The sequence below is a fragment of the Saimiri boliviensis genome, chromosome 1, assembly GCF_048565385.1.
Source record: "Saimiri boliviensis isolate mSaiBol1 chromosome 1, mSaiBol1.pri, whole genome shotgun sequence".
Lineage (NCBI taxonomy): Eukaryota > Metazoa > Chordata > Mammalia > Primates > Cebidae > Saimiri > Saimiri boliviensis.
In genome coordinates this window covers 120,706,518-120,850,696 of record NC_133449.1, presented here as the reverse complement: position 1 = coordinate 120,850,696, position 144,179 = coordinate 120,706,518, and the positions used below count along the sequence as shown (strand labels likewise).

General features: G+C 41.5%; 2 long non-coding RNA genes and 2 pseudogenes across 2 annotated transcripts; 1 reads left to right on the top strand and 3 right to left on the bottom strand.

Annotated features, from left to right (window-relative positions):
* Positions 1–43,165: 43,165 nt before the first annotated feature.
* Positions 43,166–70,265, bottom strand: LOC104652804 (uncharacterized). Its single transcript, XR_746089.2, has 3 exons — positions 69,823–70,265; positions 62,043–62,172; positions 43,166–49,755 (listed from the first exon to the last, which is right to left on the bottom strand). It is a non-coding gene; the product is annotated as an uncharacterized LOC104652804 (long non-coding RNA).
* Positions 50,646–58,527, bottom strand: LOC141585159 (keratin, type II cytoskeletal 7-like; annotated as a pseudogene).
* LOC141585160 (uncharacterized) lies at positions 63,914–95,160 on the top strand. The gene is made up of 3 exons (XR_012518513.1): positions 63,914–64,021; positions 92,450–92,518; positions 93,789–95,160. It is a non-coding gene; the product is annotated as an uncharacterized LOC141585160 (long non-coding RNA).
* Positions 95,161–119,280: 24,120 nt separating this feature from the next.
* Positions 119,281–120,757, bottom strand: LOC101036030 (keratin, type II cytoskeletal 8 pseudogene; annotated as a pseudogene).
* Between the last annotated feature and the right edge of the window lie 23,422 nt (positions 120,758–144,179).

The following is a 144,179-nucleotide window of genomic DNA, read 5'->3' as shown; positions in this document are numbered from 1 at the left end:
TGGGTTCTTCCTGGAATCTTGTTTCAGCTCTGCCTCTCACTAATTATAACCGTGGGGAGGACCTGAGTTTTGATGTTTCTCAAATGGGCTTGAATTACCGACCTTGATCTTGTCTTTCAGGATTGCTCAAAGTGTACAGCAACGTGACAGGTGAGAAAGCCCTTTGAAAAAGTACTGAGCTATTCACAAGTACAAGGTGAGTCATGGTTTAAGAATGAGCTCCACTCCTGAGATATTTCCTACAGTTTCCTGCAGTTATTACCACAAACCTATTGCTTCTGAAGAGCAACAAATGGCAATATTTGGTCAAGCAGTCAAATTGGTCTCCAGCTTTCCTACACCAAGTGTCTCAGTAATAAGCATGAAACTGTGACATGGAGCAAAAGAGGCCATTACATAAAAATATGTGTATTTTTAAAGTTTTTAAAAAGTAGGTGGAACCAGAGGGTTGAATAATACCCAGATGACGTGCGGGCAGGATGTGCTGGATGAAGTGGGGTTACCGTGTCCCAAGATATTTTGGTTACTGGAGCAAATAGACTTCTTTGTTATTGTTATTGTTAAGCCATTTTGAGTTGCATTTATCTCATTCACAAACCAACTAGTCCTTTGTGGTACTACAAACTCTTTCTGAGGGCTCTTAGTATCCAGCTCATCTGTTGGTCAAATAATCTATTGATGATTGATGACTCTCCTCACTCTTAGATCACCCTTGCTCTTATACTTTCCCTATACTCCCCTAAAGGGATCATTTTGCAATCATCTGACCTATGAGGTCTTTTGTCCATCTACATTTACTCCCATAGTGATGCTACTCACTGCTCTGGCTTTCACAGTCACCTGAACATGAAACTGGAAAGCCAGCAGAGGTAAGTGGTGTCTAACTCAACAACAGCAGTGGGCAGCATTCCACTGGCTGGAGTCTATTGATTTCTCGTGGTTTCTCCCCCTCATCGCTAGCTCTTGTCTCTTGAATCTAAATATGGATGCTGAAGTATGATGAGAATGTCAGTCTGACATTGAGGTATATAGCTGTGTGTGTCTTCCTCCCCCATCCTCTCTGCCTAGACAGGATTTAGCGGACTCTTTTCTCCGTGCCTCAGCTTCTTCTTTTATTGTTGCTTCCTGAAAAATATAAAAGTTGTGGTTGAAAAATTAAAATAAGGCTAGATGTGGTGGTTCACACCTGTAATACTTGCATTTTTGGAGGCTGAAGTAGGAGGATCAGTCAAGGCTAGGCGTTCGAGATCATCTTGGGCCACACAGTGAGACTCCTTCTGTACAAACAAAAATTAAAAATTAGTCACATGTGGTGGTGCATGCCTGTAGTCTCAGCTACTCAGGAAATTGAGCTGGGAGAATCACTTTGAGTGCAGGAGTGTGAGGCTGTAGTGAGCTATGATCACACAACTTGACTCCAGCCTGGACAATAGAGAAAAACCCTGTCAAAAAAAATAAACAACGACAACAACAACAAAAAACAAAGCAAAAAGTTAAAATCACCCCCCACCCTGTGATCCAGATATAGCTCATGTTAAGGGTTTATGTATATCCTTCTAGCTCTTCCTCTGTAATCCCACCTCGGTATCCCGAAGTTCTGGGATTACAGGTGTGAGACACCATGCCCGGCCCCCAGCCTCTTTTCTCCATGTTTTCTTTCTTTCTTATATTTTTGCTTTCTACTGTTCTTCTTCTCCTCTTAACCCTTATGGCTTAGGCCTCCTGAATCAATGCATGAGGACAACACATTTACCTGCGCAACTCCAGGGAACCCTCTATAGTTATATTCCTTGTGACTGACTCTTCTTGGCGTTCCTCCAGAATAATACATGGCAGTATTCGTCAGTCTTGCATAGAGCCCTTTATAGATTTCAGTTTACAAAATATTTTTTATTTGACCCTCATAGCAATGTTGGATGGTAGACAAAGTAAATAAAATGAGTCATTTTCTCATGAGCTAGTGAGAGAGACTAAGGTAGAAACAACCATAGGAACTCATGGACACCTTGTGCGTCTGTCTTTTCCCAGACTCTTTCCAATGGGGAAAAGGGCTCAAATTAGCCTTGACAAAAAGCTAAAAAGATGTGACCAAAGGTGACAAGACGAACAAGAAGAGGTTGGTGAAAGAGTCATCAAACTTCCCTAACGTGAAGACATTAAGACGCTGCGCGCATGCGGGAGAGGTGGCGTTTGTAAAAGGCGAGAGTAAAGACGAATAAATGAATGAAGACATTTGGAGGGGATGGTCAAGGTCAAACTTCTCTGCCTAGATAAGGAGGACATCTCACCCCTTAGGATGAGGTTGGTGAAGAGAGAGACAGTAGAATGGTATTTCCATTTTTCTAACTCTCAGAATCCAGCTCTCCAAACCAGCCCACAAATAATCTTTCCTAATTCATGCAAATAGAAATCTTGCATTTTTTGTGAACCTTGAAATACATTTGGTTCTCAAGTTCAGGGGATCATGTTATATTTTGAAATAAAAATTGTAATTGGATTAGGCTCAATTGCAGTTGCAGTAAGACTGGCTTTGGGTATGGAATATGAATGAGGTCAACTTAAAGGAAGTAATTCATTCCTCTAATGACAACATCTTGGTCTATGAAATGAATAAAAGATCAAAGCTCATTCAAAAATAAGTGGATTTAATGGAACAGTAGTTAAAGAAGTCTGGAGAATTCATTTTATTTTCATTGTATAATATCTGTTTCTCATAGAGTTGTCTTGTTCTTTAGTACTTTTTATTCTTATGAATGTGCATGGATTTGATTAACTTAATTAGAGTTAATGTCTTGGGAGCAGAATGCAGGACTGTGAAAGTTTGGGTTCTTGAAGACTTTGAAAAGAAAACTGTTGGCCTCGTTCTACACAAATTCAGAATCGAAAATGTCTGATGGTTATTATCATCTTAAAGTAATTGAAGCACTGCTAAAAATAAAAACCAGAAGGAGAAAAATTGAACCCGAATAAAAGGAATGGAGTTATCCCAGCTTTGGATACAATTCTCATGGCAAATTGAGCTTAAATCTGAAGTCTTAGGAAGTAGAATGAATGCCAAAAAATTATTTTTACCCTTGTGTGCTGTTAGCAAGGATAGTCTCTTCGTTTTCACAGTATTTCCTTCTATTTTCCTCCTGTTATCTGTAGCTCTACTTTAGGTTAGGAGGGATTTTTAGAGGGAAATACCACTTCAGATTAAAGTCTTAATCAGATTTCATTTATTAACTGGCACAGGGTCTGGTGTCCAGGAGCGAGGAAGTCTGAGGAAGCATTTGTTGTGGGCCTCTCTTGGAGAGACTCCAGCCAGACTTTCCAGGAGTCGCCCTGTGTTAGGAGAAGAGGAAGTTCCACAAAACTAGGACCCAAGAGAGTATCAGGTATTTTGATCCTAAAAAAGAAAAGGGGTGCCAAGGGTTGAGGTGGGGAGAGAGATGTTCTAAAATGTTTTACTTTGAGCTGGGCAAGGTGGTGGGTGTCTTAATCTCAGCTACTCGGGAGGCCGAGGGAGAAGAATCACTGGAACCCAGGAGGCAGACATTGCAGTGAACCAAGATTGTGCCACTGCACTCCAGCCTGGGTGACAAGAGTGAAATTCCAACTCAATCAATCAATCAATCAATGTTTTACTTTGATAACCTGGGCTTTACATTCTTTGCAGTATATGAAATAAGCTTTAATCAATTGGATATATGAGATAGCATTGCTTCAGTCATTCAACAAATATTTATAAGTTATATATATATATATATATATGTATACACATGCACACAAACACATACAGATATGTATGTACATATAGATGTGTGTGTGTATGTATTTGCTTGTATGCTCACGATATAGCATGCCTGTATTCAGGGCTGGAGAAAAGTGGTGAATGGAACTTAACACATTGCTGCCTTTTTGGCAGTATTAGGGTGTGTGTGTGTGCATTGATTGTGGTACGTTTTGGAGAGAAAAGAACGAACAAATAGAAGCCAATTTCTGGTAGTGATCAGTGCTAGAAAGGAAATAAATAGCTTAACAACATATAGTTGGACTGTTCTATATTTTTTAACAACGTGTTTCGCATTTGAAAAATCAACATGTTTAAGTAACTTTATAGATTTTTGTCTTATCAATAATTATTAATTACCATCAACTCTAATATACATGGATAGAATATTTGAGCAACTGGAAATTTTTATTTCATGTCACTTTGAGTATTTCTTTATAGTATCTATTGCTTTTCATGACATTTCTGAACCAAAGAGGATTTTATATTCTTCGGTCTTTTTTTAGTGTTAGTTTTTTTTTCACCTTTTAATTCCTTGAAAACGGAGCAATCCATATAGAGTCAATTCATTTGGTTATTCAGCAAACACTAATTCACACCTGCTCTGTGCCAAGCTGGATGATGGGTACTTTCCGCAGAGTCTGTGTGACGGCCTTTGCTAATCATGATGCAATTCCAGAACGCTATGATTTCGCTCAGCCTGGAGATGACAGCAGTTTACTCATTTTTACAGTGAATTTGCCTATCCAAACCCTTTTTCCAGACCAGATTTCAAGTTAGCGTTCGGTCCAGCCCAGGACCAATTCCTTCCAATTCCTCTTCATGGAGCTTTTGACCATTTGTTTTTTGTTCCAGTCATGGGCACCTGTCGAAAGCTGGGGACGAAGAAAGCCCTTCAGAAACACAGGCGCCCTGACAGCTTCTTTTTCTTGGAGAGAACGCTGGGGAGGAAAATATTTACTAACAGACAAAGGGTAGAACCTTTTCAACCTCTTGGAAAGAAAGTTAGGGTGGATGGAGACTTTAAATATATGCCTGAAAGGAAATTTTGACATCTTTTAATGCAAAGAAGAAAATATTTCCAGCAATAAAATGTAAAATATAATTTTAAAAAGCCTAGAAGAAGCCCTTCCCTGCATAGTGTTCCGCCATTTACACACCTTCTGAGAGGAGAATGTGGCTACCTTATCTCAGAGGGGCTGCTTTGGGTACCAGGATGGGGAGCTTGGGTTCAGGGGTGCATGGACACTCTCTCTTCATTCCCAACTAGCTTTACCGAGGCATAACTGACAAATAAAAATTGTGTATATTTAAGGTATACAACATTGTGAAGTGGTTACTACACTCAAGCTAATTAACATTTTCATCATGTCATAGAGTCATCGTGTGTGTGTGTGTGTGTGTGTGTGTGTGTGTGTGTGTGTGAGATGGGACTACTTAGGATTTGCTCTCTTCGCTGATTTCAACTATACAATGTAACATTATCAACTATAGTCACCACATTGTACATTAGGTCTCCAGACATATTCCTCTTATAACTGAAAGTTTGTACTCTTGACCACTGTCTCTCCATTTTCCTCACTCGCCATCAACCCTCACTCCCCTAATCCCTGGTAACCACACTTCCCTTTTGAAGCCAGGCATTGGTGGAATTTTACTAGGATCTTGAATTGCCTAACTTATCCCAAAGAATGTAAATTCTAGTGAGATTCATACAAGTACTTATTGTCAGTTTTTTTCACAATGTTTGTTAGGAGTCTGTTATCTATCTCAACATAACAAATTACCCCAAAATATTGTGTTTTCATGCCACAAACATTTATAACTTCACAATGGTGGGGTGGCGGTGCCAAGGATCTGAACACACCTGAGCTCGTGTCTCTGCGTCAGGGTCTCAAAGTGGGATTAGGGGAAAATTTCCACACGCAGGTACCAGTCCTCACTGGCTGTTGTAGGGCTTTGGGATGTGGGCCTGACAACATGGCAACATGCTGCTTCTAGAGCAAGAGCTTTGAGAGAGAGTGAGAGAGACAGAAAGAGAGAAGGAGACCCAGAAAGAGAGGTAATCGCCAGATTCTTTTTGTAACCCAATGTAAGAAACAGCTCATCACTTTTGCTGTGTTTGAGTTCTTTCCTTTAAAAATGAGTCACTAGATTCAGGCCTTACTCCAGGGCAGGGGATTATACAATAACAGGAGACCAGGCTTATTGGGAGCCCTTTGAGAGGCTACACACCACAAAGTTTTGACTTTTCCTCTCTCTTTAGATGTTTACTGCCCAGCTCGTAAGAAGTACAATAATGGCCTTGGAGTTGGTAATCATGGTGGTGGGGAGGTATCACTTTTTCAGAAAAGCCTTCCCTAATTATACCCTGTGGTTAGAGTTTGTCTCTTCTAGGATAACTTGCACAGCTCTATGAAACCCAACTTGCGTTGTTCATTTTCTGTTTCTGTGAATCTCCACGCTGGAATAGGGTAGGCTTATTTAACCCTGCTTTCTCAATATTTCCACTTGCTTCAGTGTGTAGTCAGTGTTTAATCATAATTTGATGAACTGAATGAAAAGATGAATGAATTATTAAATATGTAGAGAAAAAGGTTATGCTTTTTCGCCTTTATGAGTTTAGGAAAACAACATCCCCTTTTGATAACATTAATAGCTCATACATTGTTTCTTTCACCTCCATTAGAATCTTCCTGGTTGGCGGGGAGGATGTCTCATTTCTCGATCAGTCAAGGGGATTTTTCACAGTGTTTCTTTGTGTGTCTTCTAGGAAAGCAAAATTCTCTCCTGCCTCTAGTATACAGTGACAGCAATGAATATTCCTTTAAATATCCATGTCTCTGATTCTGATATGCGCCCATCTCCCAGGGGGTGGTACCTTTCCTCCCCTGATTTCAGAATTACTGCTCCAGTTATCTCTCAACCTTTTTACAACTCAAAATCTCTGCAAGCCAATTCGTTGCCAGCGTTTGGTCGTGAGATGAGTGGAGATGAGAGGGATTTAAAAAATATATTGGGTAGCTTTGTTCTTAAGCTGGTATTGGTGCCATTGTGGATCTGGAGAGGTTTTGTGGTCAGATTTTGATTATTTGCTAGTTTTGGCAACTGTTGAGATGTTAGATCTCATATTGTTTCTATCATTTTTTATAGTTTCTTGTTTAACTCTTTGCTGAACGTGCTGAATGTTTTAGACACACATCAAGACTCTCAAGCTTGATTTAAAACAGAATTGGCAATTACGCCTCTCTTTTTGCTTCAGGCTCTCCTGGCAGGACCTGACTGCTGGTTGTCGGGCAGTGTTAAATCTCCATGCTGTGCTAGGGGACGGTAGTGCACTGAGTGGTTATCGTGGTCTCAAATACAGGAAAAGACTTCACTGAATTTAAAGCAGGTAGTGCATTTCAGGAAGACTGGAATCCCCGCAAGTGGGACCAATCAATCTGTATTGGCTTCATAAATTTATTTGTATTCGACACTTTGAAACTTCTCTTTGAAATACCCGACCCTACATGTTTCTCTTTAAATTATTACAGATTTCTGAAGAGTGTTTACCATTCTGCGTCCTACCCTCCTTTGATACTGTCCTCTGGTCAAAGAAATTCCATAACCCTCCCACCCTCCTCGCTCCCTACCACCTTTGAGTTAAGTCTATTCATTTTAAAACCCCATCTTGGCCGGGCGCGGTGGCTCAAGCCTGTAATCCCAGCACTTTGGGAGGCCGAGGCGGGCGGATCACGAGGTCGAGAGATCGAGACCATCCTGGTAAACATGGTGAAACCCCGTCTCTACTAAAAATACAAAAAATTAGCTGGGCGTGGTGGCGCGTGCCTGTAATCCCAGCTACTCAGGAGGCTGAGGCAGGAGAATTGCCTGAGCCCAGGAGGCGGAGGTTGCGGTGAGCCGAGATCGCGCCATTGCACTCCAGCCTGGGTAACAAGAGCAAACTCCGTCTCAAAAAAAAAAAAAAAAACCATCTTGGCCGGGCGCAGTGGCTCACGCCTGTAATCCCAGCACTTTGGGAGTCCGAGGCGGGTGGATAACGAGGTTAAGAGATCGAGATCATCCTGGTCAACATGGTGAAACCCCGTCTCTACTAAAAATTCAAAAATTAGCTGGGCATGGTGGTGCGTGCCTGTAATCCCAGCTACTCAGGAGGCTGAGGCAGGAGAATTGCCTGAACCCAGGAGGCAAAGGTTGCGGTGAGCCGAGATCGCGCCATTGCACTGCAACCTGGGTAACAAGAGTGAAACTCCGTCTCAAAACAAAAAACAAAAAACAAAAAACAAAAAAAACAAAAAAAAAAACCATCTTCAGGAACTTTTGAGGAAACCCTCACCTCCCCACACCCCCACTCCAAACAATGGTGCATTGGAGGGCATTTCAAATACACTTCATTGAGATCGCAGACATGGATGAAAACTTCTGTGTGTTTGCCCTTAAAAAGAGAGACGGCTGATCTGGTTGAGTCTTTGGCAACAGCTCGTGTTTTCTACCAGCTTTTAACTGTGGACCCATACTGACGTTTTTATAGCCACGTATCACACTATTGGTTTTTCAGTTCATAGCTTAAAATCATATTGATAAGAATATGACCTCCAAGCATTGGAAAATCAATTCAGGTCCTGAATTCTCTGCATGCCAATGCGCTAAGTCACGTGAACAGAGTGCTGTGTTAGGTACATTACATAAACCACGCAGACTCTAGGTTAATGTGAAAAGACCTCTGGTGACACAGCCGGGAATGTAGGTAGGAGGTGTCACTTGACTATTATTGCTATATGCCTAAGAGCTATTTGGAGGTCATCGTGGTAGACATTAGCTTATTAGTTGCCATGCCAGCAAGCATTCTTTCTTCCCATCATCCCTTGCACAAATTAAGGTAGTACGATTTGCTTAGCAGAAAAACCCATAACACAGAAGCTTGACATCACAGAGATTTCTTGCTCAGGTAAAATCCAATTGGAGGTGGAAGTTGAATGGAGGCTCTGCTCCAAGCAGTCATTGAGGGACTGAAGCTTATTCCATCTGTGATCCTATTCTCCTATAGGGTTTTAGAATCTTCTCCATTTATCAAGTGAAAGGAGAAAAAAGAGAGTACAAAGAATTCTGTGGGAGATTTTCATGAGTCAGGGCAAGAAGTAGCCAACATTCACTAGCCATAACTCAATCTCATGGTCCAAAGAGCTTAGGAAATGCAGTCTTGCCATGTGTATGTCTGAAATGAAATGTCTGGAATGTGTATCTGGAATGAAAAAGCCCAGTGCTGTCCTTAGACCCTGCACAAAAGGCTTCTGCCCTGCGCCCCCAGCTTGAGAACCTTCTGCGTATCACAAACATATGCATAAGAATACACTTAGGACAGAACAGAACACATGGCTGCCTCCGTCATGTGGATCTGGTCCTTAGCTCTGGCACAGTATGACTTATAACCCAAAGATCTGCTTCTGTGGCTAACACAGCTCAGGCCCCAGGGAAGTGCTTCTCCACCTCTCCAGGCATGTTTCCTCAAAACAACATGCAGATGGGTCTAAACGCCAGGAAGATTTGTGGGTGTCCCACTGCTGAAGTCAGAGAAGGACAGTGCTGTGGAGAGCAGGAAGGACTCAACGATGGAAGCTTTTAGGTAACATAAAAGACAAATCACACACATCTTCTTCCCACATAGGGAGAATGTGATAGGTTTTAGCGTAATAAAATATTATTCCCAGGAGCAAGGAGAGCCCCTTCCATGATTCTCTTTGTGTTCTTCCAGGTTATATCAGAGTGACTCACAGGCAGCTTCACCCTTATTCTTCCATGTTGTCACTATGAAGGCATTTTTCAAAGTAGAAGTGGAGTTGCCAGATTAGGCACATAAAAATTTAGGAAGTCGGCGGGGCACAATGGCTCACGCCTACAATCTCAGCACTTCGGGGGGCCGAGATGAGTGGATCACGAGGTCAGGAGTTCGAGAACAGCCTGGCCAATTGGGTGAAACTCTGTCTCTACTAAAATTTAGCTGGGTGTGGTGGTTTGCACCTATAGTCCCAGCTACGTGGGAGGCTGAGGCAGAAGAATCCCTTGAACTCGGGAGGCAGAAGTTGCAGTGAACCAAGATCGCGCCACTGTACTCCAGCCTGGGTGACAGAGTGAGACTCCATCTCAAAAAAAAAAAAAAAAAAATTGAGAAGTCTTTTTAATTTGGCAATTCAGGGCAGGTAGAACATATTTTATTAAGTTCTTTATTAGCCTGATTGGTAACTTTAAAATCGTTATGCATATGGAGGATGTGCCTCCATTTATACTCTTACCGGGGAGCCCCACAAATTTAGCAATGTGTCTGGGCTCTAGTTTTGTTTGGGAACTTCACAATTTAGATGCTATCACTTATTTTCCTGGTCCTAGGAATGCATCAAGTGACAATGCTAAACAAACCAGCACAGCCAACCTCCTGGTCCAGAGGTTTATACATGAATAAGCTGGTCTGATATGAGCGATTCTTTGGACTTTTTCCTGGGAATTAAGGAAGAAGTTATTCTTGGTTTTGCTGCTGGATTTGAATAAGGAACTCACGGACCAAGGAGGTACCAGCAGCCATTTTAAACCACAAGAGGAGCCACTTACAAAGACTCTCTGTGACCCAACTTTAGTCAAGCTCCTCTGAGCTCTCTTTTTACCTGGGCCTTGACCTTGGCCCCTGGCTTGTCTTTGGCCGACCCAGCTGAGTTTTGGTAAGAATCCTGCTAAATTACTCCCCACCCTTGATATGGCATCACCCTTGATACCAAGCTTCTCAACCGTCACTTTCAATGTATAAATCTTTGGCCTGTCATTAGCAAGAATCTTGTTAGGCCAGTTTAGCAAGAATCCCAGACCCCTGATGTCTCTCCTCTTAGTAATATCCAGTCCACTGACACGCTCGTCCTGTTCCTTGGCTATAAATGCCCATTTGTACTCAAATTTGAGCCTGATCTCTCCCCACTACTGCAATACTCATGACTAAAATCTTCTTTACTCCTTTAACCAGTTTTGCAATATTTTTTTTCTTTCCCATCATCCTTAGGATTAAACTGACACTGAAGAAAGTAGAATAGAAAAGAACAGAAACTATATTCTTGGAGCTAAGTTGAGCTGGCAAATCAAACCTCATATAAACCCAGTCTTAAATATGGACTCTTTATTGATTAAGCAAATTTGAATTATGTGTTATGATACTTGCCATCAAAAGATTCCTGACAATGGGAATGATTAGTTAGGGTTATATACGGAGGATTCAGACACACAGTGCCCTGCAGAGTACAAAGAGGGTTTTAGAAAAGAGAAGCAAGATCCTAAGAAAAGTTTCATATGGAGACTGTTATGCTTACAAAATGAGAGAAAGCAAAGAAGGTGATCTCTGCGGAGTAACTTCAGCATGAAGGAGCCGTGGTGAGGGAGTTGTGATGGTAGTCACCATCCAGTGTTTATTGAGAGCTGACTTTGCATCAGGCACTGTTCTAAACATGCTCCATGGGTTATCTTACGTATTCTCTTAATAACCCAATGTGGCACTGATTATTTTATTGGATTCAAAGGGGAGAAGACTGAGACACAGAAGGACTAAGTCACTTTCTCAACATCACACAGCTAGACAGTAGTGGAGCTGAGATTTGAACCCAAGTAGTCGGAGCCCAGAGCACACACTTGCAAACATCACGTTATCCTAGGAGAGGTCAGCTGTGAGGCAGGTCTTGCAAATAGGATATGGCATGAATGGAAAAAAAGATGAACGTGATTTCTTCTGAACGTCAGGCATCTTTAAAGGCCAGTGATGGTTAACTTCTCCAGAAAATGTTCCCAGGCCACATCTGCCCCAAAGAACCTACGTTTCCTGGATTCTTTTCTTTGGTAGTGCCATCATAACTCTCACACCTGTGGGTAGGATTAATCTCTGTGTATAGCTCTCAAATGTCCTAGAGGGTAGAAGCTATGTCAATGACTTCCCCGACAGCTCTGAGCACAATGTCAAGGGATGTCAGAAATTCCATCACTATTTAACAGACGGACAATGGGTTGCAGCAGTGTCTGCTCAGCTGGAGAGGAAAGATCCTGCTGAACAATAGGAAGACGACCTTGGGACAGTAGGCAGGAGCCCAGAAAGCCAGCAACTGTAGCTTTTATATTCTGTGACTGGCTCAGTAAAATGGCACAACAACTGTGGAAAACAGTTTGTCAGTTTCTTAAAAAGTTCAGCGTACAGCTCTCATATGCTCCAGCCATCCCCCTTCTAGGTATTTATCTGAGAAAGCTGGATCCCTGTGTTAAAACAACTCCCTGTTCATAAATTATTGTAGCAGCTTTATTTGTAATAGGTTAAAAATAAAACTAGAAATAATCGGAACCTTCATGAGCAAGCAAACAAATAAATCAATCGTATGTCCATACAATGGAATACTTCTCAGAAATGAAAAAACAATAGCAATAAAACTATTGATACACACTGGAAGATGGATAAATCTCAAAATAGTTATGCTGAGTGAAAGAAGCCAGATATAAATGAGTACCTAATGTGTGATTCATTTATATAAAATTCTGGGAAATACACACTTATCCATAGGGGCAGAATGCAGAAATCCGAGGCTGCCTGGGATTTGTGGGAGGGAAAGGAGTTGCGGGAAGTAATCACAAAGGAGTCAAAATAAATTTTGGTTGATGATTATCTTGATTCATGGTTGCCTGGATATGTAACATAAGTCACAATTGACTAAGCTGTGTACTTTGCATACTTGCAGTTTACTGTATGCCCGTGTAACTCAATGTAGCTAGAAAAAAGCAACGATTCTGGGAGTAGCCCAGAGCAGCCGTCCCCATTCATTTTGGCACCAGGGACCAGTTTTGTGGAAGACAAGTTTCCCATGGTCCTGGAGGTGGGGGGAGTGCTTTGGGATGATTCCAGTGCATTACATTTATTTTGATTATCATATTGTAATATAATGAAATAATTCTATAACTCACCATAATGTAGAATCACTGGGAGCCCCGAGCTTGTTTTCCTGCAACTAGATGATCCCTTTGCATGATGGGAGACAGTGACAGATCATCAGATGTTAGATTCTCATAAGGAGTGCCCAAGCTAGATCCCTAGCATGCACAGTTCACACTAGGATTTGCACTCCTGTGAGAATCTAATGCCTGCTCATCTGACAGGAGGTGGAGCTCAGGTGGTGATGAGAGTGAAGGGGAGTGGGCTGTAAATACAGATGAAGCTCCACTCACCAGCCTGAAGCTCACCTCCTGCTGTGTGGTTCTGTTCCTGACAGCCCACAGACTGGTACCTTGGGGAGCCTTGTAGGGAGGGTTGGGGGTCCCTGGCCTAGAGCATGGATCAGCATGGCTCAAAAGTGGCTACAAGGACACACTTTTGAAAAGCCATGCAGTATGAAAGTGGCAATGATAGCTTAGACAAGAATGGAGGGAGTGGGCTGACTTGAGAGGCGTTTGGAAGGCAGAATCAACAGGAGAAATCAAGGATGACTCTAAGTGTTTTGGCTCAGGTATCCGGGTGGATGGGGTGCCTTTTAGGGAGAGATTGGAGAGAAGTAGGTTGAGGGAGTAGGCAGGTAATAAGCTCATTTCTTGGGGTACTGAACTGAGGAGCCTATGGAACACCCAGAAACAAGCTATTTGATACCATACTAAAAAAATAGTTTGAGACTGGGGATCACATAATTTGGTTTATGCCTATATATTACGTCCAGTGAAATAATATACCTGTAGTGAGTTCTTAAAAATTTCTCAATAAATGGGTAAGAAGCTATGAGATGTGGTTCTGATCCTTTCTTGCCAGCTGTAACTCGTGAGTCTTCTTGGTTTTATCTGTTGCCTGTTTTATTCTAAATATAGATACAGATACAGATACAGATATCCCTTTTGGGGAGGGTGATTTCTCTGCAAAAAATTGTTTTGGTAGATGTGGATCTTTCTATGTTGCCCAGGCTGGTTTCAAACTCCTGACCGCAAGTAATCCTCCCACCTCAGCCTCCCAAAGTGTTGAGATGACAAGCATCAGCTATCATGCTGAAGTCCATCATAGACTGAAGTCCATCTTCATTGGCTCAAAAAATTGACTAATTCTGAAGATAGGCCTGTCCGAAATACGATCTCTTCCCTGTACCAGAAATAAGAATATTGGCAACAATTGAGAAGGAAAAGCAAGCAGGTTGGAGGAACACCACCTGGGATGCATTTTCCAGCACGTTGCCATGTGCTGGAATGAGAACCTGCTGGTAGGAAATCTTAGAGAATCTGCATATTTAAAAGCTTTTAAGGTATACGTGTGGACCATCATCCAGTCTGACTCTTCATTTGTTGCTTAGAGTCCTTTGTGCATCATTCAAACGTGCGAACTGGTGTGTTCATGGGGAGAAGGGACACAGACCCCATTCTGTGAGCCTGTGGTCTTCTAATTGCCTTTGCTTTGGTATTCTGAATAGCTTTTGCCGTTCTAGTGGCAGAGACAATCAGCTCACCTTGCCTTCTGTAGGGTGGTCAGATATTAATTTCAAAACGCATTCTCTAAGAACCAGTGCCCTTCCCTGTACCCAATAGTACAAAGGGAGGCTTCTGCATTCAAAACTAAGATGCACTGCACACACTAGCCCTAGAAACAGACAAGCACCAAGCCACATCCTACTCTTCTTTAACATAAACACGGCCCACATGCCAGATGCTCCTGCCACTGATGATCGGACCAGGAAGAACACTTATTTGAAGGGGGACCAATCCATTGGTTGGTCAGAGCTCTACGACTTGTATGTTATGATAGCCAAGCCTGTGTCTTATTTAATAGACTATGGAAGCACGACTCAGCAGCTTAACTTCACAAACTGCTGGAGCCACGGATTTGAAACTAATGAGGCATTTCCATTCCTTATACCTTCGTGGGGCTTCTTCCTCACTCACTGCCTTTGGCTCCTCATTGTCACATTTCCCGAGGCAGCTGTTACAGAGACGCTTGTCCTGTTCAAACATTATGAATGGATGCACTTAAGTGAAGTATCCACCCTGAATTATACAGCCTTGACACTGGGGGCTTGTAGGAAATTGGAGACTCCTCCTTTGAGATGTGAATACATGTAGTGTTATAAGCGTATATCACCACAAATGCTCACTATAGATTATAAATAAATGCTCTGTAAGTGAGATGATGGGCAGGTGATTTGGAGATGGGCAATCAAAGCAGCAATGAGACGCTGAAACTGCCTCTGCCAAGAGTATGACATGAGAGGAGGCCAGCATGACTCACTACAACTTGCTTCCACCTTCACGAGTGGGCTGTCCTCACTAGTTCCTGGGCATACTATGGGAGAAATTTAGTTTATCCTTTAACTTCAAAACAGGGATGGTAACAGTCCCTCCTTAAAACTAACCCCCTTCTTGCTCAGGGACAGAAGTTATCTTTGTAAAACTAATGAAAGGCCATGAGATTAGGTTTACGGGAGAAACCTCAATTCTGCTAAAATGTAGGCGTAGTTAAATGATAACCGGACGTTAGTTCCTAGTTTGCTTTTCTATAATTCCTTGAAGCTTGGGAGTCATGTGGCCAGGGTCATGAGGTTTGTGACTTTCCCAATTGCTTCTATAGATAGCATCTCTATTGTCGAGCCTGAGATTGGTCTTTTGAGGTGTTTTGCAGATTTTTGTGTTCTGGTGACTAATTCCACCTGGACCTTTGACTCCTGACTCTACCAGTCTTGTGATAGTCACCTATAAGCAGATTCAGTGCATGAGGACCATTTTCCACACCTCTGCAATTTCATCCCCAACCAATCAGCATCCGCCTGCGTGTCACATTATCCTTAAAAACCTGAGCCTCTGAGCTCTTGGGGAGGCTGATTTGAGTAATAAACTCCCGTTTACTGCTTGGCTGGCTCTGCACTTATTAAATTCTTTATCTGCTGTCTCAGTGAATTGGCTCTCTGTACGGCGGGCAAGAAGAACCTGTTCGATGTTCACAGCACAGTGGACTTCACTGGAGCCAGTGCGGGGAAAATTTCCCATAAATTGACAAAAAAGAAAAATGGCAGAGGGAAAGCAAGGATATGGCCTGTAAGACTAAGGGGCAAGGTGAGAAGTTGAAAGGGAAGTATGAATGGGTTTTGAGGAAGGAAGTTCAGGCTGGGTAAATGTGGTAGAAATGACTGCTGGTGGGGAAGTGCAAGATATGCCCAAGGAAGCTGATATCAGCCAGTTTATGTACCTGGCACAGGAGGGTATGAGAAGGGATTTCTATTGGAAGATAAGACTGGGAAGATAGGGCCAGGCGCGGTGGCTCAAGCCTGTAATCCCAGCACTTTGGGAGGACGAGGCGGGTGGATCATGAGGTCGAGAGATCAAGACTATCCTGATCAATATGGTAAAACCCCGTCTCTACTAAAAAAAAATACAAAAAATTAGCTAGGCATGGTGGCACGTGCCTGTAATCCCAGTTACTCAGGAGGCTGAGGCAGGAGAATTGCCTGAACCCAGGAGGTGGAGGTTGCGGTGAGCCGAGATCGTGCCATTGCACTCCAGCCTGGGTAACAAGAGTGAAACTCCGTCTCAAAAAAAAAAGACTGGGAAGATAATTGCAGAAAACTTTCCTTGCTGGGAGAAATAGTTTGGATTGTGTCTTACAAACCACAAGAAGTCACTGAAGCCCTTTGAGCAGAGATGTGCTAAATGGAAGAAACTTTGCTGCCTTAACGTTTGCTACAGAGTGAGGGGTCTGTTGGATTCTAGTCAGAAGAACCCAGAAAAAGCACTGAAGGAGGAATCTAAAGTCCTGGGCTTAGCGTTTAGCTCTCCCAGTGTCTCTGGGCAAGCCAATGTGGGCAATGTCTCTAATCCTGTTTCTTCTTTTGCAAAATGCAATTCTAATCTTTGCTCCTCCCAGTTCACAAAGGAGTTTTGAGGGCAAAATGACATGATAGAGTACATGAGAGCACCTAGCCAAACATAAAGCACTATATAAACAGTAATTTGTGTTATTGTGTTATCACATCCAGCTGGCGCACCAAACTCATATCTTACTGGTGAAATTCAGCTGTTTTCTTGTCATGAAAAGGAGGACCGTTAAGATGATCAGACGGAGGGGAAAAGAAAACATTATTTAGCTGAGGCTAGAATGTTCTCTTATTGAGAAAGTTACATCCTTTTAGACTTCTATGGTAAAGTTTCAATGGTTGATTTATTCATGAGACATTTACTGGGTATCTTCTATGTGCCTGGGAATAAAAAGATAACTATAATAAGGTTCTTGCTATCAAGGAGCTTAGTGTCCAGTAGAAGGAGATTGACAGGTAATCATGTGAGTGCCCTAAAATGCCATAGGGTCCGTGAAAGTTTTTTGCATATGGTGGCCTCAAGTGCAAGCAATAAAATGGTCCATTCTGCTTGGTGCCCAGAGGTGCTTTAGAACAGGAACTTCTAAAGTCTACCTGAGCTCCCTTCCCTCCTTCATGCAATCTAAAAAATTCTTGCTGAGTGAATATCTTTGCTTGGCCCTGCATAATAGAGGTAAAGCAGCCAGTTAGACAGGCAGACAGAACCCCTGCCTTCAGGGATCTTATATTCCAGAAGGAGAAACAGAAACCTAAGAGCAAACAGATACATGAAGAACAGGATTTTAGATGGTGACAAGTAAAATAAGGTGATGAATGAGAAAGAAGGATTTAGAGAAATGGGAAAGGCCTTTAGAGTAGCTACATTTACAAAAGCAGAAAGAAACAGGTGGAGTTCATTTTAGGAATGTGCTTTATTTCAGCGAATGCAGTTTACCCTTGAACAGTGTGGAGGCTGGGGATGCCAATACCCCACACAATCAAGAGTCTGCCTATAACTTTTGACTCTTCCCAAAACATTACTCTGAAAACATGAGCATACTGTTGATCAGAGAGTAGTTAGCGTTTTAACTACTCTCTTCAAAACATTACTCCAAAAACGTTAGCATACTGTTGATCAGAAGCCTTGCTGATAGCATAGCGTTGATGAATACATACTTTGCATGTTATAAATGTGATATACTGCTGTAACCTTACAAAAAATAAGCTACAGGAAAGAAAATGTTATGAAGAGAATCACAAAGAAGAGCATATGTATTATTTACTATTCATTAAGTGGAATTGGATTGTCATGAAGGTCTTGATCTTCATCATCTTCACACTGAGCAGGTTGAGGAGGAGGAGAAAGAGGAGAGGTTGGTTGGTCTTGCCAGGTCAGGGGTGGCAGAGGTAGAAGAAAATTCCCTTATAAGCAGACCTGTGCCACTCAACCCCATATTGTTCAAAGGTCAATGGTATCTCCAAAACATGATCACTTCCACATGCAACCAATATAAAAACATTAATAAGATATCCTATCTTCTTTTTTCATACTCAGTCTTTGAAATCCCATGTGTATCTTGCAACTAGAGCACATCTCAATGTGTCATTGGCACCGTGCAAGGGCTCAAAAGCCAGGTGTAGCTACTGGCCATTGTGCCCAGCAGTGCTGCTCCAGCTTCTCCATTAGACCAAGCAAAGTCTCCTCCTTTCTTTATTATATGGGTATCTTGGTCCTATTCTTAAACTCCATAAAAGGAATTTTTAAATTTAAATGTAATTTGCAAATGCCAACATTACCAGTAATGTGCTCTCATGAATTCCTGTAAGGAATATCCCAGAACTGACCTCTTGGGCATGTTGGAAGGGCTGAGTCACGGTGTTGGTAAGCCATCCCTCACCAGCAGTCCTTGGGGCAGGGCTGGGCCAGGATGCGTCCAGCCTTCAGAATGGGCACCAGGAAGCCAGCTGCAGGGATGAGCTGGGCTTGCTTTCTCTGTGAAGATCCTTCCTGGGCCGAGACTGGCAAAAAGGAGCTCATTTTTGTCCTGTAGTGGTTCTCACCCTGGCAAAGAGGAAAATGAAAATGAACACTTTGAAATGCTAATTATTTAATCTCTGCCAATGTTGGCTGCTTCCAGCGGAGCCTCATGCTCATTTGTAAAATGAAACCATTTTAGGAAATGATCCAGGTCGGAACGTGTGGCCCGAAGGAGGGCCGAGGCAGCCTTCCTTGAATCCCCCAGCCTTCCAGCGGGCTTGCATGTCCTCCCTGTGGGATTAGGCTGCTCTCCTGGCTCCCGCTAGGCATCTCTCATGAAGCCTCTTTAGTTTAGAGAATTTTGCCAGCAGAATCCCATGGGGGTCAAGAGCTCCGGTTTCAAGGGCAGAAAGACCTGATGACTTCTGCACTTCCTTCCTGGGAACCAAGCTGCAGTTTTCTTGTCTCTGGAATTTTCCTGCCTAGCTCTGTTTTGACAGTGAGGTGGCATCATTCAGGTGGTGCCTGTGGCATTGCCAGTGTCCAATCCAGTCAGCACTCAGTACGTTTTAGCCGTTCTTAGTTTTATTGTCATTGTTAAAGAGGGTCTCAGTCAGCCTGAGCTGCTATAACAGAGTACCATAGACTGGGTCGCTTTTAAACAACAGGTATTTATTCTCACAGTTCTGGAGGCTGGAAGTTTGAGACCAGGGTGCCAACATGGTCAGCTTCTGGTGAGGGCTTACTTCCAGGCTTCAGAAGGTCAATTTCTCCTAGTTTGCACAAATAGAGAAAAGAGTTAGCAGCTCTCTAGCCTCCTCTGAGAAGGGCACTAATTCCATTCATGTGGGCTCCACCCTTGTGACCTAATTACTCCCACAATTTAATTATTCCCCTAATTACCTCCAAATATCATCACGTTGAGATTAGGTTTTCAACATATAAGTGAGGGAGGGGGACAAACATTTAGTTCACTGAAGAGGGTTGGCAACTGTGTCTATTTCTGACACACACTTGTTTCTCTGCTTTTTGTTTGTTTTGTTTAAATGATCCCTAACTATGGAAAGAAAGAACTCTCAGACAAAATCTCTTCCTTTTGTCCATATAAGCCTGCTAGTTCTGCCATAACAAAATACTACAGGCTGGTTGACTTAAACCACAGAAATTTATTTTCCCACAGTTCTGTAGGCTGGAAGTCCAAGATCAAGGTGTCTGCAGGGTTAGTTTCTCTTGAAGTCTCTCTTCTTGGGTTACAGATGACTGCCTAGGATAAATAGCCTAGTCCCTGTGTGCTCATATTCCTGGAATTTCTCTCCTTTTTCTTTTAAGGATATCAGTCCTATTTGGTCAGAGCTCAACACCGATGACCTCATTTGACCTTAATTACCTTTTTAAAGGTCCTTTCTCCACATGCATTTATACTGGGGTTTATGGCTTCAACACAATGAATTTCGGTGGTGGCTGGTGGGGGGGGGCACAATTCAGTCACATAACAAACCCCAATCCCAAGTATCACATAAAAATGCAAAGTAGGGGACCATACCATAGAAGAATTAAAGAATGACATTGAATTTCTCAGTTCTTAGGAATACACATCTGAGAATTCTCCCCCAATGTAATCACATGTATAACAATGCTTTTCAAACTTCAGGCATTTAACTACCATCTTTATGTTTTACCATACTCACAGTCCTGCACACTATAATTTATTTAGTATCTTTCTTGAAATTGACTTTATATTTCACTTAAATACTTTTGTTTTAAAAATAAACTTGGATCACTACCCAGAAATGAAAACTACCTTCCGGTTCATAAATAAAGTGAGGATCAGCTAAACCAGTGAATAAAATAAATGGTACTGAATTTTTCCTCCTGTGTTATTTGCAAACACAAAGCACCTACTAAATGCATACACTACCTAAGCACTTTATAAACATAATACAGTGTATTACTCTTCTCCTATGAATAATAATGTCACTGTCCTTTTCTTATTTTACCGAGGAGAAAACTAAGGCACAGAGAAATAAGTGCCTAACATCACACAGCTAGGAATCCAGGCAGTCTGATTCCAGATCTCTTAACCACTAAATTGTATTTACTGAAAGGCTAATGTCTACAGATTGGATGGTGAAAACCCTTGGAAATTGCTCCTCTACATTCTCAGGATGAAAATTTCAAAGTCACACCAAATAAACTGAAAATATGCTTTGATTCCAAAACCAAATCTTAAGAGTTTGGCTAAGAGCTAGGTGCTCTGACTTCAGGAAGACATTTCAACCAAGGCTTTTCTGACAAGGAAGTTCTTGGGGGATCCCTGGTATCTTTTCCTGTCAGGCTACAAGAGACACAAGATTGGAAAACAGAAGCAATTAGAGGTGTGGGTGGGGATTCTCACTCGTGGCTCTGTCCCTGGGTGCCACCAAAGTGTCAGTTTACCACATAGCTGAAACAAGCTGTGATTGAAGGACCCCTGGCAGAGGTCTCCACCTTGCAAAGCCCATTGATCCAATTACCAGAATCATCTTGACTGCCTCTCTGACCACACTAGGCTCCTGGCAGAATTTTCCTTTCAGATAACTAATTTAGTATCAGATAGCTAATATTGTTGACATGTTGACTTATAGATACACACACACACACACAGGCACACACATGCACACACACACAAACACACATACACACGATTCATATTTTAATTTATCTTTACCACAGTGCTTGAGATTTTACATGTATAGAATATGTATACATATATGTGTATATATAATATGTATATGTGTGTGTATATATACATATATGTGTGTGTGTGTATGTATCAAGTACTCAGGCAAAAATAAATTTACAATGCCAAAATGAGATTATTTCTGTAACGTATGTCATTTTGGCATTGTGAATTTATTTTTACTGGAGTGGTTGACAGGTTATATACACATACACGTATATTATATGAGTAATATAAATACAATATGATATATCAAATACTTTTAGCCCTAACTCTATCCCAGGAGAAACAAGAAGATAGAATTTGATCTCCCTTCTTCTTTTAGCTCAGCTAATAGCCCAAGCCAGGATATGGCAAAAGAAATCCTGATTCTAAGGTGAAGACAAGGTGAGCTCACCTCAGGCCATAGCCCAGCCAGCCCTATACATTTGTCCCAGAATCCAGGGTGAGAAAAGCCAACAATCCACCTCTCCTGGCCCCCACCTGTTCCCAGTCCTGCCATTCAGCAGGTCAAACTAGCACGAGATCGTGGGCGTTTGACCCCTGGGCCCAGATAACTCTTTCCAACCCCGTGTTCCATGTTGCCACTTTGTCCCAGAAGACTGCCTTGGAGGTCTGCCCTGGCATTCAGACGGCCATTTGTCCCCAAGCCGGCCCAGCCAGTCGCCTGTTGCTGTCAGCGGGAGACTAGGGCCTGGCAGTTTCATGCCTTAAAAGTAGTTTTGTGCAAATGAGCTCCTCCCAGCCCCCTGGAGACCCCACGGCCCACAGGATTTCCAGGCACCGGAGAAAAGAAGCTGGTTTGATTTAAGCACACAGAAGGTTTGGGAGCTGGGGGTTGCGGGGGTGGTGTTTATATTTTCTTGCCTCCATTAGGATGGGTGACTGAGGGGTAGGGAAGGTGGGGGCCGAGCGGAGAAACTTCATTTATATGTTAATAGTTGCCAGCACCCGGGCTAAACTGACAGAACTATTTCATGGGAAACTGACAAATTTTGTCAGCCAGGCTGTGCGTCCACATCTCAATGGAGCAATAATCTTGATTAGCAAAACAATTGGGGGCCTCCGGGTTCTCTCTCAGGTTACACTTGGCCAATGTGAGGAAAGCTGGAGCCTTCAAGCTTGAACACATTTTCAAAAGCCGCGGAGTTTAGGCAAATGAAGGGAACCGTTGGGGTGGAGGCAGGGGGAGGGAGGCAATGTACAAAAGGGGTTAATTTGATTGACCGAATCTTCATAGTCTTATAACAGTCATTTACTTAGCAAGTAATTCCGCAAGAAACCAGTGGCGCCGACAGGAAATTGGAGTGCAGGATCTGTTTGCCCCAGATGTGTGGGAATTTTAGCCGTCTCCTCCCTCCACTTGCCAACCCTGGAAAAAAAAAAAATTCAAATCCCCCTTGGAGCCCTAATTACCACATGCAGAATAAGTCGCTATCTAAAAATACACACACACACACACACACACACACACACACACATACACACACACACACGGGCGCCCACTCAACACCCACAAACAGAGTCACTACAGGCCACTGCCATTACCTCATCTTGTCTAAGGATTGGCCTTCATTTTTATTATTAGTTCATTGTATTGCTAATTAAATCTGGAACATGGTGACTTATTCCCCCTTCTAGGAAATCATGCTGCTTAAAAGCTCTGGTTGCTTTATTTTCAGTCCTACCAACTGGCCCCGTTTCTGTTTGTAAACATACATCCAGATGCTGAGGTTCCCCCATCTGCCCAGATACCAGGAGAATCCTTGAGAAGAGGCTGTCGCAACTTGGGTGGCAAGTGAGAGGAATCCACACAGACTCCACACCTCCCCAATGGGAAGCTCTGGCTCCCTGTTATGGCAGTGCTGCTACCCTCCATTGCTCAGGCCTCTTGGAGAAGCAATCATTCAATTCAATGTAATGAATTAATTTATTTTAAGCTTCTACTTTGAAATAGTTATAGACTTACCAACGTAGTACAATGGGGTTCTGTGTACCCATTACTCAGTTTCCCCTAATGATGACATCTCAGGTAACTAGAGTGCATTACCAAAACCAGAAAATGTGTTGGCGTAGTACAATTAACTAGACTGCAGACCTTATACAAATGTCACCTTCTTTTGCATGCACTCATTTGGTTTTCTTTTGCTTATCTTCCTGTGTCATTCTATGACTCATTTATTTTTTAATCTAATCAATAAACCAGTCCTGGCTTTTCAGAGCTGGGAATGTCACGGTAATCACTTCATCCACTCTTCTCTTCAATCCTCCCCCACCCTTCCAACAATCACCTCTGTACCATACTCTAATCTTGAGTTCCCTCTGGAAAAAATAAAAAACCTTTAAGAAATGATCAAGCTACTACTTACACACTTCAGACAGAAGGCACATTACCTCTTGAGAGAAGCTGACTTTTCCTGTTTTACAGTTCACATGAAGACCCTAATTTTCCCGTCTCTAGTGGCTCTACAGTGACTCAACATTACCATGTACCTCTGAATTAAGTCAGCTGAATACAGTGGTCTTCAACATTGGTTGAACCTTCAAATCACCTGCAGAGTTTCTGAATACCCCAGTGAGAGTGAACCCGAGACAACTCTATCACAATCTCGGGAGGTGGGACCCAGGCCCCAGCACTGTTTCTAAAGCTTTTCAGTTGATCTCTGTACCCAGTTAAGGCCTGCTTCATGCCAGTCCTTCAAGGAGTTGAAGGTGTCCCACATCTCACATAAGTAGGATTTCCAGATAAAATACAGAGCACTCAATTAAATTTGAATTTCAGATTTTAAAAAAATCTAATTGGATGTGTTGGCTCACGCCTGTAATTTGAGCACTTTGGGAGGCAGAGGCTGGAGAATCACCTGAGGTCAGGAGCTCAAGACCAACCTGGCCAACATGATAAAACCCCATCTCTACTAAACATACAAAACTTACCTGAATATGGTGGTATACACCTGTAATCCCAGCTACTAGGAAGGCTGAGGCAGGAGAATTGCTTAAGCCTGGGAGGTGGAGGTTGCAGTGAGCCGAGATTGTACCACTGTACTCCGACCTGGGTGACGGGAGGACTCAGTCTAAAAAAAAAAAAAAAAAAAAAATCCAACATTTTAGTGTAAGTATATCCCAAATGTTGCAAGGGACATACTTATACTAGAAGTATTCATTGCTTATCTGAAATTCAAATTTAACTGAGTGTTCCATATTTTTATTTGTTAAATCTGGCACCCAGCACTTTGGGAGGCTGAGGCAGGTGGATCACAAGGTCGAGAGACCAAGACCATCCTGGTCAACATGGCGAAACCCTGTCTCTACTAAAAATACAAAAAAAATTAGCTGGACATGATAGCACACTCCTGTAGTCCCAGCTACTGGGGAGGCTGAGGCAGAATTGCTTGAACCCAGGAGGCGGAGATTGCAGTGAGCCAAGATCGAGCCATTGCACTCCAGCCTGGGTAACAAGAGTGAAACTCCGTCTCAGAAAAAGAAAAAAATCTGGCAATCCAACACACTAACCGTCTCCTCTCCAGGCTAAACGTCTTTATTTTGGCATCTAACATGTTTCCAAAACACTTCACCAGTCAGTCACCTCTAGAGTAATGAACTGGGGTTTCATACTTGCTTTTTGAGAGTGGCTGCAGTGACTGGTCCCTTAGTTTTGGCCCCGTATCCTAGCTCTTTGTACCTTGGGATTGGTGTTGGACTTTCCTGCACAATAGACTGCTATGGGCTCCTTCTTTCCTTTGTCCTGGGTCTTTCTGGGCACCAAATGTGGGAGAGTGAGGAGTTACCTGGGCAGCTCTTCATTCCTTGGATAACCTGATCCACATCAGGGTACGTGTCTAGCTACTCAAAGTGTGATTCTTGGATAAGAAGCATCAGGATCACCTGGGAACTTGTTAATATAGGGGAGGATAAATTTCCCCCCTACTCTCTTAGGTTCAATAACTGGGGGCCTGTGAATTAAACAACAACAGGCAGATAATATACAAGAGAAAATACACACATTTTGTTTGATTTAATTTTAATGTATTTATTTAAAGACAGGGTCTTACTCTGTCACCTAGGCTAGAGTGCAGTGGCACAATCATGGTGATAGGGAGAGGAGGCAGAGAAATCCTGGACAGACAAGGGGGGGTCCCAGGTGAAGTCCAACCTTCAAGCCAAAAAGCCTAAGACTATGGCCACAGTGAAAACTTATATCCCTGTTTTCCCACTCAAATGTTGCCTTTCCCTAGACCACACATGGCCCTGGTTTGTCCCATCCTGTGCCTATAAAGACCCCAGACTCAGCTGGCAGAGAGGAGCAGCTGCTGGACATCAGCGACTGTGGCTGGCTGTTAGAGAGAAGTGGCTTGACTTCAGAGGGACAGTTTGATGGGGTAACTTCAAAGGATCCAACTGGAGATGGCTGGACTTCAGGGGAAGATTACCTAGCACCCCCTGTTCCTTTTTCAGCTCCCCTTCCTACTGAGAGCCACTTTACTCACCAGTAAAATCCCTCGCATTTACCATCCTTCAGATCGTTCACACAACCTCATTTTTCCTGGACACTGGACTGGAGCTCAGGAGCCCTGAGTGTGGATGCAAAAGGCTGTGACACTGGCCCTTTGCCCTCAGTGGCGGAGGACAGCTGTGGGCCCAGCGGCCTGTTAACACTTACACCGTCTGTGATGGCAGAGCTGAAGGAGCATTGTAACACGTCCTCTAGGGCTTCAGGGGTCACAGGCACCCCATCTGGATGCTGCCATGCGACATGCACAGCGTTCACTCCCGCTGTCACCCAAAAAGTGCTCACTCCATCTCCTGCACCTTCTCACCTGCATGCTCCTCACCAAGAGGAGTGGAACACAGTAGGTCTGCATGAGCAGAGTTTGAGCCGGGTGGCACCAGTTCCCACCTTTGCTCCAGTGCTCCTTCCCCTGAGGAGTTGACAGCAGTGGTCTGAGTAAACGAGGCACCCCGTCACAAGTCTCATGATGGTGTCAGGGAAATATCCTGCTTCATGGCTAACAGAAGCCTCAATCTCCTGGGCGTACGTGATCCTCCCACCTTAGCCTCTGGAGTAGCTTGAACTACAGTCAGGCACATCCCACCATGCCTGGATGATTTTTGTATTTTTTGTAAAGATGGGGTTTCATGACGTTGCTGAGGCTGGTCTCCAATTCCTGGACTCTAGCAATCCACCTACCTCAGCCTCTCGAAGTGCTATGATTATAGGCATGAGCTGCCGGGCCTGGCCTAGCAAATGCACAGATTTGATTAACATGTGCAGTACATACACCTGGGAGAACTCAGTGATGAGTAACTCAAAGGAGTGGTTAGAATTTGGAGATCTGTATATCTAAATTAGTAGGTCAAGGTGTAATATTGGGGTTCAGGGGTTCAGGGTGCCCTTAGCTCCCCTGAGAGGATGTTTCTCCAGGTTCTTGGTCTCCTGCCTTCTTAAGAATGAGAGACGGGACCAGGGCACAGTGCACCGTAAATGCTGGACTCAAAAGTGTTTGTAATAAGTGTTTTATTTAGAGAGAGAAAAAGGAGAAAGAGAGAGAAACAGCTAGCTCTCACGCTGAGAGAAAGAAAAGCCGCTCTCACACTGAGTGAGAAGGGTTCCTAGAGGGGGAAAATCAGAGAAGGGAAGCTCCTCTCACACTGAGTGAGAGAATCCAGACAGATGGAATCCAGGAGAGGAGAGCAGCTTCCACACTGAGTGGAAGGGAATAGAGAGAGATGGAGTTTAGGAGGGGAAGACAGGCTTCCACGAGAGAGTGTGGAAGGGGACTCCAGAGGGGAAATCCAGGAGAGAGAAAGATGGCTTCCACGAAGGTAGTGTTTGTGGAAGGGGACCCAAACATGGAGTCCAAAGGGGTGTGGAAGAAGGGGACTTTTAACCTGGGGGGAACCCCCACCTTCTCTAAGACCCCGGGCCAATGAAAGGAGTTCCTTAGAACTTCTGCTGGAGTGACTGACTCTTAGTTTTTTCCCCCCGCCCACGAAATTTTAACATAAACCATTAAATCTCCTGGATGGAGAGAGATGGGAGGGGAGCATGGTGCTGTTAAATTCTTGCCCTTAAAACTACCCCCCATCGTGGACACAGAAAGAGAACACATTCCCTCAAAGGGAGAAGGGAGAAGTGGCATTTATGGAAAAGCAAATGACTTTTTCCAAAAGATAAATAGACCCTCAGGAGAATAAATGGGAGATACGACAGCCTTGTGACGATGTCTGTTTGGCTGTGGTGCCAGCTTTTCCTCTCCAAGAAGAGAAGACTGGAATTACTCCTAAGGGAGGGACTTACAACAATTAAGCTTTTGGGGAGAGACTTTGCTTTGCTTTTATGCAGGTAAGGGATTTCAGGATCTAAAAATGCCTTCAGCCTCCAAAGGTTCTCATGCCAAAGTAGCACATTTTGGGGTTGTAGGCCTTGATCTTCTTCATCAGAAATGCGGACTAGCAGGCCCCACCCCAGACCCACTGAATCAGAATCTCCATTTTATCTAGATCTGCAGGTGATTCGCATTCACATTAACCTTTGACAACCCTATCCTAACTATAGCTTTTGTAAATGCAGCTTCTAACACACAGTGACTCCTGTTATTTTTAAAAGTCTTGATCCGTCTGAAATATATGGGTTTTGTGGGGTATATTGATCCTGTGGGTAGGTGTAGGCTTTCTGGAAGAGGTGAGCTCTCTCACTGCACTTACGTGGGAAGAGCATGCAGAAAACAGGTGTCTTGATCTGTCTCTGCTGCTATAACAAAATACTTTAGACTGGGTAATTTACAAATAATAGAAACCTATTGCTTCCAGTTCTGAAGGCTCGGAGGTCCGAGACCAAATTGCCAGCAGATTCAGTGTCTGGTAAAGACTCTCTGCTTCCATGATAGCATCTGGTTGCTGCACCCTCTGGAGGGGAAAAACTTTGTGTCCTTACAAGGTGGAAGGGACGGAAGGGCCAGGCAGCCCTCTGAAGCTTCTTTCAGGAAGAGTATTCATCCCATACATGAGTGTGGAACCTTCATGACTTTATTACTTCCCAAAAGGTCCCACTCCTTAATACTTTTGTAGGACTTTCTCGTTAGCGTAGCTAATGATGGGATCCTTGTCACACGATCATAAAAAAGGCTCAGAGATATTTTGAGGGTTGAGAAGGGCAGGATGTATTGGGTGAAAAGGGAAAAAAAGAGGAAATAGGGACTGTCAGCAAAACCAGAGTTCTCTTAGTGGGCTTCCCGTCTCTCAGACTGAATCCCAGTTTCCACCCCGGAACAGGAGAAGAGGATCCTGCCCACGGCACATGGTCTGCACCTCCATGGCTCCACCCCAGAGTGCACTCCTCCCAATGTGCAGGCCTGTCAGAGGTTTTCCAGGGACCACTTTATACTTGGCTACCTCAATAGCATCACCTTAAGGCTTATGTTCCAACAGATGAATTTTGGATGGACACGCATATTCAAAACACAGCAACAGGAAGGCAGGAGATAAGCCCTGGGTCAGCAAAAGCAGGAACGCCGATCTATCTCTGGCCTTGATCTTGCATGCTTGCATGGTCAAAGGGAGCTCTCTTCTGGGGATAAGGAACCAGGAGGAGCTGCTTACAATGAGAATTTGCCAATCTGAATAAGCCAGGTAGCCTTATTCCCTGGCTCTTTCTGTGTTTCTTGTTCCCACCTCATCTTAGAGCTATGAGGAATTACAGGAAGGGTTTGTCCACAATTAGGGAACAGAAACAGTGGGCAGTCGCAACGCCTCTCACCTCAACCCAGGCCAGTGGGGAGTTTACAGAAACATGCAGGAATAGCCCCCAGGAAAAAAAAAAAAAGTAATGCTCAGGTGTAATAGTCCCAGATGCAAAGCTTCACCCTCTATCCTCATGTAAAGAGTCTCCCGTCACTTGCTAACATTGAAAATCCAGTTTTATTTTATGATGGAAGGTGGCAATTTTCATAAGGCCTTTGAAAACTTTTACAGTTAACTCCTGGGAAATATAGACTTAGAGTCATTTTTTCTATTTCCCCAGAAGCTGAGATCAGTTATAAGAAATAGGAAGGTCTCCAAAGTATACTTGCATGTAATTTGCATTTATATTCTCTACTTCCTCTGGCTTTAAGGTGGAGGAAATAACACATCACTCTTTCCAAAATTTATGCTTCATCTTTTTTAATTAATAAAGGCCAGCAGCCTTTATTGTTTAGCATTTGAAGCCAAACACTCCAAATTGCAAATTGTCACATATCAGATAGATGTATTAATTCAACCTAAGATTTCCTTTCGTTGCTTTGTTTTTTTACTTTATCAGATTGCAACACACTAAAGTTTGAAGTGATCTTAGAAACACTGAATTCAGGGGATGACAAAAAGATCTTCTTTTGGTTCAACCCTGGTAAAATGAGGATTGTGTCGAGAGGAATTTGAGGCTATGTCTCAACTTAGCAGAAAATAAAAAAAATACTGTGATTGATTAGTGATGTCTGCATGGGCAAGCAGTGTGGAAATGGTAACTCCATCCTGGGAATTGACTGGTGCAAAGCTGGACCCATTTCTCGTTTTAAAGATGAGGAACCTGAGTACTGGAGAATGGAAGTGATTTAAGCTCATATAGAAAGCCGTTAGGACAGTCAAGATGTTGATCTCTGATTTCAACTCCAGTTCTATTTCCATAATGCAGCTGTTGGCCTCTAATATTCTGTTTGGTCATCTGCACTACAGCTTAATTGCTAAACCTCTTATTTTCTTGGTATCTTACAGATACAAAGATAGGCAGGGAATAACCTCCAACAGTCAATCCATTAAGCACACATAGTAAAAACTCAAAACTTTTTGAATGAATTAGGAAAATGATCGTTGTACACATGCTAATATCACAAAATAAGTGGACCATGGGTTAAATTTTCAGGACCATGTTTTTCATGGTGCTAATGATTTAAAGGGTACACATTTGAGAATGAATGACTTATCATTATTTTGCTTCATATCCAGAAGAACACTCTGAATCCCAAACATCTGACTTAAAATTGCATGCCACTAATCACAAAGAAGAGTACCAGATGAGAAAATATAAATAAACAGTACAAATCTTTCTCCACTTTTACAAAAACAGCTCAAAGAGCAGGCCCTAAGAGAGGCAGGTGAACAATGACTCGTTTGTTCAGTTTTTGAAATTTAAAGAAACAAGTTGCTGTTTGCAGAGCCACGGATTGTGTAGGAAAGCATAATCAAAATATAGCTATGTCAAGATTAATTAGTTAATATTTTTATTATTTATTTATTATGTATTGTATTAATTTTTCCTCTGGAAGGAGAACCTTTTTTAAAAACAAAGTTGGTTCTCCAAAGGCTGAAGGAACATAACAGCCACTTTTGTACTGGGTTGGAAGCTATGGCAGAAATCAAACTTATCTTTCTAACAACCTTTTATAATAAGAAAATTTGATCTTGGCACATCATTTTCCAGCTGAAAACTACATTTTTAACTTCCTTTTGCTGCTAGTTGTGGCTATAAAGCCAGATTCTGGTTGATGGGAAGTGAGAACTAATGTATGCAACTTATCGATCACAACTTTAAAAGGGAAAAGAGTGTGCTCTCTTTCCTCAAATTTCTTTCCCCCTTTCTGTCAGTGAAATGTCAGTGTTGCAGAGGAATTAGGATGGCAGCTATCTCAACCATCAAGAAGGAAGCTGCATGCGGGGTTGAGAGGCAGTAGAATGAGTTCATGTCCTTGATGCCACTGAGGTACCATATGCTGCTGGATCATTCAGAGGAATAAACTATGGTCTTGTTTAAGCCATTGCATTTGGGGAGTCTTCATTGGCAGAAGCTGAGCCTGGACCAGTTACTACATCTGAGGAGCATTTGTTGCATCATCTTGGAGGCAGGTATTTTTCAAGGTCTCGTAATGCGACAGTAAGCAGAGAACCAGAAATGAGCAGGAAAGGGAGCCCCCGGGAATAAAAGTCTTTGCCATGATGCCCACTGATAGTCAGTGCTGCCTACTGACAGCAAACAGACAATGGCTACATTGGCTACTTCTGGCCTTGCAGTTGGGGCCTTCCAGCTCTGAAGAGGACTTCTCAGGCCCTAGCCACAGATAATCATGCTAAGGATTTTCCCTACTGGCAAGCATGCATGCTCCTCCAAAAACTCGCCCTAGAGCAAACTTTTGCTCATTATAATAGTAAAAACTACACCCCTGGGTGGAGATTTCAGATGCTAATTAGACATGTGTACTAGGAATGTACAACCACAGAGCGTACGCACCCAAAGGGACCTCCAAAAATATGCTTGAAAGTGACACCTCCTGGTGTCCCTTTACAAATAATCATATAAGGGACTCTCCTAAAGAGAGTCTCCTGGCATGGGCTGCTGTTGGCTCATTCTTTCCCGTTGTGGTTCATTCTTTTGAGCGGCCTGCTCTGCCTTGTCTTTCAGGGTGTACTGTCTCTTTAAATAAAACACAGCTACTATCATACTATTTTTCTAGCCAGACCAGCCCAAAGCTTTTTCCACTCCTCTCTAGAAATATGCTTTGTCTTCCTTCAATAAACTGCTACTTCTTAACCTTTGCTAGTGTCTCTTGGTTGAATTCTTTCTTCCAGGTTAGACAAACACCAAGGATTACCACACTTCCTGGTAACATGTAGATACTAGTAACCCACTTGTACACTTCCAGTAATTTGGAAGCATCCAATCATGATCCACTATCTTCTAGATACCTACACCATATGAGTTATATGTTGAAATCTTTATTTGTCAAAAATTTCCCAATAGGAAAAACGGAGAGGCAGCCCTTCACCGTCACTAATCAGTTCCTTTTATCCCCCGGTTGAAGCTTGTTAGTGATTTTCCATTGTATTTAGACTAATGCCCAGATTCCTTACAGGGCCTTGAAGATTGTGATTTTGTTCTTCTCTGCCTTCCCACCATCACCTCTCACTATCCCTCTCTTACCCACCCTCTCTGCTCCAATGCTGTGACCTTTTTCTTTTCATAAATGAGACTTGGCAGTTCCTTCAGTGTGGTCTTCTCATCCTCAAAGTCTCCCCATGGCTGGTCCTTTCTTCCTGTCAATGGCTGACTTCAAATGTCAGCCATTCAGAGAGCAAACTTACACGAAGTCCCATCTATAATCTATCTAAAGAGGCCTTTCACTTCTCTTTTCTTCATTTCCTCCCTCCCCCTTTTTATCATAGAGCATCACCATGAGAAATTGGCTGATTGGTTCATTTGCTTAGCATCTTGTATTAGTCAGGGTTCTCCAGAGGGACAGAACAAATAGGATATTTGTACACAGAAAAGAGAATTTATTATGGAGAATTTGCTCACATGATTATAAGGCAAAATCCCACAATCAGTTGTCTGCAAACTGGGGAAAGAGAAAAGCTGGTAGTGGCTTGGTCTGGGACCAAGAGAATCAAAACCAGGGAAGCTGATAGTACAGCCTTCAGTCTCAGCCTAAAGGCCTGAGAGTTCCCAACAAACCACTGGCCTAAGTACCAGAGTACAAAGGCCAAGGAAACTGGAGTCTAATGTCCAAGGGCAGAGGAGAAGAATCAAGCATCCAGCACAGGAAGATGAGAAAGCCAGAAGACCCTGCAAGCAAGGGCATCCCACCTTTCTCCACCTGCTTTGGTCTAACCACACTGGCAGCTGATTGAATGGTGCTCACCCACACTGAGGGTGGGTCTTCCTCTCCATTGACTCAAATGCCAATCTCCTCTAGCAACACCCTCCCAGATACACCCAGAAACAACATTTTACAAGCCATGTAGGCATTGTTCAATCCAATCCAATTGATCTATCACACATCTCTTTCTCTTATGGAACATCAGCTCTATAATAGCATGGACTTACTATCCCAGTGCCTATGAAAGTGCTGGCACATAGTAGGTGCTCAATAAATATTCATTGAATAATTACAGACTGAACCTTTATGAGGTGTGTACCATTGTTGTCCACAGTGGACAGCTGAAGATAGGAAGGGAGGGTCACAGAGCTCTCTCAGAGCCCGGTGGGAGAGGGCTCACTCAATGTACTACCATCCTGCTCTGTAAACACTAGGCTCTTTCCTTCTAGGAACCAATCTAGATTCCTTGAAATTATCTGTCAGTAGCTTGCCTGTATTTTAGTCGCCGTGAATGTCTATTAATTTACAAGGTGAATCCACTAATGAGGTAGTCAGAAATCATAATACATTTACATATGCAAATATAAAGGCAGACAGCTGTGGCCAACTCTTCTTCTTCTTTTTTTTTTCTTTTTTTGGCTGTTTTGCATCTGAGTGTGGAAAAAAACATATGCTTTTTGAACTCTGCTTTTGAGTCAGACTTGGTTACTGATGACAAATGACAAAGCAGTTCTGATCTTATCTGGGCAGTTTTTCCATGAAATATAAAGAGAGAAAGAAGCCAGAATAAAGATCTGAAATAAATATATTGACAGAATTCAAGGGAAAGATAATAGATTTACTCATGTTCCTGGCATCATTGGTTTAGGGAAAAGAAGGCTTGCCCAGCCAGAACTGTTTGGTTATAGATTAATAATCCAAGGTACAAATGGTTCCGGACAATTTAGAGAAAACATAAACTACAATATTCAACAAACAGGAGTTCAAAGGTTTCTGGAATTTGCTAAGTGTTCTAGGTCATACATTTTTCAAAAGTGATGACACAATATGGAGTTTTTGAACTTTGCAACACAAATAGCAAGTAGATTTTTGTCTGAATCTCATTAAAGAATTGTGCAACTATTTTTTTTTTTAAAGAAAGGCAGGGAGGAGGAAGAAACAGAGTGGAAAGGTTAGAAAATACCAACTGTCAAGTTGCTGAACATCGAAGAAGAATCTCAGAATTCTACTGTGGAAAATGTGCTTTAAGTTCATATTCTGTGTTGCGTGGTAGTTGCAACCATGGTTTTGGGGTCACTCTGCAGATCCCCATCTGCCTCTGCTCCTTATTGGCTCTGTGATCTGGGACTAGTAACAAAGCTCGGTTTGTAGAAATATTGTTTATGTCCTGTGAGCTATGCCAGGCATATTTATCTTCCTCCTGAATCCATTCTAACTGCTCCAGTCTGTTCTGCATGTTACAGAAGGAGAGTTATCTTTATAATACAGATAAAGTCAGGCCTCCATGTCTTTGCATAAGGATGAAGGCCACAGTTGTTACTCTGCCTCTGTTGCAGTCTGCTCAAGTACCTCCTTGTTCTCTGTGCTCCATCCACACTGGACATCCCCAATTTCTCTCAAAACGACATACTTCCTGCCTCAGGGTCTTGGCAACTGGTCTTCCCTCTACCTAGAATTCTCTTTCTCCTTCTTCTTCCCTAATGCATTCTTTTGATTCCAATTGAATTATGAAGTCTTCAGAGAATGACCCTTCTCCACTTTACTGACCTGCTCCTTTCTTGCATGTACACAGGCGATCTCTGACAGTGAATTGTCTAACCACTGGGTATTGTCCACTCTACAACTAGACTGGGGGATAGAGGTGTCTTGTGACTTGGTCACTACCTCCTGAGCATGTAGCACAAAGCCTTCAACAACTACAGCAAGTTTTTGAAGAGAATGAATGCATCATGACCTCAGCTGGTCTGGGTCCTTATCTGTGAATGCTGGGATGTCATTACCTTTCTCACAGGTTCACCTAGAAGACTGAATGAGAGAAAAGTATGCAAGGGCTTTGGCAGCCATGAAGAACAATACATGAGTAAGGGACTGACTATAATTTTTAGATATCTGCTGATGATCATTTCAACTGCAAGTGACCAGAAATGTAACTTAAATAAATGGGTTTAATCTGAAAAAGGGAATTCTTTGGCATGCATAATGGATAAGAAAGTAGGATTCAGGTGCTGAAATGGCATCATCAGAATATCATTAGAATTATCTTTCTTTCTCTCTCTCTCCTTTGTCCCTTTTCCTCTCTGCTTTCCTATGTTCAATTATTGGCCAGGCTTCCCCATCCTGATGATGACCAATATATTCAGGTTACATTACGTTATACCAGCCTAGCACTCCCAGGGCAGAGAGAGAGCCAGAGCCTTTTCTCCAAAGCTTCTGAAAAGATCTATGAAAAATTGTCTTTGGCTAACCTTAATAACATGACCTCTTTGAGCTGGTCACTCTGGAGAGGGGATACACTAATGGAAAGGCCAGGTCTAGGTTACACAACACCTTCGGATCTTGGGGATGGCATTAGTCACTGACAACTCCATGGACTAAGAAAAGGGAAGTGCAAAAGAAAAGTGAGTGCTATTAACAAAAGCAGAAACAAATGCAGGTTGGAGAAAGCAAGAAGCATCCCCTATGGAGATTCACAAGTTCAAATGAAGGATTTTCTTTCTTTTTTTTTTTTTTTTTTTTTTTTTTGATGGAGTCTTGCTCTGCTGCTCAGGCTGGAGCCCAGTAGTGCCAGCTCGGCTCACTGCAACATCTACCTCCCAGGTTCAAGTGATTCTCCTGCCTTAGCCTACTAAGTAGCTTCAATTACAGGCACCTGCCACCACACCCAGCTAATTTTTGCATTTTTAGTAGAGACAGGGTTTCACCATGTTGGCCAGGCTGATCTTGAACTCCTGACCTCAGGTAATCGACTTGCCCCAGCCTCCCGAAGTGCTGGCATTACAGGCGTGAACCACTGCATCTGACCAAATGAAGGAATTTTTAGTTCCCATCTCCTCACTCTAATCCTGTGGTGTGAATTGAATTCTGTCTTTTCCTCCATGTGATAGGGAGGCAATGCAAATAATATTCCACAGCCGTCTTTGTAAGGTTTATTCTCTGTAAGGTTTATTGCCGAGTTTAAAATGAGGAAACTGAGGCCTGCATGTGAACAATTAAACGCTAATTTATTCAGCTCCCGGGCGAGGTTCTATGGTCCAGGGAAAGGGAGCCAGAGAAGTCGCACCTGACTTTGCTCAGGCCTGGGGTTATATAGGGAGGGAAGGCACTCTCATTGGCTGTGGGGAAACGGGACGTGGACATGGCAAGCAGCTATCGGTAGGTAGGCGGGATTTCTGGTGAGCAGGCTGGACGGGGCAATGTGCTATTGGGCAGGTTTTGGCAGGGCTTCTTTTAAATTTTGGGGGGGGGGTTTCCAACGGCTGGCTAGGTGCCGATTGCAGAGTTTAGTGTGGAGTGCAGATCCTGGTGCTGAGTGCAGAGAGGATTTCCAACGGAGGGCTAGGTGCCCAGTGCAGAGTTTAGTGTTGAGTGCAGAGGTGGGCATGGCGAAGCTAGATGCTGAGTGCAGATTCTGGTGATGTAATTTTCAGGCCTGGAGAGGGATGGGCGTGTCCGAGCTCCTGAAGAGGCAACCAGCCTTACAATCTTTACATAAGATACCATTGCTTAGGGAGGTCTTGCTCTGAGTTGGGAGGAAGGGTGTAGGGGAGGTGTACAGGAGAAAACAAGCGAAGTGATTCAGTTCTTTGTGCCTTAAAGCAGATAAGATCAGAGTAGTCATACATCTGAATCCCATGAAAGAAGATAAGCCCTGTACGAAGAAAAATGCCCCAGGCCCTCAAGTTTGGTGTTCCTAGGGAACAAGTGTATTAGGGAACTCACTGGTGTTAGTGAAAGAAAGAAATACCACCAAGCATCATTAGACAGTTGATTTTGTCATTCATTATTGGTGTCATGCTGGACAAGTGTGACACAAGCTGATAGATAGCTGAACCAATCCCTGTTCAAACTCCTTGTTCCTAGGGAGTAAGCTGTGGCCAATGAGATGTAAGCAAAAGTCACTGGGTGGGGCTTCTGGAGCTGAGGCAGCCAGCTTGTAATAATGAAAGTGAATGGCACACGCAGTCCTTATGTAAAATCAGGAGGGTTTTTTGTTTGTTTGTTTGAGGTTTTAGTGTTTCCATGCTGGCTTAACTAGCTAGATAATGACTACCAGTGTTACGTATAGTAACACTGATTTGCACACCATCTTCTGGTTCCTTCTTCATTTTCTCAAACGTGCGAAACTTTTTTTAAGGGTGGAGTGATCATTCAAAACAAGTTTGTTGGCCAGATGCGGCTGTTCACTCTTGTAATCCCAGCACTTTGGGAGGCCAAGGTGGGCAGATCATGAGGCCAGGAGATCAAGACCATCCTTGTTAACACAGTGTAACCCCGTCTTTACTAAAAATACAAAAATTCGCAGGGCTGGTGGCAGGGACCTGCAGTCTCAGCTACTCAGGAGGCAGGAGAATCCTTGAACCTGGGAGGTGGAGATTACAGTGAGCCGAGATGGCACCACTGCACTCCAGCCTGGAAGCAGAGAGAGACTCCGTCTCAAAACAAAAAAAACCAAGCTTGTCTAATCCTGGACTGTGGATCACATGTGGCCCAGTACGACTTTGAATGAGCCCAATACAAATTTGTAAACATTTCTAAAACATTATGAAATATTCTTGAAATTTATTATTTTATTTTATTTATTTAGCTCATCAGCTATCATTAGTGTTAGCATATTTTAAATATGGCCCAGGACAATTTTTCCTCTTCCAATGTGGCCCAAGGAAGCCAAAATATTGGACACCCCTGATTTAAAATAAAGATCTTTGCTCCATTTAAATTCTAATTTTGTAATACATTTTTAAAAAACATTATTACTACTATTTGGGTCCTGAGTCTTTTAAAAAATGTATCATGGTAATTTGAGGAAACTTCCCTATGAAACTTTGCTACATTTCTTACACATTTACTTTGTTTTGGAAGTTGCCAAATTGTATTACTACCTATAAAGAAAAATTGTCTAAGCTGGGTGTTGTGGCACGCACCTGTAATCCTAACAGTTTGGGAGGCTGAGGTGGGTAGATTATTTGAACCCAGGAGTTTGAGACCAGCCTGGGCAGCATCATGAGATCCCATCTTTACAAAATATATATATATATATATAAAGTTAGCCAGGCATGGTGGTGTGTGTCTGTAGTCTAGCTGCTTGGGAGGCTAAGGTGGGAGGATTGCTTGAGCCAGGAAGATCAAGTCTGCAGTGAGCTGTGGATGCACCACTGCACTCTAGCCTGACTGACAGAGAGAACCTGTTAAAAAAAAAAATCTGAAAAGATTATGCTTGGTGTTTTCCTTAGCAGTAACACAATTCCAGTTACCATATTTTCCTTGATGAAGTTAGAAAATAAAAGAGTTCTATTTCTAGTTGTAGAGACTATATTTGTTCGTTGCCATTAAAGTGGCCTGTTATGGTATTTCATGAGAGTAATCAACAAAACCTGAATGTACTTAGTGTGTAACAGGTGCTCATAGGCCTGTGAGGCAGATGAAGGTTATGGTGAAAGGCGAGAAAGACATTGAGCTCCTGCATTTAATTTGTAAAACAGCAAAACATCCACCAAGAGGACATGTTGAAGTGGAGGGTGTTTCCTATTTTGTGTCAGCTATTCTTGTATTTTAACAGAATCATAGACAATTGATGGGAGGGGTATCATTTCTAAGAAAAAAAATCATAGAACATTTATGTTAGGAACAATATTAAGGTCTACCTAGTCCAAAGCCCTCCTTTTACAGAAAAAGCGTTGATGCCCAGAGAGGGAAAATGACCTGCCCAAAGTCACACGGTCAGTTAGTGACAGAGCCAGGAGTAATGCTTGGGTCTCTGAAATTTGCTGTTATTTAATCCCATCTTAATGGCTATGATCAAAGGACACAGTTTCTCTCACACATAAAGAAATAACTTGACTTTTAAAAAAGTTGGCTAGGTGACTAATGAACTATGTCTACCATAAAGTGGGTATCCTTAGTCAACCGCCAAGACCTGTTCCTGCATATGCTTTTATTTCTGCGTGACAAGCCCTCATTTGAATGCACAAGTGAACACACATAACCCTGTGGAAAGATCATTAACTGAGCTGTGGTGGGACTCACCAGTGGTCAAACCACACATTTCTGTGTGCACTGGTGGAGGTGATGGTCAGTCTGAAAGTGCTCACCTTCCACCACCTTGAGTCTGTGTCTCAAACATGGAAGCTCTCTCTTCTGGGTAGTATCCCTCTTGTCTGAATTTAAAAAAGAAAATCTGTACTTGCAGATTGATATCTATCTATCTATCTATCTATCTATCATCTATCTTCCTCTGATATGTGTTTGTGGGTATGCTTGGTGTGTATGTTTTTGTGTGTACATTGCATGCATATATATATATATATATGTAAAATAATAAAGAGATACATATTTTCTTTTCAGATGGTTTTATTTGTCAGGGATCTTGCAAAACAAAACAAAAAGGCATGCAGTTTTTTAACCCAGTTATGACCTTCTGCATCAACATTGGGTTTTGTAGGGTTTGGTAAAGTACATTGCAATCTACTACTCATTCTGACAGTAAGTATAAATGAAATTAAGCTGTAATGAGCAGAAAACACAGCTTTAAAGAAAACAGAAGATATTAAAAGAAAGGCTGGTGGACTATATGCCCTATCTGAATACCGGGACTTCAGATTTTGTTTCCTTTTGATTTATGTTTGTACTGTTTGAATCCCCCTCCACAAGCCCCTCCTGGAGAGCAGCCTGGATAACCTTCTAGGGTGAGACATCAAGCTCTTCTGATTCACAGCGCTATAGGACAGTACTACTGCCACAGCTAAGTTAAGCCCAAGCTGTATAATGTCAGGATCTACTTTAAAATCAGAGCCCGGGCTTAGAATTTTTCTTCAAATTCCGAACATTACAAGGGGACCACAATAACAACATCAGCAACAAGAAACAACCCAAAGCAAATGCCCCCCAGTTCTCTTTGCCCTAATTTTTGCACCAATATCAAACCCCTAACCTTCTGAATGTACAAAGAGATTCTTATTTTAAATCCAAGAAAGAAACGACCTCTTCAAATTCATAATGAGGTATGCATTGAACGGAACACAGCCCAAGGTGAGTCATTCATTAATCATAAACAAAACAGCCCCTGATCAAGGACACATCAGCACACACTGTAAAAAGAGGCCAGGTTGCCCAATCTCTTTATTTAATATTAACTACATTATGTTTTTCATGTGAGTTCTGAGAAGGTGATTTTCTCACTTTATTTGTAGCCAGCTCAGTGTGAATGGATAATTACTTCCCTTAATGCTGTTTCCCCTGAAGGTTAACCCTGTTCAACAAGACACGATTGAATCTTGCCTCTCATGGTTGGGTGGGGCTGGTGTGGGGGAAGGGTCTGCATCCGTAGCTGAAGACTTTTAGCTGGAATTCTTCAAGCATAAAAACATCCTCCAACAGGAATATTTCAAATGACGTGAATAATATTTGTGATTAATAACAGCTAACCAGAGAAGTATAATCCAAGAAATACATGATTAGCTTATTATAGATATCTGATATGCTAATTATCTTCAAAAATTTCATTGTTGATAACTGTTTTGGCAGAAATTTGAGCAGGGGAAGAGGAAATTTAAACTTTTATTTAAGTTGGAAACAAAGCATTTGGGCAGTTGGACTTCAGAAGACCTGAGAATGGTATTTGATATTTAATTCTGTCTGATGAGAAGGAAATTAAATAATAAGAACAGAAATCAGTGTGAAGATTTAAACTTGAGTCAATGAAAACTTGGCCGTCATCATCATAAGCTCTTCCTTACCTTCCTTGACAAAAGGCTCCTGGCCCTGAAATGAACAGGTAACATGACGGGGTTTGGCAAGAGTTGCCTGGGTGCCAGTCATGAGTGTGTATCACTGCTTGCGGAAAACCAATAGTTTCCTAAGAATTTGCTTCTCATTGCCAGTGGAGACCTCTGCATCACCAGCTACTTTCCCAGCTCCTCTGGCTTCACCCACATCCTAACCAAAAACCAGCTCAGCCACTGTCACTGAGGCATCACAGCACATCCTAACTCTTGGTAGGGGACCCAGAAGAAAGCTAGACAGCTACTTCTCGGAGGAGCCTGGAGTACACACTCTCATTTTACTCATTGAAAAGCTGACTCCCAGAAAGGGTCAGCAAGTTAGCAAAGATTTCCAAAGGATGATAGAATTCAGGTCATAGAAAGCCAGCCATCTGCTGTGGGAACAGTGAACTGATATCACCAGGCCATTTGTGTAACCACACATTCTCTGTCTCACCTTCCAGAAGTTTAAAATCAAGAAAGACATTTCGATGTTTATGGCAAACAAAGTAGGCTTAACATACTCCTCAATTCAACTGCGAAGCAGGAGAGACAGATTCTCCAGCAGGGAGACTCCCCATCTCCAGCCCTCCTTTCTGCAGCTTCATTGCCTGGGTGCTACTCCTTTTTGTTTCTTTCTCTACCATTGTCTGAGTGGATCCAGGTGTCTTTGTAATCTATGATGTTGGTGCAAAAGTAATTGCAGGTTTTGTTCTTATTTTTAATGGCAAAAACCACAATTACTTTTGCACCAACCTAATACATTCTGAAAGAAAGAAAGGAAGTGAGGTCATAGCAGTCAACTTCCCGGGGCAGTGATCAAGAACACCTGGCAGGAGTAGTCAGATTTATGATGTTGATTTCCAGAAAACCAGAGAATCCACATTCAGCAAAGGTCCAAGAAACAATGAGTTTGTCATAGCACAACAAGAGTTAAAGCAGAACACTCCACTGAATGCAACTTAAGCCTCATGAGACCTGCGTTACCTTATTCACTGCTCCAGCCCCCTTCAGGTCCCCCACCCACTGATCTTGAACTGGTCTGACCCAGTGCCAGATTAGGCACTTACTTCTAGAAAGAACAAGTGATTTGAACATTTTGAGCACCTGCTTGGTGCCAGGCTGCTAGGCAACTGTAAAAGAGACAAAGCCACTGCTGTCTCTTTTTTTCTAAATTTTATTTAATTTTATTGCATTTTAGGTTTTGGGATACATGTTAAGAACATGCAAGATTGTTGCATAGGTACACACGTGGCAATGTGATTTGCTGCCTTCTTCCCCATCACCTCTATCTGGCATTTCTCCCCATGCTCTCTCCCCAACTCCCCACTCCCACTGTCCCTCGCCTATTTCCCCCCTCCACAGACCCCAATGTGTAGTGCTCCCCTCCCTGTGTCCATGTGTTCTCATTGTTCAACACCCGCCTATGAGTGAGAACATGCAGTGTTTGATTTTCTGCTCTTGTGTCAGTTTGCTGAGAATGATGGTTCCCAGGTTCACCCATGTCCCTACAACCACTGCTCTCAGTGAGTTCTCAGTAAATGCGAACAGAAGAGAAGGTGATAAACCCAGTGGACTAGTGGTCAAGAGAGTGGACTCCTGCATCATGGTGGCCAGATTAGTTCCTTGACTCTGCCATTTATCGGCTGTGTGACTTTTGACAAGCTACTTACATCTCTGATCTTCCATTTTCTCAAATGGAAAAGGTGGAGAGTAATAATCCTAACATGTAGAGAGGATTCTGTGAAGACTATGAAATCACAGACTTACAGATTCAGCCCAGAGGGGTAACTAGAAACAGAGAAGAAGTCAGCTAAATGACTACTTTGGTTGTCGCCAAAGCTGCAATTGCAGCTGCCTTGTGTGTGGCAGGCAGCTTTGATTGAAAAGTTAATCAGTAGGCTTGAGTCTCTATCAATAAAAAGGAGAGACATTGAGTTAAATACTTGGTGATTTTTTTTTAAAAAAAGATCTAAACCCCAAACACCTTAAAACATAGCGGTAGTGAATCAAGTGACAATGAAAGATGAATCATGGCGTATTTTCAGCAGCACAATAGAAGAAAGTGGCCGCAGGGACCAGCCACAGTGGCTCATGCCTGTAATCCCAGCACTTTCGGAGGCCAAAGTGGCAGGGATAACTTGAGCTCAGGAGTTCGAGACCAGCCTGGGCAATGCGTCAAAACACCCTCTCTATTGAAATGTAAAAATTAGCCAGGCATAGTGGTATGCACCTGTAAATCCCAGCTACTAGGGAGGTTGAAGCGGGAGAATCACCTGACGTTGCAGTGAGCCAGGATTGTGCCACTGTATTCCAGCATGGATGACAGATGAGTCTCTGTCTAAGGAAAATGGTTTCAGGAGTGAAAATTCAGTCTTGATGTGGAACTCTAAGGAGAAAGATGAGTATGAAAAGATAGGAGAGTGGCTGCTAACTGGTTGGGTCGGTGTTTATGGGTGCAGGATGAGCCAGCACCTGCCAGAGTTCCCTAACACCACTCTCACCTCCATCCCACACCCCCTACTCTGCTCCAAGGCACTCTGAGGGCTCGGAGGTAGATGAGGTACTCTTCTCCTTGCCCCAATCTCATAATGATGAACAGCTTAAGATGAGCAATAGCTAAGCATTCAGCAGAGAGGGAGAGCTTTGTAGGTTGAAGAGACCTAGCAAGGATTCCTGGAGGAGCAGTATTTGCATGGGGTATTGAAAAATGGGTATTTCAGAGCCAGAAGTATATTGAAGCCATCAAGTTCTTTTTTTTTTTTTGGTGGGGGGAGGTCATCAAGTTTAACCTTTTAGCTGATAATTAGAAAAAAAGATCAACATGCCAGGTGGTAGAAAACAGGCAAAAGAAATGCAGTGTTTTCTCTCAGTTTTCAGTAAGTTCTCAGGATAGCTTCATTGGCCTTCAGTAGACTGCTGGTGGTAAAATGATAATAATAATTAGCGTTTATTAAGTGTTTACCATGGCCAGGCTCCATGCCAGGTGCTTTTCAGGTAGTCTGTTATTTACTTTTCTCAATCACCCTGGGAAGGCATGAATTTAACTGCATCTCATTTTATAGATGAGGAAACCGAGCTTCAAGAAGGGGGAGTAACTTGTCCTGAGTCACACAGTTGGTGAAGTGTGGAGCTGTCCTGAAAGTTGATGTGTTCACCTACTGCATTGCTTGAAGAATGTTTCAGTGTGTCACAAATCTGTTTAGAAGCCGAACAAAAGAAACAAAAATCTCCAACAGCTTACAGAGCTTATTGATGTGCAATAAACATGCACATCAAGTGCTTAGCACAGTGCCTGACACGGTAAGTCCTTTCTACATCTTAACAGAGATTTGCTTTTATTAATAAAGTATAAGGATTGTGGAATCAAGAAGATGACAGGTAGTCAGTAAATGGCAGGTGTTGCCGTAATGACCGATATCATCAACATATGAGCTCTATTCCCTGTCGCCTTCCCATCTACAATCAAAGTCCTTGCCACTCTTGATTTTTTCCTACCATTTCTAATACAAAATGCATTTCTGTTCCCCTGATCATGCTGTTCTCTTAGCTGGAAGTGTCATTTCTTCATTCTTTGCCCATCTCACTCTGTAATGCCCAGCTCAAGAACTGCACTTCTGTGGTATTCATCCAGATGTCTTTAATTTCCTTGCCTGCTCCTATAACCAGAATGTCTTTATTTCTCCTTAGTGAAGGCTCCAGGCTTTCATTACAGCTAGATAAGCCCTTATGAATTTTTCTTGCATCATTCTGAGATGTAAACATGACCATTTCCCCCAACTCCACTCTGAAGTCCTTGACGTCTGGATGGTGTTTGTTAATATTTACTCTCTTTCCCTTCTTCATCTTGCCAGGAGCCTCTAGAACTGGGCTCAGCACCCAGTAGGCACTTAATAGTTGACTTGAATTATGGTGAATTTGGTGGAATCCCACTTTAAAACCCTTGTGTTTTTTTTCAGACACATTGCTCCATACACTGTTAGCAGATATTGAGTCCTTACCAGAAATGTACTGTACTCAGAGATTTCAATCTGCTGTGTAGAGAACAGAGTTTTGATGGTACAGGATAGGAATCAGATAAGTTTTGAACAGGAATGATTTTCAGAGAGAGAACAAGGGGAAAACAGCACTGTTCGGGGATTAAAAGCCATGCTGCAGATATCTGCAAATAAGATTGTTGCAGTACTGGCCTTCAAACCACCATTACCATAGAAACTAGAACTAGGACTGATTAGGCATTTACCAACTTGCTGCACAATGACCCTGAGTAGGTTTGGGCTGGGCACCTGTTTGGCACTCTCTGAGAACATGCTGTGGTAAACATAGTCCCCATGTCAGTGTCACACATTCTATCAGGCACTTAAGCAACTCCCAAATCACTACTTTACAAAAGCGTCTTTTGATTGATTCATCAGCCACCAAACAGGAAAGACACAGCTGTCACAGTGTGGGGAGCAGCAATTAGCAATGGAAGAAACTCACAGGTTGGAGTTTGAGTTTTGGCATGGAAGATAAAGCCAAAAAGGAGACCTTCATCCCAACACCCCAAGCAGCCTGGCCCATTACTTGACTCCTAGACAGGAATAAAATGGAGCGTGAGAACATATTAGAATGGTTATAATCATAGTGTAATTAACAGATGCTGATTGAGCAGTTATTGGTGTTAAGTGTTTTAGCCGTATCACTGGATGCTCAAAGCAGCCTTGTGGAAGACGAATTTTTTTTTTCATTTTACAGTTGAGGAAATAGGAGTTCAGAGACATCAAACACTTTGCCCAAAGTCAAACAGCAAAGAAGAGGTGACACAGGGATTTAGAAACAGGTCTTGCTGAACCCAAAACAAGAGTATCTGAACATTTTGATTAGCTGTGTTGAGTGGTGGTCATAGTCCAGGATTTGGTTGTACAAAGTGGACTTAAGTTTGAGGAGAGATTAAAACTTACTTGGTAAATTCCTGCTTCAAAGTACAACCTTTCCCTTTTTGCCTTCTCCAGAGTACCTGCTTCTCTCTCTGTAGTTAAGCATGCAAATGACCATATGCATAACATTCTGTTTCTAACTGTTAGGCACTAGGGAATTACAGTTTACCCACTGGCCATATTTAATTTTTTCAATGTGTCTTTATTTATTTCTCTCCTTCTGGAATATTTTTTAGAGGTTTTCTTTTTTCCAAAATAGAAAAATTCTTATTAATCCAGCTAACCCTAAAATATTCAATTATTATTATTGATGTTATTATTCTTAATTAGAAAAAGGTTTCAGCAGGATTAAAGAAAATTTTGAATAAAAAATGAATAGAGCACATCATCTCCCAGCTGGATATAACTTTATTCGTGTCTTACATTTTATTATGAATAACTAGATCATAGAGCTGTATTTTCACATAGGCATTATGTACACAAACATTCCTGTATATTTTCCATAGATTTATGTAATTTTAGTATTTTTTAAAGCAAAAAAAAAAATTCATTTCACCAACTTCCCTAATTTCCCAAATGATACTCTGGATATTTAGGTTGGGTCTACTTTTCAGACATCGTGTTGCTCACGGTGATAAATCTTGCACAAACACTTCTCTTCCATTTCCGAAGGCAGTAATTTATTTTCCCAGACTACTTTGATGTGTCCTTCCTACCTAATTTTAAAGAGTTGACAAAGGACACTTTAATTTGCTGACTTCAACTATTTTTAACCATCCTTTGATTCTTTTCACTAAGCCAAACACCAGTGGGCACCAAGATGGCGCAATCCTCAAGTCACCACTAATCTTGCCCAAGTGGTGGTGACAAGCTGCAAAAGGCAGGCATCCCTGCGGGGATTCCTGGGTTTCCTTCATGAATCCAGCTTGTCTGTGAGAGCACATGAGAGCAGTGTGAGCACAGCGTATGTATTAACTGTGGCTTGTGCCACATATTCATGCTATAGCAGGTACCGTGCCAAATGGTTCATATGTGCCAACACCTGGCACGGTGCTCTACACATAGCGGTGCTGTGGTCAGTGTGTGTTGAATATTTGCCGTACGATTATCTTCTCAGAATATCGTCTAGCTGTACGATCATGCTCTCAGAATACCTTTCGAAGTCATTCTAATGATTAGCCCCGTTTGAACTGTTGAGTAACTTGTAAAGTCACAGAGTGGTTGGGCACCATGCCAGCACTTTGGGAGACTGAGGCGGGTGGGTCATTTGTGGTCAGGAGTTCAGGACTAGCCTGACCAACATGGAGAACCCCCACCTCTATTAAAAATACAAAAATTGGCTAGGCGGTAGTGGTGTGCACCTGTAATCCCAGCTACTCCAGAGGTTGAGGCAGGAGAAACGCTTGAGCCTGGGAGGCAGAGGTTGCTGTGAGCCAAGATTGCACCACTGCACTCTAGTCTGAGTGACAGAGCGAGACCTTGTCTCAAAAACAAAACAAAACCTAAAGTCACATAGTAAATATTGAAGCTAATGTGGATGCAGTTCTGCCTATACCCAGAGTCCATCATCTTTCTTTTTAAAAAAATAATTGTTAAAGCCTGCTGTCTTTACCGTGCCACTGTTCTGCTCATGGGTGGAAAATGCATCTGCTTATTTTCCTCTATTTTATTTCATCTAATTTCTGGGAATCCTTAGGAGATCTAAAGTAACCCCAAACTCAATGTTTTATTCTAGTTTTGTCTCAAGTTTTTATTTATTTTTGTTTTTTACTTTTATGTTTTGAGACAGAGTCTTGCTCTGTTGCTCAGGCTAGAGTGCAGTTGTACAATCTTGGCTCACTGCAATCTTCGCTTCAGGGGTTCAAAGGATTCTCCTGCCTCAGCCACCTGAGTATCTGGGAATACAGATGTGAGCCATGATGCCCGACCAATTTTTGAATTTTTAGAGAGATGAGGTTTCGCCGTGTTAACCAAGCTGGTCTCAAACTCCTGTCCTCAAGTGATCCACCTGTCTTGGCCTCCCAAAGTTCTGGGATTACAGCTCTGAGCCACTGTGCCTGACCTCAAGTTTTTAAAGAGATAGAGGGACCAGAGGAACATGTATATTAATGTGTCTCACCAATATCCTAGAGGCAAGCCCAGCATAAAGTTGCTCATTAAACAAATGCTTCTCCCATCTGTGCCAAGCATGGGGGTATCAGGTTACATGCACGTAAGAAATCTCCCATTAATATTTTCTATTAAGGCAGAGCAGAATTGTGCACAGATGAAGTTCACAATAATTACTGAGCACGAGGAGTTCGCCAAAGAAAATGAACAAGGTGCTGAGGTATGGATGGCAGGATGGGATGAGGGGGACCTAATTTCCATAGGTTGATCAGTCACTGCTTGCCTTCCTTGTAAAATTCCTGTAGCAGCCTTACTGAGAATTTTGGCATATTAAAAAGTGGCACTTCTATGTTGCATTTGTAGTTTCAAAGTTAAATTGACAAGTAACCTCTCAAGTACTCCTAGAAACTGGATGCTGGCTCAAAGACCTAATCAAGTACATTTTTCATTCCCTTGTTTTTTTGACCTGAGTTCTTCCGTCTCAGCACTATTGACTCTTTGGGGCCAGGTAATTCTTTGTGTAGAGGCTATCCTGTGTAGTGCAGGGTGTTCAGCAGTCCCCCTGCTCTCTACTCATGAGTGGCCAGTCTCTGACCCCTAGGTATGGCAATCCAGAACGTCTCTAGACATTGCCAAATGTGCTTCAGGAGCAAAATTGTCTCTGGTTGAGAACCACTTCTCTAGACTTGTAGATCATGACATTTTTGATATCGTGAATACTTTCCAGAATCTGACAAAATCCAGGAAATGTGTAAGAATAATAATTATTATAGAGGGCTATGTGCCAGTCTGTTCAATGCTTTTCACACATGATCTCATTTAATTTTCATAACAGACATATGAGGAAAGTATTGATTTTTGCTACTTTCTTAAGGGCTAAGATCACACAGCTGAGCCTGGAGTTGAACCTGAGTCTCCGTGATTCACAGACACGGATAAAAAAACACAGCCATGAATGTGGATTCGCTTCATGGCGTCGTTAAAATAAACACATCTCACACTTTCAAGCACATGTGAATCGCCCAGGGAGCTTGCTGAAACATCAGTGTTAATTCTACAGATCTAGGGTGGAGCCTGAGATTCTGCATTTCCATAAGCTCCCAGGTGATGCCTATGCTGCTGGTCCAGGGACCACACATTGAGCACCCAAGGCCTGGAGCAGCAGTTCTTACTTAAGCCTTTCTGGGTTACAGATGCAGCCAAGAATCTGGTAATTTATGGACCTCCGCCCAGAAAACTGCAATTATGCACACACATCTCCTAAAAGCCCAGGTTAGATCCCAAGCTCTCTCTGGAATCCTACATTATTAACCCTTGCCAAACAGATGGATCTCACCTGTTTCTGCAGATTTCTGATAAAGCAGAATTCCTAAGGCCACCTTGGCTTACAACAACAACGTTCCGTCATCTCGAACGCTGGCAGTCTTGGGGTCCTTGGAGTCCCTAACTGGGGCCTTTCTTATTGTACATAGTGCATTACTTCCATCATTTTCCTAAGTACAGGTAAACAGCAGCCTGTCAATAAGAAACATTGGCCTCAAATCCAATCCACCACTTTCTTATTTTGACTCACCTTGGAAAATTCTTCAAGTCAGACATAGATGAGGCCAAGAAACATATGAAAAAATGCTCATTGTCACTGGTCATTAGAGAAATGCACATTCAAACCACATTGAGCTATTGTCTCACTCCAGTTAGAATGGCGATCATTAAAAAATCAGGAGACAACAGACGCTGGAGAGGATGTGGAGAAACAGGAACACTTTTACACTGTTGGTGGGAGTGTAAATTAGTTCAACCATTGTGGGAGATAGTGTGGCGATTCCTTGAGGACCTAGAAATAGAAATTCCATTTGATCCAGCAATCTCATTACTTACTATATACAGAAAGGATTATAAATCGTTCTACTATAAAGACACATGCATACGTATGTTCATTGTGGCACTGTTTACAATAGCAAAGACCTGGGACCAACCCAAATGCCCATCAAGAATAGACTGGACAAAGAAAATGTGGCATGGAATACTATGCAGCCATAAAAATCGACGAGTTTGTGTCCTTTGTAGGGACTTAGATGACTCTGGAAACCATCATTCTCAGCAAACTGACACAAGAACAGAAAATCAAACACTGCATGTTCTCACTGTTAGGCGGGTATTGAACAATGAGAATACTTGGACACAGGGAGGGGAGCATCACACACTGGGGTCAGTTGGGGGAGTCTAGGGGAGGGACAGTAGGGGATAGGGAGGGTGAGGAGGGATAACGTGGGGAGAAGTGCCAAATATAGGTGATGGTGATGGAGGCAGCAAACCACCTTACCATGCACGTACCTATGCAACAACCCTGCATGATCTGCACATGTACCCCAGAACCTAAAGTACAATAAAAAAAAAAGAAGCCAGGCGAGGTCGCTCAAGCCTGTAATCCCAGCACTTTGGGAGGCCGAGGCGGGTGGATCACGAGGTCAAGAGATCGAGACCATCCTGGTCAACATGGTGAAACCCCGTCTCTACTAAAAATACTAAAAAAAATTAGCTGGGCATGGTGGCACATGTCTGTAATCCCAGTTACTCAGGAGGCTGAGGCAGGAGAATTGCCTGAACCCAGGAGGCGGAGGTTTCGGTGAGCCAAGATCACGCCATTGCACTCCAGCCTGGGTAACAAGAGCGAAACTCCATCTCAAAAAAAAAAAAAAAAAAAAAAAAAAAGAAAAGAAAATTCTTCAAGTCCTTCAAGTCCTGCATGGCATCTTTCCATAATAATACTTCTTCCTATCCACTCCCTCCTTCCACGAACAATTATCTATGTAATGCATATGCCATGTGATACAGTTATCAGAAAGTGATGTTACCTGAACATACACATACAAAACAATATGAGAAGATACTTTGCTAAAAGAACAGATAAACTTAAACATTAATAAATGGAAAATCTGTGAAATCAAAGCATTTTTTTTCTTTTTTATATAATAGCCTTTCATTCTTTTTATGATTTTGTCTTTGAAAGCTCTTTCTGCAGATGACAGATGATATTGTTCTTCCATCCTGCTTCAGACAGAATTAAGGGAGGACGGGGGAAAAACTATTGTAGAGCCTCTCCACTCTGCAACACGATTTTTATAATTAATATATACAACTGAGCAGAGAAAGGTACGTTATAATGAAATGCAATTAAGAGGTGTTTGTTCTTTTCCCACACATGATGACTATAATTTCCTTGGCTGTTTAGAAGTCAACCATTATCATTACATTTTGCACATATTTTTTCTATTTTTTTCTTTGCTCCCGAATTTGTTTATTTTTCAATAAAACACAAACATGGATTTAGAGCGCTTGATATTCAGAGAACATCATCTTTTAATTATAGTCCTTGGTGATCATTAAATCTAACACCTTTTATGGTATTTCTTGCATTGGCATGACTTCCAATTTTTAATTAATGGACCTTTAAAAATAGCTCCAAATAAAACTGTAATTTCAATTTACAAAAAAGCTTGGGTTGGGCGACAACATTATGTTTTCCTTCCATGTGGAAAGGAACCAATCTGATTTTATAGTTATCTGTCATCTTGGACTTTAATTATAACTCTCCCATACAACCTGACATTTACTCATGCGCTCTGGGCTGCTCTCTCTTCGGGCTCCCCCGTTTTCTTTCCCTTTTGTTCTGATCCTCCCCAACTTGAATTGAAGAATAAAGGTTGGGGGGATCTACCAGTCACTTGTTGGGGGAGGCTGTGTATGATGGGGTGAAACCAGCCATCTTTTCAGATGCTGCTTCTCATTTTCCCTGGCTGTCTTCATAGCTGAAAGTGTCTGGCGAGTCAGAATCAGCCCAAAGGGTACAACTCAGTTGGAATCTCTAAGTTCGAGTGCTGAGAAACTCACCTTTAGTAGCAGAGACCCACCAACCCGGGAAAGTAGAACCATCCCCTTGCATACAGGATACTTAATACAAAGCCATGGCTGAAATGAAACCAGAAACTTTGTAGGGATGAACAGGAATAGATACAAATGTCAGGGCATTAAATGACACTAAAGATTAGGGTATAGGTTTTACTCAACATCTTCTAAGTATTTTGAGACTTTAATGGTGTTGGTGGCATTTACTCTTCTTTACTATATTTCATTTTAAGGGATTATTTAAAACACACATTGCAAAGAATGATTATGGCCTCTAAAGAGCCATTCTTAATATTTCTTTTCTTTTTTTTTCAGATCTCAGAACGAGGCTGCTTTATTGGACGCTATTCTGACATCACTTTCGAGCCTGTCTCTCGGTCTTGGGAACAGGCATGGGAGGCAGGGAGGGGAATCTTCTGGGACTGTGGGTAGTGGCTGGGGGAATGGAGGGGTGGGAAGCAGCTCAGCTGCGGGCGCTCTTTCGGCTGGTGGATGTGGTCCAGATGGAATAAGCCTTCAGGGGCCCAGGACCCACACTGCTGGAGAAGCTCAGGGCATTGCTGCCCATGGTTCCCCCAAAGCTCAGCCCAATGGCACCACCACTGCCATTGCCACTGCCTCCAGTGGAATTCACCACGGAGATATTCACGGCTCCCACACCATCTCCGGCCAACCGGCTCTCCTCGCCCTCCAGCAACTTGTGGTACGTGGCAATCTCGAGGTCCAGGGCCAGCTTAACGCTCATCAGCTCCTGGTACTCACGCAGCTGCCATGCCATGTCCTGCTTGGTCCGCTGCAGGGCGGCCTCCAGCTCCTCCTGCTTGGCACGAGCATCCTTGAGTGCCAGCTCCCCTCGCTCCTCAGCCTCAGCAATGGCGGCCTCCAACTTGGTACGCTGGTTCTTGATGGCGTCGATCTCAGCCTGCAGCCTCTGGATGGCCCGGTTCATCTCTGCAATCTCATTCCGGGTATTCCGGAGGTCGTCCCCGTGCTTCCCAGTCTGGACCTGGAGGGTCTCAAACTTGGTCTGGTATCAGGCCTCAGCCTCAGCCCGGCTGCATTTGACCATCTCCTCATACTGAGCCTTGACCTCAGCGATGACGCCGTCCAGGTCCAGGGAGCGACTGTTGTCCATGGACAGCACCACAGACGTGTCCGCGATCTGGGACTGCAGCTCTGTCACTCCATTTAATGGAGGGTCCTGAGGAAGTTGATCTCATCACTCAGGGCGACCACCTTGGCCTCCAGCTCCACCTTGCTCACGTAGGCAGCATCCACATCCTTCTTCGGCACCACAAACTCATTCTCAGCAGCTGTGCGGCGGTTAATTTCATCTTCATACTTATTCTTGAAGTCCTCCACCACATCCTGCATGCTCCGCAGCTCCGCCTCCAGGCGGCCCCCATCCACCTGCAGCTCCTCAAGCTGCCCTCTAAGGCTAGCAATCTGGGCCTCAAAGATGTCTGGGAGGCGGCTGCTCTTGGCAGACTTCTGCTCCTGCAGCAGCGCCCACTTGGTCTCCAGCAGCTTGTTCTGCTGCTCCAGAAAACGCGCACCTTGTCGATGAAGGAGGCGAACTTGTTGTTGAGGGTCTTGATCTGCTCACGTTCCTCCTGGAGCACTCGCTGGAGGCAGGGGTCAGCGTCCAGCCGCAGCGGGGCCAGCAGGTTCTGGTTGATGGTGACCTCGCGGATGCCGGCGCCGAGCGGGCCCCCATAGGCGGAGCGCATGGCCACGCGAGGCCACGAGGCGCCCAGGCCCTAGAGGGTGCTGCTGCAGAAGCCGCCGGGGCGCGCGGAGCTCAGGCGAGCCTGGGCGCAGTGGCCGGAGAAGCCCGCGGAGCGTGAGCTGAGCAGCCGAGAGCTGAAGTGGATGGACATGGTGGCTGGGCCGGGCTGGACCTAGCGGCGGGCGAGGAGGATCGCGCACTCGCTCCGTTCTTAATATTTCAGAAGTTGCTGGGTATGGTGGCTCGTGCCTGTAATCCCAGCACTTTGGGAAGCCAAGGTGGGAGCATCGCTTGAGCCCAGGAGGTTGAGGCTGCAGTGAGCTGTGCACTCCAGCGTGAGACTGTCTCAGAATAAAAAAGTATTTCAGAAACCGCTATCAGTGAAGGATACTGCTGGTCTATCCATGAGTACGTCTCTCCTCCCAGGCATCCACAATCAGGAGATACGGGAAAAACAGATAAAGCAAATATTTCTTTTTATTTTATATATTGTATAAAGTTTTATTAAAGTGGCAATGTCAGTAAATATCTTTAATAGCTCTTCTCAGCCTATTAGTGGGAGTCAAAATATATAGAGTAAGATGTAAAGAAAAATAATTGGATCCCAAATAAGCACCTTCCTCCACAAACCCAGCTGTCACCAGTTCAACTTACTGAGCCTCATATGTGCCAGATAAAGCACTAAAGGACACCACAACAAATGGAACAATAATTCCTGTTTTTGAGAAGCTCTTTGGGATTGACAGAGATGGCCAAAGCAGACAGATGTTCCAGCAAAGCAGTGGAGAAGACTTCTCACGCCTGGTAGGTGCTGAAATGCTGTGCTCGCAAGTCAATCTCCTGGTTTCAGACTTGCCTCTGAAGAGATCCTTCCTTCTTCATGCGAAGGCTGAGTCAGCATGGGCTCAGTACTGAGTGATCAGCAGTTCCATTTATGAAAGAGCTGCTTGTGAATCCTGGGGTGACAGGATCCCCAGACTTCTTTTCATTATACCCTCTTATTTCCCGATATTTCCCATCAGGGCAGAAAATGGGGAAGAAATGTTCAAATAAGCTGGACCATATTTCCTTGCTCTGTACAACTTTTGCTTCCAGTTGTAGGAATGATTTCCTTTAACTGGGAGCAAAGCTTTCTTAGCAACTAAGTTATGATTTAATTAACTTTTCCTTTACAGTTTTACAATCTGCTTCAGCCAGGTCTTTTTTCTTCTTTCCTTCTTTCTTTCTTTCTTTTTCCTTTCTTCCTTCCTTCTTTTCTTCCTTCCTTCTTTCCTTCCTTTCTCTCTCTCTTTCTTTTCCTGACTATTGCAAAACACAGTTTGAACCTAAAAAGATTTTACAGGTATTTGTGTTGTGGGTTTTTCCCTCAGGCTTTTCCATTTGTTTCTCTTGGGGTCAGTCTGCCTGGCTCAGTGCCTACCCTGCCAGGAGGTGTGGGGCATGTGACCTACTGATGTCTTGCCAGCCTCGGTCCTCAGCCGAGTGGCTGTATGAGTGCTGAAGGGTGTTTGGGGCCATTCTCTTTTTTCTTTCCTTTGTTCAATTAAGGAGCCATGAGCCAGGGTTATTGTTGGACCTGATTCTCTTAGTAATTTTCCAAGTAATTTTCAGAGCACCTTGACCTCTCTTCCCTTCATTGTCAAATGGGACAGGTGTCTCCACAGTGTAAGAAAAAGATAGTGAGACAGTGCATTCCAAAGAAGGGAGTGTGGCCTCATGGTTAAGAATCCAGGTCAGGTCAGGCACAGTGGTTCATGCCTGTAATCCCAGCACTTTGGAAAGCAGAGGCAGGCAAATCCCTTGAGGTCAGGAGTTTGAGACCAGCATGGCCTACATGGTGAAACCTTGTCTCTACTAAAAATACAAAAATTTGCAGGGCACTGTAGTGTGTGCCTGTAATCCCAGCTACTTCTGAGGCTGAGGCAGGGGAATGGCTTGAATCTGAAGGCAGAGGCTGAAGTGAGATGAGATTGCACCACTGCGCTCCAGCCTGGCCAACAAAGCAAAACTCTGTCTCAAAAAAAAAAAAAAAAATCCAGGTCAGAACTCAGAGTTCTGGCTGTGTCCATGCAGCAGTTACAAACCCTTGAGTCAGATAGCTAATCCCATGAAGCCTCAGCTCCCTTAGCTTTAAAATCGGGATAATGTGGAAAACGGTGTGGAGAATTCTCAAGGAACTAAAAACAGAACTACCATTCAACCTAGCAGCACCATTACTGGGCATCTATGCAAAGAAAAAGAAACCATTATTGTGTTAGTCCCTTGCACACTACTGATAAAGACATACCAGAGACTGGGAGGAAAAAGAGGTTTAATTGGACTTAGAATTTCACATGGCTGGGGAGGCATCAGAATCATGGTGGGAGGCTAATGACACTTCTAGCATGGTGGTGGCAAGAGAGAATGAGAAGGATGCAAAAGTAGGAACCCATGATAAAACCATCAGATCTTGTGAGACTTATTCCCTACTATGAGAATAGTATGGGGGAACCACCCCTGTGATTCAAATTATCTCTCACCAGGTCCCTCCCATAACACATGAGAATTATGGAAGTACAATCCAAGATGAGATTTGGGTGAGGACACAGAGCCGAACTATATCATTCCACCCCTCTAAATCTCATGCCCTCGCATTGCAAAACCAATCATGCCTTCCCAACGGTCCCCCAAAGTCTTAACTCATTTCGGCCCTAACCCAGAAGTCCACAGTCCAAAGTCTCCTCTGAGACAAGGCAAAAAGTCAAAAGCACGCTATTGACTTCCTATATAAAATGGGGGTACAGGTATTAGATAAATACAGCACTTCCACAGGGGAAAAGTTAGCCAAAACAAGAGTTGCAGGGGCTAACTCAAGAGTTTCAAGGTAAGTATGAAATCCAGTCAAATTTTAAAGCTCCAAAATGATCTCCTTTGACTCCAGGTCTTACATCTGGGTCACACTGATGTAAGAAGCGGGTTTCCATGGCCTTGGGCAGCTCCATCCCTGTGGCTTTGCAAGTATAGTCCTACTCCTGGCTGCTTTCATGGGCTGGCTTTGAGTGTCTGCAGCTTGTCCAGGTACACAGTGAAAGCTGTCAGTAGATCTCCCATTCTGGGGCCTGGAGGATGGTGGCCCTTGTCTTACAGTTTCACCAGACAGTGCCCCAATAGGGACTCTCTGTGGGGGCTCTGATCCCACATTTCCCTTTTCCACTGTCCTAGCAGAGGTTCTCTATGCAGGCCCTGCCCCTGCAGCAAACTTTTGCCTGAGCATCCAGGCATTTCCATACATCTTCTGAAATCTAGGCAGTGCTTCCCAAACCTCAATTCCTGACTTCTATGCACCTGCAAGCTCAATGCCATGTGAAAGCTGCCCAGGCTTGGGGCTTGCACCCTCTCAAGCAACAGCCCAAGCTTACCTTGGCTCCTTTTAGCCATGGCTGGAGTGGCTGGGATGCAGGACACCAAGTCCCTAGGCTGCATACAGCAGGGGGACCCTGGGCCCAACCAACGAAACCACTTTTTCCTCCTAAGCCTTCAGGCCTGTGATGGGAGGGGCTGCTGTGAAGACCTCTGACATGCCCTGCAGACATTTTCCCCACTGTCTTGGGGATTAATATCCAGCTCCTTATGCAAATTTCTGCAGCCGGCTTGAACTTCTCAGAAAATGGATTTTTCTTTCCTATTGCATTGTCCGGCTGCAACTTTTCTGATCTTTTATGCTCTGCTTCCCTTTTAAAACTGAATGCCTTTGCTGGGTGCTGTGGCTCACACCTGTAATCCCAGCTCTTAGGGAGGCAGAGGCAGGAGGATAGCTTGAGCCCAGGAGTTTGAGACTTGCCTCGGCAATATAGCAAGACCCCATTTTCCACAAAAAGGAAAAAAACAAAAAGACCAAAAAAGAAAGCATAAAAAACCGAATGCCTTTGACAGCACCAAAGTCACCTATTGAATGCTTTGCCACTTATAAATTTCTTATATCAAATACCCTAAATCATCTCTCTTAAGTTCCAAGTTCCACAGGTCTCTAGGGCAGGGGCAGAATACCACCAGTCTCTTTGCTAAAACATAACAAGAGTCACCTTTGCTCCAGTTCCCAATAAGTTTCTCATCTCTATCTGAGACCATGTCAGCCTGGATTTCGTTGTCCATATGATTATCAGTGTTTTTGTCAAAGCCATTCAGCAAGCCTCCAGAAAGTTTCCAACTTTCCCACATTTTCCTTTTCCGAGCCCTCCAAACTGTTCCAATATCTGCCTGTTACCAGTTCCAAAGTTGCTTCCACATTTTCGGGTGTCTTTTCAGCCACACCCCACTCTACTGGTACCAATTTACTGTATTAGTCCATTTTTACAATGCTGACAAAGACATACCTGAGACTGGGGAGAAAAAGAGGTTTAATTGGACTTACAGTTCCACATGGCTGGGGAGGCCTCAGAATCATGGTGGGAGGTGAAAGGCACTTCTTACATGGCAGCAGCAAGAGAAAATGAGAAAAATGCAAGAGTGGAACCCCTGATAAACCATCAGATCTCATGAGACTTATTCACTACCATGAGAATAGTTTAGGGGAAACCAACCCCATGATTCAAACAATCTCCCACCAGGTCTCTCCCACAACATGTGGAATTTATGGGAGTACAATTCAAGGTGAGATTTGAGTGGGGACACAGAACCAAACCGTATCAATTATATAAAAAAGATACCTGCACCCTCATGTTCATTGTAGCACTATTCACAATAGCAGTCATGGAATCAATCTAAGTATCCATCAGTGGTGGATTACATAAAGAAAATATGGTACATGTACACCATGGAATACTATGCAGCCATAAAAAGAATGAAATCACATCCTTTGCCACAACATGGATGAAGCTGGAGGCCATTATCCTAATCTTAGTTATTAAGATAATAACCTAGTTATTATAATAATCTTAGTTATTGCCTAAGTGAAATAACTCAGAAAAAGAAACTGAAATAATATATGTTCCTACTTATGAGTGAGAACTAAACAATTTACATGACATAAGGATGAAAATAATAGACACTAGGGACCCCAAAGGGGTAAGTGGGGAGAGGAGCAAGGATTAAAAAATTACCTGTTTGGTACAGTGTTTACTGTTTGGATGATGGGCACCCTAGAAGCTCAGACCTCATCGTTATGCAATATATCCATGTAACAAACCTCTGCATGTACCCCCTGAATCTAAAATTTCAAAAATAAAGATTATAATGTTTCATTCTTTATAGGGTCATTGTGAAGAGCAAATAAAAGCTTTTAGTACCAAACCTATCACTGTTTGTTTTCAGCAAATATTAGGGGTATGTGGGTATGTGTGTGTGTGTGTGTGTGTGTGTGTGTGTGTGTGTGTTGTGTGTGTGTGTGTGTGTGTGTGTGTGAAATAGGAAGCTTGACTAGGATCAGGTGATTTCTGTATTCAATGCTGTGTAGAAAATATTGAGCATTGAGCAATTTTACAAACACAACCATTGGGCTCAAGTGACCAAATTCAGAGCTTCTTCCCTTAACAGATTTTTTTTTCTTTTATTGATCAACATACTGTTATTTTAAAAGCCCATTTTGACTTTTCCTTACCAGTTGTTCCAATAACACCTACAAGGTCTCTTTGTGATTTGAACAAGGCCTCACATCTCCTAGTGCTCCTGATCTCAGAGACCATCAGACGGATTTACTGTGATCACAGGTGGCTTCATAAGCAAGTGACCCATGTCACTACCCAAAGTCCTGCTCCCAAAAGGGCCTTGCATTTGGCTTAATGCCCTGTTGTTGACACCACATCTTGAAATTCTCTTTGTATGTTGGGGGTTGCAGGGGAGACGCCCATCAGAAATAGTTTGGAGGATTCAGACCTCCATCTGTCACCCAGGCTAGAAGGCAGTGGTATAATCATAGCCCACTACAGCCTTAATCTCCCAGGTCCAAGTGATCCTCCCATTTCAGCCTCCTAAGTAGCTGGGACTATAGGTGCATGACACCATGCCAAGGTAATTTTTTAAAGTTTTTTTGAGAGATGGAGTCTCACTATGTTACCCAGGTTGGTCTTGAACTCTTGAGCTCTTGAGCTCAAGCAATCCTCCTGCCTCTGCCTCCCAAAGTGTTATTACAGAAGAAAGCCACTGCACCTGGCCCTTGAAATGTTTAATAAGTTTTGAACAAGGGGCTCTGCGTTTTCCTCTTGCTCTGGGACCTGCAAATGATCTTGCTGCTTCTGTATCAGACTCTGGTTTCTCATAGAGGAGAGACTGAGGGAAAACATGTAGGACACCCTTGTTCTGTAAGCCTCCTTAAATCCCACTCCAGGAGTAGGTGTTTGCTTTCTAATCAAGTTAGAAAACTGATGATGTGTGATCGCTTTTCTGAATCCTGTGGGGGAAGTGCTTTACTATTTTATTCCTATGAGAAAGGTCTAGTGCAGGCGTCCCCAAACTTTTTACGCAGGGGGCCAGTTCACTGTCCCTCAGACCGTTGGAGGGCCGCCACATACCGTGCTCCTCTCACTGACCACCAATGAAAGAGGTGCCCCTTCCTGAAGTGCAGTGGGGGCCGGATAAATGGCCTCAGGGGGCCGCATGCGGCCCGCAGGCCGTAGTTTGGGGACGCCTGGTCTAGTGTCTATTTCATTAACGCAACTCCACACACATTCTTCACCTCAATCAACTTTGCTGTCTGATACCAAAACCTACTGATGAGAGAGAGGGTGCAACCTAATTGTGAGTGATTTGATTAACGTTGTTGTTCATGGTCACGTGGACTGCAGGCACTTAGTGTGCCATCAGACACTTGGGATCAATTGCCCTGTAGTTAAAACATCGGCCCTTGAGACACGTCTCCCGGAGTCCCAGAAATCATAGCCCTCTCACCTTTGTTGACCTGACCGTGGTAATATGGTTGCCAAACTCTCTCAGGAACTCAAACAGCCCTTTGACCAGCTCCTCCGCACTATCAGAATGTGCTTTGCCATTTTATGTGTGCCGTGCATCATTTTGGTTTCTTTTCTATTTCTCCTTCTAATGTCAGACTATGCCCAGTGATTGACAATTATAATTATTCCTCAGAGAACCTCATATTAATAACAGCCACCGATCTAACTCAGATCATTCCAAACATCTGTATTTCCTATTCTCAAGTAGGAGACGTTAGCTCCTCCAAGCTTGAATTCTATACTTGCAAGGGAGAACTAAGACAAGGTTTCAAAATAATAGGTAACCTTCCTCTCAGATCAGCCCCAAAGCAGAGCCCCCTCTCCTCAATAGATACTTTTTTCTCTTCTTGATCAACATATTATTATTTTAAAAAATCCATTTTGACTTTCCCTTGCCAGAAAAGGCTCTCCATCCTCCCTGCTGCACAGCAGGAAGCTCTTTCAGACTTGCTCAGATTGGTGGGTGGAGGAGACCACAATTATACCCGCTTTCAATGACATGTCTGGGGTTTCAGTGACTCAAGACAAAGAAGCTGAAATGTATGAAAGTTTCTATGTCTTCAAGACAGAACCTAAAAATACCTGCCTGAGATGCAGGTTGGGAGCTATTTCCAACAACAGGGCTTCAAGGTTTTCCTGCTGGGAGCTTGAGAGCCTCTGAATTCTTTTCAGCAGGCTGTCTAAGCTACCTGGTGATCAGGGGCGTGATGGACAAAGACCAAAGAGGAGGGTTAGAAGGCTCGCCTAGAAGCACTTGTCCCCCTGTTTCCATCCTGCTGTGACCGGCGACAGATTTCATGTCTACTCTATGCTATTCCAAATAGCTAAGGACACAGCCCGTGCAGAGGGCAGGGTCTTTACGGACCAGCATTAATGCCATTGGTCTTATTTCAAGGAGACTTCTCTGTCATGGGGAGAATAAAGAAGAGGGAAATGTGAGTGTGTAGAAAGGAATCTTAGAGATATTCCTAGTCACTCTTTCACCTGATACTTGAATTATTTCTAAGGTGCTTTCTCACCCAGTCGTCATACAGCCTCTGTGTTCTGACTTTCTTTGATGGGGAGCTTACTACCAACAGAGGCATCACCTTATCCTGTCTTTGGCCACTCCCTATTAAACATTCTTCCTTGTTCTTGAGTCAAAATTGACTTGTTTCTAATATCTAATTAGGGTTACAGATAATCCATCTCACTCCTGTTCTACAGTTTAGTACCGTGGGGACTTGGAAACTTTGCTGACACGTTCCACAAAGCTTGTCTGCTGTAGGCCAGTGTCTCTGTTTCCTTCAACCTTTCTTTCCATGACTTTGAACATCTCACCTCATGAGGTCTAACTCTTCTGGAAAATCCACCCAAGACCTTCTCAACTGTAGCACCAAGGTCATGCCTTCTGATATGGGCATGTGAGAGGACATTCTGGGAACACTTTAACAGTACAAATGAGGATGAGGTTTAGCCATGAGATTCGGGGATAAACCCTTTAAACCTGAATTCTTTGAGGCATGCAGAGGTCAGCTGGGCTAACTGAATCTGGTGTTGCAATGCTGAATCTGAAATCCATACCTGGGCTGTGCTCAGGAGTGTCTCTTAGCATTTAATGACGTGCAAGTTCAGCTTCTTAGTTCCAGGAAAACTCTTTGAGTGAGGGTGGTAGTGCCCTTCTTCCAGAAGGATGAGGGAGTCTCCTGATTGGCTAAGCAATTGGAGAGAACAGAAATATTTGTTAAAGGGAGAGCAGAGAGAATCATAGTTGTGTAGGCCCTTTTATTCTTTTCTCTCTTTTCTTTGCCTTCTTCCTTTTCCCTTCTCTTCCTTTCTTTTCTTTTTTATTTACTTTTCCCTTCCCTTCCTTTCTCTTCTTATTTACTTTTCTTTCCGGGATCTCCAAGGCTGAAGTGCAGTGGCTCAAGCATGTCTCACTGCAGCCTCAACCACCCTAAGTTCAGGTGATCTTCCCACCTCAGCCTTCTGAGTAGCTGGGACTATGGGCATGTTCCACCATGCCCAGCCAATTTTTGTAATTTTTGTAAAAACATGATTTTGCCATGTTGCCCAGGCTGGTCTTTATCTCTTGGACTCTAGTGATTTTCCCACCTAGACATCTCGAAGTGTTGAGATTATAGGCATGAGCCACTGCACCCAGCTTTCATTCATTCGTTCTTTATTATTATTTTTTAGACAGAATCTTGCTCTGCCACCCAGGCTGGATTGCAGTGCCATGATCTTGGCTCACTGCAGTCTGCGCCTCCCGGGTTCAAGAGATTATTCTGCCTCAGCCTCCCAAGTAGCTGGGATTACAGGCATGCACCACCACGCCCAGCTAATTTTTGTATTTTTAGTACAAGTAGGGTTTCACCATATTGTTCAGTCTGGTCTTGAACTCCTGACCTCAGGTGATACACCCACTTCAGCCTCCCAAAGTGCTGGAATTACAAGTGAGAGCCACTGTGCCTGGCCAGGAGTATAGTTCTTGATTTCAGCCATTCTGCTCAAAATCAGGGTTCAAAATCAGCTCTTAACCATCAGGGCTCAAGATCAGCTCTTTGGGCATATAAGCATGGCAAGGCTGGTGTTACAAGTTCAGAAGTTTTGCTGTCTTTCTCCACTTTCACTATGTTTCCATATTCATTAATTCCTGTACCCAGAGTTTCTTTTTCCTGCAATACCACATTATCTTCTCCCCATTAAAGCCTCCCATAGACATCACATCATACAGTAGCTACTTACTTGGAGGGCAGGGCCTTACTCACCTGTAGCCTATGCTCACATCCAATGCAACCAACACAATCTAATCAAGACCAGGATTCTGTTATGTGTATTTTATTAGAAACCATTTCTTCAGGATACAGATCCATCTCTCTATAGATATAGATACAGTTGGCCGGGTGCAGTGGCTCACACCTGTAATCCCAGCACTTTGGGAGGCCGAGGCGGGTGGATCATGAGGTCAACAGATCGAGACCATCCTGGCCAACATGGTGAAACCCTGTCTCTACCAAAAATACAAAAAAATTAGCTGGGCATGGTAGTACATGCCTGTAGTCCCAGCTACTCGGTAGGCTGAGGCAGGAGAATTGCCTGAACCCGGGAGGTGGAGGTTGCAGTGAGCAAAGGTCACGCCCCTGCACTCCAGCCTGGCACCTGGTGATGGAGTGAGACTCTGTCTAAAAAAAAAAAAATATATATATATATATATATATATATATATAAAATATACACATATATAGACACAGTTATTATATAGATGTAAATTAAAAGATACGTTTAAAATATAAATGCATGTTTTAGAATTTTATGGCCAAATATAGTTGGGCATCATTGTGTTAAACACAATTGAATACATTTTTCTGTTGTTGCAGATGCTTTAACAGAATAGTGTGCATTGTGAATCTCCAAGAAAGGGTTATTGTTGCAGCATTTCTCTACTTACTGGAACAAGAACCCTTATTTCTTGGAGGAGCTTGTGGAACTACTGTCACTCCAAATCTGCTTGGGAGCATCCCTTGCTTTAGGAGCTGTACTCAGAGGATCTCTTTAATGAGGTATGTATGTGTTAGTGTCTTGTGCCAACTGGCTGATTTTGAAAGCTAAAGGAACAATTAACAGGAGGGTGAATTGTCTATTATTTAGAGTTTAAAAAACAGCTCCAGGGTGTGTTTTCCCAAAAGGTTCTGCCCTACTAGTCATTAGGAAAGATAATTTGTACTTTACGTGTTTTTATTTTGGGATCTTTCCCTAAAGCGCCAAGAGATATCTCTGTCATTCTATCAAATACTTAATAAAGTCTCTCTCTGTTTCATCCCTTGGTTCACCATTCCTTTATGGGCATCATCTATGTGAGAGACACTAAGCCCAGTTCTACAGAGGCCTTGAAGGGACACAAATCTTGTTTTCTTCTCGCAGTGTTGTAATTGAAGTATAAATAGAAGCATAATTCGGGAATTACTACTTGTCCTTTCTAATCAATCACGGCTCTTTAAGCGTGGAACTGGGGTAATTCTAAAAGTGCTAAGTCCTTCTTCTCAATTCCTTCCCTGACAATGTCTGGGACGGTTTTAGGAAGCATAGCAATATTTGAGTTGTATGCAAATTTCTTCTACAGGAAAACATGGAGACGGTGGCTAGGGTATCGGTTGCACACAGTCTAAACATTCCCTGCAGTCTTAATTAACCACATTTGCTTTCCTCTTGCTTCAGGCTGACTCAGCCCAACCACCACTGAAGCCACTTACCAGCCTGTGTGATCACGTGATATGTGACTACATCTTGGCTTGTGATAAACGATCACGTCTCTTGACCCACAGGAGTTTGTAACATTTTTTTAGTGTATACTGAGTCATTACTATTGCACTGAACCAAAGTAAATAAATGTCCACTGCCATTGTCATAGAAAAAGAGGAAGGGAGGGAGGGAAGAATGAGGGAAGGAAGGAACGAGGAAAGGAAGGAAGGAAGGAAGGAAGGAAGGAAGAAAGGAAGGGAAGGAAGGAATGGATCATCTGCTTTGTGTAAACTCCCCTGATCCTCCCAGGCAGGACTGAAGGATTTGTGCTTTCACAAAGCTTTGCATAGACCTGCGTCTGGTTGTGCATTCCCTTCAGTCAGTCACTGTGGTAAGGTAGTAATTGCATGCCTGTGTTTAAATAATGATTCAACCCTTATCAATTGGCCATGTGAATCCAGGCAAGCTATTTATACTTTGTAAGCTTGTCTTGCTAAAGCCTTGCTTTGTGCTGGTCTAGCCCTAACTACTCTATACATATTAACTCATTGAATCCTTTTGACAATGTTATAGGAAGATACTTCATTAACTCCAATTTACAATCAAGGCCAAATAGTCTCCAGGGTTGATGTGTACATTTCCTTGCAAGGGTGAAATGAGACAGATAATGTAAAGCCCATCTTAGCACGAGGCTTGGTCCATAGCACACCAAATCATAATTTGCATTCATTAGGTTTTAAGATAAAGTTTACATAATATAATAATGTATTAGGCATTATTCTAAATGTTTTAGACATATCATCTCATTCAACTCCATGAAGTGTGTGTAATTTTCATGTCCATTTCGTAGATGAAGAAAGTGAGGCACAGATGGGTAAGAGATCCGTTCAGCTGTTTAGTGGTAGAGACTGCATCTCAGAAAGTCTGGCTCAGAGACCACACTCATAGTCTTTGTACTAAACTTCCACTAATATTGTTGTTTAAGTGCCTGGAGGCACCCATTTGCCCATGACTTTCTCCAGGACAGGGACTGCTTCACAGCTTGTGATTTCTATGAGCCTATATCCCCGCCCAACACTGCCCACTACCTCCACACCTAGAACTGGGAGGTTCTAGGTGAATTTGTTGTCGAATAAATACATATGCTAATAGGTGACGTATGATTTGATGAAGAAATTATTAGAAAACTCATAGAGGTGGTAAATGTGAAATTTGTGCTTGAAATGAGAAAGCAAGTTAAAGACAATTTTAGTAAAATGGAAACAATTCTGACTATTTTGAAGAGTTTCTGCAGGCAGGAATTTCTGGGCAAGAAAGTCACCAACTCCTGCTGAATCTTAGATAGAATGTTTTCTCCAGTGAGTAGGAGAAACTGGGTAAGTTTAGTTCCTTTATCACATGACTTGCTTATATGTATCTACACTGGCAAGAGACACTTGAGCTCTTACCACTAGCCAGAGACTAAGTTTCATAGATATTCTCAGTATCTAATCTTTTTTTTTTTTTTTTTTTTGTTTTGAGATGGAGTTTCACTCTTTTTACCCAGACTGGGGTGCAATGGCGTGATCTTGGCTCACCACAACCTCCACCTCCTGGGTTCAAGCAATTCTCCTGCCTCAGCCTCTCGAGTAGCTGGGACTACAGGCGCATCCCACCATGCCCAGCTAATTTTTGTATTTTTAGTAGAGACGGGGTTTCACCATGTGGACCAGGATGGTCTTGATCTCTTGACCTCGTGATCCACCCGCCTCAGCCTCCCAAAGTGCTGGGATTACAGGGGTGAGCCACCCTGCCCGGCCTAGTATCTAATCTTTTTGACAGTCAGAAGAAGGAGGTTGTAACGGTATCCCTATTTTATGATAAGTAAACTGAGTCACAGGGCTAATAGACTGAAGGTCACATACTAGTTAGGTGTTTTTGTTTTCGTTTTTTGAGACAGAGTTTTGCTCTATTGCCCAGACTGGAGGACAGTAGCATGATCTCAGCTCACTGTAACCTCTGCCTCCCGGGTTCAAGTGATTCTGCCTCAGCCTCCTGAGTAGTTGGGATTACACGTGAGTGCCACCATGCCTGGCTAATTTTATCATTTTTAGTAGAGACAGGATTTCGTGTTGGCCAGGCTGGTCTTGAACTCCTGACTTCAAGTGATCTGCCCGCCTCGGCCTCTGAAAGTGCTGAGATGAAAAGCGTGAGCCACATCGGCTGGCCAATTAGGATTTGAATCTACATCTTCAGTACAGAGCTTCTTTTACTGTTTCAATGGGAGCACTTCCAGAGGTCAGTGAAGTCAGGAACTAATTTGTGATGGCTTTGGTGAGTACTAGGGTCTTGCTGGGTGCCCATCTCTTATCATTTTTTTCCTCAGTTGTTGATGTCCAGCCCTCTGATCCACGGAGTGCAGCCAAGAAAGGGAACTCAGGGTGGAGGAAGAGCCCTAATGGCAAGGTTCTGTTTGCTCCTGAAAGCTGATCCCTAATACAATAGCTACTGAATGCACAGAATGTCTTTGGTGTAAATAGTGACATGGACTGGCAAAGTTGTCTAAGTTTACAGAACCCAAATCAATTGTACGGCTTTACTCTAAAATCCTCCATATGACAATTTTTTCTTAGTTTCTCTTTGGATTTTAATGCTCAGAAATCTATCATCATGTTGAGACAATGGTACAGACCATGCAATAAAAATTGTCTTTGATGCCAAAGGCAGACAAATATGACTATTTTTATTGGAGGGGGAGGGGAAATTGGCATCAGCTAGGAAGTCACGGTGTGTTCAGTATCAATGACTTCAGTTCGCTCTGGTTGGCTGCTTCACAAATCCCCAAGCTCCATGAAACAACATAAGAAACAATAAAAGAAAAAAAAGCAAGAACAGGGTGATAAAAAGGCATCCAGCAAGATTTTCATAAATGCAACAGTACTTTAACAAAAAAAGCAATTTAATGTCTACTCCAGGTAGACACATAAAATCTTATGAACAAGTTCAAAGTCTCATTCATGCGGCTTTCTTGAAGATTCTTTAAAAATTTTAAAGGAAAGGAGTTGGATGGGAGGAAAGGGGGAGAAAATGACTTTTGGGGCCATGTGAGTCTGGAAATCAGGGAAAAGATTCTTTACATCTTCCCTCCTTAGAAGTGTCGTGAGTCTTGAAACTCCCGATATTAGTGGTGTCTAGACGGAGGTTGGCTTGTCACGGGGCTCATTAGTATTCATCATTAATTCATATTTTCAAAGCAACAAAGGAGAAAACAGTCGTAGGAAGAATAAGAAAATGTCAAATCCTGGGAGTAACATTTCAGTGCAGTGTTGCAACTAAGGTTAGCGGAGGTTGTGCTGTTTAAAAAGCCAATCCAAACACAGGGAACAGAAGCAAGCACACTCGTTCTTTCCCACTTAATGCCAAATGCATTCTCCTATGTCCCAGCCTGTCTCTTCCTATCTGGAAGCTTCCTTGCATCCCAGCCTCACCAACCAAGTCTCTGAGTCCCCGTTGAGAAGCCTCATTTGGTAATCATGACCGCATACATTTATGAAGTGCATGTTTGTGCCAGGTGCAGTGCTTAGGGATTTACGAGGATTATCTCATTTCACTTCACAACAACCCTATGAGGTCATGCCCACATTATCCCTTATTTTACAGGCAAGGTAACTGAAGACAAAAAGGGGACGTGCCTGGCCTGGGGTCACCCAGCTGGTAAATGTCATGGCTGAGACTCAAACCCAGGTAATCTGGCTCTAGAGGCTGTGTGCATTAGTGGGGGACATATACCCTAAAGAGGACATTTATCCTCCAGCTCCAGAGACCTGGACCTTACGACGGCTCATTCACACCCACCCTCTTTTCCTGCTTGGCATAAGCTTGTTTGGATTTTTGGTTATCAGCGGATAGATTGAAAAAAGACCATATATTTAGCATCATGTTTCATGGGACCTCTTATTCACACCATGGAGGTGGAAAATAGCCCAGTGAGGTTTTTGTTCCTACAAATGTGATAATTCTCTACTTTCCCTTGATGAGTGGCTACATGTAAGCCTAACATTAATATATAAGAAGTTGTATTTTCAACTACCTTTTTATAAAGTATACTTATTAGTAGAAGATATGGGTTCTCTATTTTTTTTGTTTGTCAATCCTTATATTAGTATATATTTCCATTACTCCTAACACCATTCACATTTTCTTTACTTTGCCAATTCTCTTATTCTTCATTTTAACAAGTGCCAGCAAACCTTCCTTGAGTGCTTACACCATGTCAGGCCCCAGGCAAAAACTGGGAGTACAGGATGAAGAGAGTAAGCTCCATGTGTTCAGTGGGGGATTCACAGACGTGGGAATTGAAAGCTATCATAGAAAATAATAGCTAACAGGTATTGATGCTATTTGCCATTCTGAGCATATTGCATACGTATCTGGTCTTAATCTTTAGTTAGTTACTACTGTGTCCATTTTACAGATGAAAAACCAAGTCATAGAGAGGTGAAAGCACTTGCCGGAAGACTCCTAACTAGCAAGAGGGCAGCTAGCATTGTAGACTGAGGAATCTTGCTAAAGGGTCTGGGCTCTTAACCAGTCTGCTTCAGAAATAAATCACACAGGCTGGGTGCAGTGGCTCACACCTGTAATCCCAGCGCTTTCGGAGGACAAGGAGGAAGGATCACTTGAGACTAGGAATTCAAGACCATACTGGGCAACATGGTGAAACCCTGTCTCTAATAAAAATACAAAAATTAGCTGGCTGCGGTGACACACGCCTGTAATCCCAGCTACTCGGGAGGCTGAGGCAAGAGATTCTCTTGAATCGAGGAGGCAAAGGTGGCTGTGAGCTGATTATCTCACCACTGCCTTTCAGCTTTGGGGACAGAGTGATTGCCTGTATTAAAAAAGAAGAAGGAGAAGGAGAAGGAGAAGGAGAAGGAGAAGGAGAAGGAGAAGGAGAGGAAGAGGGAGAAGAGGAAGAAGAGGAAGAAGAGGAAGAAGAAGAAGAAAAGAAGAAGAGGAAAAAGAAGAAGAGGAAGAAGAGGAAGAGGAAGAAGAGGAAGAGGAGGAAGAGGAGGAGGAGGAGGAGGAGGAGGAGGAAGCAAATTACACAATTATATTTAGGGAAGAGAGCATTGGACTCTACCTGCATTGGACTCCACATGCTCAGGCACAAATGGAAGTTGATATATGAACCGAGTCTTGAGGGATATGAGGAATGAAGGATAAGTAGACGTTAACCAGGCAGGCGGGGTGCTGTGGCTCACGCCTATAATCGTAGCACTTTGGGAGGCTGAGTCGAGCAGATCATCTGAGGTCAGGAGTTCGAGACCAGCCTAGCCAATCAACATGGTGAAACCTCGTCTCTACTAAAAATATAAAAATTAGCCAGACATAGTGCCATTCACCTGTAATCCCAGCTATCGGGAGGCTGAGCTGCAAGAATCACTTGAATCCAGGAGACAGAGGTTGCAGTAAGCCAAGATCGCGCCACTGAACTTCAGCCTGGGTGACAGAGTGAGACTCCTCTCACAAAAAGAAAAAAGTTAACCAGGCAGAGAAAATAGCATATGCCTGGCAGGAAATACAGTCCATGCAAGGGTACAGGGGACTGAGAAAACAATGTAGGTAAATAATTTACAGAGGTTGAATATAGAATGGGGTTGGGGGTGGAGGCCTAAGACTGCATGAGATACGGATCCACAAAGCACTTTGCCTTTTACACAGAAAAGTGAGTGGGCTATTTTGTGGGTAATGGGAGCCATAGAAGGCCCTATGCAGGAATGTGCACTCACTCATCACTGATTAGAACATTATCTCCACGGTTCAAAATGCAAATGAAATCAGGGGTGTGAATCCTTCCAGGAAATCTTTCCTGGTATTAGTTTTTATTCTTTGAGTATATTTTTTTCTTTACTTATTTTGGGAAATGTCTGAGTCTATAAGAAGTATAGTTGAGAAAAACAAATCTGCTTTAGGTTGTCAGTCTAAACAACATTTTGCACTGTCCACGCCTGTAGGGATTAGTGCGGATGGAATAAGAGATGAGGTTAGTTGTGACCTGACTAACTACAGAAAATAGCCTGGAAGGTTATAGGCCCCAGTAATCCCTTGATATGTGCTTTTAAAGAAAATAATGTGTATCTCTTTGTCTTATAGATAAAGTGTAGCTAAAAGACAAACAAATCTGTTTAATTAAAGATGATCAGTTAGGATACAGTTAATTGAGGCCACACTGGACAAACTGGTGGTGAAACAATTTATCCTGTTGTTTTAAGGTCCTTGATTTGATCTCCATGTGGCTCTGTTAGTTTCAGCTAAGAGTTTTCATCTGTTTAGCCAACTCTGATTGATTTGTACTATGTGTTTAGAGAAGCCTTCTGAGGCTTTGCCTGGGGTCAGTGAGGAAGACTGCTATAATCCACTAGTGATGTCTGCAGAGGTCACAGGCAGGGTTAGTGGTAGCACATTTGCTAAGTGATTTCTATCCCTGGTCAAAAAAGAACTCTGATGCAAGGTTACAGATATTGGTGTCCGACTTTAACAGTGGCCTTAAGATTTGGAGCTGGTGGAGGGGGAAAGGTAATGAGTTTGCATGGATGGTTCCCTCACAGTGCCTCCATACAGAGAACCAAACCAATGTCCATGCTCAACCCACAGCAGAACAATATAACCACATTCATAGACAGTCATGCACTGTGTAATGATATTCTGGTCAATGGTGGACAAAATATATGGTGGTGGTCCCATAAGATTATAATTCTGCATTTTTACTGTATTTTTTCTATGTTTAGTTGTGTTTAGAGTTACAAATACTATTGTGTCACAACTGCCTATGGTATTCAACACAGTAACGTGCCGTACAGGTTCGAAGCCTAGAAGCAATAGACCATATTATATAGCTTAGGTGTGTAATAGGCTATACTATCTAGGTTTGTGTAAGTACACTCTGCAATGTTTGCAGACGAGAGAGCCTAACAGCAAATTTCTCAGAACATAACCCCCCCATAGTTAAGCAATGCATGATTGCAACTATACAACAGATATTAGTACTGTGAGTGAATAGACTCCCCACGTAAAAATCCAGAGGGACATAGTTAAAACAATTCTGTTCAGTTAGTACAATTTGCTGAACTAGACTTTTATAAAAATCTAATTTTAAACAGTACTCTAGTTTTCAAGATATAACCTATTTGTTCTATGTAGCTTAAGAGGCTTAAAATGTGTTTGTGTCTGAAACAGGTGAAATTACTATACGAAATGTCCTTATGGCGGTTACACAGCCAGGGTTCTACTGTAGAAAGCAGCATGGATGGCCTCTGAGTTGCCGAGCTGAAATTTTATTATTAGTGCACCATTACAGCAAAGGTAGATGTTAAGAATATACTTGGTTGTTAAGGAGAAAATGATGTTTTTTTCTAGTTCATTTTGTAATTCCTAAGATCACTCTAGGCTTTAGGTCTAAGTGAACAAAAGAGAAATTCTTAAAACATCACTTTTGCCTCTATTATTGCTGATTTTTTTTTTTAACCAAACTATAATCTTTTCTTCTGAGAGATTTTGATTTATATATCTACCTGAATTGCATATAACGTGATTACTACCACAACACATACAATTTTCTTGGAATTTCATGTTAGGGTGGCGATAAGAAAATCAGACCTACAATCAAACAAAAACTCTTTGCCTTCTGAGAAGTTTCAGGCAGGAGTAGAGGAGAGATTTAGTGGAAAAATGAGCCTAGAAAAACGTGTTTTAAAATAGAATAATCTAATAGGCAAGTTTATCAATTCATACTGACTTGAGTCTAATTTTTTATGTTTGCAAAAATCCTGCCCAAGACAATATAAGAAAGAAGAGGAGAGAGAGGGAGAGGAGACAGAGAAAGAAAGAGAAAAGAGGAAGGGAAGCCAGAAAAGAGAAAGAGAAAAAAGAGGGAGGAGGGAAGCAAGGAAGGAAGGGAAGAAAGAAGAGAGAATGGAAGGATGGTAGGGAAGGGAGTCCAAATGGGAAATATCAGATGGAATGTAATAAAGCTGTCAATATTCGACAGATTTTGACCTATAAAAACGACATCTTCATATGGTTCAACCTAACAGCACTTAGTGACTTCCAAGCAGTTAGATTTAGGACATTTGCACGGACCCATCTGTGATAACTGGCTCGGAGTCCAAGCCATGTGCAGACCGGTCTTTCCTTAATTGCATAAAGATTTTTGTATTGAGCACCTTTGAAAATAGCTCCGGCTTCCCAAGGGGCATCTTTTCTTGGTGCCTGTGACCTCTGAAGAGAAACACAAATCACAGGCAGAGAAGTAGCTGTTTAAACATCCTTTGATTCCCCTCGTCATTTAGTAAATGCATTAAATTAAGCTGCAGATGTTTTGCTGTCAACACAACGCTGTATTATGGTGTGTTATTTTCCTGATAGAAACATTTTATATACTGTAAATAAACACAGTTTTGTTAATTAGTTAATGAATTATTTTTTAATGCTCCATTAGGCTTTAGGAAAAAAAAATAGCGCAAGCTATTGGAAGTTCTCATTTTTAATAAACAGACCTTGTGGTAAATGTAGAATGCCTAATATCTGGTGAAATGGTAGTGCTTGCAGGAATAATTATGGCTCCAGCTCTGTTTTAAGTTACTTTGTGCTGCTTAGGGTATTTTAGGCTTGGGGATTAAGGTTTATTAGACGTGCCCAGGATTTAACATAACATCTTGAAGTGAGGGAGATAGCAGGGGTGTGCTTATTTATTTTATATTTTATTTTTCTTGCAACAGAGAGTGTTTTAAACAAATGGCAGACAAATTGAGAATTCTGCACTCCAAGTACAACTCATCCCGAGAAATGCCAGAATTTTAGCAACAAAACAAACACGCAAGTCTTCTTCATTCTTGAGAGTCATGCCGTTTTCCTCCAAACAAGGACGAAAGGCTCTTTGCTTGTGGAGTGTCTCAGTCTAGCAGTAGATTGGAAAAATGTCCAAGCAGGGGACTCGAGTTCTCTCCCGGATGAGTTCATTTCAATAGTCACTGTGTTTCATCGGATGCAGCTGGTTACATTTTTAATAGGCAGATGGCTAATTTTACAGTTCCAAGCCAATCTCTCATTGGACAACATCCAGAAAGCCCGTGGTAGGGTGATGCCCAGCAGAAAGTTCAACAGGACACTTGGGGGGAACATATGCTAATGTCAGCCCTTTTACTTAAACGTCTTTAAAAAGAATATTCAGTGCTAAGCTGAGGGATTTTCACAGACTCAAGCCTAACACCAGATGGGTGGCCAGCTATGAAGTCCTTAGGGCCTTCGCAAATGCTCTTAATCTGGCTTGGATGGTCAGAGAATCAAATAGCACCAAACCAGTCATCGCTGAGTGATTTTGAAAAATGACAAAGGTGTACGCACTTTCAGAAATGACCTGGTTAACCAGAGGAGCGAATTTCTCTTAATAGAAGCCCATGGTCCTATGATTACCTCCGCATCCCGACCTCCGTTTTGGGTGCCCCTCCCCATCTGACCTTTATGGAGTTATAGGAATGAATGTCCATTTACCAGCTCCCCAGGTGACAGCCCCTCGCCTACAGGGTCAGAGAGGGCAGAATGTCTGCAGCAGTTAAGCATCCTTATTTTTAAACTGCTTGGAAATGTCTCTCTCCAAGGAAATGGCTACTTAGACATCTTAATTAAAAGGGAATTTGGAAATATCTCCCGTTTTGCAGTGCATGTAATCACGCATTTCTTTTTCTCCGCAGAAGGACTTCAGTTGCCTCTTCACAAAAGGCTTTGAAATGTCCTAAAACAATCCCCCGCAGCTCGGGGTGGGGGTGGGGGCGGGAGAGAGAGAGAAGAAAAAAACACTGAAGCAAAAAACAACAAACATTTTCTGGGAGGTGATAAAAGTCTTGGATGCAAAGTATCCTTATTTTATCCCATGTGATGAATTGCCATAGGGTGGCTGGAAAACTATTTAAGAACCGCAATGGCAAATGCCGTTGTTTAAATGAGGCAAATGTTGTTTACCTCTAAGCAAAATAAAAGCTAAGGATCAGAAGAAAGAGGGGATCAAAAGATCTTTCTCCAAACAGATTTATAAAAGAGAGTGATTTTTAAATGATTTCAACTCCTACTTTATAAAAATATTTTATGAGGCACTTTTCTGAAAATAACATGCTTCTGAAGAGTTTTGCTCCCCAAATCGCTTCCTGAAAATGGAGGCATTACTTTCATGCAGTACAATTGCCTACACAAGACCTTATTTAAAACAATGCAAAAGAAATTCGACAAAGCTAGTAACTCCGAACAAGGAAACTGGGCTTTTTTTTTTTTTTTTTTTTTTTTTTTTTTTTCCTTTTGGCCAGGAACGTAACCTTCAAATCTCAAACTAAATCTGTAAATGCTTCTATCAAATTTTTCTTTCAAGAACCTGGAAAGCGGTTCGTTTTGTTTTACTGAGCAGGTTGTGAAAAGAGTTTTCTCACAGAGTTTTTGTTTTATAATCAAAATAATTCAAGGGAAGTGACACGACTTTTCTTTGGAGATTTTTTTTTTTTTTTTTTTTTTTTTCTGGACAAAATCTAGTAGAGAGAGAGAGAGAGAAACAAAAATCAAACCAAATCCAAGACTTGCAGACAAAAGTTATAAACAATAAGAAACCCCTCAAAAATAGTTATAAATTATTCTGTCACCAAATTAAAGTATTGGTAGAAGAAAAGTCTTAAAAATATAAAATGAGTACTAGCTGAATACCTTCATAGTTGATGAAATTATGGAAATTTCTCTGGGGTGTGAATACCGCCAAACATATTTTAGACTTATTTTTAAAGTTCAGTTTTAAAGAAACTTTATACCTTTTACAAATAATAATAATAATAACTTTGAAAGGAAAAAAGTCAAAAGAAAAGCAGAAATTAGGGCAGTTTTTAAACTACAAGCCAACTGTTTGCTCTACTTTGCTTTATTTATTAGTTCTCAAGGTATTTAAAACTTGAGCATTAAAACTGCAGAATAATTTGCAAATGAATGCAGTTGCAGTTGTGAAAATATAACTCACAGCTGAATGTGGGTTATTCAGACAAATGGCTGCTTTGTTCGAGGAGGGGAAGTAAAGTTCTGTGTTAATTTATTACAAACTGCAGCATTTCATCCCTGATGTCCAGGCAACAATGTTTTTTATTTCAAGTAATTTATAAGCACTTCCCAGAGCACTTAGCGGTGATGTCCTTGGCTGTTTTGCTCCCAGAGACGGAGTGTATATGTATTTACTGTGGGAATTTGTTTTTAATAAAACTGTTGTAAGGCATTTTTATTCCTTTGCTTTGTTACATTAAAAACATTCGCTGCATAAGTAATGCATTTTATTCCAAGTTGAAAGGCAGCAGATCACAGCCGGCAACTGTATTGGGGGGTAGAGAATAATGACGAGAAAAGTAACGTTTAAAGTGAACCAGACCCTTTTCTGAGCTGCTCTAGGTGTCTCTTTGCCTCTGCATTTAAGGGGAGCAGCGATTAGATAACGAAGGGCCCGGAAAAAGTATCTAGGAGGTCCCAGGATGCGGGCAATTGCATAGAATGGAGAATCAAATAGAGAAGGGCAGACAAAGGCCCAGTGAATGTGTGTTTGTGCGCTCCCGTGGGGGTGTGCAGAAACACGCACACGCGTGTGTGATCGATATTAAGAATTCTTATACGTTTTTATGATTCCCCTCTATCTCCCAGAGTCAGTTCACTACCCTAGAGAATCCAAAATTTGCCCTTTTTTTTCCATGTTTAAGTAAAACAGTTATTTGCCTTCATATGTACATACAGACAATTTTAAAAATCAGATTCTGTGCAGTAGGAAGAAATTGTGGCAAGTTTTCAACTTCAATGAGAGATGTCGAGCCATTGAAAAGTTTCAAGGGTCCTGTCCCAAGGGTAGCTGTTCTGTTGATGCCAAGAGTCTTTCTGGAGATCCCAGAATTTCAGTGGCCTTTAACCATTTTTCTGTCCCAAGGTGGATGAGTTAAAGTCATAGCTCATTTAGCTACCTAATTTATCAATCTATCCAACTATCTATCTATCTATCTATCTGTCTGTCTGTCTATCTACCTACCTAATCTTGCATACAGCTTTATCATCCTTAAAACTTGGAGAACATAATTTGTACTGGTCCTAACAGTGATGCTTTAGGAAGTTGATAGATAATTCCCATATGGATATGTTTCCAACAACAGAAATGTACTGTCTTTAACATGCATCACACGGTGCTTCACATGTGAACACAGTTGATGCAATCTTATGCTCCCATGGCAAAGATTGTAACAGGCCTTGCAGCCTACTGAAGTAATAGGAGTTACAGAAAATACAGCCTCATAATTATCTAGACACATTTGAGAAGTTCTTTATAATTTGAAAATTGCTTTGACTTTTAAAACGAAATTTGATGAGCAATTACTGTATAATAATAGATTTTTAAACTTATTATTAAAAAAAATAACGAGAGAACTGTTTGAACAAATTACCTTTAAAAGAATCTAGGTTTTTTTGTTGTTGTTGTTGTTATTCCTCTGGACACTAACTTTTCCAGAAGTAAGAAGTAAATTAAAATATAGATTGCTGTGTTAATTTGCCATAAAAATTATATTTATTATTTGTAAAAGGGCCATGAAAATAAGCACTGGCTTGTGGGCCAGGCAATCGAAAGAAATCAGGAAGCAAATAAGAATCAGACCTTTCTGGCCGGGCGCGGTGGCTCAAGCCTGTAATCCCAGCACTTTGGGAGGCCGAGGTGGGTGGATCACGAGGTCTAGAGATCGAGACCATCCTGGTCAACATGGTGAAACCCCATCTCTACTAAAAATACAAAAAACTAGCTGGGTGTGGTGGCGCGTGCCTGTAATCCCAGCTACTCAGGAAGCTGAAGCAGGAGAATTGCCTGAACCCAGGAGGCAGAGGTTGCGGTGAGCCGAGATCCCGCCATTGCACTCCAACCTGGGTAACAAGAGAGAAACTTGGTCTCAAAAGAAAAAAAAAAAAACCAGACCTTTGTGTTTAATGCAAACAGAGTATTTCTCTTCTCATACAGTAACAAATCCTAATGGAGAAGAGTTAAATACTTTCTCCTGTTTCTTCTGTCTCTTTATTTAAAAATCAACTTTATTGGCCGGGCGCGGTGGCTCACGCCTATAATCCCAGTACTTTGGGAGGCCGAGGCAGGTGGATCACGAGGTCAACAGATCGAGACCATCCTGGTCAACATGGTAAAACCCCGTCTCTACTAAAAATACAAAAACTAGCTGGGCATGGTGGCGTACGCCTGTAATCCCAGCTACTCGGAAGGCTGAGGCAGGAGAATTGCCTGAACCCAGGAGGCAGAGGTTGTGGTGAGCCGAGATCGCGCCATTGCACTCCAGCCTGGGTAACAAGAGCAAAACTCCGTCTCAAAAAAAAAAAAAAAATCAACTTTGTTTTTTAAGACCAGCTCTATAAAGCTTTCCTGACTTTATTCATCTTTTCTGAATCCTAGGCTGGGGAGCATAAGTGTGCCTGTATTTAAACTTTCAGGGCTGGGAAGTCCTCTAAGGATCATAAAGCAGTCCTTCCTCCAGGCCTTGATTGTCTCATGTGATGGTGGGAGGTTACCTCAGGAAGAAGGAGGAATGGGCATTGGGAATGCCTGCAGAACAGGAGTGTGGAATGGAGCTGGGCTCAGGAGATACCTGCAGGGTGGATGGAGGTCTGCATGTTCTGAGGCTCCTGCAGGGTACATCCCACAGCCTTGCCTCTGGGGCTTCTAACAACGGGGATCCCTTGGATAAAATGGGAGTCATGCATTTCTCCCTTAGTGAAGAAATCAACTTAAGAACTGGTAATATGAAAAGAGTGTTCACAGTTTTTTTGTTTTGTTTTGTTTTGTTTTGTTTTTTAATGAGAGAGAGTAGCTGGGCACCATGGCACATGCTTATAATCCCAGCCCTTTGGGAAGCTGAGATGAGATAATCATATAAGCCCAGGAGTTTGAGACCAGCCTGGGCAACACAGAGAGACTCCATCTCCATTAAAGAAGTTTTTTAAATTAAAAAAATATTTTTTTAAATGAGAGAGAAAGAAAACAGAAAGAGATAACACATCTATTTGAGAATTGGCAGCAACAGCTGAGCATCTTTAGCTGACATTGGAAACAATTATCTATCAATCAAATGATCCTCAATTTAAAATTTGTCCAAACAAATATTTACCGTGTATGACAAATCTTAGTGCTTCTGGAAAGAATGTGTTCATTTAGTTTTCTAAATGAACAGATTTCAAATATTACTTGTCTCTGCTGAGATCATTAGATAATTTTTATCCCCCTTTTAAGCATGTCTTTCATAAGCTATAATGGTTAATCCATATACTGTAGAATCTTTGAGCAGAAACCAGCCTTAATCCCTACAAATCGAAGTCCAGAGTGGCCAAGAGACCAACATGCTGCTTCCCCATTGAGCAGTCATTTCATAGCACCATTCTCTCTACTAAATACTAGTTAGTCAGGAAAACAGAAAGTCATGAAGTTAAAGGGGCTTTCTTCAGAGCGCGGAAACCCTGAGTCTCTCAACCATGTGTTCTAATGCAGATCCTCTGTAGTAGGAGTAGAGTCTTCTGTGTATAGATGGCAAGCTCGGCAGGTTGACCACCTCAGCTCCCAGCCTCCGATCTGACCTCTAGCAGCTGTGACACTGGGCTGGTGACTTTACCATCTCTGTGCTCCTTATATGCAAAATGGGAATGATAATAATAATAATATCTACCTTATAGGGATGTTGTAGGACTTAAATATGTTGCAAGGTATTTTCTTTGTCAACAAAGCTTAGCTTACTGGATGTGCCTTAGTGTTATGCAGCACTATGATTTCAAGGCAGAATTTGGGTTAACAGTGTTATTGAATTGAGTAACACTTCTATGGAGCCTTGACTTGGAATTTTGCTCAGTCATAGAACACTTTTCTGCCCACTTCTTCCTTTTCTAAAGTGTTTTCTTCACAAACCATGGTGGCCAACCTCTTTTTTCTTTTTTTTCCATTCTGTGTCACCCTAGGCCTTTTATTTTCTCACTGTGTGTCTGCCTCTTCCTGAACAGGTCTCTGTCACTTTGCGTTATTTCTAGACATCCTCATTCCAGCCCTATCTGACTCCTTTGCGTGTGTCATTAGCATGTATTTTGCGTGTCCCTCCCTTAATAAGTCTTAGAAAGGGGATGATGGTGCAACAGAGGTTATTAAGGCAGGACTGGGAGGTATTGAAGGGGGTACAGGAAGGAATTTAGTCTTTTCCAACTGTCTCTGGAGGAAACAGACTTTCAAGGTTCAGAGTACAGAAGCAGACCTCGTTAGCTTCTTGACAAGTTCAGGGGACTCATTGTTGCCCAAAGGGTCAGAAGAAAAATGTTCCTTTAGGGGACATTTTGCGTCATTCAAACTCCGAAGTGGCGGTTGCCTGGATGAAGGGTAAATGGGACCAGGATCAGATCCTCGGGCACCTGAGTCACTAAGGTTTGCTCTTTTTGGACCTCTCCTCTACGTTTCTTTGGGTCTTATTACAGTTTTTTCTCTTCTCCACCATTATGGACACCTGTTAAATACATTTACATGCTGGTGCAAAGAACTGAGCCAGTGTGATTTGGTGTCTCTCTGAAGGATTAGGTTTCAACAAGCTGCAATGATTGCCTCTAGATTACAGGACCGGGGTCAAGAACTGGTAGACTATATGACGTATTTGGCCATTACATGTTTTTGGTTCAGTCCACAATGCTACACCCAAAAAACAAACTGATACTAACCGTTGGTACAATTCCCATGAATGTCTGGATGTCTGGTCTCCCTCTAAGGATCTAGGCCTGCCTGCCTTCATCTTTCCTTTTACTGCACCCATATGGAACCCTGACTTGGAATTTTGATCAGTAATAGGATACTTTTCTGCCCACTTTCTGCCCAGACTCTTGGTTTGCAGACCCTCTTGTTTATCACATATGCATTCTCAAATGTTTGCCATCTAAGCAAAGGAATGGAGGCCCTCCACCACCCTAGATACTGGGATCTCCCAAAAGAGGCAGGCTGGCCCAAGACGACCCACTAAGATACGGTGTTGGTATGTTTTGACTTTTGACTTCCTATTTTTATGTTTATTATAAAATGGGTATTTGCATATTTAATGCACATAATGTTTAAGTAAACACATCTATATTGGCATGCATGTTCACACACTTCTGATGGATGGTGCGCATGATCTAACATGGAGATCCTTGCTGCTACGCTACAGTGTACTTTAACAGTTGTTAAAAGGCGAGTGCATGCAAAACACATGTTAATTCATGAATAACAAATGAGCCAGATGGAGCCGTACCAAGGATGCCAAGAGATAGATAGCTCAAGGAAACAGAGACAAGCACCAGGAGAGAGAGAAAGGGGAGAAAGAAAGAAAGAAAGAAAGAAAGAAAACCAAGTAATATGAACCTTAAAAAGTCCAGATTCTTTATAACCAATTCTCTTAGTCATGGAAGTAGCAACACACGAGTAATATCAAACTCCTATTTTATAACACACATAGAATTCTTGATCAATCAATGTGGAGGTGGAGGAAACTTAAAGAACATCTATTCCTATAGGGCGTTTTATACAGCGGGACTATCGGTCTTCAAGACCTTAAGCAATTTACCCAGGGTCATCCGTGAACCTTCTTTGATGATAAAGACGGTTATTTTAGGTTTCTAGAAAGTGACTAGTTATTGCTGCATCTAGAAAAAGAGGGTGCAGATCTTAAAGATCACCAATAAAAAAAATATGAAAATGTTTTTCGGGTCGGCTGGCTCACACTTGTAATCTTAGTACTTTGAGAGGCCAAGGAGAGCAGATCACTTGAGTTCAGGAGTTTGATACCGACCTAGGTAACATGGTGAAACCCTGTCTCTACAAAAAATATAAAAATTAGTTGGGCTCCGTGGCACACACCTGTAGTCCCAGCTACCTAGGAGGCTATGGAGGGACGATCACCTTAGCCTAGGAGGTCGAGGCTGCAGTGAACTGTGATCACACCCACTGAACTCCAGCCTGGGCAACAGAGCAAGACCCTGTCTCAAAAAGTAAAATAAAATAAATAAAGTTTTCTTTTTCTGTTCATAATCCTAGAATGTACCGCTTATTAGGAACTCATTCTAAGTATTTCTACAAAAATAAAATGAGGTTCCCTGCTCATCTGTTTGAGTCCAGGTCATCACCCATCTGGTTGGTTGTTTTCAGGAAAGAAATATTGAAGAGCACAAAATTCTAGGAAGGCACAGTGAATAAGGACAAAGCTTTGGGGTCAAATGAACTGGGGTCAGGTTCTAGGTCTGCTTGTTACTCACGGTGCGACCTCAGTTAAAGAAGTCAGTTTTTCCATCTATAAGATGGAGATAATGATACTACTTATCAGGTTTTTGGGAAGATTAAATGAGGTGCAACACGGTGTCCAGCACATTGAGAAGGCTCAAAAACTCATAGACATTTTTAGATGCAAATTAGCTTCACGATTTCAGCTCTCAGTTGAATCACCTGTTGGGAATTAATGGCAGTGAAAGCTTCATCAGCTCGTCTTCTGCAGTTTCTGATAAGCTAGGGTTGCCCTTCTTCACTGACAGAAGCAATATGCTCAAGGCACCCTGTCTTTTACGAATGAGTGAAATCACAGTTGACAAGTTGAGGTCTAGGAAAAGAGTCCAGTCTCCCAGAAGCAAGGCTAATGACCAGAGATTAGCTGAGCAGGGCTACTGGTCATAAACACTCCTAACCACAGCACAGGTCTACAGACTTTGAATAATCCATACATTCATCAAGTCTTGCTTTCTTTCAGGAAGAGAAATTGGGTGTTCTGTGGGACAGAGTATGCTCTCAGTTCTGGCCAGAGCAGCTAACCTTTGATTTGCAAGAACATTTTAGGGGGCAAATAACTGATTTGAGTTTTGGTGTAAAAAAGCTTCTTGACTTTTTTTTTTTTTACATCTCCCGTCTTTTCCCCAATTCCTCTTTCCTCTGTCCCAGGGAAGATTGTTGGGACAGATGAAGGTCTCCGAATGTGGTCCTGAACCCATATAAAAGGATGGGCCAGAGCTCTGCCTCTGAGACACCCGCCCACCTTCTGCTGTTGCAGCTCCTACTTCCTCTGTGGCTTCACCTTTGGGTGCCACCCCTGTGGAGGGATAGACTGGGAGCACCCTCCACCTCATCACCACACCATCTTTGAACAAAGCTGCCACCCCTCATGTTCCAACCCAAGTCCGGGGGCTCCAAATCAGCTCTCTCTTTTTCATGAAGAGTCAACCCTGCTGTTTGACTAGCCCTTGAGCCTGGCTTACCCCATGCTTGCTCCCGTGCAAGGGAATGAGCTTGAAGGCTGGTGGCAAAGGAGGTCTGGTGGGAAGGATATTTTATCTCCCAAGTTAAACACTTCTGGGGAGGGGAAAGAGGGTTTGGTACTGAGCTACTGACTGCGGTGGGCACCCTGCTTCAAAAGCCATGGCTGGGCCAGGGAAATCCTGGAAACTGGTGCCACCGCGTGCTTTCCCCAACTCAGGGCTGCCTTCCTGATGCCATTCCTCAGCGTGGCTTCTCTTACCAGTCTGGAATAGAAACGTCTAAAACCCCATTAACTAGTAATCACTCAGGGCCAGTGAGGGCGCCTCCACCACCCCAGGAATATCCAATTAGCAAATCATGATCCGGCCCTCCAGTGAAAGAAGTCAGGCCCATTATCTGTGATGTTCCCAATTAAGAGTGTTTATTCATGAAAGACTGAACTGAGCTGGCCGGGCCTCGAGGCTCCTTCCTTCCCAAAGACTCGCCAGATTAAGCATCACTTCCCACCCCCACCCCAGCCCCCGGGCCTCCCCCACAGTCTGCCCAAATCACGAGGAATTCTGCTAGCAGCAGGATGGAAGAGTCAAATTCTTCCTGTTTGGTCATGCCTGACTTGAGTTCCATGTTTTGTGTGCCTTTTCGGGGGGTGGGAAAATAAATGAGTTGAGCCCTGAGCGTGGCTGTGATTTAGTTAGTATTTATCAATCTCATTTTAGCAGTAAATCTGGCATTTATCAGACACCGAGAATGCCCCAGGTGCTAGGTCTCACTCCTTTTACTTCCTGCTTTCTCTTCTCACTTGCAATTGGTTACGTTTTAACCGCATAAAAACGTGGCACAAAAATTCATCTGCTTTTAGGGCTAAACTGATCCTTAGCGGTTTGTTGGTTTAGCAACCCCTTCCCTTCCTTTTACAAATGATGAAACATAATATTATTAGGTTTGGTTGTTTTATAAACTTCTCCATTTTTATATACTCAGTAATATTTTAATATAGCCATGTAAAAATGCTCATATAATACAGATACCATGAAGTAGAAAAATCGAGTAACACAGTATTTGCTCGGAAGATGATCTTAGTAAAGTCTTCTCATTCTGGAAAAACTGATCAAGGGAAAGAATATTTCGATGCATTCAGAAGAACAGAAATTACTTCCTGCTTGCTGGTGAGGTAATATCCCAGCCTCCAGAGCATTCAGAGCAGGACATTTTAGTCCTCCACATAATGTTCATTTCCTTCCAGTATCAGCCCTCTGAAGTCAAATCCTTTTCCTGCTAAAAAGGGAAATTATATTCCTTGCTATCTTTCCTGCTCAAGCCAGTTGCTTGGGGAAATTAGGGAGCATTGCTCTCCACCAGAACTTGTGTCAGGCTGCTGCGAAAACACAATCTGTCTGTTTATATTTCTAGAGCCAAACACGGTGTTTTCTATAATTCTGATTAGCATCTACTTGGCCCCTTCCTTGAAGTATTCCCTGTGGAAATGTTCCAGATAGAAATCTGTGTGCTCCTACAGTCAGTGTATGCTAGAGCCAGCCCGTAGGAGCTTGAGAGAGCTAATGGATCAAAATTGAAGGAAATTTGAAAACTGATTTTTAAACACACCTAAATTATAGAAACTTACCATTACACAAATAATGTGAAAAACAAAGGCAATAATACTCAAAACTTATTTCTTCTTAATTATTTTACTACTTATTACTGGTTGTACTGCATATGTTCTTGAAGTTTTTGTATCTACTGGACCTGTATAAAGGAAATACCGTAGAATGGTGTGCTTCTGTAACTGAGAATCTCTTCCCAACTACCGGTGTCTCATTGGTAACTTGAAAGCAGCTGTGGACAGAGTATTTACACCATGGAAATTAATCCTAGCACTTTGGGAGGCTGAGGTGGGTGGATCACGAGGTCAGGAGATTGAGACCATTCTGCTAAAATGGTAAAACGCTGTCTCTACTAAAAATAAAATTAGCCAGGTGTGGTGGCACATGCCTGTAGTCCCAGCTACTTAGGAGGCTGAGACAGGAGAATCGCTGGAACCCGGGAGACGGAGGTTGCACTGAGCCGAGATCACCCCACTGCACTCTAGCCTGGGTGAGAGAAAGAGACTCCATTTCCAAAACAAAAACAAAAACAAACAAACAAAAAAGGAAAACAAAGAATGGAAATCAGAAACTCCGTAAGTCAGCACTCACCCCCAGTCTCCGTAGAGCCAGTTGTTAAACATTTCCCAGCAGATTGCTGGATGCAGTACTGTCTGTTGCGTGGAGCTTGCAAACATCAGAAGAGGCCCCAGTGTGGCCAGTGTGATGTTTCACTCTGTATTCCTCACTCATCTGGCAGTGTTGGGCAAACACCTGTTCTGTACAAGTTAATTTTATACACAAGTGAACCATAACTATTCAGTATCAAGTTCTTTATTATTGTACTTTGATTATTTTCAGTGGACGTTGTTTTCCAAATCATATCACATAATTTGCTGCCTTTCAAACAGAAATTTTGACAATACTTCAGTATTTCTTGAACCAGGAGGTATGTAAGTACCACCATAGCTTAGTGCTGGATTGCAATACCCTTGTATACATGAAGATAGGTTTATTCACTATGCTAAATAACCTATACAGATAGGAAATCTTAGTTGTTCCTTCTGCTTTGATTGGTTTTTAAAATAGTCTTCTGGATTAGTGGAAAGATGTCTGCTGTCACTTATCCTTTTAATTAGACAAATAATACATGAATCCACGTTCATAGTGAACAATCTGAGCAGTACATTGATTAAAAAGAGAAAGTCCTTCTCAAACTATTTTCTATTCTCTGCCCAGAAATAATCCTTATTACATTTTGATGTTCTCTTCATGATCTATACATGTATACATGTTATTAAATATAATGCATTTTCATATTATGTACGCATGACTGTTACATACATGGAAATCATAATCACATCTGCTGTGGCAAGATCTTTTTGCTTACATATTGAATTTTTTCCATGATAGTATATGTTGATTTCTGTCATTCTTTAGAATAACTTCAGGATCTCAAAACTTTTAGTTAACCATTCCCCTTCTGATGGCGACTTAGACTGTTTCCATTTTTCCATTTTTATTAAAGCAACATTTAATATCCTTGTTCATATATCTTTGGAAACATGTATACATATTTTTGTAGGATAACTTTTAAGAAGTAGAATTTGTGAGTCATAGCTCCTTTCATTTGTTCTTGTGACCTCAATAAAGTTTACTAATACTGCATTAATGTAGTTTAATATTATACCTATGAGTAAAAAGCCTCTGAATAAAGCTCTGACAGGAATAAGTAATTACTGTTAATAGCAAGATATAAAGGCGAGGCATGGTGGTGGGAACCTGTAATCTCAACTACTCGGGAGGCTGAGGTAGAAGATTACTTGAGGCTGGAAGTGTGAGATCAGCTTGGGCAATGTAGTGAGACCCTGAGACCCTGTCTCTCAAAAAAAAAAAAAAATTAGTCTGGCATGGTGGCACGCACCTGTAGTCTCAGTTACTTGAGAGGCTGAGGTGGAAGGATGGAATTTGAGGCGGTAGTGTACTATGATTGTGCCTGTGAACAGCCATTGCACTGCAGCCTGGGTAATATAGGGAGATCCTATCTCTAAAAAATAAATACAAAAATTGTCATCGATATTAGAGGCTATTCACCAGCTCTCCTCTGGATAGGTGAGCTGGTACAGAGCATATTTGTTTGAAGGTGAGGAGGAAATGTGGTGCTTCTCCGGGATCTTACCCTTCCAGCATGCTCCAGCGGCCTGCCACCTGTCCTTCTCTGCTTCTCCATGCCTGAGGGCTTTCTCCAATATCTCAGAAAGCCATTTTGCCTAGGAAGAGTAGGTCCAAAGTCCTGGGGTATTAACAGCCCCCTGAAGCAGGTCTCAAACAATGGCTGGAGGTGGTGTATAAACACCCCAGGTCTCTCACCAGAAAGGTGGCTCATTCTGCGGCCTGGGCTTTAACACCATTCAACCCCACGGGATTGAGCTCCAGTTGCCCACAGTGGTAGCTGGTTTACAAGGAGCTCTCTGCTGACCACCTTTCCCTCCTTGGGTCACTTCCCTCTTCCTCCACCAGGACCTTCTGCATCTCGCAGATAAATTATCTGCAGTTTTTGGGTTGCTTCTGGAGGAAACCAAACTAGAATGGCTTGTCTTCCCAATATGGTGATTACAGCAGTCTCAGCCACCAAAATGAGATGTTGCTAAGCAAACATAATGCTTTATCTCATTTGTTGCAAGAGACAAGTACTCTCTTTATGAACTAATCAAGTTACGTCTGGCTGCCCTTGTACAAAACTTTGGGACATGATTTGACCGGCAGGGTGTGCTGATTAGGATAATAATGTGTTGCATTTTAATAGACATTCTCTCATGGAGGAAAGACAAATAGCCTTACACAGTCTTTCTTCCCAATGCACTTTGATAGAGAAAGCTCACGGTTGCTTGAGAGTACTGGGCCTACATTCAGAGCCGGGGCAAGTTGGGTGAAATTGAATCAGCTTCACATAAGAATGGAAAGCCTAGAGGCTTTTTTGACCAGGAAGCCAAAAACCAGACAGCATGGACTTCCTCATAAGTCAGTGTTCCCCTGCCTGAGGCTGAAGCCTGGCACCAAGGCACATCACATCATCCCTGGGCCAAGGTCAAAATGCCCTAGAGCACTTCGCTTTTAAGGGACATTTAAGGGAAGGCTTGGGAGTTATTTAAAACTTGTCAGACAAGCTTGTAGTTTCTTTGAGCTGACAGGCCTTTGGTTAAAACTGTCCCCTTTTCCCTCTTGAGCTGGGGCTTTGACCAGCTGGTAGTGACTATCAACTTTTCTATCATTTCACTTGGGATTCTTTTTCTCATCTACATCCATTTATTCTTCTTGCTTTAAACAGCATTTAGATGTTCCTAATAAATGGACCCCAAAGTCATAATCACAATCATAGTAAATCTTTATTAAATGAGGTGTCAGGCATTATGTTTTGTGATTCACAGGCATTAACTCATTGAGTCCTTGAAATAACACTCAGATAAGACAAATAAGATGATTATTATTTCCATCCAGGTGAGAAAAGTAAGGCACAGTAAGGTTTAGTAAGTGGCCTAAGGCCACAAAACTAGGAAATGACAGAGCTGGAATTTTATCCCAGGTGGTCTAACTTCACAGCCCAAGCTCTTAACCTTTTTACGTGGATAAACTGGGGGATCAGACCATTCTTACTTTATAGGATTATTCAGCTCATTTAACTGGGTGACCTTGAGCTAGTCATTTATCTGGGTGGTACAGAAGGTCTCTGAGCTTGAGTCTTTTCCAAGGCAGATGATTATACAGCCTCGTGGGGGTTATAAGGATTGTAGGGGTTGTGTATGGACAGCCATGGCAGGTAGTAGAAGAGGCATCCTATAAGATGTAGTGATTATGATTGTTAATGTCTTATTTTCCATCTGCACATACACATTTTATCTTCCAGTCACACTGAAGAAGCACTTACTCTTCACTAAACACATGGGCCTGGCTACCTAGTCTTCCAACTGCCTAAAATATTCTTTCTCTCCTCTCTCTGATGATCTCCTTTATGACCCAGAGTAAATGTCACCGTCTCTGAGGGACCTCTGTAAATTTCCTTGGAGTTGTGTCTTCATCAGTGATTCCAGCTAACGGTAGGTAGCTTGCTGTTTAAGAGCATAAGGTCTGGAGATAGATTGTTGAGCATCAAGCGCTCCACCCCTTCATAGGTATGTGATGTGGACAAGTCCTTTTATGTGGAAAATGAGAAAATTATAGCACCTGTGTCATAGGATCATTGTGAGGCTTAAAAGAGAGAAATTATATAAAGAGCTTAGCATGGGGTTGGGAGCATAGTACGTGTTCAATAATCTTCTTTATATTATGTTAGCACTATGAATGTACCCATTATGTCATTGACTACTTGCTATTATTGTATTTATTGATAGTCTTTATTCGCACCAGACCACAAACTCCTTCAAGATGGAAATAGTGTCTATTTCTTGTTTTGATTTTTGTGCCTATTTTAATACCTGGAATACAGTAGTCCATTTGATGTTACATGGGTAGACAGATGAGAGGGTGGATAGATGGATAGTTGAATGAATTGTTGGAGATTGCAGCCTGGCTTCACTGGATGGACTAAGGAGCTGGGTCATCTCTGCCAACTGTGATACATTGATTATCACATCAGGAAAAGGAGGGTATGAAGGGTTAAGAGCTAATCCCAAACTCTTTAGTTTAAGCCAAGGACAACGAAGGAGATAAACAAAAACAAAACAAAATAAAAAACCAAGATGCCTGGCGGCTCCACACAGGATAAAAAGTTGACTTAAACTGTCCCAAGATACCGTTCACTTCCAAACATTTGCCTTCACCTTTCCCCACCTCCAATCATAAAAATGCCAAGGTCTCATTCAGAAACCCACTTGTCCATTCAGAGCAGCCCGGTCTGCTATCTGAGCATCAGAAATGCCTCAGACAAATTTGGCTGGCCCAGCGCTTGTATCCAGGCAAGGAAATAGAACGAATCAGGATCTGGGCTTAGGCTTCTTTTCCCGATTCTTGAGGATTCGACAGTTTTACAAATAAGACTAAAGCTTGCTGTGGTGGGAGATCACTGGTCCAGGTGCAGGGGTCCTGTTGCTTGACTGCTATCTTTGAGGACTCTACGTGGTTTCTTGGTCATTAAACCCTGTTTACCAGACCCACATCTAAAATCTTGGTGGAGTATGGGTCCCTGGTACTTAGATTCAATGGGATGAATGGCTCAGAATTCACGCAAGTGAGAATCATCTCATCACAATCTCATATGCACACTATGGCATTATTGACTCTTTCCCTCTTTGTCAGAAGCTAAGTGGAAACAAAAAATAGAACTAACCCATAAAAGTGTTCCTCTGAATATGCTTCCTGTCTTCAAAAAGACCATCTTTCCCACCAGCTAAGGCTCTTACTTCTCTTTTTCTAGAGTGATCACAGAGAGAATCAACTGTATGAACTTTGCCCCTGAACAATTAACAATTATCCAATCATGTATCCACTTCCAACTGGGCTTATTCATTGGGCTTCAGCACTTAGGTGGGATGCTGGGAGAACGTGGGACCAGACTTCGTGCTAAGCTCAAAACAGGAACTTGCTTAACCCTTATAAGAAATACAGGGAAGAAAAAGGAGGGTAAGGGGAAGGAAGTAAAGGAGGAGAAAAGAAGATAAAAGAGAAGGAAAGAAGATGTTAGCCTCTAAGATCTCACACTCCAACCAGGTTGGCAAGCCCAGTGCCCACAGTATGACCAAAGAATTGAAGGCAGTTAGTAATGTGCTGTTGTGCTCGGTGACCCCGGAGGAGAGGTCTATGTAAGCACTGCAAAACGAGATGCCAGGATTAGCCAAAGGGGCTGGGAGAGGTTCATTAGGAAGAAGAAATTTATCATTTCTTAAACCTTTTTTTTAATGGTGAAAACATATATGGAGAGGTCTGGAAATCTGTCCCAAGCCATTCAGCCACAGGAGGAGAGCAGTGACCAGGACAGTGAGGTAATCATAATACCTATCTTGAAGTATTTTGTGAAGATCAAAATGAAGTAATTAATCTAAAGCAAAAAAACAAACAAACAAACAGAAAGAACGATGTACACTGTAAGCGCTCAGGAAAGAGTCACTACTATTATTAGTTTTGTTATCAGAAAATACTCACCAAAACAAAACTGGCTCAACATATCTTTATCTTTTCTATTTTGGAATCATCCTGACAAACATCAGTTATTACTGTTTGGAAGAAGTTCAGAGGGACTGAGAAATCAAAATTTCTGCCTTAAAAAAACACACACACACAATGGCACAGAAAATCAAGCTTTAATTTGCTACAAAATGCTGAATAGAGGAGAAAGAAAGAAAAGCAAAAGCGGAGAGGCTGAATCACAGGCTCAGGTGCCTTCGCAAGGACAGAATGATGTCTGAGGTCTTGAAGAATCGGTGACTTCGAAGGTTCCGCAGTGCCCAAGCTATGTAGGTGGTACTTTGAGAGAAGGCTCCTGTCTGGGACACGCGATGAGCTATCTCCAAATGAAGTGTTGAGGCCCAGCCCCTATCTCTCCTCTTGTCTTTTGCTGCTGATATAGATACATCGTGGACATCAGAAATCTTAATTCTCTAGGATTTCTTCTTTTGTTTCGCTTTGTTTGTTTTTGAGACAGGGTCTCACTCTGCTGCCGAGGCTGGAGTGCAGTGGCATGATCTCAGCTCACTGCAATCCCTGCTTTTTGGGGTCAAGTGATTCTCCTGCCTCAGTCTCCCAGGTAGCTGGGATTACAGGCGTGCACCACCACACAGGGCTAATTTTTGTATTTTTTTTTTTTTTAGTAGAAACGGGGTTTCACCATGTTGGCCAGGCTGGTCTCAAACTCTTGACCTTGTGATTCACCCACCTCGGCCTCCCAAAGTGCTGGGGTTACAGGCATGGAGCCACCGCAACTGGCCCTTAGGATTTCTTCTTAAAATCTCTCTGCAAGGCCCAGAATCTTTCTCTGCTCTACAAAGTCATTCTACATGAATATCAAAATTGAAGACAACCTTGCCACTCCAAGACTTCAGGATTCTTCTTTCTGTGCCCTGACAACTTCCAATGTCATTTTAAAACTAGAGGAGAAGTCGACACTTTGCTTTACAGTGTTGAACCTTCCAGTTCTTCTAATGGGCTTTCTTTTCCTCATACAGACAGGGCTGCCTTTGCTTTGCTCATTGGGAAAGGCCAAGTCGCTTTCTTTGTTTTCTCCTCGGGGCAAACAGCATCCTGCCCCGTCCACCTGTTCTCTCCCTGTGGCCCCTAAGATCTCGGAGTTTGGTGTCTTGTATACTTTGCCTTAGAGAACAAAAGACACACTTTATTGAAATGTCATATGTCAGCTGCGTCCTTCAATTCTATTAAAAACCCTTTCTTTCTTTCCTCTTTCTTTTCTTTTTTTTTGAAAACATTATGGGGAAAAAGGAGAGAAAAGGATTGGGAAGAGCAGCCCACAAAAAAAAAAAAAAAAAAAGAACCAGCAAACCCAACCCCACTTTGGAGAGTTGAAACATCTGCACTTTCTCAGCAGTTTGAAAGGAAACAAAAAATTGCCAAGTGGTATAAAATTTGAAGAAAAATTACCCAAAGGAGGAATGGACGTTAACCACGCTTCAATTCCCCACTATGGGTTGACATTTGAAGTACTTTCTTCTGTCCTCTTTCTTTCTGATTCACAGTGTGTCTAAAGAGGTGAATTGGGCACACAAAACCCAACCTCCTCTTGCCAGGGTGGGTATGAAATATGAAAGCTAGACGATTGTCTGGGCTCAGTGCATTGGAATAACATTGGTTAAATTATGGATAGTTTTTGAATAGTGTCACTTTTTTTTTCTCTGCAGATGGTTGTTCACACAAGGAGCCGGGTCTGCATAATTGTATCACTAATCAGCAGTAAGGCAATTAGTTGTGTAAGTGTGCTATAATCATTCTAACAGAAGAGATGACGAAAAGACAAAAAAAAGGAGGGGGGGGACCAAAATGTCTTTTCTGAATCCATCAACTGACAACCATAATTAGATATATATAATTGAAAATTCCACAGTAGGGGGGCCAGCTTGTACAAATGAATTTTCTCTGCTGCCCTTACGCATTTTTGTCTGTGGCTGAGCATCCCCCTTAGGAAAAGGCAGAAAACTCGTCATTCCCAAAGAGTGCATACTGTACTGGGTATTCTTTCAGGCCAATGATGTCAGAATAACAATTTTTTTTTGGTTTGGGGGTGGGCATGGGCTGGGGGACTTGGAAGTTAGTGTGCTGTAAGGACGAGGGCTTCGCATAAGCTGATATGAAATGCCTTTCTGTGCCATCGCTACTGTTATTTGAACCCGTCCTTCACTGGCCTCATGTCCATCTTTTGGCTCATAAAGGGACATTCCAGGCAGGGCCAACTTATCCACTGGGCACAGGAGGCAAGGTGGCTAGGGGCTAGGGGCTACCACACTTTAAAAGGCCCACTGGAATGTTACACTTTTAATTTCTCTTAAACTTCAAAATAAAACGATATAAATATAATAAAAAACAAATCCAGCATTATAGTCATCTTTAGACCAATGCAGTTATGAAATGTAATTTTTTTATATATTTTTAATGGAGGATGGGGCCCAGGAAAACAAAACTGCTAGGGTCCATTCAAGTTCCAACGTGGGTCTGATCTGGGGCTAACGTGTAGTCCACTATGGAAGTGAGAAAAAGTGGGGTTTGAGAGAGCTCCCTTACAACAAAATATTTCATCCTCAGTTTTTATAGGAAAGAGGAAACTTTATTTAACCAATGCCTGATGATCGAAATGTATAACTACATTTGGGTTAAAAATTCTTAACTGCCCATGAGTTTGTGGAAACTGCAGAAAAGCTTAGCACCGAATTAATCAGACTATAGGTCTCTCCCATCAGACTAGAAATCTTCTTTTTAAATTGGGAGTGCATTCTCCCAACCTCTCTCTCTCTCCCTTTGAATCCACCAACTCTTCTATAATTTAATTGGACAAATCTTAACTGTGATTTTTTTTCCCCTCCCAAAGAGGTGGCACATTGCGGCCAAAACTTGTTAATTAAGTTCTTTAAATGCCCCCAGCTGTGCAATAAGTTTTCAAAGCAACACAACTGCAAACTTATTTATTTTTTTAACATTTGGTGGCTAGTTTTCAATCATGTATTATTCCCTCCTCCTTTTTTTCAGGATGAGAAAAACAGGAATAATCTCTTGGAGAATTCCCATGCATTGTGGAATCTTGGACAGACAGTCAAACTGGAGGTGCCATTAAGTGGTGTCTAATTGGAGCCTGCTGAAGGAGGGGAGTCACAAGGGACAATTCTTTGGTCTCACAGGCAGCTTGGGCATGCACATGTCTGTGTAGAAATAATTCAGAGGAGTACCCAGGAAAGCGAGCTCCCTACCAGGGCTTGAGGACACCGCCTCTCCCTACGGGCAGGTGGGGCCTTGGGGACAGCGGATGGAGCCACGTTCCTCAGAGACAGCCCAGCAGACAGGATGGCCACCTAGGGTGCTTCCGGTGTCCCCTTGCCCCTAAATGTAGCCCATGTTCCCTGTCTTTACCATCTCAGCTTAACTGCTAAAGAGACAGGATTGAAATGGAAGGAAAAACGGAGAAGTGAATTTGCAGTTATCACCCTCTGCAAAGCACCATCTATGATGCTGCCTCTTAGCGGATACATGGAAGATGCTGTGAAGAATCATTTTAGTTAGGATCAAATGGAATCAAATTTTAAAGGGTGAGGATCATTACTAACAATGATGTCATTAATTCACATTTCAGTTTTCCATATTTCAATTCTCTTTTCAAGCACCTTATCATTCCCCTTGAAATGGAGTGTGGACACACGTTTTGCATAAGCCTATGGCATGTCTGTGAACATAATGCACGTCAAGTGTCAGTTTAAAGAGCCAATGTGTAATTTGCTACATTCTGTAATCCTCAGCAGACACGTTTCCGTTGATATGAGGACTTCTCTATCCTGAGTCCATGTATTTTCACCATACACAGAACTTCCCAGCAGGGTCTACCTCCAGCGCCGTGCTGGACGTACAGCTTGAAGAAACAATAACTTTTTCCACCTTAGACCAGTAAGCTTTGAGGGTAGTTACTACAGTGTAATTGCAGCCTGACTGATACAATTAGATTATTGTAGATTCTGTACTCAAAGGTGACTTGGGGGCCAGATAAGGCCCACAGAAATGTCTTGTTTGGCCCATGACATGTTTTCTTTAAAAAATATATAGCCGGGCGCGGTGGCTCAAGCCTGTAATCCCAGCACTTTGGGAGGCCGAGGCGGGTGGATCACGAGGTCGAGAGATCGAGACCATCCTGGTCAACATGGTGAAACCCCGTCTCTACTAAAAGTGCAAAAAATTAGCTGGGCATGGTGGCACGTGCCTGTAATCCCAGCTACTCAGGAGGCTGAGGCAGGAGAATTGCCTGAGCCCAGGAGGCAGAGGTTGCGGTGAGCCGAGATCGCGCCATTGCACTCCAGCCTGGGTAACAAGGGCGAAACTCCGTCTCAAAAAAAAAAAAAATATATATATATATATATATATATATATATATATATATATATATATATATAGTTGCACACATAAAAATCTGGCAACTCCGGACTTGCGTTCTTCCTGTGTAGCCCCAGTCACCTGGAGCTCAGGGCAGCAGCCTCCAGCATTCTCCGTCCTCTGAAGCTAGGAGGGAATTCACATGATCTGTAGCCCAAGATCTTTCCACAGCTGGAGAACGGGAGTGTGGGGTGTCTCTTCTCTTCGCTTCTCCTGGATGCCAAGGCAAAGGCAATGGCCAGGATTGCTTTGGCTTCATTTCCCAAGGGGTGCTGCATGAGGTACTTACTGAAGTAACTGACTGTAGGTGTGAGTAGGGGCTGCAGATCTGAGAACTGGGTTTCTTGCACCCTGTATGCACATTGATGGTATGCCAGTGTCCACTGGATAGGGCATACCTTGGAGGGAGTTAAAACCATTGGAATGGTCCCTTGCCAATTTCACACATATCACACTTAGCCATGGCAGAGAAGACACTTAGTGCTGGTAGGTGCAGTGCACTAATGACCAACTTCCCCTCCTTACCCCCTCCTTGCTCTCCTTCAAATACCCCTTACCCTTTTCCCCATGCGCATAGAAAGACTGGTAGCTGTTTCTCTCTAAGCATGCCTTCTGTATCTCTTGCATCCTCAGCATCTTCTCCCGATGGATGATTCAAGATCCATTTGTTGCTTTTTTCTTATCCTCATGGCTTCAAAAAAAAGGCACCTTTCTGGGACTCATTGCCTTCTATTCCCCAGAACCTCAGCTGGAACAGTAAATCAGAGGGAAGCCGTAGATGCTTGTCAAAACCTGGGTTAAAAATAAGTCACTGAACTTGGATGGAGCTGGAGATCATTATTCTAAGTGAAGTAACTCATGAATGAAAAAACTAAATATCCTATGTTCTCATTTCTAAGTGGGAGTTAAGCTATAGAGACGCAAAGGCATAAGAGTGATATAATAAATTTTGGAGACACGGGGAAGGTTGGGAGGGAGGTGAGGGATAAAAGACTACACATTGAGTACAGTGTACACTGCTTGGGTGATGGGTGTGCCAAAATTTTAGAAATCACCACCAAAGAACTTAACCGTGTAACAAAAACTCACCTGTATCCCCCAAAACTACTGGATTTAAAAATTATATATATATATATATATATATATATATAATTATTATGTTTTTGACATGAATTCTCACTCTGTCACCCAGCCTGGAGTGCAGTGGCATGATCTCAGTTCACTACAACCTCTACCTCCCCTCCCAGGTTCAGGTGATTCTCCTGCCTCAGCCTCCTGAACGGCTGGGATGACAGGCGTGTGTCATCATGCCCAACTAATTTTTGTATTTTTGTTAGAGACAGGGTTTCACCATGTTGGCTAGGCTGGTATTGAACTCCTGACCTCAAGCGATCTGTTCACCTTGTCCTCCCAAAGTGCTGGGATTACAGGTGTGAGTCACCTCACCTGACCAATAATACTTTAAAAAAAAAAAAAAAAGAAAAAAAAATGCAAAGGAAAATAAAGTTCAAACTTCAAATAATTAAATTAAAAAAAATAGTTTCTGAGATATAGTCTATCCACCATGGGATGAGGCCACAGAAAACAACCTGAGCTGCCCCACACCCGGCACCTGAGGTCTAGTATCTTTCCTGCCTTTGTTTTCCTCTCTGGGCAGCTTTCCCTCCTTTCTGAGTGCTGTCAGCACAAAGGATCTTCCTCTCTCAGCATCCTCATCTGTTTCCAAGATGTGGCACAAGCTTTGAGCAAAATCATAAAACAGAACAAGATTTTCTTCTCCAAGGTCCCTAGCTGGGCCATCTCCTTTGCCTGGCTATGATGTTCCTTACCCTTGATTCCTAAGTATTTTTCTTCCTGACACCCCAGTTGACACTAAAGCTTGCTCTCAGTATAAATTTATCTCATTTAGGCAAATTATGTCCCCGTATGACCTGTCTCAGAGCTGCTGGCCTTTTAAGCCCTCCTAAAGGTTCCCTCCCTGTTAAAGCTTATTTGCCATTACACTCAGGACACAGACTTATTTTCACGGCAGAGCGCCTTCCCAGGAACTAGAAGTGACACCTGGTCAGTGGAAGCTAGTTTCACCTTTGGAGAATGGCTTCCTTATTTTCTGGGATGCTGGCTCCCTTTCATCTCCCTGGGATGTCGCCGTTCCCTCACCAGTCAGGCATGCCTGCTCCTGAGCTCTTGGACCTGGTCCGGCTTTTGAGCTGATCCTCTGTATCTTCCCTTTGGCTTTCTCCTTCCAAGCCATCTTGCAAAGTGAAAAACAGATAGATAGAGCCGTTTTGCAAACTACCCTGCTGAGCAATTCCGGGACTGACTCCCCAAGAGTGGCAGCCTGGGAGAGCAGTTAAGAGCACAGGCTCTGAGGCCAAAGTACAGAATTTGTATCCTGGCTCTGCTACTTCTTAACTGCGTGATCTTGGGCAGGAGACTTAAGCTCCAGGTGTCTGTTTTTTTTCCACTTGTAAAATGGAGAGGGATAAAACAGCACAGGCTTCTGAGTTAATACATGCAAAACACTTCAAACATTACCTGACATCTTGGCGGAGCCTGGTAAACATTAGCTACTCATTTAGCTCAGCCTAAATAAGCGCTCAGGGTCTCCGCTCCCTTCTCTTTGTCTCTTTTGCCCCTTTTCTGGAGCCAGTTTTCTAGATTTCTTGCATAGTGTGCCTCTGACTGTATCCTGGTCATCCTGGGAGGTCTCCTGTCTGACTTTGGGTTTGTCCTGAACCATAGTCACTTTGCATGGCTTTTCCTCCCAACCTCCTCACCCTTGCAATATAGCCCTCCTCAGGTTGGTAATGTCTTCACTTCACCTCTACTTCCCTACCATGACTTGCGGATAGCTCTGCTCATGACAGCTGCTCAAGAAAGAGTCTCTTTAGCTTTATAATGGTGGCTGGTTTTAGCAACTTTTTACCTCCAAGACCCTATGAGCACAGCCTTCTGCTGCTTCATATTTATCGGGCTCCTTTTCATTTGGTCTCCCACTCAAATTATAATCATAAGCGAGCCATGAATTGGGGTTATCCACCATCTTGCAAGGCCAGTCAGTCACTTTTTGGTTTAGAGAACCACCAGAGTAGGCTCAGTGCAATGGCTTGCCCCTGCAATCCCTGCACTTTGGGAGGCCAAGGCAGCCAGATCATTTGAGGTCAGGAATTCCAAGACCGGCCTGGTCAACATGGTGAAACCCACCTCTATCAAAAATACAAAAATTAGCCAGGCATGGTGATATGCCTGTAATCCCAACTGCTCGGGAGGCTGAGGCAGGAGAATCTCTTGAACCTGGGAGGTGGAGTTTGCAGTGAGCAGAGATAACACCACTGCACTCCAGCTTAGGTGACAAAATGAGACTCTATCTCAGGAAAAAAAAAAAAAAAAAAAAAGACGGGCAGAGAGAGAGAGAGAGAGAGAGAGAGAGAGAGAGAGAGAGAGAGAGAACCACTAGAATTAAGTCTATATCAGCCTGCTGGAGGTGGGAGCTGCCATCTGCAAATGTTGAAATGTATGTCTTCTCACCCTAAATCCCAATCTTACCCTAAATCCCAAGCTGTTCTATGCCATGCCAGCTACCCAGAGAAGTCCTCGGCTATGCGTTGTTTGGGTTATTGTTTTAGCTGTCATTAAGCCACATGCATTCCTGCTTATGTAATCATCTGAGAACTATGAGTTAACCTGGGAACTGCCAGAGACAGGCTGCTTGTACTTAGTAGCTTTATAACTGATGACCAGGCCTCAGGATAATGACAGCTTGGCTGCCCCAGTCACTCCATTTTATGTAACTGATTTCTCAAGAAGCAAATGCATCAGCTAATTTTGTCTATATGAGTCAGTGGTATGGATGCAGAAATGGACTGAATTTTAGGATTCAAAGAACCAGGCAAGTTCTAAACATCCCATCCTGGGCCTGTTTGGTCATAGATCAAACTTTGGTCCTGGAAAGTAGAATTTGATCTGCACAGTGCCTTTCAAAAAATTAGATTTGAGTCCTGTTAAGAAACTCGGATCTCCTCCAGTTTGCTGCAATCTCCACTCTTCCCTTTTGTTTTACATTTGGTCTGCTTTATTCATTTATTTTGATCTGCTTGGTCAATGAGACTATTGGGTTTACAGCTAAAAAGCTGAGTGCTTCCGTTAAAAATATGAAAACTCATTACAGAGACACAGAAACATGCAGTTTAGTACTGAAAGGGAAAAGGGAGTGTAATTAAAAATAATAATAATTGTAGTCCCACCTTTCCAAGTGGAGAATGTGAGGCCAAGTAACATAAAACCATCTGCGACCCATGAGTATCTGTTGACATAGTCTTTGTCATCTTGTTGCCTCAGAAGAGATAACTTCTCTGGAATTTTTTTTTCTATTTTGAGATGGAGTCTTGCTCTGTTACCCAGGCCTGCCGTGCATAATGGCATGGGCTCGGCTTACTGCAACCTCCACCTCCTGGGTCCAGGCCATTCTCCGGCCTTGAGTAGCTGGGATTACAGGCACCTGCCATCATGCCTGGCTAATTTTTGTAATTTTGTAGAGATGGGGTTTCACCATGTTGGCCAGGCTGGTCTCGAACTCCTGACCTCAGGTGATCCACTTACCTCAGAATTCATTTGAGAAGCATAAAAGCTATAGAACTATAATAATCATAGTAGCATCATTTGTTAAGGATATCAGGTCCTGATACACAGAACTCATGTGCCAGCTGTCATCTGCTGTGGCCTTGAGCTTGTCCCTGGCCAAACCTGAATAACTTCTTCTTTACCTGGAATGGCTCACTCCTACCAAAGCATCAGTGAGTGTTGTAGATTTTACTGAAGATCTTGGAATGGAGACAGAAGAAGGGATTGATGTCATTGTGGACCCAATCTTTCTCTTAGGAATCTTCCCTAGATGTATATTCTCCTCCTAGTATCATTCCTCTGCCTGCTACTGACCAGGTCTCTCCCTTAAGCCTTCTTTACGTCAGCCTCTCTAACCCCAGACTTCCATATGCCTCCCCAGGGCTTTTCTGTCCTCTTTCCTTATGTTGAGTGACAGCTCTACTCCAGTTTCTGTCTCTTTCTGCCGCTTAATACTGCTTTCAAGTGTGAGGATGGAAATTTTGCTTGTGCTCAGCAATTAAAAACTTCTTCCGTTCTCATGACCTACCTCTATAAATATGACAATGAAAGATTATAAATAATAGCAAGAAACCATTTTTGTTCCTCTAAACATACATGGTCTCTAATCCTCACCACAAATTTGCAGTGAGATACATATTTTTTGTACCTCAAAGTAAAAAAAAAAAAAAGAACAGAAATCAGGGAGGTCACGTCACTCGCCCTGGGCCACACAGCTTGTAAGTGCTGCAGATAGAACTTACTCAGGCCTGACCCAAACTCCTTCTTTGCCATGTGGGGGCATTGGAAGGCAGATAGTAGCAGGACTGATTTAATTGATCTGCTGGCATGAATTCTAGGTGACTCTTCTCTTTAATCGCTATTGGGATCTCATAACTCAAAGGTAGCAATTTTTGTTAAACACCCTCTTTTGAAAGATAATTCACCTTCAGGATGCTTTTCGATATTTGGAAAGAAACTCCTAATGAGGATACTTCTCCAACTTTTCTTTCTCCTCTTCATCTGAACCTTATTAGAATTCAAGCCTATACATTGCTACGGACAGTGGTCTCATTGCTTTACTTCTTTAATTAGTATTGTCATTTTTAATCCACTGGAAAGAAGACCGGGAGATTGAATATCTCAACAGACATGTTATTCTGAAACTCCAGCAGTGACAAATTCAAAAACTCACATCCAAGATTTGTTTTCCTATGCTATCCTATTAGCTCAGAGTACAGAGACTTAGGTATCTTTTCCTCTTTTGAGGGCTAATTCTGAGCCATTTTTGGTTACCATGCATAAGATGTTTTAAAACCGAGTTGTCAGGCTGTTAAATGTCTTCGCCATGGAGTGTTCCAGTAATTCAATCCCTCTGAGTTGCTCTGGGTGTCTTAAATGTTTTGATTACAAATACAGGAGGGAAACTGCTGTCCTGAAGTCTCCCCTTAAATCTTCTTATGGATTAATTTGCTGTGTGGCCTGAAATAGGTCAAAAGGTTTTGGCTCAGGAGTAGAATTCTAGAAATAATCACCCTATAGACACTCTAAATCAATCATAATTAATGCACTTGCCCAGTTCTGTCAGCTGATTGCTGCTAGAGGGTGAAATAAAGAGACCCTTTCTAATACAATTTGAAAAGAGATCAAATCTGTCATTTCATCTAATAATTGAGCCAAATGAGAAAAGAGAAGGGTCAAAGTTCACTGCATGACCTTATGTAAACCCAATAATGCATAATTCATTTCCTTTTCATGGAATTTATAAGCTGCTGTAAATGGACAGGATAGAATCTTCTGCCCTCCCTGGCTTCTCCCAAACTCTTCTTGCTTCTCCTGAAACGCCATGCAGAGCTGCCCAAACTTTTCAGTGGCATATTCTGGCTGCATAATCCCCAAACCTTCAATACGGGCCGGCATTTAATTCATTCTCCCAAGCGTGTGAAGTTAACAACTGAATAAATCACTGGCAGCTCTCTCTGAATGATATAAAACCTGTAATTTATTTATTGAGCGTTACAAATACAGTTACAACATGTTTTCATGCAAAATGCTTTCCCTCTTTTTAATATTATCCAAAGAAAGAATCTGGGTTTTGAGTTCTGGAAATGGAGTTTGGAAGACAGTGTGTTTGTGGATTGTCCGTTCTTTGCTGATGCAGTGATGTTAGGAAACTGGGTCTCTTCCAAGCTTTGGCACCATTTGGGATGAGGCAAGGTGGGACAGAAAGAAAGAAAGCGTGTTTGAGGAAAGCTTCTAGTCACTTCTGGGACTCCGCCAAGCATCTATACTCAAGTTTACCAAAACTCTGAAATGGGTGCCATCAAAACTCTTCTTTTAAATGCACACAGTCAAGAGTTCTTGTCTCAAGACCTATTGATACTCTGGGTGCAGTGGCTCATGCCTGTAATCCCAGCACTTTGGGAAGCTGGGGTATGTGGATCACTTGAGGTCAGGAGTTTGAGACCAGCCTGGCTAACATGGTGAAACCCCATCCTTACTAAAAATACAAAAAAAATTAGCCATATGTGGTGGTGTGTGCTTGTAATCCCAGCTACTCGCCAGGCTGAGGAGAGAGAGTCACTGGAACCCAGGAGGAAGAGGTTGCAGTAGGCCCAGATTGCGCCACTGCACTCTGGTCTGGGAGACAGAGCAAGACTCTGTCTCAAAACAAAACAAAACAAAACAAAACAAAACAAAACAAAACAAAACAAAGACAAACAAACAAAACCTCTTGATAGCAGCCAGCCATTTACCTTTAAAAAACAAACAAACAAACAAAAACATTCATTTCACCATTAAAGTAGCTATGCATTCGATTTTTGTGGGTAATACATGAAGGGATTGCATTCTCTCTAATGAAGTCAGCTGAAGATGCCTTTAGAACTTCTAGTCGCTATTTCATGTTCTTTTCACAGTTACCACATCTGACTGTTTAACTGAAGCCCTTCAGACTGGATAGAGAGAATCCTAGGGATCCAGCCATTCAGCGTGCTACGTGGTGTTCACGACATTTACAAAACTTTTGTCTGTTTGTTATCTGATGCTCAAGTCTTCCAAAATATGTTCATTTCTTTGCTGCTTTTGTATTGTATATTCCTCTGCACCACTGTAAGGATAAGCTTTCTAAAATATGGATGTGATCTTGTCAGTTCCTGCTGTTGGAAGCTTCCATGTACTGGGAAAGGACAAGTCTAAATTGGCTCCATCTTTCCAGAGAAGGCTTTGTTTGACATTATGGAACAAAATTGGAATTTGACTTATTCTTTGACTCTCAAAGTCCCACTCTTCACAATTTGCCCTAGATAAATTACAAAAAACTGATAAATATGGATAAAGATATATATATACTTATATATGATATGTATTGTAATTTTAAAAACAACCTAAAGTCTCATCATTAGGAGATTGTTAAGTAAATTATGATATTTCGCTGGGTGTGGTGTCTCACGCCTGTAATCCCAGCACTTTGGGAGGCTGAGGAGGGTGGATTACGAGGTCAGAAGTTCAAGATCAGCCTGGCCAACATAGTGAAACCCCTCTCCACTAAAAATACAAGAATTGGCTGGGCATGGTGGTGCGAGCCTGTAGTTCCAGCTACTCTGGAGGCTGAGGCAGGAGAATCACTTGAACCCAGGAGGTAGAGGTTGTCGTGAGCCGAGATCACACCATTGCACTCCAGCCTGGGCAACAGAGTAAGACTCCATCTCAAAAAAAAAAAAAAAGAAATTCCTTTAATTTCTAAGTTAAAGAAATACTCTGTAGGCATTAAAAATGATGTCCTCAACCACATGGAAAGAAATTCCAAACACGTCTTTAAGTAAAAATGCATGTTATGATACAGGCTGAGAAGTACGATCCTATTTTGTTTTTAGACTATCTTTCTCCATAAGTAGAGAAGAGAAAAATGAGTACTTTGCAGTTTATCATAAACCAATATCACAACATTGGCAAGAATGGGACAATGACAGAATTTCAATCAACGCGGTGAATGATGGGCTCAAAAAATAAATGATGTTAGGATATTTGACAATCCATGAAGAATCCAAGAAGAAAAAAAGCTATAGAAAACTCCGGATTTCAAATGTTTAAAACCTTAGCCTGAAAAGTATATTTCTTCTGTATAAATTATTCGTATATGTGCATATGCACATACACATGCAGACAAACTACATATACATAAAGATTGATTTGCCAACACTGAAATTAAAATTTTTAATATGACACAAAACGTCACAAGCAAAGTTAAAAGACAAGCCAAAGACCAGGATAATATTTTTTCAATAAATATCACCAATAGATGATATATAAAATCCTAAGATAAAAGAACTCATAGACAAACAAATCACAAAAGACATGTACTGGCAATTCACAGAAGAAAAAATTCAAAAGTCCCATGAACACATGAAAAGACATTCAGCATCTTTAGTAATAAAGGAAATGCACATTTTTAAAAATGGCAAAGTTTGTGAAGTATGACAGTGTCAAGTGCTGGTGAATACATGGAGAAATAGGAACTCTTATACATTGCTGATGGCAATTGCTTCACATTATCAAGCAACGTGCAAATAGCCATTGAGGTTAAGCATGTACTACAACCCAGCAGTTCCATTTGTTGGTGCACATGTTAAAGAGATTCATTAGGTGTACAGATTATAGTCTGTTTCTTTAAAAATAAAAGTTTCAAGGAGACAAGAAAGAGGATATTCATAGTTGGGGAGAGCAAAACATGAACAATCTACGTGCCCACTGATAGTGCACTAGATACACAGCAGTGATATTTATACTATAAAGGGACAATTGCTGGTTTGATATTTATACTATAAAGGGACAATTGCTGGTGCAGACCATTCAGGTTCAAATCCAGGCCGTACCATTTATTAACAGTAGAACCAAGGACAATGACCAAACTGCTCTGTGCTTTACTTTTCCCATCTGTAAAATAGGAACCATAGCATAGGATGAATTTATCTTAATGAAGATCAAAGGTTAATGTGGAAAGCATTTAGAATAGTCTCTGGCACACAGTATCACATGTGATTTACTATCATTATTATTATAGAATAATCAAAGTAAAGACAAAAATCCTAGATCTTTTTTTTTTTTTTTTTTTGAGACGGAGTTTCGCTCTTGTTACCCAGGCTGGAGTGCAATGGCGCGATCTCGGCTCACCACAACCTCCGCCTCCTGGGTTCAGGCAATTCTCCTGCCTCAGCCTCCTGAGTAGCTGGAATTACAGGCACGTGCCACCATGCCCAGCTAATTTTTTGCACCTTTAGTAGAGACGGGGTTTCACCATGTTGACCAGGATGGTCTCGATCTCTTGACCTCGTGATCCACCCGCCTCGGCCTCCCAAAGTGCAAAATCCTAGATCTTTATGCATTCACATTGTTAAATATCAGAACTTAGTGTTGAGGAGAAAAAGCAAGTTGTAAGATGATATATACTGCATGGCTCCATATGAAAACATCTATGCTGTCTTTGAAAAAGTACATAAAGCAGTATTATTTGTTGCTATGATAATACCTATGAAAGAGAAGTATCAGAATATGCACAGAGAGATTCAATCTGTGCTCAGTTCCGGAGAGAAATGGGCTAAATCAAGAAAGGGTGCTGCTTTAAGTATATTTATGTTGTTTTATTTTCTTTAAAAAAGAGAGATCTGAAGCCGAAAAAAAACCTATTAATGATTATAAAATTTCCGTGGTGAGTATACAGGAGCCTGTTACGTTATTCTCCAAACTTTGTTTAAGTTGAACATTTTTAATTTGAAATAATTCTAGAGCCACTTTCAGTGATATAAAATAATACAGAGATATCCCATGAACTCTTTTGAGATTGGCTTCTTTCACCCAACATATTGATCTAGAAACTGCCGGGGGCGGTGGCTCAAGCCTGTAATCCCAGCACTTTGGGAGGCTGAGGCGGGCGGATCACCAGGTCAAGAGATGGAGACCATCCTGGCCAACATGGTGAAACCCTGTCTCTACTAAAAATACAAAAATTAGCTGGGTGTGGTGCTGTGTGCCTGTAGTCCCAGCTACTTGGGAAGCTGAGGCAGGAAAATTGCTTGAAGCCGGGAGGCGGAGGTTGCAGTGAGCCGAGATTGTGCCACTGCACTCCAGCCTGGCGCCTGGCAACAGAGCAAGACTCTGTCTCAAAAAAATAAAATAAAATAAAAAATAAATAAATCTTAAAAAATTTAAAAAAAGAAATGTATCCAGCTGGTTGCATCTCTAACTAGTGCATTTTTATTGTTGAGCAGTGCTGCACAGTATAGATGTAACACATTTTGTTTCACCATTCACCCATTGAAGGACATTTAGGTTGCTTTCAGTTTGGGGATATTATAAACAAAGCTGCTATAATCATTTGCATAAAGATTTGTTTAAACAGAAGTGTTAATCTTGGATGAATGCACAGGAATGCAGTTGCTAGATCCTATGGTAATTGCATGTTACATTCTTAAGGAAACTAACAAATTGTTTTTCAGATGGCTTTGCCATTTTGCATCCCCACCAGCAATGTATGAAGGGTGTAAGTTTCTCTGTATCCTCGCCACCATTTGGTGTTGTCATCCTTTTAATTGCAGCATTCTGATAAATGTGTAGTGGTATCTCATTGTGACTTTCCTAATGGCTGATGATGTTGGACATCCCTAGATCCCAAAGATTATAGTCTGTTTCTTTAAAAAAAATTTCAGCTGGGTGTGGTGGCTCACGCCTATAATTCCAGCACTTTGGAAGGCAAGGCGGGTGAACCACCTGAGGTCAGGAGTTTGAGACCAGCCTGACCAACATGGCGAAACCCCATATCTACTAAAAAAATACAAAAATTAGCTGAGTGCGGTGGCCTGTAATCCCAGTTACTTGGGAGGCTGAGGCAGGAGAATCACTTGAACCCCAGAGTCAGAGGTGGCTGTGAGCCGAGACCGAGCCATTGTACTCTAGGCTGGGCAAAAAGAACAAAACTGGCTCAAAAAAAAAGTTTCATAGTTTTACATCTTACATTTAAATTCATGATTCATTGTTTTCATACACTTATTCATTTTAATTGAAATATAATTCACAAACCATAAAATTTATCATTTTTAAGTATACAGTTTGGTGATTTTAGTATATTCACAGGATTGTGCCATCGTCACTGCTATCTAGGTCCAGAACATTTTCATCACCCCAAATGAAACCACACCTGTTTGCGGTCTCTCCCACTCTCCTCCCAGCAACTCCTGGCAACCAGTAATTGACTTTTATTTCTACGGGTTTGTTTATTCTTGAAATTTCAAATAAATAGAATTATATGACATCATATGTGACACTTTATGTCTGACTTCTTTCACTTACCATGTTTTCAGTGTTTATCTATTATAGCATATATCAATGCTTCATTTTTATGGCTGAATAATATTTCATTGTATGGTTATACTATATTTATTTATCCACTCATCAGTTGATGAACATTCAGTGGTTTCCCCTTTTTGTTTTCCATAAATAATGCTTCTATGAACATCATGTATAAATTTTTGTATGAGCATGTTTCCAATCCCCTTAGGTACAGATCAAGAATAGAGATGCTGGATCATATGATAATTGTTTATTCTTTTGAGGAACCAACAAACTGTTTTTCATAGTGACAGCACCATTCTACATTCTCAGAGTAACAGGACTTTAATTTTGCCATATTCTTGCTAATGCTTGTTATCTTCTGGTTATTTTCTTTATTTTGTAAATGGCTATGTTAGTGAATGCAATGTGCTATCCTGTGGTTTTGCTTAGCATTTTCTAAGGACAAATGATATTGAGCAACTTTTCGTACTTTTTGGCCATTTGTCAGTCACCTTTGAAGAAGTGTTTATTCATGTCTTTTGTCCATTTTTAAATTTATTTTATATCTTTTTATTGTTGAGTTGTAAAAGATTTTTAGACATTCTGGATACTAGACCCTTATCAGAGATATGATTGGCAGATGTTTTCTGACATTTTGTGTATTATCTCTGCATTTTCTTGATTGTGTCCTTTGATGCACAAAAGTTTTAAATTTTGTTGAAGTCTAACATGTCTATTTATTTTTTTTGGTTGCTTGTGCTTTTGGTGTCATATCTAAGAAACTATTGCCTAATCCAAGGTTACAAAAATTTACACCTATGTTTTCAGCTTTATTATTCTAGATCTTAAATTTTGGTCTTTTACTTCTTTTGAGCTATTTTCTATATATGATGTGAGGTAGTGGTCCAAATTTCTTTTTCGTGCAGATACTTAATCGTCTTACTGCCATTTGTTGAAAAGAATATTCTTTCTCCATCGAATGGTTTTGACATCCTTGTCAAAAATCAATTGACTACAGATGTATGGATCCATTTCTGGCTCTCAATTCTATCAAATTGATCAATGTGTCTATTCTTATGTCATTGGCACACTGTCTTAATTATTGCAAATTAGGAGCAAGTTTTGAAATTGTAAGTGGTGAGTTTTCCAACTTTGTTTTACTTTTTAGTTAATTTATTTATTTTTGAGATAGGATCTCACTCTATCACCCAGGCTGAGTGCAATGATAAGATGACAGCTCACTGTAACCTCAACCTCAGGCTTAAATGATTCTCCCACCTCAGCCTCATTGGTAGCTGGGACTATAAGCACATGCCACCATGCTCAGTTATGTTTTTAAAGGATTTGTAGAGACAGGGTCTTGCTATGTTGCTCAGGCTGGTTTTAAACCCCTGGATGCAAGCAATCTTCCTGCCTTGGCCTCCTGAAGTGCTGCAATTATAGGACTGAGCCACCATGCTTGGCCTGTTTTACTTTTTCAAGTTTTAAAAAAAAATTCCATATGAATATTAAAATTAGCTTATCCATTTCTGAAAAAAGAAGCAGTTGGAATTTTGACAGAGAATGCGTTGAATCTGTCTATCAATTTGTAAAGTTTTGGCATCTTAATAATTTTAAGTCTTATATGAACATAAATGTCTTTCCATTTATTTAGGTCTTATATTTCTTACAGTATTTCAATATTTTGTAGTTGTTAGTGTATGAGATGTATGAGTCTTACAACTCCATAGTTAAATTGATTTCTAAGTATCTTATTTTTTTATGTATTATAAATGGAATTCTTTCCTTCCCTTCCCTTTTCTTCCCCTCCCCTTCTCCCTCCTCTCCCCTCCTCTCCCTTCCCCTTCCCTCCCCCTCCCCACTTCCTCTTCCTTCCCTTCTCTCCCTCCCCTTTCCTCCCCTTCCCTCCCCTCCCCACTTCCCTCGCCTCCTCTCCTTACCCCTTCTCTCCCCTTCCCCTCCCCTCTCCTTTCTCTCCCCCTCATCTCCCTGTCCTCTTTCCCGCCTTTCCCTCTCCCCTCCCCCTCCCTTCCCCCTTCCTTCCTCATTCCTTCCTCCTTCCCTCCCCCTCCTCTCCCTTTCTGTCATTTTCCTTTTTTTCCCTCCTTTTCCATCTCTTGCCCTCCCATCCCTTTCTTTCCCTTCCCTTTTTCTTCTTTTCCCTCCCTTCCCCTCTACTCCCCTATTCTTTCCTTTCCCTCCCTTCCCCTCCCCTTTTCTCTTCTCCCTCCCCTCCCATCCTCTTTTTCTTTTGACAAGATCTTACTCTGTCACGTGTCCTGGAGTTCAATGCCATGATCATGGTTCATTGCAGCCTCAAATTCATGGACTCCAGCAATCCTTCCACCTCAGCCTCTGAAATAGCTGAGACTACAGGCGGCCAGTACCACATCTGGCAAATTTTTCTATTTTTTGTTGCGATGGGGTCTCACTATGACTGTTCTCAAACTCCCGGCCTCAAGCAATCCTCCCACCTCACCCTCTCAAAGTGCTGAGATTACAGGTTCAAACCACCATGCCTGGCCTGGAATTGTTTTCTTAGTCTCATTTTCAGATTATTCATTTCTAGTGTATAGAAATATAATTAACTTTATACATTAATCTTGTTTCTTGCAAACTTGTGCAACTCATATATTAGCTCTAATCGTTTTTGGTGAATTCTTTATGGTTTTCTATATTTCAAATTATGTCATTTGCAAAGAGAGAGAGTTTTACCTCTTTCTTTCCAATTTGGATGCCTTTCGTTTCTTTTTTCTTCCCTAATTGCCCTGACTAAAACTTCCAGTACAATGTTGAATAGAAGTGAGAGTAGATTCCTTGTACTGGTGCTCATTTTAAGGGGAAAGATTTTACTTACTATAGTAAAATAGTTTTATATCATTTTATATACTTAAATTACTAACTATAATTTAACTGTGGATTTTTTGTAGGTGGTCTTTATCAGGTTGAGAAATTTCCTTTTAATTCTTAGTTTTCCAAGCGTTTTCATTCTGAAAGGGTATTAGGTATTGTCAAATGAATTTTTTAAAAAAATTACTAACTGAGGGCCGGTTGTGGTGGCTCATGCCTGTAATCTCAGGACTTTGGGAGGCTGAGGTGTGTGAATCATGAGGTCAAGAGAGCGAGACCATCTCAGTCAACATGGTGAAACCCCGTCTCTACTAAAAATACAAAAAATTAGCTGGGCATGGTGGCACATGCCTGTAATCCCAGCTACTCAGGAGGCTGAGGCAGGATAATTGCCTGAACCCAGGAGGCGGAGGTTGCAGTGAGCCGAGATTGTTCCATTGCACTCCAACCTGGGTAACAAGAGCAAAACTCTGTCTAAAAAAAAAAATTACTAACTGAATCTCTTTACTTGTTGGAAGCCTATTAAAACTTTCTATTTCCTCTTGAGTCAATTTTGAAAGTTTGTGGCTTTCTAGGAATATGTTCATTTCATCTAGGCTCACTAATTTGTTAGCATACAATTTTTTCGTAGTGTTCTCTTATATTCCTTTTTTACTTACGTAAACTCAGTATTAACATCTCTTCTTTTATTCCTGATTTTACTAACATGATTTATTTTTAATTGGCCACTCTAGCTAAAAGCTTATCAATTTTCTTGATCTTTTTAGACAACCAACTTGGTTTTGTGAATTTTCTCTATTTTTTCTATTCTCAATTTTATTTATTTCTATTCTAATCCTTATTATTTTTGTGTAGCGGCTTTGGATTTAGTTTATTCTTCTTTTTCTAGTGTGTTAAGGTGGAGGATTCGGTTGTTGATTTGAGTGATTTGAGTTTACAGTCAGAAGTTTTCTTCTAAGAACTGCTTTCACTACATTCTGTAAGTTTTTATTTGTTGTGTTTTCATTTTGTTCATCTGAAAGCATTTCTAAATAACCTTGTGATTTCTTCTTTAACTTGGTTATTTAGGAGTATGTTGTTGAATTTCCCAAATAATCTTCTATTATTAATTACTAATTTTATTTCATTGGGGCTGTAACATATACTTTGACCTCAGCCCTTTTAAACAGATTAACACTTGTTTTATAGTTATCCTAACTTATGATCTAGCCTGGAAAATACTTTATATGCATTTGAGAAGAATGCACATTCTGTTGCTGTTGGCTGCAGTCCTCTCTAGATATCTGTTAGTTCTAGTTGGTTAACAGTGTTGTTCAAATGTTCTATTTTCTTGCTGATCTGTCTAGTTGTTCTATGTGTTATTGAAAGTGAGGGACTGAAGTGTCCAACTATTACAGTTGAATTGTGTGTGTTCCTTCAAACCTGTCAGATTTTGCTTTACTTATTTGAGGCTTTGTCGTTAGGTACATATATAGTTTGTTAATTTTAAAATATTCATTCTACCAATTTCTGCCTTTAAAATTTCTTTGTTTATTTTAATTGACATAATAATTGTACATATTTGTGGGGTACAGTGCAATGTTTTGATACATATATGCATTGTGTAATAATTAAACCAGGGCATTTAGCATAGCCACCATCTCATACATTTTATCATTCTCTGTGATGAGAACATTCAAAATCCTCTCTTCCAGCTATTGTGGAATGTGTAATACAAAATCGTCAACCATAGTTACCCTCCTGTGCAACAGAACATTAGAACTTATTCCTCTTCTCTAACTGTAACTTTGTACACATTGACCAATCTCTCCATATTCCCCTTCCTGTTACTCTCCCCAGCATCTGGTAACCACTCTTCTACTCTCTACTTCAGTGAGATCAATTTCTTTAGATTCCACTTATGAGTGAGGTTACTCAGTTTTTGTCTTTCTGTGTCTGGCTTATTTTACTTCACGTAATGTCCTCCAGGTTTATCTATGTTGCCATGAATGACAGGATTTCCTTCTTTTAATGGCTGAATAGTAGCCCATTGTGTATATATACATTTTCTTTATTCATTCATCAATTGACGGACATTTAGGTTGATTCCGTAACTTGGCTATTGTAAAAAATGCTTCAATAAACATAAGAATGCCTACTTCAACATACTGAATTCATTTCCTTTAGATAAATATTCAATGATGGGATTGTTAGATTTTATATTTCTACTTTTAATTTTTTGGTGGAAGCTTCATACTATTTTCCATAGTGGCTGTACCAATTTACATTCCCACCAGCAGTGTGTACTATTCCCCTTTCTTCACATCCATGCAATCATTTGTTATTTTTTGTCTTTTTGATAGTGGCCATTCTAAATGGGGAGAGATGATATTTCATTGTAGTTTTGATTTGCATTTCCCTGATGATTAGTTTTGTTGAGCTTTTTTTTTTTCATGTACCTGTTGACCATTTCTCTGTCTCCTTTTGAGAAATATCTATTCAGACCTTTTGGCCATTTTTAAATTGAATTATTTGATTGTTTTGCTATTGAATTATTTGAGGTCCTTATATAGTCTCAATATTAGAATATACTTCAGATGCACAATTTTAGCCTATTCTGTAGGTTGTCTGTTCACTTTATTGATTGTTTCCTTTACTGTGCAGAAGATTTTTTGTTTGATAGAATCCTCTATTTTTATTTTATTTTTATTGCCTGTGCATTTAAAGTCTTATTCAAAATTATTTTTATTTATTTTCTGTTTTTTATTTTTATTTGGGTTTTTTTGAGACAGGGTCTTGTTTTGTTGCCCAGGCTGGAGCACAGTGATGCAATCATGGCCCACTGCAGCCTTGACCTCCTGGGTACAAGCTATCTTCCCACTTCAGCTCCAACCACCCCCTACCCCACTCCTACTTAAGCTGGGATGGGACTACAGGCACATGCCACCACATCTAGCAAATTTTTTAATTGTTTGTGGACAGAAGAGTCTCACTATGCCCAGGCTGGATGTGAACTCCTAATCTCAAGTGATTTTCCCATCTCAACCTCCCAAAGTGCTGGGATTACAGACATGAGCCATCAAGCTTCACTGTCTTATCCAAAAATTCTTTGTCCATACCAATGTCATGAAGCACATTGCCAATGTTTCCTTCTAGTAATTTTAGGATTTGGGATCTTACATTTAAATCTTTAATCCGTTTTAAATTGATTTTTGTGTATAGTGAAAGATAGGAGTCTAGCTTTATTCTTCTGCATGCGGATATCTAGTTTTTCCAGCACCATTTATTATCTGACTTTTAATTAGAAACTTTAATCCATTAAAGTTTAATTACTTACATCATAGGATTTTCAGGTGCCATTTTGTTTTTTGTTTTCTACATGTCTTTCTTTTTTGTTCATCAGTTCCTTCACTGTTGTCTATATTTGTGTTAAACAAATATTTTATAGTGTACCATTTAAGGTTTCTTTCTTGTTTTTTTTTTAACTACATATTTTTGAATTATTTTCTTAGGGATTGTCCTAAGGATTACTATTAATATCTTAATTTGTTTAAAAAAATTGATTTGTTTTAATACCAACTAAATTTAAATAGGTTATAAAAACTTTGCTCATATATGACTTCATTTCTCTCCTCCTATTTTGCTATTATTTTCATAAATTAAATCTTTATATATTATGTGCCCTTCCTTAAATTTATTGCATTATGAAATTGTCTTTTGAATCAGGTTGAAAACAGAAAATACATTCATACTTTACTTTCATTTGTGTAATTGCTTTTCTGATGTTTATTGCGGGTTCAAGTTACTGTTTGGTATCCTTCTATTTCAGCCAGAAGGGCTGCCTTTAGCATTTCTTGTGAGGTAGGTCTTCTAGTAACAAACTCTGTCAATTTTTGTTTATCTGGGAATTTCTAAATTTCTCCTTTCTCTATGAAATTTGACTAGATATAAAAACTTGGTCAACAGTTTTTTCTTTCAAAAATATCATGTCAATATTTTCTGGCCTCCATAGTTTCTGTCAAGAAACCAGCTGTTAATCTTATTGAGGGTCTTTTATATATAATAAATTTGTTTTTTGCATTTTTTTAAGATTCTCTCTTTGTCTTTGACTTTTGCGGTTTGATTATAATGAGTCTATGTGTAGATCTCTTTGAGTATATGCTATATGGAGTTCACTGAGCTTTATCAATGAATAAATTAATGTTTTTCATAAAATAAGAGAAGCTTTTAGGCATTTTTTTCTTCAAAATTTTTTTTTACCCCATTCTCTCTTTGTTTTTCCATTGAGACTCTCATTATGTTGTACACTTGATGGTATACAACTATCAAGTCCCATAAGTCTCTGCTGGACTTTTCATTTTTATTCATTCTTTTTTCTGTTTCTTAGCCTGGAAAATTTCAATTTACATACTTTCAAATTTATGTATTCTTTTGCCTGCTGAAATCTGAGTAAGACTTTCTAGTGAAGTTTTAATGTTAGTTTTTATTTTAGTTTATGAAAGTACTGTTCAATTCCAAAATTTCTATTTGATTCCTTATAATTTCAATCTTATTTTTAGTCTTTATTTGGTAAAACATTATTCATATACTTTCCTTAGTTTTTTAGACATGACTTCTTTTAGCTTTTTGAACTTATGTAAAATAGCTAATTTAAAGTCGTTTTATTCTAAGTCCAGCTTCTGAGCTTTCCTGGGGATGATCTCTATAGATTGCAATTTTTTTCGGTGTAAGGATCATAATTTCTTGTTTATTTACAGGTCTTATGTTTTTGTTGTTGTTGAAAAGAACACATTTCCAATTATATAATGTGTGACTCTGGAAATCAGACCATTCCTATTCCCCAAGGTTTGTTGTTGCTTCCTATTACAGTTGTTACTGTTTTTTTGTTTAGATGTTTCTTAACTAATTCTATAAAGTCTGTATCTTTGTTATGTGTGGTCATTGAAATCTCTGTTCAACTAACTTTATGATCAGCTAATGATGGAACAAAATTTCCTTAAAGGCCCAGAGCTAATAAGTCTCCCAGTCTTTTTTGAGTGGCACTGTGTAGGTGGTGGGGAATGCCTGTAACACTCAGCCAGGAGATTACAACTCTGCCTTAGCCTTCACTTCCTGCTTGGGCAGAGACTTGCAGTCAATTAAAGGTGAGAGATTAGGACTTAGGTTTTTCATAAGCATGTGAACAGCTGTGCACAGCTCTGTTCATGTATGTAGACTTCTAGCTTCTCAAAAATATGTCAAAGACCCTAACGTATTTCATTTTTCAGAATTTTCTGTCAAGCTTTTTTGTTAGTTTATTGTTTGCCCTGTTATCGATCACTTCAGGCAGCTGTGGTATTAAGACATTAGAGAAATGCCCCCAGAAAGAGGTATTTATCATTGGACAACTTTGAGTAAGCCCAACCAAAAGACCAGCCTTTCCAGTTGTGTATTTTAGGAAGCCTCTAAAAAGATGAAACAGTAAATTTTAAAAGAATATGATATTTCTATTTCCTCTAGTGCTGGGATTCAATGCTTTTATTTTTCTTGGCTAACAAACAGCTGGAGAGTGTTTAATAGGACTAATATAAGTTAAAATGCCACAAAGCTCACTGTTCTTATTGAGATTCAGCAATTTTTATTGCCTAAACATCTCTAGGCTTGCTGCAAGCTTTTGGTCAATTTCCAGAGTTCTGAAAAAGTTGATTCTGACCACTTTTTTTTTTAATGCTTTTTATTGCTCTTCTATAAGGGGACACACTTTTGTTGGCTCTTATGTCACAATTTTTGCTCCATCACTTTCTATGACTTATTAGAGGATTTTTTTTTGTATAGGTTATGAACCTTGGATCGAGATTCTTTTACTTTTTCTTGTTTTTTGTTTGTTATTGTTGTTTGTTTGTGTGTGAGTGGTCACTCATTTAGCAGCATTTATTGAAAAGGTAGTTTATTTGCACTTACATATAAATTTTATAATAATCTAGTTTATATCTACATAAAGTATTATTGATATTTTGATAGAAATTAGGTTAAACCTGTTTGGGGAGTATTGACATTTTTATGTTGAGTCTTTTAACCCGTATATGTGATATGTCTTGCCATTTGTTTAGATCTTTTTTAATTTTTTTCATCTGTGCTTTATTGTATTCGGCATTAAAGTCTGGTACATATTTTGTCAGATTTATAATAAGTCATTTAAATTATCCTCAAGCAATTTTAAATGGCATTGTATTTTTCATTTTGGTGTCTATATTTTTATTATTAGCATACAAAAGTATAATTGAGTTCTGTAAGTGGATCTTGTGTCCTGCAACTTTGCTAAATTTACCCATTATTTATTTTCCCGCCTTACCATGTTGGCTAAAACTACCAGCACTATGTTAAATAAGAGTGGGGACAGTGAATGTCTTTGACTTTTTTCCAATCAGAGAGGAAAGTGTTTAGTCATTCACAATTAAGTATAATATTAGGTAAAGATTTTTGCACGTTACCAATTGATGAAATTTCCTCTATTTATAGTTTTATAAGTGATTTTAAAAATCAGAAATGAGTGTTGAGTTTATTCAGATACTTTTTACACATTGCTGTAATCATATAAATTTACTTCTTTCACTTGTTAATATGATAGACCATACTGATTAATTTACAAAAATTGATCTGGCCAGCCTTTCTTCTTTGGAATAATCCCCAATGACCATGGGATATAGTTCTTTTTATGTATTGCTGAATTCTCTCACTAATATTCTCTTAAGGATCTTTGCATCTACATTTATAAGGAACATTGCTCTGTAGTTTTTGTTTTAGTAGTGTCTTTGTCTTATTTAGATGTCAGCGCAGTACTAGCTTCATATAATGAATACAGCAGTTTTTCCTTCTTTTCTATATTTTAGTTCTATTTTTGGCAGTGATTGGGTAAAAATAGTGTTTGTTATCTCCTAAATGTTTCCTAGAATTTTCCGATGTAACTATCCAGAACAAGGTGTATTGAAGGAGGGGATATTGGGGGAGGAGTAGCTTTAAAATGATCAACTCAATTTCCTAATAGTTACAGTTTTATTCAAATTTCTATAGTATATCAGATGTCAAAATACTTTGCAATTTTGTGGGATTGCTCCATTTTAATCGAAGCTGTCAAATTTATGTAGATAGAGATGTTTCTAGAATTTCCTTACTATTCTCTTGAAGTCTACAGAGTCTGTATGATATTTAATTTAATTTAATCTCAGATACTGGCAATTTGTGTTGGTCTTGCTAGAGGATCTAGAGGATTGTCAATGTTACTAATCTTTTGAAAGAACCATCTGTTAATTGTGATGATTTCTAATATTGTTTTTCTGTTTCTAATCTCATAGATTTCTGCTATTATTTTATTATTTCTTTCATTATTATGCTTTGGATAAACTTTGCAGTTCTTTTTCTAGGTTATTAAAGTGAGAACTTAGGTTATTTGAGAATTTGTCTCTTTTCTAATATAGGTAATTCAAGCTGTAAATTTTTGTTTCACCGCTGCTTTAACTGTTTTCTATAAATTACGATGTTGTTTTTTCATTCTTATTCAGTTTGACATATTTTTCTGATTTCCCATGAGAATTCCTATTTGATTCATGGATTATTTAAAAGAGAAGTATGTGTTTTAGTTTTCAAGTGTTTGCATATTTTAAGTTCATCTTCCTGTGATTGATTTCCTGTTTGATTTCATTGTGGTTGGAAAACATGGTCTCTATATAGTTTTGATTTTTAAATTTTTTTTGAGCTTTTTTTATGGTCTAGGATATAATACACCTTAAAATATATTTTTGGCCAGGCACGGTGGCTCAAGACTGTAATCCCAGCACTTTGGGAGGCCGAGGTGGGTGGATCACGAGGTCGAGAGATCGAGACCATCCTGGTCAACATGGTGAAACCCCATCTCTACTAAAAATACAAAAAATTAGCTGGGCGTGGTGGCGCGTGCCTGTAATCCCAGCTACTCAGGAGGCTGAGGCAGGAGAATTGCCTGAACCCAGGAGGCGGAGGTGGCGGTGAGCTGAGATCACGCCATTGCACTCCAGCCTGGGTAACAAGAGTGAAACTCCGTCTCAAAAAAAAAAAAAATTTAAAAAATTTTTTAAATTTATGTTGGAGTCTCACTCTCTCTCCCAGGCTGAAGTGCAGTGGCATGATCTTGACTCAATGCAACCTCTACTTCTCAGGTTTAAGCAATTCTCCTGCCTCAGCCCCCTGAGCAGCTGGTATTACAGGCATGTTCTGCTGAGTAGCTGGGATTACAGGTATGTGCCACCACACCTGGATAACTTTTGTATTTTTAGTAGAGATGGGGTTTTACCACATTGGCCAGGCTGATCTTGAGCTCCTGATCTCAAATGATCCACCCACATCAGCCTCCCAAAGTGCTGGGATTACAGGTGAGAGCCACAACACGCAGCCCACATTTTAGTATATATTTCACAAACATTTGAAAAGAATGTGTAATGTATATTCTGCTATTGTTGAGTGGAGTATTCTATAAATGCATATTGATAGTGCTATTGAGTTCTTTCTTTGCTGACTTTCTATAGATTTATCTATTAATTTTTGATAGAGTGATGATGAAGTCTTACACTATTTCTATTTCTACAGCTATTTTCCACTTTAGGTCTATTAAATATGTTTCATATATGTTGTAACTCTGTTATTTGTTAACTTATTTAGGATTGGTACATCTTCTTGGTGAATTGACCCTTTTATCATTATATGGTGTACTTCCCCACCTCTGATATTTTTTTTTTTGTTCTGAAGCCTAATTCATATGATATTAACATGGCTACTTCTCCTCTCTTTTAATATTTACATAATATACTTTCCCATATTTTGTTTTTAATATGTTTATATCATTATCAATGAAGTGAGTTTTTGTAGACAAGATAGAGTTTGGCCATGTTTTACAATGTACCTTACCAATCTCTGTCTCTTAATTGGCATACTTAGACCATTTACAATTAGTGTAATTATTGATGATATGCAGACTTTTCAAAAATAAAAATTCTATTTCTTGTTTTCTGTTTATTCTATTTCTTTCCTGTGTTTTACTTTTCCTCTGTGTTCTTATGGGTTACTTGAATATTTCATTTAGAATTCCATTTTATCTGTAACATTTTAGTGTCTTTTTTTTTTTTTTTTTTTTTTTTGGCAGAGCTAGCTGAATTGTTTTGCAGCTGGAGGCATGGGCAAATGGAGTCCTCAGGCAGTAAACTCCCCGCAGGTAGACTGAGGGCTAGGGCTGAGCCTCAGGTAGGCCTCCTGTTCCCTGTGCTCCCTTGCATAAGGACCTCCCTTCTGGACTCTGGGGCAGCCTCAGGAGGGGCAGGCTGGGAGGGGCAGTGACAACTGTTCACTTGGGCAGGATGTCAGAGGACTCGGACACCGGCCTCCCATCATGGGTCTCAATCTTCTTTACAACGACTGCCTTGATGGCCTTGGTGGTGCCAGTGCCACTGAAGGAGCTGGAGCCTGTGACAGAGCCAAAGCTGGAGCCCAGGCCATAGCTGAGGCTGGAGCTTGTGAGGCCCCCATAGGCCAGGCTCAGACTACCTGCATAGCCACTGGTGGTCTTTGTATGGATACTCATGTTCTGCATCCTACATTCCAGCTGACTCTCCTTACCCTCCAGTAGCTTGCGGTAGGTGGAAATCTCAAGGTCCAGGGCCAGCTTGACGTTCACCAGCTCCTGGTACTCACGTAGCTGCCATGCCATGTCCTGCTTGGCTTGCTGCAGGGCAGTCTCCAGGTCCTCCTGCTTGGCATGAGCATCCTTAATGGCCAGCTCCCCGCTCTGCTTAGCATCTGTGATAGCATCCTCCAAGGAAGTCCTCTGGCCTTTGAGGCCCTCAGTCTCAGCCTGGAGCCGCCTGATGCTTTGGTTCATCTCAGGGATCTCAGTCTTTGTAACCGCAAGTCATCCCCATGTTTCCCAGCCTGCGTCTGCAGCTCCTCATACTTGATCTGGTCCATGCTCTCCACCTCAGCCCAACTGTGGTTGGTAGTCTCCACATACTGTGCCTGACCTCAGCAATGATGCTGTCCATGCCCCGGGAGCAGCTGTTGTCCATGGACAGCACCACAGACATGTCTGAGATTGCGGACTGCAGCTCCCAGGTCTTGTCTTCATACAGCTGCCTGAGGAAGTGGACCTTGACAGTCAGCCCTTCCAGGTGAGACTCCAGCTCCACCTTGTTCATGTAAGCTTCATCCACATCCTTCTTGAAGAGGACAAATTCATTCTCCATCTCTGTACGCTTATTGATCTCATCCTCCTACTTGTTCTTGACGTCCTCCACCAGCCCCTGCATGTTGCCAAGCTCTGCCTCCAGCTTCAGCTTTTCCTGGCCCAGAGTCTCCAGCTGCCATCTAAGGTTGTTGATGTAATTCTTATTTATGTTGTCCATGTTGTTCCAAGCTGTCTTCTGCTACTACAGGAGGCTCCACTTGGTCTCCAACATCTTGTTCTGCTGCTCCAGGAACTGCACCTTGTCAATGAAGGAGGTAAACTTGTTGCTGAGGGTCTTGATCTGCTTCTTCTGCTGGGTATGCATGGCCTGGATGTTGGGGTCCACTTCCAGGTTAAGGGGGCTCAACAGGCTCTGGTTAGCCATGATGGCAGTGATACCTCCCATGCCCATGCCCATGCCCATACCACTGGCCCCAGCATAGCCTGCACCCAGGCCACCTCGGAAGCTGCTGCTGCCCACTCAGAAGAAACATGAGGAGCTGATGCGGGCACTGGGCCCACTCATGTAGGAGTGGCTGCTGAAGGCCCAGGGGCCAGAGGCGGACACCTTGCAGGACTTCTGGGTCACCCTGATGGACATGGTGGAGGCAGGAGTGGAGGCAGGTGGGTTGAACCAGGCAGAGATTCTAGAAGGAGCAGAGAAGCTACTTCTTCTAGAGTCTATTTTTAATAGCATTTTAGTGGTTGCTCTGTTCCCTCCATTCTGCTATTGACCCCATCGATGAAGTTGATTATTTTGGTTACCGTATTTTTCAGTGTTAAAATTTTTAGTTGGTTCTTCTTTGTATCTTCTGTTTCTTTGCTGAGGTTAGTTATTTGCTCATATTTTTCTATTTTATTTGCTTAAAACATGTTTGTAATTGTTTGTTAAAACATTTTTATCATTCCTTCTTTAAAATATATTTACCAGATAATTTTTTGTTATCTTGGCATTTGCATACATTCATTGCCCTTTTCATTCCATTTGAGGTCACCCTGCTCTCTTTGATGAATAATTTTTTTTATTAAAACCCAGACCTTTTTTTGTATTATGCTATAAGACTTTGGATCTCATTTAGACTTTCTGTTATACTCAGTTTCCCCTGACACTGCTCTGCGGGAGACGGGAGGATGCCACCTTGTTATTTCCAGCTGAGGGTTGAAGTCCAGCTTCTCTACTTGCCTCCACTGACCTCTGACTCTGTGTGCGCGTGTGTGTGTGTGTGTGTGTGTGTGTGTGTGTGAGAATCTTAGTTGCTTCTGGGTGAGAGTGCAAGTTCCAGCTTCCCACTAGACCTTCATTGGTACCTCAGTGGCTGGAAGGGTAGGAATGCCTCATTACTGCTTCCCACATGGTCTCCAGCAACATCAGAGTGGAGCAGATTGGGCTTGTTACTGCTGTGCAGTGGTGAAATTCCTGACTCTCCAATAGGGTCCTCTGATGCCATCCCAGAGGGAGGATGGTAAAGTGTCTTACTATTGCTTGATAGGGGTGAAAATACAGGCTTTCTGTGTGGGTTCCACTGACATTGTGATGGTGTGGAGGAGGCAAGTTCTGGTGCTCTACTTGATATTCTCTGATGCCAGGCCTGTGAAAGTATTGGGGTACTTCATTTCAGCTAGATATCTTAGTTCCCCCTTAGCACTTGCTGGTGTGGATGAGATGAAATAAACATGTTTTCTGTGGTGTTTGGTTACAGTACAGCAGTTACTGCTTAAAAGTTTTTCTTTCTGACTACCCGCTTCCTGATCCTTTTGTTATGGGATCTTTGAGGTGTCGATTTTCTACCCAGAAAACCTCGTGGCTGGGGGCACCTTGGCCTAAGTGCTTGTCCTGCATTCAGGAAGAATGAAATACACAAACAAGTGAAGGGTGAGGAAGAGGAGCTTTATTTAGTGTTAGAACAGCTCAGAGGAGACCTGCATTGGGTAGCTCCTCTCTGTAGGCAAGTCATCCTGTCAAGTGTTCAGCTGTCAGCAGAGAGGAGGCCCTGGAGAGGGTAGCTTCTCTCTTCATGTTGATCATTTAAACTACTCTGCAGGTCTCTGAAACTCTCAGCAGGAAGGATAGCTCCTCTCTGCAGCTGGTCATCCTGTCATCTCTCCATCCTCTGCCCTCTGCCCTCTGCCCTGCTCTGGCTGAGCCTTAGGCTTTTATGAACCTCAGAGGGAAGGAAGTGCATGCTGATGACCCATGGATGACCACAGGAAGGTGACAAGAGGCACTACACCTCCTGTATGTGTACTAAAATTCTGGTATGTGGACTGGCAGTTGGGCCTTCAGCCTTCAGGCCCTCCCTGGCCTGAAGATGGAGCCTTACCCTGGACTACCATTTTCCACCTAGGAATGTATCTGACTCTCACTGCCATTCATGGCCCCCGGGACTCAGTGACAAACCTTCTTCAAGATTGGAGCTGGCACAGGGAAAGGAGAGGCCAGGCAGCAGGAGCAGACACCCCTGAGCCGGCAGGGATGGGAAGGCCCTTCCTGGGTCCTGAGGGTGCAGGCTGCAGAGATGCCCAGGCCCTGCACCTTGGAGGGCTGCAGCAGCAGTATCCCGGGAGCTTCTCCTCCACAAACTCGGAAGGGGCAGGGCTCCTGCTTGTCCCCAGATCATGTATGCTCTGTGGAGTGGGAGGCCCAGGTCTGCAGCTGTGGGCTGGACATCCAGGAGAGCAGATCCTGCATACTCCTGGCTCCGCCCAAGAGCACAGAGAAGCTTGGATTCCCAGCCACAGTTTGGGTGGCTACAGCTGCCGTTTGAGGTCTGCAGCCTGTGGTTTGGGCAGCTGCAGCGGCACCCTAGGAGATCCTGCCCCAACTCAGAAGGGGTGGGGCTTCCACTGGCTCCATGGAATGTGCGCCCCCAGCGCCTCCCTGCTACAGCCATTGTGTGCTGCCATCACCTTGGCTAGAAAGAGCAAGTTGTTATTATTATTGTTTTTATCTGTGTCCATTGACCATTGCAGGGGGCTGGCTTCTTCAGCTTCAACTCTGGGGCATATGAGGTAAAGAGAAAGCCCAGGGAACTTGCCACATGTTGTTCTGTGAGTCCTAAATTCTCTAGCTGATCTGCCTTCTCTTCAAATTTTACAATCTTTGTATGTTGGTTTCATATATAATGCCCAAGGATGTTTTAGCTGTAATTAGGAAAGAATAGGGAAATGTTCAATCTTCTCTGCAGGAGAAATTTTCCAAACTTACAAACATGTATTTCAAATATTTTATAATTAAAATAATTATTTAAAAGTGAAGAAAAACTTGGGGGAATGGGGGAGTCAGTTCTAGGTAGAGGGGCAGAAAGCAGTGAGTTTGATAGAGACAGGGAAGAAGGCCCAGCAACAGAGAGACAGGAAGGCACATGGAAGAAAGAACTGGTGAAACGTTTTCCAGTAATGGGAACTGGCAAGGTAAGAAATGCTTACAGGCACAGCCAGGTTTTGAAAACTTTGGAGATACACGAAGAATGTTCTTTAACTGATCATTTTTATAGCAGAAACATGGGCATAGCTCTGCCCCTCGGGGCCTACTTTAACCTCTGCTCACCCTTTCGGAGTAACATAAAATGACAGTGATCGTTGAATCCATCGCATTATTTGAGAGTGACCCTCTGACCCAGAGGTCAAACTTTTTGCTTACCCGTCTGATTAGAACATTCCATAATTTTTGAAGGAACTCATCTCCGGACCCATTCCATTAATTAGGCCAGCACTAGCAGATCCTTGAAGAGGAGAAGCCAATGGTGAAGGCTCTCAAATCCCTCTTTGGTGATTAGGAAGTGAGATAAGGAAGGGAAGCTTTTAACAACATGACAGTCAGCCTGCAAGCTCCAGAGAGGCGGCTCTCTGCAATCTGAGAGGAGCCCAGCCACATGAGAAAAGCAAACAAACAAAAATACCTCTGTGCTGCTTGGATTTTATAAAGTGCTGATATCTGATGGTTAATCTGCCTCACCCTGCCAGAGAGGACAGTGTTAAATTGCCTTCTGTTCTTGGGAAATTTAACTTGTCATTGTTAAGCCTGACTACATGAAAGCCTTTGAAACAAAATCTGAATGTACAGAAAAGTTGTCCTGGTTCAGGCTGGGTAAGTGGCCTGAGGTTAAGTGAAGCCTCCCCAAGCTGAGTGAGCTCTAGAGAAATCTTTTGGCTGGAAGGCACAGTCAGAAGACCCTTCAAAGTCTAGAGAGGGAAACTAGAGGCATCTCCTGGACCTAAGCCCCTTCTACCTTTCGTAGACTCCAGGGAGGTGGTGTGAGACAATGGTGTTGTGCGTGGCCTTCGGAGGCACTCGCACTGGTCCACTGACCAGCTGGTGGAATGGGAGACTGACTCCATCTCTTCACCTTTCAGTTTCCACATCCATTAAATGGAAACAGTAATGGGACCTCGTATCTCATAGGTTTGCGGTAAAGATTGAATGAGAGAGTTCTTGCAGTATACATGAGGAGTGTTCAATGAACAGTAGTTGCTATTATTTTAAAAATCACTGTCCTAATGGAATGTTTACAGGGAGCTGAAAGACCCTCATAGAATTGAGACTAATCATTTCATTTTATAAAAGGGTAGCTGAGACCGAAAGGTGTTGCCTGTGATGCCCCCACTCACCCCTCAAGGTCATATGGCTAGTTTTCTCTTAAACTCTGTGGTCTCCTTTTTGTTTTTTCAATTGCCACACCAAATCTAGGTTATAGTTGGTACCTGATAAACACATTATCTGATTTTATAAGAAGTTTCTACTTTAATTTTTTTTTAGACAGGGTCTTTCCCTGTCACTCAAACTGGCACCGTCATAGCTCACTGTAGCCTCAACGCACTCAAGTGATCCTACCTTAGCCTTCCTAATAGCTGAGACTACAGGCTCATGCCATTACACCCAACAAGTTTTTAAAATTTTTCCTTTTTTTTTTTTTTTTTGAGACAGACTCTTTTTTTTTTTTTTTGAGACCGAGTTTCGCTCTTGTTACCCAGGCTGGAGTGCAATGGCACGATCTCGGCTCACCGCAACCTCCGCCTCCTGGGTTCAAGCAATTCTCCTGCCTCAGCCTCCTGAGTAGCTGGGATTACAGGCAAGCGCCACCATGCCCAGCTACTTTTTTGTGTTTTTAGTAGAGACGGGGTTTCACCATGTTGACCAGGATGGTCTCGATCTCTCGACCTCGTGATCCACCCGCCTCGGCCTCCCAAAGTGCTGGGATTACAGGCTTGAGCCACCGCGCCCGGCCCTGAGACAGACTCTTATTCTGTCACCCAGGCTGGAGTGCAGTGGTGCTATCTTGGCTCACTGAAACCTCTGCCTCTCAGGTTCAAGCAATTCTCTTCCTACTCAACCTCCTGAGTAGCCAGTATGATAGGTGCCTGCCACCACATCCAGCTAATTTTTGCATTTTTAGGAAAGACGGGATTTCACCATGTTGGCCAGGCTAATCTTGAACTCCTGGACTCAAGAAACCTTCCCTCCTTGGTCTCCCAAAGTGCTGAGGTGGCAGGAGTGAGCCACCACACCTAGCTAAGTTGTTTTGTGTGTTTTTTAAATATGTGTCTCAAGAAAGTTGCACCAAATGAGAAACAAACGAACAACTAAAAATGCAAATCATAACACTGAATGAAAACAGTCATTGAAAGAAGAGATCTAATTGCAAACACCAGAAGCCATGTCTCAAACAGAAGATCCTGTGTCTTGTCATAATCACACTGTGCTTAATATCGGCATCTTCTCTGTCTCATGAGGTGAGTGATCCCACGTGCATTCTAATGCATGTTTTATTTCTCCATTGATTTTAATTAAAAGGATATTGTCAAGGTTGCTAGGCATAAATATTGACTGCTTTTGACACTACAGTTGTCCCAGAGGGTCAGGCTTGCTTTTTCAAGCTTCTTGAAACTCTTTCGGTTCCTTGCAGTCTCTTTTTGGTATGTTGGAAATGTCAAAAAATTGGAACTATTAGGGCATGCCTGATAGTTTTTCTAAAATGCGGGTTGGAAAAGAAACGAAAGGTCTGAAAATTTGGAGTAATTCTTGACACAGCCAGAATAGTTACATCGGTGGTAAAAATTACTGAATAATAATCTTCCTATTCAATCAGTTTGGTCAGTGTATATGCTGGCATATCTCCAAAATCTCATATGGACATCATTAATGCTTTTAATAAAGCAAAGAGGTATATTCTTTTAAAACATAATTTTGCTAAAAGAACTTTTTGGGATCCCAATTTCAAATCCCTCACCCAGGCCTGAGTTCCTTTGTAATTTCTAAATGATCGCAACTCCCTTGCCTAAGAAGGCTGTCAATTCAGCACTGATGTATATTTCTATCCGGGAACTGGAAGGCCCTGAGATGGTGCTGGCATTTCAGGGTTAATTCTAGCAGAGTCTAAAGCAGCAGGGGTTTAAAGAGGCCCAGCATTATATCAGGAAGAGGTGGACTGCCGAGAATAAGTGGTGTGAAATGCATTATGAACATTCTCAGCGAAGAGAAATTGTCTTTTTCTTGTTGGTAGTAGAAAATCAATACGGTTGTTTTCTGTTCAGTTTTCAAGGGCACAAGTTGCTGCTACTTCAGCCTTGAGAAGTTCATAGGGTGGTTAACAAAATGTCAGTGGTGATTGAGCAGTTCAAGGAAAATTGACATCCCTCTGTCGTAAGTCTACCCTGAGTGAACTGGGAGCCACATGGGACGGCAGAGCATCCCAGGGCCACAAGGAGCAGTGGGTTAATGCGTCAAGCTAAAAAAATAACTACTGGTCCCACACAACAGGTGGAAAGACAATTCATGTTGTTATTCTTTTTGGTTTGAGTAGCTGACATGAGGAAAGGAGAAAGGCTCTCTCATCAGCAGAAGGGCTGCCCAGAAGCCAATACAACACCAGTTACCCTAGGACTGTGTGCAATCTCTTTTTCTTATGCCATCTGGCAGCATGGAGTTTTTTTTCTTTCTTGGCACTGTCTGACTTGTCATATATATTATTTTCCCTTCTTCTCTCCAGGTGCCCTTCCTTCCCTACTTTTTCCACTTTCCATCTCTAAGCCGCCTTCTCTAAGTAGCTGAAGGTCATTACTTAGCATCTCATGGTGGTTAAGGGGCCATCTCTAGAGACTCAAAGCCCTTAATATGGTTTGGCTCTCTGTCCCCACCCAAATCTCATCCCAAATAGTAATCCCCATGTGTTGGAGGAGGGGTCTGTTGGGAGGTCATTGGAGCATTGGGATTAATTTCTCTTTTGTTGTTCTTGTGATAGTGAATTCTCACAATATCCGGTGTATTTAAAGTGTGGCACTCCCCTCCTCTCTCTCTCTCCTGCTGGCTGCCTTGTGAGAAGATGCTTACTTCCCCTTCACCTTCCACCGTGACTATAAGTTTCCTGAGGCCTCCCCCAGCTGCATGAAACTGTGGGTCAATTAAACCTCTTTACTTTATAAATGACCCGGTCTCAGGTAGTTCTTTATAGCTGTGTGAAAATAGGATAATACAATTCCGAATTGATCATTTAGTTAAAATGTATCTTAATCCACTCCCCCAGCCCCAAGCCTCCATTTCTTCAACTGTAAAATGGATGACAATCTCTCTCACCTTATGAGAATACGGTGCTCACTGTCAGTTCTGCAAGTACAGGGTTGATGCTCGAGAGTGAGCACTTTCTTAAATTTTCTGCCCGAGGCACTGCACCCATCTCCCCTTCATAGTAACCTTGCTGCAATAACATCATAGGTTAACTTGTTGATCTTCACAACATTTTTTGCACATTGTATGACTTTTTATTTGTATGAATTTTCACAATTTTGCCAAAACACATTCCCAGACAATCTCCTGACTGTTTTGGGGTTTATCACTTGCTTCCTTTCCCTTTCCTCACTGGCTACTGGCAGGTAAAACATTCTTTCTTCTATACCATGCCCTTTAGCAGTTAGCACAGAACAAGCCACACAGGAAGCACTCACAGAATAGATTTGGCTAAAAGAAAATGACAATGAATAGTCTTTGTTTCACTAGATTACCAAAGGACTATGCAAATCTTCCAATCTCTTACTCCTACCCATTTCTATAGACAATGGTTCAACAGAACTTTCATGAACAGATGAAGAAACTATGTCTGTCGTACCTCTGTGAGGCAGGTTAAATCCTAACGGAGATATTTCTTTTCTCTTCAAATACGATGACTGGGTCTTGATTAGAAGGCACTGTTTGGAAGCAGCATGTCTGCATGGGAACAAGCACATGTACATACTGACAGGTATGTTTTTTACAGAAACCAAAGCATGCGTCAGTTTCTACGCATGTGATGTAATTAAATGATGGTCAAGACAGTGATTCAAATTTGCCTAAGCTCTGGCATCTCTGCATGACACACGATCCAAGATGGAAGGCTTAGTCTCATGAAAGACCAATAGAATTAAAATACAGTGAGATGCAGAAATTCAAAATCATCCATATACGGCTGCTTCCTCTTTCCTTGAATGTTTTCCTATGCATGTGAATCTCTCCCCAGCCAGGTACCTGCCACCCCCTCACCATAGCATTTTAGAAAGTTGAAATAGATGGAAAAGGCCAGTCTCAAAGGAAAATGAGGACATCCTCTTAAAAAGCAACCTAAAGCAGAATTATATTGCTAAAGCCCTTCTGATCTTTCTTTCTCTTTCTTTCTTTCTTCTTTCTTTTTCTTTCTTTTCTGTCTTTCTCTTTCTTTCCTTCCTTCTTTCTCTTTCTTTCTTTCTCTCTCTTTTCTTTTTTTTTTACCAATACATTGTAATTTAGTAAGTTAGGAATATCCCTGAGCAGTTTCCCTAAGTTTTCTGTGGCTTAGAAGCATTTCCTTTTTTTTTTTTTCCTTGTTGGGCGTGGGAAGTGAGAGGGTATATCTTTGTCTTTTCTCCATATCCAATTTTCCATGACTAAGAAATGGGACATCAAAGGGCTCATTGAAATAGATAAAATGCCCCATCAAATAGCTCTAATAAAACAGCATCTTGATGATTCTTGAGAAGATAGATTAGAAGCATGTGGACTTAATTTCCCTTGGAAAAATCTATTACGAAAAAGAAAACCAAGTGGTGTGGGTAAAGTGTTTTCAGTATTTTATTCTTTCCAATTCTGAAACAGAGCTCTAATTCTGTCAATTAAGGAAGCCCACTGGGAGTTGATACCAGCTCTGGATCCACATTACATTTTGACTCCTAAGGAGTCTAGAAAAATAAATTGAGAAAGTCCAAAAGGATGATAGCTTAGCTATAATATATCTTTAAAAACCTCACTGCATTTTTATCTCTAAACACAAGAATTTGATATGGGGAGAGAGGATGGGGAGAGGGGAGAAGAACTGTAGAAAGAACTTGGAGTTTCCAGCTTGTAAACTTTTATTCTAGGCCTTCCGTCTTCAAATGTTATCAGCTCTGAAAAGATCACTAATCTTCACTATATCTCTTGCAGTTGTTGACCATTCTTTTGTTTGGTGTCAATTAGATAGGAAAGAATTTTCAATAATTCAATAGTTCTGTATTAAAGGACAGCTCGACCGCACATAACTTATCTCCTCAGTTATCAATTGTTTTTATGGAACAGTCCAGGGAAGATCACTTGGCTAACTCACCATCCATCCATCAGGGCTCAGATTCATCTGAGTAAATGTAGAGTTATGATTTAATTACTGAAAGGTTGGGTTCAAATACAACAGAATGAGACTTGTTTATAGAATGATGGCTTGTTTTTCTCAGTTACTAATCGTGAGCTTAATTTTTAATGGAAGAGCATTGCTAGCATAATTAACACCCAATTTACATGTGCATCCATAGAACCAATTAATTAAATTTTATTGATGCCTAGTTGCTCTTTAAAATGCTTTCCAAATGCCTCCAAATTGATTTTAAACTGTTGATAGTGGAAGTCAGTTTACACTTTTCTTGGGTTTATGAAATACTAACCTCTTCGTTCATTAAAATATGTTTTATCTACTAGAAGGATTCCATAATTTGCTAAGGATATTTTGCATAGAGTGCTTAATGTGGGCTGATGACACCGCCAGTTTGAACGGTGTTTAAAACAAATGCTACAGTACTTGGGGACTATAGTTAGATGGCCCTGAAGATCTGAAAATGAAGAAACAGTACCCTCTGAAAACACAGCAGAGATAGGCAAAGTCAACTGAAAAAGACAAAAAAGCTTCCAGAACATCAAGAGGAGACTTAACGTGGAGATTTTAATGCATCTAAAGATAAAGTGTTTTACTCCTAAAAGGTTGATCAGCAATGAAAGCTTTGAAGAGGAGGGCTGTGTAATGTAATTCAATGCTGCAGAGACATACATACACTTTGGGAGGTAAACCTGAATTTATGTTTTTGACTTTTCAGTTTCTTAGGGATGACAATCATTACACAGATTAAAATCTCCGTTAGTCTCAATCCAATGCCGATAGATGTTAAAGTTCACAGAAATCCTTTTCTTCTTCTTTTTTAAAAATCTGTATAAATTTATGGGGCACAGGGCAATTTTGTTGCATGGATAGATTGCATAGTGCTGAAGTCAGGGCTTTTGGGGTATACATCACCCTAAATAATATACATTTTACCCGTTAAGTAATTTCTTATCATTCACTGCCTCCCACCCTCTCACACCCTTCCAAATCTCCATTACCTAGCATAAGTACTCCACTTCTTTTCACCAAGAAGTCTTCTGAATATAATATGGCTTCCATGTGTAGACACAAATATGTTAACAAAGAACAAATGAGCTGCCCATAAGGAGGACTTCAAGTGTTTTGAATCCCTAAGACGGTGACTTTGCATGGTAATTCAGTCAAAACACGTTTGGATCACATTAAGCTCCACTAAATGAAAAGAATGACCAAGCATCTTTGGCAGCTCTTCTCTCCAGAAACAAAGCTCCAAGTGTTGCTCAGATATGATCTTTGTCCTCATCTTTACAACTTTATCAAGGGACCATACAGTCTTGCCTGGGCTATTGCAATAGCCTCTTAATGCTCGGACTCACCTCCAGCCTGGATGCCTCTAGTCTGTTCTCTGTACTGTGGGTGACATGATTATGTGAGTGGCCAACCCTACCCCTCACTTGATCTTAGCCAAAAGGCCGAGAAGCAACGCTCCTGCCCCCTCAACATGCGTACACACACACACACACACACACACACACACCCCTCCCATACCACTATACATGATTAATACTTCAATGACTTCGAATGCTCTCAAGCTCAAGGCAAACTTGCTTAACATGACGGCATTGCCCTATACGGGCAGGTCACTACCTATTTCCCTCCTAGCATGTCACATATACCCTGCTGTGTCTGCTCCAGTCACCTTGGTCTTCAATTCCTTGTGCAAACAGTCCCCCCTATTGCTATAGGGCCTGTCAAAGTATCATTTTATAAAAGCAATGAACAAGGCTCTTATGCATATACAAAGTAAACAGGTGCAAAGACTTATTTAACTCATGAATGAGGAAACCAATAAGCTAGATCAAGGAGTGTTTGAGAACTGTGTAGTTATCAGCACAGGAAAAAGAATGTTAAAATGAGATTGCTAGTTTAGGTTAAAAAGTGGTTAAGGAACTAGAACTACCAAACAATGAAACCATAACCTTTACTTTATTTTTTTTAACCAGCAGAAATCATTTGCATCTCTTGCAGACAAAAGTATCTTCAAATTAACCATGACTTCCCAGAGTCTAGGCCTTAATCCGTAATAAAGAAAATGGCAAACAAAGGTGGATTCTCCTAGAACAGGGGTTGGCGAACTATGGCCCACAGACCAAATGAAACTTGTGGATTACTTTTGCACAACTTGAGGATGCTTTGCACAACAAAGGATGTTTTCTTACGTTTTTAAAAGGATTGTGAGGGCAATCCCCTCAAATAGTCAGGCACCATGGTCATCCCAGCACTTTGGGAGGCCTCAGAAGAAGGATCACTTGTTCCAGTCAAGCTTGGGAAACATAGTGAGACCTTGTCTCTACAAAAAATAAAAAACAAAATTAGCTGGGCAGGGTGGCACGCACCTTGTGATCCCAGCTACATGGGATGCTGAGGTGGGAGAATGGCTTGGGCCAGGGAGGTCAAGGCCATGGTGAGCCGTGATTGCACCACTGCACTCCAGCCTGGGTGATAGTAAGAACTTGTCTCAAAACAAACAAACAAACAAACAATCCACCCAAACAAAGAAGAATACATCACAGAAATACATTTGGCTCAGTTTTAAAATAAATTTTAAAGTATTTACTCTCCGGGCCTTTACATAAACAATTTACTGGCTCTGCCCTGGAGAATTAAATAATCCGGGTGAGCATTTTAACCAGCACTCCATTTTGACTTTGAAAAGACAAGCATCCATCTTTTTGCATTACTTCCAAGTTTTTGTGTATTTCTTAAAAACAGGCTTTGTAGTTATAACCTTTCTGCGTAGAATGTCTTTCCCTTTCTCTTCCCTGAGTTTGCTCCTTTTGCAGACGTCATCTCCAAGGTCATGTTCTGAAGCCTTGCCTGACTTTGAGACTGAGCCGTATTGCTCTATCTGTAGGCTCTCTTGGCATTGTGAACCTTCCTGTAGCAGCACACAACATTGTTACAACTCTGTTTGGGGATTATTTGATTAATATCTGTCCCCTAACTTGTATGCTGTCTCTATGAAGGTAATGACAATGTCTGTTTTATTTTCTGTTTTCTGCTGTGTCTGTAGTGTCTGTCTAAGATAGCGTCTGGTTGTCAGTAGGCAGATAATAAATAAATGTTAAATACATTAACAAATGTGTGACATTATTATGGTTCCAATTAGTGTTGCGGTGTCGAACTCAACTCTGTGTGTGTGTGTGTGTGTGTGTGTGTGTGTGTGTACCTGAATCAGTTTCTCATTTTTAGGAACCTTTAGACATCAATATGGGTGATTCATTAGGCTTTTGAAATACAAGATTAATGCAAGAGATGTTATAAAATAATCAAGAGATTATCCAGTGAATTCTTCCCCAGTTTCAGACAACTTTTCTCGGCTTAGGTGATTAGTAATTTTCTCCTAAAAACTACTGATTGCTGGCCGGGTGCAGTGGCTCATGCCTATAATTCTAGCATTTGGGAGGCCGAGACGGGTGGATCATGAGGTCAAGAGATCAAGACCATACTGGTCAGCATGGTGAAACCTCGTCTCTACTAAAAATACAAAAATTAGCTGGGCATGATGGCGCACACCTGTAGTCCCAGCTTCTCAGGAGGCTGAGGCAGGAGAATTGCTTGAACCCAGGAGACGGAGGTTGTGGTGAGCCGAGATCATGCCATTGAGCTCCAGCCTGGGCAACAAGAGTGAAACTCCGTCTCAAAAAAAAAAAAAAAAAAAAAACTACTGATTACTACAAATGGGTGAAGATATGTACTGGGGTTGTATCAAGGGAGCTTTCATAGTATAATCACTGCTAACACCTTATAAAAGAGGAACAATATTCCATATTAAGCTGTGACTATGGAATATTATCCAATATACTAAGGAGCACTTGGATCAAAATAAAAATAGCACATGTTAGTATGGAGACTTTTATGAGTTTTCTCAACAGTGCATGTGAGTTTGTATTTGCATGTGTTTTCTGGTCTCCCTGTGAGTAAAGCTGATGCTTGTAAAAATGGTACCACTTCACTGTAAGATTATTTAGAATTTAGTGTAAAGCTACTGGAATGTAAATTGCTTTCCTTTGGCTTAGCACTAGGTATAGATCTGAACTTAATAAATATTTGGGAACTCAAGAGTTTCACTTGAACTTATTTTCAAGAAGTCAAAGACCAGTGAAATTTGGTAAGCTAATGGGATTTGGAGGTGGGAAGCCTCCAGAGAAATTCTGTGGCTTCTATGGTTAGCTTTCCTTGGAAACTAGAGAGACATGGCATCACCAGGAACTTCTGCTTGAAGTGAAGGAATTGGGATATTGAATCTAGACCCACAAGCCCTTTGAAAATATCCTTGAGAAATAAGTTTAGTTGCTTCGTTGAGTTGAAGCCAAAGGCCATCAAAAGGCCCAATAGTTTGCATAACTCAGAGTCATTAACTCCAAAACACAAGACTAAAGTGAAAACCTAATGGAAAAAGCATATAATTTGCGGCATGACCAATCTGGGTTTCTTCCTGCTTCTTATACTATGCTATTGGACAAGATACTTGTTTTTATCATTTGTAAAGTAGATATGAAAATATCATAATCATAGTATCATTGCTAATATTTGTGAAGAAATCATATGTAAGACATCTACCAAAATGCCAGGCCAAACAAAAGGTAGTTATTCACCACCAGTGGGTGTTCAATGAGAATAACTACCTTTTGTTTGGCTCTCATGTGTTTAACCTTGTAAAACTTACTTTACTTAAAATAAAACATAAATTGAAATATGAGGGAGAATAGTAATTTGACAAATAAGAAAATTATATTATTGAGGTCTTATGGACAGCATAATGGCAGAATCAAAATGTAAACCCATGTTTTCAAAGCCAGTCCTTTCTGCTGCATCACATAGCCCCTTAGATAATATCAGTTTTCTTCTTTTCAGCCTTTAGCTTAATGAGAGTGTATTCTGGGATCTCAGCCCTAGAGCCCATAGACTTACTAGTCAGTTTCTGACTAATTTCTAACAAGTTCCTGAGGAGGACCACAGTTGAAGAAGCTTTGCCTTATGGTATTATGAAGCAACAAATGGAAGAAACCTGGGCCCCTGAATGACTATGTGGAGCAGAGCCGCCCATGATATAGAGATTCATTCTCCTGAGGACTTTAATGCAAGAGAGTAAACTTCTGTCTCCTTCAAGCTACTGAATTTGGGGGTCTTTGCTCATGTTGTTTTTTCCAGTCTTTAATCCCAGTTCTGTCTCAGATTTAAGACTTAATTACAAATTAAGTCCCACCTTTCTCCATTGCTTCACTACACTGGGATTTTCTCTTTGTTGAACTTCTATTATACTTAACAATCGATTACAAATCTTACCAATTTGTTCTCCAGTTGTTCCAAAAATGTTAATGCCATCCCTTTCCTTCAGTGTACTTTTCTATGTCTTTCATTCTGTCCAGCACAATTCTGAGCAAATAGCTATCAATTAATGTTTTAGTAAACTGAGAATTCACATATACACTATAAGCAAATAATCTTTTATAATTCAAAAAAAGCATACATACTAAAACTATCTCAAAACACACTCTGCTTCCTTTAATGACTCAGAGGGCAAGAAATATAGTAGTATTGTTATTGTTTTGCAAGGCATCTTAGCTCTCACGCATTGCATTTACAATCCACAGACTGGTGATGAGAATTGACCACAGAGTATATACATGCAATGTGCCAATGTGCTTGTTTAGAAGACAAGTAGGCTTGAAGTTAATGAAGAGATACAATCCTTGTTAGCATTTATCATGCATGGTTAAATGGTAAAGCTGCTACACATAGATCTTTTATTTAACCATACTTAACTTCAAAGCTTTAAATTGTTGGAGATAGAAAAAGAAATCTCAACCTCTTATTTGATTTGTCCCTGATTTTAATCATAGAACATCGGCATTAACATAATGGAAGTTCCAGTTACTAAACTATCATCTTCCTCCCACCAGTGAGATATCCTTGGAGTTAGGCTTCATTCCAAATAAAGGCTAGGGCAAATCCCACATACTTTTTATCTTTTCATAATAAAGGACATAAATATTATTTTATAATCAAGTAAAAACTTTATAGCTTCATTTAATTTCTCTTAAGTGTATTAGAAATAATGAGCACTGACAAAAAAAGTAGTCCCTATATTATTTTATGACTATGCTAATTGGAAAAGAGTTAGAATTTTATTCAATATGCAAACTGTTTCCTAGATCCTAAGTGAAGTGAGGCAATATGCTTGAATAAGTGTACAATCACACATTTACAAATAAATATCAATTTTTGTATACTTTTTGTTTGTGTAGTGTACATGGAAGAGAGCAAAGTTATATTTAATAGAGGATTTGTATCTAGGATAAATAATTCCCACATGTGAATAAGCAAAAATATCCACACAAAACATAAAATGGGCAAAAGACCTGAATTCTTGTTTGTGAGTGTTTGATGGGACAAGCATTCAGAAAGAAGGATATGAAATAACCAATAATCATATTGGACAACAGATACATTCAAATTAAAACCGCAATAAGGTATCACCACATAGCCACCAGAATGGCTAAAACTAAAAAATAGCCCTGACAATACTAAGTGTTGGCATTGTTGATGGCATATGATGGGAGCCAAGGCAGCCAATCTGTGATGCGTGCAATGACAAGCATAAGACTAATCCTGATGTTCCAAGGACAGAGGTGCAGATGGATAGAAGCTAGTTCCTGAGAGCAACGTTGGCCATATTGCTGAGCCTCTGAACCAACACAAGCTCTCACTTCTCCCTGGATCTCTTGTTATGGAAAAGCATAAATCAGTGGACAGATAGCTAGATAAACAAACTAACTTCTGCTTAAGCTACTGTTGGATCAGGTTTTTCATTATTAGCAGCTGAATGAATTCCTGATTTATTCAGAGACGTTACTAATTGATAATGGAACTTTGTCCTGGAATATTTTCTGCACTAGGTGTAGATTTCTTCTAAAGGAAGCATCCTTTCTTGCAATTCCTTAAACAACCCCTAGCTCATTTCTGACCCTTAAACTTAACCTCTAAATGACAATTTAAATTGTAAACCATATAGGAGAGCACTACTTGGCAATAGAAAGAAGTGAACTTTGATACACACACTAACTTTGATGGATCAAACGTAACATAACCGCATGAAAGTAGCCAGATTACAAATGCACACTGTATGATCCTATGCATACGTAATTCTAAAAAATGCGAACTAATCCCTACAGAGGCAATAGGGAAGGATTATAACAAGGCAAGAGGAAATGTTTGGGGGCAATGGATATGGTCCATCATGAGTATGTACTACATGTGCAATATGTGTTAAAGCTTATTAAATTGTACATTTAAAAATATTGTAATGCACTATCACGCATTTTTCCTCCTTAATCATTTGCACTTATTTGCAGATTTCTTGGACTACCCATATTACCTTACAAAGAAAACTAAGAGGAGTATAAGAAACAAGGACAAAGAAAAAAGAACGAAAACGTGACTTCCTACCAGTTAGAGGTAACAGCTGTCAACTTTGAGATGTTTATATTCTTCCCATCATTTCTGAGTACCTAAAAACACATGTACAAGCACACAAATGTCTCTCTTGTTGCTGTACTCTCAGTACCAAGCTTTGTGAGATGCGCTGTGGGAAGTGGTTCTGACAATGATATACTGGCAACCCCACTACCAGTGTTCAGATAGAACTTGGCTGTGTAATCTGGGACCAATTTCTTAACTTCCCTGTGTCTCAGTTTCCTCATCTCATGGATATGAGCAAGCAAAGTGCCAAGCTCCTAGAGTGGTTGTGAAAAATGAACGAGTTATATACAAAAAGATTTTAAAATGCATGGCATCTCTAAGTGTGAGGTGGGAGTAAATACTCAGAAGTCAGTATTTGTCAATTATCTATCACCGTTCGTTTAACAGTACTTCAAAAATAGGTGGATAGACTAAAGGAGAGAATGTCGTCCTCAGAGTTTTAGCGGATGAGGAAGCTGAAACTCCTTCCTTAAATAAAGTCATAGGATGCACTAACCAGGTTTTATACCTTTCTCTTACTGTAGTGGGTGCCTGAAGAGGATGAGGGGTGTGTGTGTGTGTGTGTGTGTGTGTGTGTGTGTTGTGTGTTTGTGTTATGTGTGTGTGGTCATTGTTTTCTTAGACACATGACTTGACCTGGGCTGTGCTCAAAGCCTTATAAATAACAAGCTAGGATAAAATGCAATTGTGTATCTTAAGTACCTTAAGAGGCAAAGCACTGATGAGGGAGATGTCACTCTTCTGGCATCGTCTTGTGAGTCAACCTTTTTTTTCTGGAGAATCTGATGATGGGGAGTTCATGGACAGCACAGAGAACATATTGACCAACCAACCATGAGAAATATATCAAGATTTATCATCTCTTGGAGTAAAAATTGACCCCAATTTAACCTCTATTAATATTTATTTCTCAGGTCAATAAATCTAGAATTTGTCTTAGTAAAAGTCAATATCAGTTGGATTTTGCCTATTCTTCTTAGGGGGCAAAGAAGAAAGGGGAACTGTAATTTGAACATGTTAAAAATAAAATAATAAAGCCACACACAAAATTCCCTGGGTGGGGGGAAACCCACAACACTTCAGCCACTTCTGATTTTAAAACAAACATTCAACCCCAAACGTAAATTGTCTCAATTCAACAATTAGTATATCTGGTGGAATGGGAGGGAAACCACAGGGAGGAGGCATGGGGTCCATGCCTCAGACACCAGAGACCTTTCATCCACTATGTCACTGCTCTAAGCCACTGTTTCCTAATCTTAAAAAAAAAAAATCTGAAACTATATGCCTATCTATATTGTTTTGTTCATTGTGCTTTCCACTCAAGAATTTCATCTCTCTTAGACCAGGTAGTCATCTTTCTTTTGTATGCATCTTATTGATCCTTACTAAAAAAAGTAAAACAATGTGACTGTATTATTATTATTCTTATTTTTAAACAGAGCCTTGCTCTGTCGCCAGGTGCCGCCGGGCTGGAGTGCAGTGCTGCTGTCTCAGCTGACAGCAACCTCCGCCTCCTGGGTTCAAGCAATTCTCCTGCCTCAGCCTCCTGTGTAGCTGGGACTACAGGTGTGCGTTACCACACTCAGAAAATTTTTGTATTTTAGTAAAGGTGGGATTTCACTATGTTGGCCAGGATGGTCTCGATCTCTTGACCTCGTGATCCACCCGCCTCGGCCTCCCAAAATGCTGGGATTACAGGCAGTAGCCACCTCACTCAGCTGACTATATTATTTTTTAAGAAATGCCAGATACAGGTGATGGGGATGGAGGCAGCAAACCACGTTGCCATGCATATACCTATGCAACAATACTGCATGTTCTTCACATGTACCCCAGAACTTAAAATGCAATTATATATATATATATATATATATATATATTTTAAAAAAAGAAAAAAGAAAAACATAAATTATTATGTTTGACCTTATTTATTTATTTATTTATTTACTCAACTTTTATTTTAGGTTCCAGGGGGTAAATTGTATGTCGCTGAGGTTTGGTACACAATGATCTTGTCACCCAGGGAGTGAGCATAGCAGTCGACAGGCAGGTTTTCAGCCCTTGCCCTTCTCCCACCCTCCCCCTTCTAGTAGCCCCCAGTGGCTGTTGTGCTGCTCTTTATGTCCACGTGTACTCGATGTTTAGCGTCAACCCGTAAGTGAGAACATGCGGTATTTGATTTCTGCTTCCACATTAATTTGCTCAGGATAATGGCCTCCAGTTGCATCTGTGATGCTGCAAAAGACATGATTCTGTTCTTTTTCTTATGGCTACATAGAGTTTCATGATGTATATGTACCACATTGTCTTTATTCAGTTCACTGTTGATGGGCACCTGGGTAGATTCCATGTCTTTGCTATTGTGAATAGTCCTGTGATGAACATGTAAGTGCATGCATCTTTTTGGTATAATGATTTACTTCCCTTTTGGTGTGTATCTACTAATGGGATTGCTGGACTGAATGGCAATTATGTAAAAGATAAAACCTGACAATAACTGAGGTCTAATATGTGAAGCCAGCAAGTCTTCCTTCCGTTCTTCCTTCAGACTGCCTTGTGCTCCATGATGCTTTGTGTGGGAGGGGTATTTCGATGTCAACATCCACTTGTTTGATGCATTAGCTTTCATATCTTTTGTCAGCCTACAAAATTTTCTCTGCCTCACTTCCCTTACCTGATTCTCATTGTTTTATTTTTCTCCTGGAGAGTTAACTTGCGTCCTCTTGGGACCATCCTTCTTCCTGTGCCTCACAGCATCCTCTGTTACCTATGCTTTGCTATCTCATTCCTACCCAGACTATTGACAAGAAACATCATGAAACTCAAATGCTACAATAGCTGAAAAAAAAAAAACATATTGTAAATGTAAAGCATCAGATAACTATGAGGGCTTTTAATTTAACCATCATATTTCAGGACTGGCATCAAACAGAGTGGTGTACAGTCAGCATTAAAGGTTTGGTTTTCATGATTTCACTACACATGTAAATCAGGTGGATAAATGTAATGGGGAGTGTGTGCTTTTCCTCCCACTCTTTCTAAAGTAGTCACCTCATCTCTTCCATCATCGCACTGTTGTTATCAATGTTCTTTATTTCCTTCACAGAACTTATGATGACATCCTATTGTCTTAGTTATTTGTTTACCTATTTGTTATTATATGAAAATGCAAGTTCCATGAGAACAGGGGCTTCCTCTGTCTTACACTTTTGATCTTTTAAATTAAATTTAGTTAAATTAACCTTTTTTTTTTTTTAGAGATATGGTCTTGCTATGTTACCTAGGCTGAAGTTGAACTCTTGGGCTCAAGTGATCCTCCTGCCTCAACCTCCAGAGTAGCTGGGAGTACAGGTGCCTGCCACCACACCTGGCTCATGTCTTACCTTTTCTACTCAGTTAATATTTATTGGAAGAATGAACAAAGAAATTAATGAATAAATAAATATATGAATAAATATTTTAAAAATAAAGTAATAGATTGAATTAACAGCTCCAATTCTTCACCTTCTCCTCTCTGTATGCCCTTTGCTATGTGACTTTGAGGTTCTTCCACAAAAGAGGAGAAGTGTATTTTGCAACCTTTGGCTCTTGTCTTGGCCACATGACTTACTTTGATCAGTAGCGTGAGACAGAAGTGATGATGTGCCACCTCGAAGAAGCCCCATTATTTCTGCTTGATTCCTTTCACTTTTACTAATGCCATTTGAAGGACATGTTTCCGAAAAGGATGAGAGACTTGTGGTACAGAGATACCTACAGCCCAGTAGTCTAGATCAGCTGACTCCCAGGCATTTATGGTTGTTTTAAGCCACTGAGGCATGGGGTTATTACATAGCGATACTGCCGATAGAATAAATAAGACAATTAACCATGGTAATCATGCGCATATTGACTTAAACCACCTGTATCTAGGTAACAAGTTCTGTTGCTGGAATGTGAATCAAACACTTCTAGAACTGTGATTTTTGAATATGGGACTTTCAAGATCATTTCATGAAGGCACAGAATTAGGAAATTCCAGAAGCAAGCGGAGAGTTCTTATGACAGCTCCTCTGCCTTTCCTCCTCCCATCTCTTCCCTACACACATATAGTTGCCTTAAGACGGAATATTATACTAGCTGGATCTAGAACTGAGATTTTTGATGGGATCTTGCATTACACGTGTCAGAAACCAGAATGTTTCCAATCACTCGACTGAAGAAAAGCAAACTGTGATTTGCTATTTGCATTTGTTGTTGCATTCCCGCTATTGATGAGATTGAGTGAAGCTAATCGGACAGACATTATTCATCTTCTGGAATGAAATTGTAAAGAATGATGTGAATTTCTTTCCACAGGCCTCTGAGAACATCATTTTCTAAATGTGTGTGTGTTTTCTTAAATCATCTAAAATGTTTATCAGCCCTGAGGTTGTAAGACTGAAGACTTGGCATTCTAAATCACCATGAAGAAAACTATAATAAATTTGCTATTAATTGGAGATGGAGGAAAGTATATTATAGAAAAATACCCAATCTTTTTTTTAATCAACCTTTTATATTATAATTATCCATTTTTCTTATTACAGTATCCAACATTTGGTTTTTGAGCACAAACAATGTTAGCACTTATGCATTTAGTTTACTTTCTGGAATCTCCTTTTTGTTTGGTTCTTAGAGCATTTTAAAGAAATATCTCTGGCTTCCATCTAAACCGGTAATGCTTTAAAACTTTAGAACATTTTAATTTAACTGATGTTGCTATGACAATGGTGATGTTTCTAAAATGATTTTCTGAGTTCAAGAGGTAAAACTGTAAGAATGAAGTCACTCTATGACTGAGAAGTTAGGGAAAAACCCAGATTGATAGTGCCATAGGAAACTTTTCTCAGAAAGTGATGCATACACAAGTGAAGAGGTTGGAAAGGCTTGAGAAACGGAGCCTGAGAACCTCACCAGAGGCAGATGCCTAATCTTTAACTTTCTTTTTTGGATGAGAATTGTGATCCAAAAATAAACTTTTTTCTTTATAAATTATTTAGTCTTGGATATTCTAACAATACAAAATGAACCAAGACAGTTACTAAACTTTCTTTTCAAACTTTAACGTGCTGTGCATATGCAGAAAGAGCTTTTTAGACAGCTTTATCCAAAGTCCCAAGCTTGGCTTCTATTGCCTCATTTTAGGTCACGTGTTTATCCCTGAATGAAACCATATGGCCAAGAGGTTGAGTTTCTCCGATTGGCCAGTCTTCCATTTCATGTTGTTTCCTACGGGCAGGAGAAGATCTTCCCTAACTGAATCATGTATAGAAAGGGGACAGATAACTCCCCAAAAAGAGATTGTTATCATTATCAGAATTAGGCAGGCAACAACTCTTGTTAATAATGTTTTTTTTCTATTTTTTGGGTCTAAAATTAAAAAAAAAAAGCACTACAGCACTATTTGGGTAGTGTTGGCTCTCTGTGATAGATTTCATTATTTCTCTACGTCCTCATTCCTCCATGTCATGCTTTGAATGTTTGCGTCCCCCCAATATTAACATGTTAAAATCCTAACCCTCAAAGTGATGATATTCAGAGGTGTTGCCTTTCGGAGGTAATTAGGTCATGAAGGTGAGACCTTCATGAGTAGAATTTATGCTCTTACAAAAGAGATCTGACAGGCATTTCCTGTTACTTCCACCATGTGGATGTCACAAGAAGGCACTGTCTATAAGCCAGAAAATGGGCCCTTACCTGATACTGTATCTGCTTTGCTCTTGGACTTACTGGCCTCCACAACTCTGAGAAATAAATTTCCGTAATGTATAGACCATCTAGTTTATGTTATTTTGTTACGGCAACTGAAGGAACTGATACATCCCACAGTAGATTAGTATAACTACAGTCTTATTTTGTCCTTAGAGTGGACAGAGTAGCCTTACCTGCTTCTTGACCTTGAGCTTGGCCATGGGATTTACTTTGGCTAATGGCACACTGGTAGAGGTGACAAACAGAGGTTTGACATGTGTTAGTGTGTTTGGCTTGCGGTCTTGACTCCTGCCACTACCATGAGAAGACTGTGTCTCAGGTGCCTGCTGGCCTCCGGGGAGTAGAGAAATGGAGAACATACCTGAATCTAATTTTCCACCCAGGGTCAGACCCAGCTAGGTTCAGAGAAGATCAGCTCAGCTCCAGTCAAACAGCAGATGCATGAATGAGAAATAAACTTTATGACTCTTTGTTACATAGTAATAGCCGACAAAGATGCCTTTTCACTCACATCTAGCCACGTAGGGGAATGAGGAATGGGAACATACTAGATTGTTTCTGTCTACTAGTGTCATTTGCTGGAAAACCATCCATCCTCCTTCTCCTTTGTCAGTCTGGACACCATCCACGAAGTGAGTAAAACTGATTTCTAATTTGGTTGAGTAATTTCTCACCATTATTCCCCCAAATTAGATTTTACTTCTATTGTCTCCTTTTCTATAAACTTCCCCCAAACTCTAAGAGTTTATAATTTGTGTTCTGAAGTATTTGACGTTGAACACGATACTATAAATAATCTACCACTCTGAGCATGTTCAATAAGAATTACAACACTATTATTATGACTAACTTAGGCATTTACAAATTTGCCTTTAAATAGAGATTTATCAGGGGTTTCAGCTGCTCAGTGATGGAATAATATTAATGTCTTCACAAGGACAAATGAGTTAATCCAATCTTTCTATATGCTTGGAGACTGGCAATCTCAGTTTGGACAGCTGGCTTTCTAGATACAGTAACTTCTCTGTTACATGGAAGGGCTGGGGGATGGGCTGTTTTCATGTGTGTGTGTGTGTGGTTTTTTTTTTTTAATTTAAATTGTTATACAGGGCTTGATGTTGCAGAGAAACAAAAACT